A 144,179-nucleotide genomic window follows, 5' to 3' on the forward strand; every position below is an offset into this window, starting at 1 on the left:
AGCCATGATCATAGCAATGCTGCTATACACAGGAAAGAAGACCAGAGGCCGGTTTTTAATAAGCAGATTAAAATGTAATCTTAAATTCTGGCAAGAAACTGTTAAACGTAAACTGTAACTGACTGTTTTTACACTCTGAAAGCCCGCAACAGATGTCCCTGATCATTATTGACTGGTTGAGGCGCCTCACACTCGTTGCAGGTTTTCTAATAGTAGAATACCAAAGGTTGCTATCTCCATATTTAAAGTATCTTTGCTGTAGTCTTAATTTTGTCACCTATTTTTCATTTAGTCTTAGTCTTGTGCCAAATGTCCTTGTTAGTTTTAGTCACATTCAGTCATTCACATATCTTTTTTGTTAGTCAAATTTTAGTCAACTAAAAGTCTAATCATTTTAGTCTAGTTTTAGTCAAAAGACAACTCAAGGTATCTTAGTCAAGTTTTAGTTAAAATATTTTTGTCTTTTTTCAAATAAACGATTTCTGATAACCATTTCAGTCAAATGGTGTTTCACACATCTCAAATATTGGTTAAATGTCATAATCACCTGACAAAATACACTTGTTGAATGATTTTTGTTGAATGCAACTTTGTTAAATGTGTCTGGTTTTCTGATTTAAGAGAAACTTCCACAAATTATGGCAGCGTGCTCATGTTTGCTATCTATGGGTATTGTTTTCTTGCTCTATGTAGTTTCATGTTGCAGCCACAGGAGTATGAGACCTGTAATAACTTGAGCAACAGCGCAAACTCATTCAGTGTATTTTGAAGGCGTAACGTAACGGCTGAATATTCTATCTCTAGTTGAGATGATTGTAGACGTAAATGAAGAGAGATTTTATCTTAGTTTTTTGATAGGGCCCATTAATTTCACGTTGATTCAATCGTTGACATGACCTACTCGGACAATATTAAAGATATCGAGATTATATATTTTCAAATGTTTACATTATGTAGGATGATTTTATGTACAAAACTGTTAATCACAAAAAAATGACTAGCTGGGATTCACAGGAAGGATCAAACATGTGAATATAATTATCTGTTTGACATGGGAAAATCTTGCAGTTCAGAAAGGGAGAAGATATTCCTGATGGGGTCATTTTTCTTAAAAGGTGCAGTGTGTAGATTTTAGCGGCATCTAGTGGTGAGGTTGCGAAATGCACCCCTCCCTTTCGAAGCACATAGAGAAGCTACGGTAGGTGTCACAGGACAAAGATGTCATCATCTGAGACAACGTGGTGGCAAACGCGGTCCGTATAACGGTTTGTCTATTTAGGGCTACTGTAGAAACATGGTGCAAAATGGCGGCTTCCATGTAAGGGGACCCGCGGTGTATGTAGATAAAAACGGCTTATTCTAAGGTAATAAAAACAATAGAGTTCATTATATAAGGTCTTTATACTCCACTGAAAACATAGTTATCTATATTATATTGTATTGCTGTCAAAAGATCCTTCTAAAATTACACACGGCACCTTTAAAGCTCATGCAGTCTGTGTGTGTGGGTCCTTTGAAGGGTGATGGGTTCATTTAGATGATTATTCCTTAAGCTTACAGTCTGAGAAAAAAAATATCTTGGATAAGATAAATCATGTTTCAGATTCAGAAGGCAGTGTCCCTCATGGGGTTCATTATTGCCCCAGTCACCACTAATGAGGATGCTGTGGGCTTTTGAAGCTCATCATAACCAATGTGTGGAACTCTATTACTCGGCAACAGTACATATTGCTTGGCAACCAGTTGGTATCTCTCTACTGGGTCTTGACAAAAGAATTTGTTTTTCTTTAAAACCATTGGAACTGTGAGATCTTAAATTAGCATCACTTTACGTTGTGTTATCTCAGACACTTGTGTTTAGAAACATTCACACTGATTTTACACATACTGTACTCGTGTCACTTTAGTTATTACAATAACTATTTTGCTTATTTTCCAAGGAACTGAAATGTAAACCCAGCTGCCTCATGGTTTACTTGCGGTTGCATAATTGTTAACAAAACAAGTTTAATGAAAAATAAATAAATACAACTGTGCTACAGTGTTAGTGGTGCCAGGATGTGATGGGTTACATTCACAGGGAATTAAGTGACAGGGAATCAACTGTTAAATGTAGTGTGAATTGCTTTAGTCTGCATTTTATGTACATAAAGATTCATGAGCGATAGAGTGATGGCATTTTGCATGCTTGTGTATGTTGTGTTATAGTGAGTTGTGATAAAATATTTTCATTAAATGTGTAACTTATTTTTTACCAACCATTGGGTGCAGCATTTATTGTCCTTGAGTAGTTGTATACATTGGAGACCTTAAGTTGCTAAACAAATGTTACGACTATTTTCATAGTTAAAGCAACACTATGTAGTTTTTTACCTTTAAATAATGTCTCTAAAATTATTTCAGTGATAGAACAACTTTTAACTGGACAAATTGTACTGTTGCTGCAACCTGAGCAGCCTCCTAGCTGCTACAAGCACACTCTGAAAGTGGCGGTGGAGGGTAGAGCACACAGCCCCGCCCCTCCCCCTGCCTGCAGAAGAGTGTTTGATACCAGGCACTGTTGGGCTTTTCAACCACATGGGGGAGCTGTAAGTCATTTTTACATGGAAACTACATAGTGTTGCTTTAACTAGATTATTGTAATATAAAATAACGAACAAAAAGGGTTAATATTTAACATTTGAAATGCAGAGAAAAAAATCATTTATTAAACAGAGATATTCTCTCACACCTTTATCTAATTATGACAATTGTTTGTAGTTTGGATTCTGTTTTATTTCTGTATTTCAGCAGTGTTGATTGATTTTATTATAGTAAGGCTCAAGAGAAAGAAAGTACCGTTCTCATAGCAACAGAAGGCAAGTTTTTTCTAAAACGTCACAGTATGCTAACAGTATATCCATCTGAAACTACTCTTACTGCACCTTTACCCTGAGCTGTACCAGTTTTAGACATTGTTAGGTAGATAAAGATGTGTCTCCCTCAAATACTGATAGGATCACGTGGACAATGACCTGGCGCCGAATTTTCTCATTAAAAACTGGTTTAAATGCATGAAAAGGATACCATGTACAGTTGTGTAGAAAAAATATGATCCCCTTGGTAAATATGAGCAAAGAAAGCTGTGGAAAAAATCCACATTTCTCATTTTGAAAGTGACAAGCTTGTAAATGTGACCTCGGCATTTAACCCATCCCAGTGAGTAGTGAACACACAAACACCCGGAGCATTGGGCAGTTATCCACAGTTGAAACCCACCGGCCGGGAGACGTAAACTGCCAACTCTCGGGTTACAAGCTCGACTCTCTAACCACTAGACTACAACTGCCCGACAACTGCCATGACTACTTTTAGCTTTGATTAAAACAAACGGAAAATATAATGTTTCATTATGTACAACACTATAAAGTAAATGTTTTTCTCTAATACACAATTGGCTCATTCTAAGGTAATAAAAACAAAGGTCATTAAGGTGATAGGTTACACCTGTTAAAGGTGCAATGTGTACATTTTAGCACCATCTAGCAGTGAGATTGTGAATTCGTGTCATTGGACCAACGGCTCAGTTCACCATTTACTGAAACACATAAAGAAGCTACGGTAGCTGCCACAAGACAAACACATTGTTGTCTAATAATACAGTAGTGACAAAACACCCTCTGTACACCAGTTTAGGGCTACTGTGGAAACAAAATGGTGACTTCCATGTAAGGGGTCCTAGATAAAAACATCTCATTCTAACATAATAAACACATAGCAGATCATTATGTAAGGTCTTTATGCACCACTGATAATATAGTTATGCATATAATATTGCATTTCTGTTATTAGATCCTTTTTAAAATTACACACTGCACCTTTAACATAGTTATTATATTGCATTTCTGTCAGTAGATACTCCTAAAATTCAACCATTGTACTTTTAAATAAACTTGTGATGAACAAATGTTAAATGTTTGTGTTTTTGAAAATTCAGTAAAATTAAAACAAACAAAAAATGGCTTGTTGATATCTTTACAGAGATTTTAATGATAAAATGTCTTGACCAATGGCGAGGCCAGAAATTTTAAACTAAGAGGACCTGTGAAATATGGTGGACATCAATGTTACATAATTTTACAATATAGTGGTTAAACGGATTACATTAGGCTACGTTTTTTTGACTCATGATGAATTTTTTTCGAATCAGCAAAAAGGGAAACAAGGAAAGTAAGGAAAATTTCCTTTTGTCTTCTCTTGTTTAATTAACACAATGACACAAACATTAACAGATTTCGGTCTTATCAAGTGATGCTTGTTGTCATTTTGAAATCAAAACTGACCGGCCATGAGAAATGAATACAAAAGATCCTAACAAATTCAACATTTTACATTTTGAATACAATTACAACATCAGTCACAATGTTGAACAAAACAGAATTGTAGGGAAGAGACTGTTGAACATTCAAAATGCAACACCTGCACACCCACATAGAGAGAGCGAATGAAACAAATGAATGGGCGAGGCTATAGCTTTTTTCACACATACTAGTCTTTGGTAAATTATTTAAACATCTTTAACAGTGGGTAGCAATCTGCTCCATATATGATATGGAGTTTTTTTTACTATTTAAAGGCGCTCTAAGCGAATTTACGCATTTTAGACCATAAAACATTTTTTGTTACATACAGCAAACATCTCCTCACTATCTGCTTGCTGCCTGTCCGCTGATCAAACTGTAAAAAACGCGATCTCTGTAGACAGCCCAGGCTCCACAAACTTCAATATAAACACACAGTGGCCAAACCTACAAACAGAAACCAGAACAAAGTGTTCCAGCCAATAAACGACAAGAAGGATTTGGGGGTGGGGGTTGGGCGCGTTCATGAAAGCACGGAAGGGAGGGGGAGGAGTTAGCTACGCTCCGTTTGTTTGAAAACAGTTCAAACATCAACAAAAAGTGACGTCACAAAGATTCGCTTAGAGCGCCTTTAAGTATATATCCATAGAAATGTATTTGAAAGAATTACAATTTACAGGATGTAGCTCAAGCCCAAAATTAGAAAAACTATTTTATAATGTTTTAATGTCAAACAACTGATGTATTGTAAAGTATATTCAGTTCTGCAGGTCATACGTGTGGTTTGTTCTAGGAACTTTACATTAGCAACACATCACCAGGATGGTCCCACGAAAAAAGGCCATTTTCCTGATTGCATTTGCACTGCAAATTCACGGGTAGTTCCTGTTGTGCTGGATCCCCCTGAAAAGGTGTTCCTAGAACTACAGGTGTATGCAGTTCCACATGCCAAAATGTGGGTACTCCTGCCAATAGTTGTAGAAAATATGACAATGTTCATGCGGTGCGAAAGCCCCTATACATGAACTGTACATGCACAAGTGTTATGGTTGAAAATGACATAAAATCACAAGGGCGAGCTTTTTAGTCACACAGTCAATGAGTACTCATCATTTCTTGGTCAGCAATATGCAGGTGCAAAAGCACACCATTACAAAATTTGTTATAGTTCATTGGCACCACGCTCTGATTCACTCAGTCATTTATTTCACATTTAAAATGACAGCTCTCATGTGACATTATTATCTGTGGTTATACATGTTTGTTTTAATAAACTGTATTACTCTGTGATGGATGGTTTTCTCTGAGTAAGGACGAGGTCTTTAACAGCCTTGGTGAGACTGATGAGCTCCTTCTGAAGGCTCTCGAGGACATCCTCACTTTCAACAGATGTGGATTTCTCTTGCAGATCACTCTTCTCTTGGCCATGACCGTGTCCGATCAGCTGCTTAACCACAAGACTCTGATACTGAGACAACAATGTGTACTGCTCCTAAAAACACACAAAAACAAACAGAGTTAATAGTCAGCTGCAAATATGGCTTGACCCCAACAAAAGATTTCTCAGTGGTTTACAGTAGTATCAGACATACTAAATTCAAGATGGTGGCCTTTATGCAAAAAACAAGTACAATTTCCCTTACGTAATTGCATAATTCTCCTTTCTCATATGGTTTTGCCTAGTGATGGGGGATTCTGTAGTCGTAACCATTTTTTCCATATCAATAAAGAATCAATTCATTAGAACTCTACTGTAAAATAAGTCAAAACAAGGCTGGCATGTGAACGCTCAGTACCGCTAAACCCTTTAATTTTTTTGTGTTTTAATAGGGAGTTTGGGAATTTACAACAAAGCACAGACGACAATAGGTTTGCTTGAGACAGCGCACGCACAAAGGTAAAGCTAAACTTGCTGCATTTAGTGATGACGCTGGTAGTGACGATTCTCTCAGATCAATCACTGACATAAAAAGGAAAAAAAAAGTATTGTGTACTACAAACTGTACCCAGTGAGAAAGCCCCCAAAAGTGAGCTGACCGACTCAACCCGTGGGGTACTATGCAATGTCAAAGTGTCATATACTGGTCATAAAAGGTTTTCCACCCGTTTCCATCCCCAATTCTGGGTGGGGTGTGTGGTTTAAGTAGTCAAGGATGAATTTTGTTTGAGCAAAATTGTAAACTCTAGGGCTGTGCAATTAATCAAACCAATGTAAAACGTTTGCCCTAGAAAGCCTCCTGCAGATGATCCACTAATAATTGCACAACTCCACACAACGGTGCAGTTGGAGGGCATATAGACTACCATGCATGCCTGCTTGTGGACCATGTCAAGCTGGGAATTGTGAGAGTATTCAGACAGTTTATTATATAGTGCCAGCTATTATTTAAATTTCACAGTGCAAATGCACGAAATATCTAAAAACATCATCAAAACGCTGTAGTCCTAAGGTAAAGGTCTTCAAGAGTCCACTTGGAACGGAAAAATCAAGTTATTATGACAAAAGCGCAGCTGTGACCAGATCAGGTCTGATTTTAAATGTGCTTTCACTGTAGGGACCCGATTATGAGGAGAAAACACGGAGAATAAACCTTAATCATTTTATGGTTCAGTGATTGGCATTTCAGCACTTTATAAAGTGACAGCGGCTTTTGCAGTTCAGCGCATACTCGACCGCACGGTCACATAAAGGACATTTTTAAAAAACACACATAAAAATTAACAAAAGATCCCTTGCAAACAATAAACATCTTAACATCAGATAATGCATCTCGCTGTATTACAATGCGTCTTAATTACACAATTTGTATAGGTTTTGGCTTTATTGATGTTTAATTATATATTTTGAAATAGTCTTTGTATATTTGTACTGCTTTGCATTGCTAATTTTCAAATTGCTAATTGCTAAATGTGATTTTGTCATTTAATTTTTTTTATTGCCATATAGCAGGAGTGGGGTCCTGGAGGGCCATTGTCCTGCAGAGTTTAGTTCCAACCCTAATCAAACACACCTGATTTTAATTTCCAAGTGATCGTGAAGACTTGAATTAGATTTTTCAGGTGTGTTTAATTAGGGTTGGAACAAAACTCTGCAGGACAATGGCCCTCCAGGACCAGGGTTCCCCACCCCTGCCATATAGTTTAGTTTTTTTTATTTTAGTTTTTGTGTTAGTTAAGATTTTGACCGTTTTAATAGATTACAATGTTTATATGATAATAATACAATTCACAATAATACCATTATGTGTTGTACATACTTAATAATTTTCTTAATGCAAGGCTAGTTTACAACAATGCAACATTGTAAAAAAGCACTATATAAATCAATCTGAATTTAATTTTGAATTGAATATGTTAACCTGGCATCAAATCAGTATGTGTAGCAAATGGTAAAATATTTTAGTCTTTTATCTTTTAGTAAACAGTAATTTATGGTACCAGTTTTTGTGCTTAAACTGTGTTAAAAGTGCTGCAATTATTCTCATAAACATAGTCAGTTATTTATTGTGTTAATGTGAACAGTTTAGAAATAAAACAATATCTGTTTACTTTAGACAGACTACATGATGTAATCACACATTTCTGTAGAAACATGGTGGCACAAAATGGCGACTTCCATGTAAGTGGACCCTCGAGTATGTAGATAAAAACGTCTCATTTTAAAGTAATAAACACATAACGGTTCATTATGAAAGGTCTTTATACACCCCTGATAATATAGTTTTGTATATTTTGCATTTCTGTCAAGAGATCCTTCTAAAAATTACACACTGCACCTTTAAAAGGTCTGAATTATTGTGTTTTACTGTTTGAGAGTCATATATACCTCAGGAATCTTGCTTTCCAGAAAGCTTATGATGTGGGGCACACAGCGTCCAGGTGCATGCAACATGCAGTGTGTGGTGTTCTGAAAGAGCAAGATGCTGGTCAGATGTAGCACAAGTGCTGGGTCTTCTGCCTCTCTCAGCTGCTCCAATAAAGCCTGACGGTGGACAAAGAGAGCCTGCCTGCACACACACACACACACACAGATAAAACAAGTATGTGAAAAAAGTCATGTTTTGAAATTCCTGCCCGTGAAAACCGAATTTCAGAAATGAAATATCTGCATCGAAATAAATAAGAGTCACAATATTCCTGCGCTGACCCCATTGCCACTTGTGAGAATTTGTATTATGGTCTGTTTTCACTTTCTAATGATGGAAAAGAGTTTCCTGAAACGAATGACACATGAATCCTTATGTGTTTCTGTGCCTCAAGTAAACACAGAGACGATCAAAGTCAATATTTTAGCAAGACAAGGTTAGATATTTTTGCGCAGAATAATAAAGTCAATAAAATCATTAAATTCAGTATTTTTCATGTTATGAATTTGTGAAGCATTTAAAGGATTAGTCAATTTTCTTAATAAAATAAAAAATCCAGATAATTTACTCACCACCATGTCATCCAAAATGTTGATGTCTTTGTTCAGTCGAGAAGAAATTATGTTTTTTGAGGAAAACATTCCAGGATTTTTCTAATTTTAATTGACTTTAATGGACCCCAACACCTAACAGTTTTAATACAGTTTAAAATTGCAGTTTCAAAGGACTCTAAACAATCCCAAACGAGGCATAAGGGTCTCATCTAGCGGAACGATTGTCATTTTTGACAAGAAAAAAATAAAAAATATGCACTTTTAAACCACAACTTTTCATCTTCCTCCGGTCCTGTGACACGCCAGCGCGACCTCAAGCAATATGTCATCACGTCAAGAGGTCACAGAGGACGTATGCGAAACTGCGCCTTAGTGTTTACAAGTGTGTTGAAAGAGGATCGTTCCGACGTTGTTGATACGTCGAATGATACTAATTAATGTCTTTGTGTCAGTTTATTGTTTAAAATGGTCTGCAAATGTGCGTTTCATATATGTAACACGTGACCTTTCCACAGCATTACGCAATTACATGAGGTCGCGCTGGCGTGTCACAGGACCGGAGACAGACATTGTGGTTTAAAAACAAAGTTGTGATTAAAAAGTGCATATTTTTTATTTTTCTGGCAAAAAACGACAATCGTTTCGCTAGATAAGACCCTTATGCCTCGTTTGAGATAGTTTAAAGTCCTTTGAAACGCCGTTGAGACTGCAATTTTAAACTGCATTAAAACTATTAGGTGTTGGGGTCCATTAATCTCCATTAAAATTAGACAAATCCTGGAATGTTTTCCTCAAAAAACTCGACTGAACAAAGAAAGACATCAACATTTTGGATGACATGGTGGTGAGTAAATTATCAGGATTTTTTTTTAAGAAAATTGACTAATCCTAAAATCGCAAAATATATTCTGTTACCATTATGGGCAAAGTGCTGATCAGGACAATGGAAGTAGATATACCTCTCTCTTTTCTTATCGCCTTTCTTTAGAAAGAGTCCACACTCTTCTGCACCGGTCTCCAAACATGACAAGAAGTCTTCAAAGCTCTGCAAAAGTCAGGAAGACAGAGGATGCTTATGAGAGATTTATGCACTTTCTAAGATGTGTAAATTTACAGCTGAGCCAATGAGAATATCATATAAAAATATGGCAAGAGCAATAAAAATCTATGTATTGCTAAAAAAAGACAAGATATTTTAAACATCACATAGAGAATGACAGGTGTCTAAATTGAGCAGGAATCTGCAGAGCTCTGCATGCACAGATTAGGCTTGAATAAGAAATGTAATATAATTGAACGCACTTTTCCATTGAGACTGTTGTGTAGCTTCATCAGAGGACCTTTAACCTCGTCTGAGAGCTTTGCCAGCACCTTAAGTCTCACCTGCAAAACAGTAATAACCACAGATAAAACACACACACATAAAAGACACATACGCAAAAAGGCAGGTACACCAACTGCAGAGAGGAATTTGTAACGGTAAATAAAAAAATTTAAATTATGTAACAGTTGTCGTTATACTTCCCTTTCGAAGCACATAGAGAAGCTACAGTGACCGACACAAGACAAAAATGTTGTTGTCTGAGACAACACAGAGTATCCAGTCAAGCATAGAGGTTAAAGGGGTTATATGACATTGCTAAAAAGAACAGTATTTCGTGTTTTTGGTGTAATGCAATTTGTTTAAACGGTTTAAGGTTAAAAAAACACATTATTTCCACAATATTATTGTTGCCCCTCTATGCCCTGCCTTTTTGATTTTTACAAAGCTCATCATTCTAAAAAGCGTAGTTCCAACTATTCAGTGCATTTTGACTGGATGAATACATTTACAATGCCAAGACAAAGTATGTGAACCCCTGGGAATAAAAAGGTTTTCTACAGTGATTTACCATAAAATGTCATCCGATCCTCATCTAGGTCACAACAACAGACAAACACAAAGTGCATAAGCCGACAACACACCAAAAAAATCCAGTTTCTTGTGTCTCTTTTTGAAAAAAAAAAAAAATCACTGATTAAACATCCACAGTGCTGGAGGAAAAAGTGAACCCTTGGATTTAACAGCTTGTTGAACCTCCATTGGCAGCAAATACTTCAAGCGCGCGCTTTCATTAGCTCTGAATCAGACCTGCGCATCATTCAGAAGGAATTTTTGCCCATTCCTCTTAACAAAACCGCTCCAACTCAGACACATTTGTAGGATTTCTGGTGTGAACCGCTCTCTTCAGGTCATTCCACAGGTTTAGGTCTGACCTTTGACTTCTGCTGCATTCAACTGGCGGATAGCCATCCTGACATTATCCTATAGGAGATTTTGTTAAACTTGGAAATTAATTTTCCCTTTGATGATGGCAAGTGCTCTGGGCCATTTAAGCATGCCCAAATCACGATGTTCCCTTCACCATACTTCACTGTTGGGATGATGTTTTGACATTGGTAAGCTGTGCCCTTTTTGCACCATAGTATTTTTCCCCAAAAAATTTACTTTTGTTTTATTAGTCCACAAAATATTGTCCCAGTAGCACTGTGGTTTTCCAATGTGCTCTTTTGCAAACTTTAGACTAAACAATGATGTTTTTCGGGAGAGCAGTGGCCTCTTCTTGTGTTCTGCCATAGACACCATGCCTGTTCAAAGACTTATATATGATAGACTCATGATCAGACCTGTGTCCCACTGCCAGCTCCAATGATGTCTTCAAGCCTTTAGCTAAAACTCATGGGTTCTTTACTTCACTGAGTATTCTGCATGGTGCCTTAGGAGTGCGTGTGCGCCCACTTCTAGAAAGGGTAGCTACAGTATTAATCTGTCTCCATTTAATCCAGACAATTAGTCTAACTGTGGACTGATGGCTGTCTAACATTTTGAGATCAACTCTTGATCAGATATCTTTTTAAAGCTCCTTCTTGCGAGGCATGGTTCATAAGAGCTAAAGCTTCTTAAGGACAGCAAACTTAAAATGTTTTATCAATCAAAGTTGCACTAAACTACACCTTTCAACTCATTTTATTAATTGGACTCCAGTTTGCCAGCATCTGACACAAATTAGCTTTCATTAAGGTTATTAGTCTGTGTGTTTACTTACATTTTCCTCCAGCACTGTGAATGTTTAATGGGTGTTTTCAAAAAAGACACAAGAAACTAGAATTATTTGTGTGTTGTCAGCTTATGCACTTTGTGTTTGTCTATTGTTGTGACCTAGATGAGGATTAGATCACATTTTATGGCAAATCACCATAAAGAGAAAAGGATAGTAGTATAAAAATATAGGAGTATCAGATCGAGTGAAAGTCAGAATTCTGGTATCGGAACCGGTAATGGAGTGGTATCAGCGTATCCCTATTACTAACGTACCTTTACTTTTGTAAAATAGCAAATTGATTTGAGCAAAACAATTTAACAGCGGTATGTTTTGTAATAAACCACCGTCTTGGCGTTGTGTATTGTACTCATTTGTAAGGCTGCTGCTGCTCCACAGAGTGGTCTTGCAGTGTTGCCAGGTCCTCGTCTTTTTTGTACTTCCATACCGTTTTATAGCTTTTGTCTCATGAAGCGATTCAGTTTTTGGGTTTTATTAAAGTGTGAAGATTCCGGCCCCAATATTTTGATGTAAAGCATATAGATTTATTTCGGTTTATTATTGGATTTTTCTTGTTCGCTGTTTTTTTCATGCAAGATCTGGCAACAGTCAGCAAACGCCTCTGGCATTTCTACAGAAGACTTTTTCCTCTGCTAGGCATTTATTTTTTTAGATGAAAGACCTGTCATGTCCATAATGCACGTTTAAATACTTTTTTAACTAGTTGCTAACTAGTTTGGTTATGTACACACTATGCAGACTTTCTGTAAATACCCTTGTCTGAGTACCTGCATTTTGCGGGAGTTAATTCGGTTGTATAATGCGGTTGTCAGTCCTGTAAATTACTGAACTGTGTGTGTACAGAACTGGATTAAGTATAAAAAAAAAATGACGTGACAACCAAATTTATATGCAGCGTGTACGGGCCCATTATATTCAGTTTAATTATTGCTGTAATACTGCTATTCTTAAATTAAATCTTAATATTTGTGCCCCGCCCACTCCTCGCCGTTCTCCTTACAGCGTCCACGCCCATTTAAGTTGTATTTTTCAAAATTATAGTGAGGTAGACTGGAGCTAATATGGTGGGGTTTCATGATGCTTTCAGTACCGCAAGTACCTTTTAAGAGTTTTAAAAAATATTGATTGTAACGATTTATTTTTATTTTAAAATTACTTGGGACCCACCAGACTTAAAAAAAGATAAATATAAGTCAGTCAGACCTCACTGGTGATGACAGTTGTGCTATCTGAGGATATGTGCTCAGCAGCCACAAAGTTCAGCAGTACATTGGTCACATCTGTACACACAGTCTTCAAAGCATGCCTGACAATGTTGGCCTGAATCTCATCTAAGGTGTAAAGAAAAAAAAAAACAGCGTTAAACAGAAAGCTGTTATTACATTAAGAAATTCAACACTTTCTTTCAGTCACATGAAACAAACCTGAGAACTGTTTAGTTCCTTTCTCAAACAGGCGGATGTTGTTGTACAAGTTAGAGACCTCCTCCTGAAGGTCCTTTACATTTTTCTTTCGACTCCCACCTGCTCCACTTGAACTAGAGGACATGAAAGCTGCACGGACAACTTCCTGGTATGTCTTTGTCAATGGCCTAGGATGGAAAACTTTCACCATAAGATCCCACAACATTGCTGACATTGTTACAGAGTATTAAAGACATTACTGCGCTGTTCTGAAACCTAGTGATCTGTTTATAAACATAAGACTTTCTTATTGAGTTAAATAGTAAACAGCACATTAATTAAATTATTATAATTTACTGATGAGTATTTAATGTAACGCCATTTACCCGAGAACGTCATTTGGACCTCTACGATAAAGCAGTTCATAACAAAGCTTTACTGTCAGTTTGCCTGAATGTGAGTTCGTTTTTTTCACCTGATTAACTGCTCTGCAAGTTCTTGAAGGATCTCCTCAGAGCTCTCACACACATTCTTATTCAGCACATCTATGATCTCCTCCAATGACAGGAAAGGTATCTCTGGCTTATTTCGCCCTGTAATACGATAATGAGAAAATCGCATTTAGACTTGACAGATTTAAACTAAATGTGGACCAGCACCAGTGTTTTCCTCACTTTTATCTTTGATCATACCTTGAGAAGGATGCACTGTCTCTTCATCACTGTCTTCCTCCTTCCTGCCCTTCTTTTTTGTTTTGCGGATTCTGATTTCTCTGGCATTCCCGCCGCCACCTCCTTTCACACTCCCACTGCCCTCTTGAGTGATAAAAAGCACATGAATCAAAGTCAAACAAGCTTATGAACACAATTATAACAGGCAGTATTATACCACAGTATTTTGGCCTAGTGTAATAAAATAAAACATAATAATAAGTAGCGTAACAAGAAATTAGCTTCAGAATGAAGTAAAAATTAAAGAATGATACAAAATTAAAGAAAAAAAATCATAGATTCTCTAAGAAAATGTCATTTTTTTGAACAAGCTTAAAAATGTATTCGGAGCCGATGGTGTAGTTGGCAGTGCTCTGACATATGGTGCAGACGCACTTTCTGCCACTTGAGTTTGATTTCAGGTTCAAGGTGATTTGCCGATCACGTCCAGCCTGTACTTTCCTGTCCTCTCCTATACATTGTCTATCAAATAAAATAGACCAAAAAACACTTCAAGTTTGCTTGTGCGTTTTATTTATTTTTAAGCATATAACCTGTTCAAATGATTTCTTATTTATTGAAGTTTAATGGGATTTATTATAGGGCCCTGAGCTGGGGCCCCATTGCTTACATTTGCTATCGACCAAAGCAATTTACAAATGCATTTATTCCAAAAGCATACACCAAGGGCTCAGTCACACCAAAAGCGTTTATGGCAGTTGCAGGCGCCTTTTTTGAATGATATTCTATGGGCAGGGCGCGTTTGCGCGCTGTTTATGCGCGCCGAGCGCCTTGCGGTTTTCTGCCGCCTGCCGCGCACGCGTTTTTGAAGGAGCGCTGAGAGCGGAGAAGCGCCTGACGTCATTCGCGTCTTCCATTGTCCAATCCAATGAGGGGAGAGGCGGGCCTTACGTTGTGGTGAGGGAAGTTTACAGTTGCTTTGAAGAACCGGACTCCACTCGCTCACTCTCTCCTGCGTGTTTGTGCACCTCTCACCCTCAAACAAGGTCAGAGCAAGCGTCCTCTTTTTAAAGTTTCTGCTAATATGACAGTTAACAGCAAAAGAGCGCTCACGCTTCAATATTTGATTGACAAGACAGCTGACTCGGTGGTTTCTTAGCAATATGAAAAGCCGCGCTGCACTGCTCTTTTTTAAAAAAGGCAGTGCGTCGCGCCTTGCGTTTGCAAGCGTTTAAAGCGCTTTTGGTGTGACTGAGCCCTAAGTAGTGCTACTGTACCAAATGCCTCATACCTATATCCATGTATCATCAGTGAGAATATTTAAAATATGATGCAAAAGCCGCTAAACACCACTTCTTTCAAGTAGGGCTGGGCGGTATGATGGTATATTTAAAAAAACTGAGAATTTGGTGTGGCTGAATGTATTCAGATTGTTACAGTTGATGTTTTCAATATAGCCAAAACCCAGTTTAGCCTGTTAAATACCAAATAAACATGACAGAAAGTTTATGTATACTTTCATTATTTCTTGTTTGTTGCTTGACTTAACAAAAAATCTGAATCGGCCATGAAAAATCAAGACTGTGCATCCCTACCATATAAACACTTAAAAAGCAAATTATATGCTGCAAAGATGTAAGATACTGGTGTTTACATGCCACGCAGTAATGTCATGTAAATGCATTTATTTATTTATTACATACACCAATTAAGCAGCTGTTGCAATACATTTACCTGAAGCCTTTTTTCTTCGCTCATCTCTTTTCTCTTTCTTTGAAGACGTTGAGGTGTCCAGCAGTACACTTGCCTGTTTGACATCATCTTCCATGATCAGAAATACAGGATTATTCATTACTTCCTACAAACACAGGAGAGAAGATAAACAGCTAAAAACATAAAATTAACATTTTACTATGAAAACTACAGCACCAAGGCAAAACAGTTTAATATTTCAGTGAAAATAATGTAAAGAGGTAGTAGGGCGTTCATGATATTGTTCCTTGTCCCAGTTGCATTTCGTTTGCTTGCAAAGCAATCAATACCTATACATGTATATTGGTGATGTTTTCGCATAATGACGAAGAAAATGCACATTGAGTAAAGTACTACAGAATAAAAACTAAACAGAGAAGGTAAAAACACACTGAGTGCCTCTGAGAAGTTGCAACAGGCTATCAAGGCATACAGCAAGATGTACAGCTCTCCAGGTGTATGACACGTACAGTATGTTGAATGAAAAGCTCACATACCCTTTGTGCTTTCTGATGCATGACGTCATCAAATAAACCGAGGCATTTAGTTATGAAGCTCTCACTGACTACGAAAGTGGAGAGGAGTCTCGCCTTGGACTGCATGTTCATGGCCCTCATCACCTCATTTAAGAGGATTCCTACATCTTCCTCTGACAGACTGCTTGGCAACGATGGCTGCAGAATGAAATTATTTAGGACATAGTTTTGCATAGTATCATTTTACATTACAATAAGGGACAACTGTACCTGTAGATCTAGCCAGGTGGCCGAGTTAACGGCTTCTTCAATTGAAGCCTCCAATTGATCTACAATTGCTTTGCCAACACATGCAGATTTGAGAAATAGCAACTTGTTGGACTTAAAACGCTTCTTTATGTAACCGACTGGATCAGGAATCTTTAAACGCGTCAGTGCCTCAAACTCTGCAGGAGAAATAAGAAATGACACAAATGTGTTTCAAATTCTGAGTGTACAAGGTTTTTGTCTCAATACAACATACAAGAAGCAATAATATAAACTAAATAATTATTCATTTAGTTTTATGTATTCAAAAGCAGAACACATGGTATAAAACATTTCTAATAATCTTGTAAACGTACAGTTACATAACAAGCATTATACTGTATGTTGGCAGAAGATTAGTGTGATAAAGCTTTCTAAAATATTGCCAAACCTTTCATACTCTTTTAAATAATTTTGTAATGGTGATAAAGGCAGCAACTTCACTGCCTTATTCAATGTTTTCCAAATGTCCAAAATAGATCTGGTATGACTATCAATCTCATGCGATCCAAGACAAATAAATATGCAAGGTCTACATTTTGCCACTTTGATTAAGTTATATGAAAATCTGTGTTTCAATGTTATCTGAGGTACACCAGAACGCTTTTGTATTTACATTACATTGGAAAAACAAGCTGAATATTTTAATCATTTCAAAATCCCGGTTGCCTGGCAACTGATTTGCCCCGCTGCTCTGTTAAATTGCATTTATTTACCTATTTATTGTTGCTTTATAATATTGCCTCCCCGATGCCAACGTGCACAACTCATTACGCAGCGGCATGCTTTTCTGATTGACAATAACTATAAGATTGTTTCCTGTGTGTGAGGTTATTAACGCTAAAGTGCTTGAGTTATCTGTTCAAGAAGTGCTGAAAAGTCAATCACCCGACTGTAACATTATTACATCTCATATAACTGGCATAATTATTATTTCATATATTTTTAATAACCTGAGACCACAAATATCAGACCCAACCTGTATCTGAGGCACTGGTTTTATAATCGAACCTGCTCGGGTCAGACCTCCAGTTTTCAGATCAAAGAGGAACCGTGAAGACCTCTACTGTTGATGTGTGCATGGGCTTATTTTACATGTTAGACTCTGAATCAGATTTTGAGCCGCTTTACTTAAGATGGTAATTTCAAGTTTTCAAATTATGTCACACCTGACCTATTGTAGGAACACTCGCCTGGTGAGCAAAGCAAGGTTTCTTCTCATAGCCTGTCAGGTTGCTTAAGGCCAAAAGCCTGATAAATGATTTTCAAGTTCTCAGCTGGTAAAAATACATTAAGCCCAGCACACAGGACCCTTTTTGCTATTCTTTAAGATCTCTCAGAAAATATACATTATAAAAGCTGACCAGTCAGGTCTTGACCTTATTATTATGCCCTTTATTAGGTTAGGTATTTTTATGTTCGGTGTTAAAATGACAGAGTCACTTTCTTTTTTACTCTGGACCAAAAGAAAAAAGAAACTCAAACACCCTATAATGCATTAGACCCCATTTACAACTTTATAATGTGTCTACTTCTGACTGGATCACCAAAGATTAATGCTAATAACATCCTGTATCTTTAAGTCATTTTTGTGTTCCTGCTTTGAACCAAAACCCAAAACGAAAGTATGTACCAAACTGTGAATTTTGTGTGCTGTTGCAGCCCTAAAGTATATCTGTTAATCCTCGAAATATGACAAACAAATAAAAGTTAATGTAATACATCCAGATTTAGAGGGTACATTAAAAATGAACATACCCAAATAGCCGTTCTGTTTAAGAAATGACTCGACCCATGTGCTCTGGGTTTTGGAGTAGATATCAGGAACATAAATTGCTTTATCCTGTCTTCCTCCAACCACTGAACCCTTCAAACGCCCTTTGCTGACTAGTTCTTCAAGCACAGCTTTTAAATGAAACAAAACATATTGCACTCCTCACAGAATTTTTGAATGATTGAACAAATCATATTTTTTATATATAACAATAACCAATACTTACAGTACAACAGGTTCTCCTGAAACCCAAACAGACTGATCAAACTGCTAATCTGCGTAGGCCTAGAAACAGTTACCATAGCATAGAAAACAGACTGAATTCAGGAAAATAAAAATGACATCTAGTTCTGGAAGTGTATGTTTCATTATAATGGAATTTGAAGGTTTATTAAGTAGTTACATGTGAATGTAACAATTCCAAGGCAACTTTTAAAGTAATGTTGAGTATTGTTAAAGTGCTTTTTTGACATGTAAATGACTCCGCACATCATATGTCCTATTACTGTAAACTATCTCATGTGTTTTAAAACAATTAAAAAAATCAATTTAGCACGCAGCTGGACTGATGTAACTTTGTGGATTTTCTGGGTACTTTAAACAAGACAGTGTTTTGCAACCAAAGAAATATATTTTGCTCTTGGGTTGCTGACCTTGTGATGGCGCTGAAAAGTCCACATATGCGAGCTTTGTGTCTGGAGAGGAAACCTTCGGTAAAGATCACTCCTCTGTTGTACTGATCAATTTGTCCTTGGATCATTCTACCCAGCCTCGTATTCAGCTCCTGATATTGAGAGAAAATGGCAGCAAATCACACTCTTAGTCAACAATCTCATAGCTTGAAAGACTAGAAATTGGAAAGCTTTTTCATCATTCTAGTCAGTAATAAAAACAAAAAGTATCCGATTCAGTTCGTTGAAGGTGTACAATAGTGTTGAATTAGACACACTCCAGTGGGACTGCAGAGTTAAATAGTTATCTAAACTTTAAACATTAATGAGGGGGGGGTCTTCAACAATCCTTGCTTTTTAATTGCTTTTCTACTGGTCAAGTCTATATGTGATACATATTTACAGTCCACACTTGGTCTGCAGCAAAATTCGAAATATCTTCACACAAAGTTGCACTTCCGCTCTCCGGTATTTGTATGTGTATGAATGAAAGTCAAAGGAACAAATGTGACCACTCCTTTAGGCACAAATCTCAATAGAGATCAGACTCACCTCAATAAGAAATTCTCCAGGTAGATCATACAATTTGCAAAGCTCTGCGATGTTCAACTGTCCAGCTTCCTGTAATTTATCATTCACCTCTTCAGCAAGGCGATCCAAGTAGGTCCTATATTGGGGAAACCAAAAGTAGAACAGTTAAGCGATTCTCTTTCAACAGAATTTAAGGACGGGGTTAAACACATCATTTTTGGAGCCTCCCAGAAAAAAACAAAAAGGATCACAATCAAAGATTTAGGAGCACAGTCCTTTATATAGTAAACAGAATTGTGCTAAAATATCCCTTTTTTACAAGCCACGAAATTACCCATTATGCTTTGCGCATAATGCAGGATGTTTAAGGGGCTTTCACACTGGGAGTTTAGTTTTAATGTGAAAGCTATCATGCAGAGCGGGGAGCGCATTGGGGTACTGAACCTGAGAGTACCTGAAGGAGTACTTCCTTAAATGAACCATAATTCTATTTAAGTGAAAATGTTAACATGTTTTTTGACAGACTGGTTACCATTTGTATTACTATAGTTTTACTACAAATGCCATGTGGTGATACCAGAGTAAATTTGTGGTTACTGGTGTTTACTTCAAATAAAACCAAATATTTAAATCTTAGTCATTAAAACATGATTAATTTGATAAGGCTGTTTTTTGCTTTATCCCTGGATTTTAGTCATAAAAGAACTGTGAATTATAGTCTACTTTAAATTGATGCATTTATGGTCAAATTACTGCAATTTAATGTCAAGCCACACTTTAATTTGAATTTGGGGGGCTTCTTTTTTGATATAGTCTACTCAAAACTTTTTTTTTTACTTGTTGATTTTATTTTATTTGTTGATATGTTTATCATTGTTTAAAATGTTAATATACATAAAACAAGTAATAAATAAATATTAAAATTGAGGCTATTAATAGTATGTGCTTTGGGGGGCAGACTATGCGGGCAGCATGCTGGAGACCACTGGTGTAACCATTGGCCACTTGCATCACATATGCACAGAAAACAGAATCTGTGTAAAACAAGCATAACTAAAAAGACGCAGACAAGATGCATTTTGGGAGTTTTTTCGGAAGGTTACATTTTAGTCTGATTGTATCATATAGCAACAATTCATGAGCTGCGATTGGTCAGTCACACCTAAACAAAATTGTAAATCTGTGTCCTGTCAAGCCCTGCTAAAGAACAAACATTTTAGGACCAACTCTTGACATTTAAAAAAGCATGGCAATACGCTACAAACCAAATCTAAAAATATATGTATATATTATTCACTCACTCATCGATCAGTTGTCCCAGTATAAGTTGTGTGCTTCTGTCGGATTTGGCTATTTCACTTGCTCTGCTCTCCACATGGACCAAATCAACACTGATAATCTGTGAAACAACAGACCTTTCAAAAGACTTTTCTAAATATATTCTCTCTTCTCAATTGTGTCAAAAGACACATATTAAAATGACTAAATCAATAATGCGTTATCTGATGTCAAACCAACCTTTTGAAGATCCACAACATTAATCCTCCCTTTAAAAGATAAAGCAAATAGTTATGTTTTTTACACTGTTTAGATGAAGCAGCACTGATATGGCAGTTTTAAGACAAAAAAATTACCAGAAGTTAGTATAACGTGTACAAATCTTGTATAAGGTTTAAATGGTACAAGTCTATAATACACACTTATAAAAAATGTGAAGGCGAGTCAACTTGTTTTGAGTTTGAAGAGTTCAGTACATGCAATGACTGCTGTGATCACTGACCTCCATTCATGTACAGTTCATCGCGTATTTCTCGGCTGATCTGCATAGGAGTCACATACTCTTTTCCGTCCAAAGTGTGAACCACATCTAGCCTCTTGTCCTCCACCAGCTTGGCTACTATCTCGATGCAATTTCTTTCAGACAACCTATGATAAACACAAATTCAGTATGAGATCATTTAAAGTTATGGTAAACTCAAGACTTATACCATAGTAAATGTATAGTATCTCAATCATGACAGCATTTTAATATTTCTTTTTTGCTTATTTACTGTATATAACAACTCTATCACTACCAATACTACTTAAATAATAATAATTACAATAATAATAATACTAGTGTCTTTACCTTTGAACAGTATCTGCAAACTGAGCTCTTTGAAAGTCTGCAGCTAGTCGCCTGATTTCCTCCCAATCGGCTGCCATAACTTAAGTAGTTCGAGTGCACGTTTTGTTAAATAAGTAAATAATAACCTTTACCGTTAAGTGAATGAACACTGAAAACAGCTGCACTGTGTCAGGCCACACTAAAAGCAAAACACACGTCAGCTCCAAACGTCAGCCGGAAAGCAGGAGAGACAACTCGTTTTGTATGGCAACACAAAGGGGTCAAAGGTACTCTCTTGATTAATCGCGTTTACATCCAAACGGCTTATTTTACGCTGTCTTAAGCAGTATTTGCATCGCAAAATATACTTTAATAATTTTAAACGCCATTAAACATCGCAAAAATCGTCAATAACGCCGTATTAGACCGTGTTTTGGTGTGTTCTTCTTGTTAAATGTTAAACGGCAGCATCCAAAAGCGTTGCATTACCGCCATCTTCCGGATTATGTCATGTAGGCTACATCAAATGTTCCTCATCAGTCTCATCCATAATTTCAGACACTTTCTCTGCCTGGTTTAGAGACACTAGACTGGCAAGTTTTAATACGGATTTCCTTATAGTATCAACAAACATACTATACATGAACTAAATGGCTAGTTTACCCCAAAATAAAAAATCTGTCATTACTCACTCTCATGTTGTTACAAACCAAGAAAAGATATTTTAAAGGGAAATTGGTAAACCGTTCATAAACCCATTCACTTCCATCGTAGGATAAAAGAATACTATGGAAGTGAACGGGGCTTACGGTTTGGTTGCAAGCATTACTCAAAATATCTTTCATCGTGTTCATCAGAACAAAGACTTACAGGTTTATGCGTAAATGATGACAGCATTTAAATTTTTTGGGTGAATATCCTTTAAGAACCGTAGCTAATGGTGAAATAAAATGACTGTACAAGATTTGTTGCTTCTTTTGCCACTCAATTGGATACAAAATACCAGAAGGAAACTGGGAACTGCTTCTCCTTTTATGCATAGAGTTCATTTTCTTTTATTCCATGACACGGAAGGCCATCATGTACTGTACCAGGAACTGATTGAAACCATACTGTAAGTCTGTAGCTTTATTCACATCTAAAACCTAAACACCACTTTCTCCTCCATTAATTTCGAGTTCTTCCTTAAACTGGTTAGAATTTTTTAATGGATGATGTGAAAAGGAATTATATAGAACGATTGGGACAATAATTCAGGCATACAGTAGGTGGCGATATGCACATTTGATGCCAAGCAACAGGAAACAAAGAAGAAGAAGAAGAAGAAGAAGAAGAGTACTGCAAACTGGTCGGATAGGCTGTTGTAGGATCGTTTTATCAGGAACGTATTTCTTCCGCTATTAAACGCGAACTTCGGACTTTTGGGTCGTTTCCTTGGCGTGGAGGGGTAAACACATAATAGAGTAAGTGAAATATATTTTAAACAAATTAAAACTATATTACCAATTTGAGAACTGTGACTTGTAATTCGTAAACGCAGAGTATATGAAGATCTGATTTGATTATGGACATAACAAAACAAAACAAAAAAGTGCTGCGATGATCAGAAAGTCATTAAGTCTTTCAGACGGTTTTTCTGTTTTCTGCAGAGACCATTAGACCAACAAAATCTTTATGCAATGATATAATAGATTTACATTTGTCTGCTGATTAACCATGTTATTTAAAGATGATAACCTATCCTTCACAAAATTTATTTGAATGGAGAAAAGATGTTGCAGCTGACCCCAGGACAGAACTGAATGGGCACTGAAAAAGTGCAATGTTCATACAAAAATGTTGTTAATGATTTTTTTCAATACCTACCAGAAATGATTGAAAGTGATCTCTGATACAGGGTGATGGGCTAACTAAACGTCAAAGATGTACCTATGACACTGCATACTTATACAAAAATTCACGAAACATGTTAAAGCATCCAGAATTATATCCACGTTCATAACGTTTGTAAGACACCAAACCGTTTGAGCAAGTTATGGTCATTTAAAAGTACCTGCACCATTAAAACTCAATGCTACGAGTGAGCGAGCTGCCTGTGGTAAGATGGCCGCCAGGTGATGACGTTAGAGAGACTGCCGTAACACATCTAGCCTTTATATCTATGGATGTAATAATGTAAGCGGGTAGCATCTATATGCACGGAGCTTCCACTCCAAGCCTTAATTGCCATTTGACTGACACATAAAACAGATCAATTAGACAAAGCAAATAAATCCGGTTTTGAACAGAAAAGAAAGGAGCTTTGTCACTCTGCTGCTGGCTTTACTATTGTGAATGCATGTAAAATAGCTTTTAATCAAAGTATATATTTATATAACTAACACGCATAGATATTAAACATACTGAATGAATAAAAGACAAAGCATATCACTTCCAAATACGTTAAACGATCACTTGACCAGATGACCCACCAGCAGGGGCGATTCAAGAATGTTAATTTTAGGGGGGTTTCCAATTTCCAACCCCAGTGAGGGTATAATAAAAAAGTAAATAAAATAAAAAATAGTTTGATTACAATGTGAGGTTATGAACAGTGGTAGAGTTAGAATTAAATGGGTTGGCCAGGTAGAGGCAAAGGTTACTTTACACAGTCCATAGTCATAAAACAACCTGTATCAAAAAAGCATGAATTAATCTCATGATTGCTGATTACTTCATATTACCCAACCTTAGATAAATATTCCTATAGATGTAGTGTGTGTGTGTGTGTGTGTGTACTATATAATGTATGCAATCTTAACTACAGATCGGCTGCCAAACCTCCCTTCACATAGCTGTGATCCACGATCGCCATCTTCCCTCGTCTTTAGGAAACAAAAACACTTGTTATTTTTGCAAGGTATTTGCTCAAGAGTTCTTTAGCCACTAGCCATACCATTATTAAACAAACAGAAACCGGAAGTTAAGTTCTGCCCAGGAGCGTAACCGTGACAACGAACGTGGGTCCACTACTGCACTGACTGCATGCATTACTACTATTACAAAACCCCTCTAAACCCAGCCAACCAGCTTAGGCTCTTAGCTTAGGTCTTTTTCAGTAAGTATATAGATTTCAATACATATACATTTATAAAAAATATTTTATTATTTATCTGCAAAATTGGAACATTGAAAAATCTAAATATTGAAAATGTAAACTGATGAAACATGCATGGGAAATATAAATATCAGAAAGTGTTACATCTGATTTTGCTTTTGTCAGAGATGGCAAGCAGTCCTGCATTGCTGATGCGGTTGGTGGCTTCAGCCTATGCTGTTGCAGAAAAGTCTGCCGATATCGTCAGAAAAGTGCTTTACAGTGGAGAGCTTAAGATCATTGAGAAGGTAATTGTAAGGACAATTAAATAGCCTAACCTTAAAACCAAAAATCTGATTTATTGAAGAATGTTGATCCAGGAGCATAATTTGGTAAAACTTTAACTTTTATTTGTATTTTGTACCTTTGATATAGACAGGAGCCAATGATCTACAGACACTGGCTGACAGGCTTGTTCAGCAAAGTATATGTGCATCCCTATCAAAAAGCTTTCCGAAGCTTACTATCATCGGTGAGGAGGTGTGTACATGTCAAGCAATATGAAATCGCATGTATTGCCTCCATAAATATTAAATTGAATATTTTGTGCAGGATTTACCAGCTGAGCCTGTTGATGACGACCTTATAGAGAGTGGGCAGAACAGTGAAATCCTACAAAAGTTGTGTCCTGATCAGTATACCAGCCTGAAGGAGGAAGAGGTAAAGAGAAATGAGCAACAGAATTAGGAATAAAATATAATTTTTACGGACATTAACTAAAGGTGTTGTCCACTGCTGTCAGTTAATGACTTGAGGCTAAATTACAAGGGCGAGCTATATAGTTTTAGCAGTAAAAATGCAAAGATGTGCCTCCTGATATCACAGGGCAACTTTGCGAGCTGATAAATTGTTATGAAAATTGTCATTTGAAAAAGTGTTAGTCTGGCAGTCGTCATTTAAAACAAAAATATTGGTTTATAAATACAGACATGTGAAAAAAATAAGTACACCCCATGGAAATTGCTGTCTTTTTGTACATATTTGGACAAGCAAACATTTAATCGTTAAAACATATTGTATTCTTCAATGACACACAAAATTGTAGTTGTTTTCACAATTTAAAGGCACAATATGTAATTTCTGCCACTAAAGGTTGATAAATATCAACAAAGGCGTAGTGTAAGGGTAAGTGGTGTAAGGATTTACTCATTTTCTCGATGCATCAGTAATAATCTAAAAACTGAGAATCAAATACAAGTAGAATAAAATATTTCCAAGTATATATATATATATTGATCACAACATATGTTTTGTAAGATATTTCTATCTTTTTTTGTTACGTAAAAGGTGTTTTGATAAAGACTTTATAAGGAACATACAACGAACTTATGGCATTTAATTGTTTCATATCACAGCTAGTTGTATGGGTGGACCCTCTTGATGGTACTAAAGAATATACTGAAGGTAAACAACCCAATTCGCCACTGCAATATCACAGTGTTGAATCTTTTGTTTGTTGGCAAGTTTAAGATGTGCATCCCATTAAAAGTAGAAGAGCTGCAAAGTTCCCTCATGCCAATCCTTTTTGTTGCCGATGCATTTAAAAATACAAAGGCTTTTATATGATGGAGAAGTAGTCCAGTGTATTTTTCATGTTTTTTAGTTTTCTTCATTTTTAATAAATTTTTCAAATAAATTTTTTTAATAACAAATGAATTACATGATGAACACGACCAATTTAATAAATCAAATTAATTGCAATAAATTTTAGATAAAGATGATTTCCTTACATCACCCGAAATACATTTATTTTTTATTACAGGTCTAAAAGTGTGTTTCATTGAAGGACTTCTGGATCATGTGACAGTGCTGATAGGCATAGCTTATAAAGGGACAGCCATCGCTGGAGTCATCAATCAACCCTTCTTTAACTACCAGGTCCAACCGGTTGTTTAGTCTCATATGCTACACTGTATGCAGTGGAGGGTGTGGTCAACTCTTCTATGCTCTGTGATATTCAGATGGGGGCTGGTGCTGTTTTGGGCCGAACGTTATGGGGAGTGTTGGGATTGGGTGCATTTGGATTCCAACTCCAGGAAGTCCCAGATGGGAAAAGAATCATCACTACGACACGGTCACATAGCAATAAATTAGTGACCAGTGCAGTCCAAGCCATGGATCCTCATGATGTCATTAAAGTGGGTGGAGCTGGAAATAAGGTAGGAAATGTATCAATCGTAACTCAAACCTGGTTTAACTAAGCATTGCATCCGCAAGTCATTAGCATATTGTAACAATTTACGTATGCAGCCTAGAAATTTGAATTGAGAATTGGCTTTTAGTGTTATTGACTTTTGCTGAACCTCTGACAGTCATTGCAGATCACACAATGTTAACATACAAAAATCTCATAGTAATAATGTAATCTTACTAATGCATGAACAAACATTTTCTGTTACAAACACTGATTTGTGAGCACTGGCTGAACTGAAAGTGGTCAGATTAAACATACACTGATATACACTGCTTTAACTCAAATCTTGAGCACTATATGAAGTCAATCAAACATTATGTCAGTATAGAGACAGTGTTATGAGTTTTAATCACAACTTCTTTTCTGGCAGATCATCCAGTTAGTAGAAGGAAAGGCCTCTGCGTATGTTTTTGCCAGTCTGGGCTGTAAGAAGTGGGACACATGTGCACCTGAGGCAATTCTGCATGCAGTTGGAGGTGACTGTAATTGTGTACATTCTTCCCTTGAACATTAACTGTTGGTGGCCCGAATTATTAGAACAGATCATTGACCCTTTATTGCCTCCAAAACATGATTTCATTATATAATGATGGTTACTCCAAAAGATCGGATGAGGTGAGTCGTACTGTTTTTGTCCACTTTTAACTTTAATATTTGCCATGTTCACCATCTCTCTGGCATGGTGTCAGTATATTTCCTCGGACTTCATCAATAATGTTATCTTCGGCTATGGAGGCATATTGGTAGCAATATTAAATTCAGAATGTAATATGCAATATGACGATGGCAATGCATTTTTGTATTTAAATTTAAAATTTTCATGCTATATGTGCAATGTTTGGGAGGAAATTAAAATGAAAATTAAATAATTTAATTTATATTTGCCATTACCTACAGTCTTTTTTTAACTACAGTTTTTAATGCTTTATAAGTTGCGAATTTAAATTGGAAATGTATTAACCAAATTGATTAGATGTGTTTTTCATGGTCAAGCAAAAACTGTAGCAAAACGATCGTTTAAATGAAATTTTCCTAAATACATTTACAGGCAGGACACGTGAGATTGCATTTTCATTTACTAGTGCGCAATGGATGTAGCAAAATTTATTGAAAATGCTTTCCAAGTTGACCACACCCCCACCCGGTGAATTACTGCGTCAGGGCGGGTCCAGCATCTGCCGTTGCGTGTGCTCATGTCGGAAACATTGCGGCAGCATATCTGATTATATTCACTGATGGATTGAGTGAATGTGCGTGTAAATTAAATTACATTTAAACAATAATTTTGCTACAGTTTTTGCTTGACCATGTAATCTATTTGGCTTTAATTTTTAATTTTGCAACTTATAAAGCCTTAGAGACTGTTGTTGGGGGGGACTGAGGGAAGTGGCAAATGTAAATTAAATTATTTTGCACTGCCATTTTGCATATTGCATTGCCATATTGCATTCTGAGTTGAATATTGCTACCAATATGCTTCCATATTCTGCAACTTAAACCCATAATGGCTTTCCTTTCAATGTACAAGTGCAGTTTATTTTGCAACTTGCCTCAAATGTGCTTGATGTATCTAAATCATTCGTAAGGAATAATTGACGATGGGCTGTTGAATTATTCAAAAATAATGCACACCCAAGGTGGTAATGTGACACGTACAGTATGCTGTATTGAGTATGCAGTATTTTTAAATAATCCAATGGACCGGAGTCAATTATTTTTCTTATACCACAGTTACCACAGACATTACTCCGGTGGTTATTTTAAGACTTTTGACAGGTTAGGTGTGCGTTTATTGAAAAATAATGCATACCCATGGAACATTTCTCAAGAAATCAAAATAAATCATTCAATAGCCCAGTGGTATACTGCTCTATAAATCATATAATACAGACATAATAAGGAGATTTAGGTCATTTTCCTTACTGGCCCCCCAAACAAAATATTTGGGTTAAAGGTGGATGGGAGCAGTGTGACTCACTTCATCTGATATTTGTTGTGCTCAGAGCATCCAACATGAAATTATGGAGGCAAAAAATGGCAATATTTTCATATCTTTCAGGTGCTCTAATAATTTTGGCAATCTCTGCACACACAATTACACTCACAGTACACATATTTTTCCGTGTTAATCTGTTTTGTGTTCTTTTTCAAACAACAGGCAAACTAACAGACATGCATGGTAATGCATATAGATATGATGCAGATGTGAAGCACATGAACTCTGCTGGTGTGCTGGCAACACTACGAGATCATCAGTATTATTTAAGCAGAGTACCCCAGCATGTCCTTCAAGCTCTTCCTTCAGACTAGAGTAATGAAGCTTTGTGCCTGGTCCTTGTCATAAATCTTAATTCAACGGGGGTAACATAAAGAATTACAAATACTTTTATTACAGTAAAAAAAACTTTTAGCACATTTGAAATTCTGTAATGGTAATTACTTGGCTAAAGTCAATCCCATTAAATTACACACAGCGGACTTGCAATCTCTCCTTACCTAGTGCCAGCAAAAAATACTTCAATAGCTGGGGTTGGCACTTGTCCTGTAGTAATACAAGTCAGAAGACATATCATAAAGGCACAAAACCGCTGGACAGAAAATGATGCACAGGTTCTGTGTGATTGTGCTTTAATGTTTCTCTATCATCGGAGATGATGTGCATTGAGCAACAGTCTCTTGACATATGGTTGTAAATGATCAGTGGCTCTGTCAGTAATCTGTACAGATTTCAGTTGCTCACGTGGCAGGAAACGGTCTTGGCCCTGCTGAGATAACTAAAGTCAATTTGTTGCTTAATTAGAAAAATCAATTTATATAATGTTCAATGTGTTGTCGGACTATTATGTGGTAAAACAGATAATTATGATTTAAATATTGTTAGATGGGTAAATAATAACGTTTTTAATAAATTTATACATTTGGGGGGCTTTTTCTAAAATTGCATGCATCTACTGTAAATTTAACATCAGCATTTGAAAATAAAACTTTAAGATTCCTGTTTATAAAAAATTTCATTCTTTCTGAGAAATATTCATACATGCTACCCACTATTCTTCAGCACCTTCATTTTCAACTTCAAAGTAGATTTAAGTATAGTACTTAAATAGTAGAAAAATGTTTAAGTTTATTTTTTTTCAGTACTCTTTCTGTCCTGAAAGCTTAAAGACCAGTATTGCTTTTGCTCATTTTCTTCTTTTAATTGGGGTCAAGCCTAAAGATGGGGTCAACAAACCCACAGATGGTTGGCATCCCACGCAGCCCAATTCTGACTCTCTCCAGTTTTTCGACCGCCATTTGTCGTGTACAGTGGAAAGGTAAAAGTAACCATGCTGATTTTAAACAAAGATTTTGAAAGGGCCAGATAAAGATGGTTGGAGGGCCGCATTTGGCCTGCAGGCCGCCAGAGGTGTAAAGTACTTGAGTAATTTTACTTGATTACTGTACTTAAGTATTATTTTTGGGTATTTTTACTTTACTTGAGTACAATTTAAAATCAGTACTTTTACTTAATTACATTTTTTAAGAAAAATAAGTACTTTTTACTCCTTACAATTTTATTTACATTCAAAAAGTACTTATTTTTTAGAGATCACTTTATTCTATTTTCCCTTACTCGCCCTAGGGAACCACGAAAGGGTAGAGTACATCCCTAGGCTAAAATAGAGGCAAGTCGGAAGGGGAAACTGTCAGCTGCGCGCCACGCCCCCAACATTTTTCACGGCCAAACCAATTGAATTGTGCTGACGGCCAGTTTAATTTAAATGTTATTTATTTTCCTTGGCCGAGATGCAGCGTGCCACTCCCTGAAATTCATACAGCCGTAAGGTGCCCAAGTTACAGCCGTGGGAAAACCGAGGAAAGGACAGCCGTATCTCGACCAGGGAAAGGGCTAGAGATTCGTAGGTGGGCTCATTGGAAAGGCCCCCTCGGGTAGAGTAAGTGAAGGGCGAACGCCCCGGACTTAAGGCGCCCAAGCTAAGGCCAAGGGAAAATCCGGGATGGTTGGCCGTATCTCGGCCCGGGAAAGGGCTAGAGACTCGCAAGTGGGCTCGTCTGATGATTTTTTTAGCTTCTTTGAAAACGACAACACATTAAGCCAGCAAAGAGTTGGATGGGTATCTGGCCTGAGTTTCAGACACCAGGAAGTCTCTGCTCACGTTCCCTGCTATTTGCAGCCTCTCTATCAAGACTAAGACCTTGTTCACACTGTCAATCCAAATCTGATTTTGGTGCATGTCTGATTGGACAGACTCACTGTCCACATTGTGTATGACAACTGTTTAGATCCGATCTGTGCGTCCTTTAGCGTTTTGCGGATTATCTGCACTGTTTCTATGGCAATGACATAACACTGGAACAAATATCATGTTTACATTTTACGTGAGGCGACAGCATGGCGTAACCGCAAAGCTACAAAAATGCAATCAGAGCGGTCAGAATGTATTTCTGGAAATGTGATTTGAAAAGTATTTCAAACCATCTCTGTATATAGCCTGAAACGGAAAAGAAAAAAAACAGATTTCATGTGCTTTTTAGCCGTTCACCCGTTCTAAATGTGATTGGATTCCAGTTGGATATGCACCAATGTCGGATTTGGACTGACAGTGTGAACAAGGTCTAATACAACTCTTTCTCCACCAGCTGCCTGTAAGAGGCTTGATACTCAATTTTGAAAATCAGCTTCTGCTTAAGTTAAATTCGAGGTTTTACAACTTTGAGTAGCATGTTGCATACTGAAATTAGGTAGTCTTATAGTTTGATAATTAAATACAATTAAATACAAACTGTTGTAAAGCAAGATAAAACCTTGTATGTGGTGTTCAATTTTAATGTGGTACTTTTTTACTTTTACTCAAGTATGATTCTCGCCAGATACTTTTACTTTTAATTGAGTACAATTTACACTCAGTACTTGTACTTTCACTTGAGTAACATTTTTGAGTACTTTTTACACCTCTGCCTTAGGAGAAACAAGCTGTATTTTTTTATAAATTTCCTTCTAAAAGCCATTTTAGGAGCTATATCAGTGATGTGTGTTGTTAATGTTCAATTGAATCTTCTTACCTTTGCTACAAAGTATGTTCAGTTTCTTTAAAACATTTCTTAAATGATAATTTCATCAATAAATAGACATTCTGTTAGTAGTTTTCAGCTTGGCAGTTGTGCCTCATCGAAACAGCACTTGTGACAGACAGAATCCTTTTGATTGTATTTAGTATTCAAATACTTTAGATGAACATTGACATTTCATATTAACATTGATGCTGGCTTTGAGATCTTCCATCGTATGACCTGCAAGACTTTCACAGAGCTCTTTGTTCTTTCGCAAGCTTTCTTTTTGCTACTCAAATATGCAGCATGAAGGTAAAAGAATTTCGTTTAGCAAGTCAATTCAACCTTTAGGTGGTGAACTTGAAATTGTTTAACTTCATTTTTAAGATACATAAATATATATTAATTTGACAAAAAGCTGCCATATTTTTACAGTGTTGTTTTAAGCTTTGTCACCTTCTTCCTTGTTTTGTTAAACCTTTGAAGCAAAAGAGACAGATGTTGGGTTTTACCTTCTCTTTAAAACTGTTTGACAACATTCTTTGGCAGGTCTTGGTCTTCCTCCTTCCTGTTTTCCATCCTTCTGTTTTCTCTTGTGGTTGTCCATTTTGAAGTTTGGAAAATCACCAAACATTTTGTCTTTGGGTTCTGCTCTGATGTGCCCATCATTCTTATAAAGCAGCTGTGTAGTGAAAGTGATGACAAATGTATGGTAACCCATGTGTGACCTCTGCATTTAACCCGTCCAGTAAGTAGTAAACACATACACACACACACAGAACATGAGCCAGATCAACAAAAACTCTCTCAAAGAATAATGTAATCCGTAATACTCATGTGAAGTAGTGAAATCTCTAACAAATTAATTGGACCATAATAATTAAATCAGTATTATGTAATGTGCAGGAAATTGCCCAATGTTAAGCCAATGTCAGCAGTCCCCCAGTAAGCAAGCCAATAAGGCGTGTGTGGTCAAAGTGTTAAACTCCTTTATAGGGAGAAAAAAACGTTTGCTTTGACTTGTAAGCTTACAAGTAGCCAAGATGTTCTCATAAATGTCTTGTTTACTATAGGGTTTGTAAGGACTTGCACTTCTGTTTTAAACAGTATGGGCTTGCAAAAACCATACATTGTATTGCAGTAGCCCCCCTAAAGAAATATTTATGTCTGTTTATGTCCTCCCAACGTTTATATTTTTAAAAATCCTCCCTTATTTCAGAAACAAATCTTAGGCCATTAAAAGTACTTTCTATTCAAATAAATTTAAATTCAGCACCACAAAGTCATAAATATAAGTGGGTTTCCTTTAAGCCCTGAGTTTATGAGTTGTGGGTGTTTAATTAAGAAGCATTAAGAAATCAAAACATGCAACGTCTGTAGTTGTAGGTTATCAAGAATTTTTATTTAAAAAAAAATACAAACAAGATTACAGTGGTTTTATAAATTCACTGAAAAGCTTAAAAAACAAAACACACCTGATGCACATTCTTTTTTGTCCATAAAGTTAACAAACCTTACTGTATTTTCTTGTCATTTAATAAAAGAAGGTATAGCTGACAAAAGTGATACTCGTCATAAAAACAACTTACCAGCTGTTAAAAGCAAACAACCCAATCCCAAGATAAATCTCTGTTGACGAGGGAGTATGTGACCAGTCATAAGTGGGTATATTTGTAGCAATAGCCAACAAAAATATTGATTGAATATTATTAGGATATTTTGTAAAGATCATGTTCCATGAAGATATTTAAATGTCCTACAGTATATATATCAAATATCTATTTATCATTAGTAATGCCCTGCTGAAAAAAAACAGCATCAAACCAGCATAGGAATTATGCTGGTTTGATGCTGGGTTAGCTGGTGGTCACCAGCATACCAGCACCAAAACACAACATATGCTGATCTTGCTGGTATGCTGTTTTTTCAGCAGGGTGTGTTGCTAAGGACTTCATTTGGCCAACTTTTAAGGTGATTTTCTCAATATTTAGATTTTTTGCACCCTCAGATTCCAGATTTTCAAATAGTTGCACCTTGGCCAAATATTGACCTTTCCCAACAAACCATACATCAACGGAAAGCTTACTTATTATACAGCTTTCAGATATATCAATCTCAAATAAGAAACAACCCTGGTTTTGTGGTCCAGGGTTACATGTATGTTGAGTAAAATATTATCCTATTTAACACAATATGTGTCATTTCCTGTTGACTTTGTGTTCAAATAAATAAAAGGGACAATAAAGAGATGTGTTATTTTAACACATTTGTTTTAAAAGTGTAATAAAACTAATTCTCTGTTTTTTAATGTTCTTTTGATAGTTAAATGCAAGTCATATCTGCTTTGTTATGGTATGTACACAGTCAAAAAACAAAACTGTAGCTGTATACCCTAACTGTAACTTAAACATGCAAACAAATCTTCTGCAATATTAACTTACCTGCAGAAACATGCAGTAGTTTTTTTCTTCAGATGATGGGCCACCAGACTTAAATGGCTATTTAAAAAGTATTAAAATGAACAATAATTAAATGCAAGGTATTTAAAGCAACACTATGTAGTTTTTTTACCTTTAAATAATGTCTCTAAAATTATTTCAGTGATAGAACAACTTTTAACTGGACAAATTGTGTTGCTGCAACCTGAGCAGCCTCCTAGCTGCTACAAGCACACTCTGAAAGTGGCGGTGGAGGGTAGAGCTCACAGCCCCGCCCCTCCCCCTGCCTGCAGAAGAGTGTTTGATACCAGGCACTGTTGCGCTTTTCAACCACATGGGGGAGCTGTAAGTCATTTTTACATGGAAACTACATAGTGTTGCTTTAATAGAGAAAGTAAAACAAAGAATATTACATTAACATTATGGTTCAAATGTGATTGCTTGTGTGTCTGTGATGCAAGTAGACATATCTAGAGTTAGAAAGGCAAGGGGAAGAGGGAGAGAGCGAAAGAGAGAGAGAAAGAAAGAACGAAAGAAAAAGAGAAATATGTATAGAAAAATATTGATACAAAAACCTACTTGTTAACCTGCAGTGTATGAGGGTGGTTTCATTATGGGCCCATCAGATGCTGCTTCAGTTGCTCTAAAAAGAAAATACCAATATTACTACATAAACATGACACTGGTTGTTTTTTGTTTGTCAGGTTCAGACAAAGGCAGTAGATCAATCAATCTTTATATTGGGAGACTTTAATAATCTTCCTTTTTTTCCTAGAGCTTTTTCCTAACCTCTATGATTGTCCAAGTCATTTGTCCCGCACATTGGATTTGTGCAATGGTATAATTTAGGATGCACATGGAGCAGTACACACAATGAGTAACCAGTGGGAATAAAGTCTAAGGTTAGAGCAAGGACAAAGAGGACACACACTCTAAAAAAATGGTGCTATGTAAAAAGCACAAAGTTTTACATTGGCCTGTAATCATAGGGGAACCACTTTAAACTGTTAACCGTCATCGTCCCGAATACAGGACACCTACGTTTACTTCAATATTGCACCACCAAAACGGCACCACTTAGGGGCTCTATATTACACCCGGCGCAATGCAGCGCAATGCGCGACGCAAGTGTCTTTCGCTAGTTTCCACCCTAATTTTCATGTTTAGCGCCATGTTGTTTAAATAGTAAATGCATTTGCGCCCCCTTTTGTGCCCATGGGCGTTCTGGTCTGAAAACAAGGTGTGTTCAGGCGCATTGTTGGCCCTTTGCTATTTTGAGGCAACTAAAATAGACTACGCCATTGACCAACAAAAAACCTGGTCTAAAGTCAATGGCGCAATGTGTTTTATGTTATTTAAAGAGCGCATTAAGGTCGATTTACACCGGCTGCGTGGCGTATCTGTTGCGTGTCAGCTGCGTCGCGTTTTCTGTGTCTGTACATACCAAAAGCGTGCCTGACGCAGCACTGACGTGCTGCTGTTGCTATAGGTGACATATATTTTGCCTGGAAACGCTTCCAAGACGCTTGCGTGTGGCGTGAAAAATAGGCGTTGGTCCTATTCCTAGCATGCACGTGTTTTCGGCGCGGCTCGAGCCGCGCCTGAGACGTGCGTGTCATGCACGCGGTGTGAACTGTCAAACCTGCTAACATTGGAGCCTAACGGCGCATTCACACGGGGCGTCAGCGTTAACGCTTCCCATTCACTTTTAATGGGTGACGTCATGCGTTGCCGAACTGAATTGTGGATCCGTCGGCGCCGCGTCAGTGCCGTTGCTCGCGGCAGAAGTTGAACATTTCTTAACTTTTCAAGCAGCAACGCGTGCGTCAGCCAATCAAATCGGCTTATGCAAATTACCTAGACAGAGCCAGCCAATTACGTTTATGGAAGAACGGAGCATGTGTAGCGGCCACTGTGATTGGCTGTTGGCCACGCTTCAGACAAGCCTTCCGTTAAGCGTTAACGCTGACGCCCCGTGTGAATTCGCCTAAAATAAAAACGGACCTGCCACGCAGCCGGTGTGAATCGAAGTTTACAAAGTTCGTCATCTAAATAGGGATTAGACATAGCGCCAGCGCAACTTGCTTTTAAAGGGGATGAGAGCTGTGACTCTCATTTTTTTATTGCACGTTACATCCAAAATACTCCCATTAGGACCAACCCTTTTCGACCATGCGCTCGGCGCACAAACCATTTTTTCTGTCGTTAAATTAGCAAAAGTGGATTCGGACACGCCCATTTAGACGTTGCGCTGTGCGCTTTAGACAATGCGCTTAGATCATTAAAATAGGGCCCTTGGTGTTCTTCATGGCACCATTTGCCTAAGAAACAGTTTGTGCTATATAGGTGCAATATAGCACTTAAAGTGGTTCCCCCATATGATTAGGAGCCAATGCACCATTTTTTCCAAAGTGTAAAATGATTGCTTTTGGATTGTATTACTTTTTATATTCAATTCTGTAAGGAGACTTGTTGTTACCAAAGTATAAGTCGTCATGGTTTTCTAAAGATTTTGATTGAATTGAATTTGATTGTAATTGATTTTCAAAAATTGATTTTAAATATACAAAGACTGGTATTAGTGACGTAAGTATATTTATTTCTAAAATGACTGCAAAAAATAATAATTTCGCTCACAATAAATGTAAGTGGATATGACAAAAAACCACTCGGGGTCTCAAAGTCCTCTCGCGACATAAATCTAACTTTCTACAATGCAACATCATCATCTACAGGATTCTCTATAAAAGTACATGACATTTTTAGTCAATAAGACGATCTATGCACCTAAGTATATCATATTAGCTTTACAATTTTGCTTTTTCAATTTACTGTTTAATTTTTTAGTTGAGAGTTTAGTGTAATATATAAAAATATAAAGTAGTAAGTTAAAATGGTTTGCACTGGCAATTTAATTATAACTTAAAGACAGCTAAAAACATATTTTACAGTGTACATAATAAAAATGTGCGCAATGAATGAATGAATGTACTAAAGCAACTAACCAGATTAAACACAGCTACTTCTTTAAAAAAGGGGAGGAGACCACAAGAAACTCAGAGTTTACAGGATAAAACCTGCTCCCGACCAGTAAGTTGCTCCGGAAACAGACTCCGAGTATAAGTTACCTCTCCTTCTGAAACAGGCTTGACTTACCCCACTGTCTCAGGTTTAACCTACCTCCCTTTTTGAAACAGAAAACTTAGAGTTTCCCTCATTTCAGGGTTAACAAACTCAGAGTTTTCACTTAACCACCTTTCTGAAATGGGCCCCAGTAGTCTGTGTCGTTTCGGCGAAAGCATATAATGTTATTGTTTTTTATGTTTACTACCAAGCTGTGGGCCCGGATTGCTAACGTTAGTGTTAAGCAACTTTTTCTTTTTAAAGGTTTATTTATATATCAGTGTGGAAAAGTATCATTAAAAAGAATGAGAAAGATGCAAGCACCATACACTGTAGTCCCTTTCCACTGTAAACACAGAGAAACGTACATCTGCGACCAATCAGAGCGGAGTAGCATCAGGCAACAGAGGGGTTTGGCAAGATGAATCTTTGAACAATTCATTTAAGAGTCATTAAAAATTAAATGCATATAAAACAACAATAGTTTGTTGTACCAAGTACCTTGCATGCATGTAAACCTGTTGTTGGGGACTCCCAAAAGCACATATGAACCTTTCAAATAGCAAAATATGTGCTCTTTAAAGGTCTGCTTAAATTAATAACGGTATCAAAGCCTCTAACAAACCCATTTAAATTAATATTATATTGTATGCAGTGTTTACAAAACAGAAGAATTTGGAGGGATTTTGTCCTGTGGCTTTAACATCAATGCTTGCTAAAGGAGTGGCAAGGTTACCATACATATCTCAGTTCCCTGTTGAATTCTACACAGAATTTGGCCCAAGACATATTGTGGCACATCTTCAAAGTAAAGGCATGCTGCTTCAAATAGCATGTAATATGATTACAGATAAAATATCTCATTTAGAACATGGAAGACTTGATTAATAAGTCAAATGTAGAATGTGTGAGAAACCACTTATGCCCCTTTCAGACCAACTATGGCAAGCCGTTTTAACTTTTATTCATTGTGTTCTTGATATCAACAATTACATTTCCACTAGTAACAATGTTAATTCTTGATATCAGCAATTTAATTCTTGATATCAACAATAGGGCTTATTCGATGTACGTCATCAATGTTCGCGGCGGCCATATTGTTGACATAAAACTGTCAGTCTGTCAATTGACAAGCGAGGCAGCGTGGGTATTATGCATGGTATTATCGGTGTAATTTTTTTTAAAACCGCGCGTTGGTGTGTGGTGTAATACACGGATGTTCTAACAACAGCAAAAAGAACCCCGGAATTAGTTTTTATGTGATACCGACTGTCAGAAAACATGAAAGGAAGGAGACAGAGGAGTTAAACCAGCGAAGGAGAGACTCCCAACAGCAAAGTCTGTCCCCATCATTTTACCACAGGTAACGTTAGGGATATATGCTCACAGCAAAGTCTGTCCCCATAATTTGATCACATATGGTTAGCTGTAAGCAGTGGCTGAAACTGCTCTTTCAAATAAGCTGCCATAAACAGTTATTAAATTAGTATTAATAACTATATGAACATAATAATAGGTCTGGCATTGATACTAGGTAGGGAATTAAGGGCCGTTCACATAGTTTTGAAAATCGTTTTAAATTAAAGGGATACTTCACCGATTTAGCATTCAGCTTTGTATCTGTAGAAACCCGGCAGTATTACTGAATGACCATGTTTCCCTCCATCATTTTCCCCTGAGAGGAGAGATATCTGCATTTTGGTTCTGCAAAAAAGTCCTCCGATGATGCAAAAATCGTCATATTACATCATCGGAGGACTTTTTTGCAGAACCAAAATGCAGATATCTCTCCTCTCAGGGGGAAATGAGGGAGGGAAACATGGTCATTCAGTAATACTGCCGGGTTTCTACAGATACAAAGCTGAATGCTAAATCGGTAAAGTATCCCTTTAAACAGAATAGCGGAGCTCACACCAAAACTATAACGATACAGATACAATGAACGACATCATTGGGATCACTTTCTGAGCGATTTTCCCACCTGATGAAGGATAAACCATTGAAATCTATTTGAACTTCAAGTGCACGAGCACTTAAAATGACAGTGAAGCTCATTGCTGAGCTCTATAACATTAGATTACCTCCAGTTGCTGTGAAAATTGACTACTTAATGCTTTTTAATCTATTACATTAACTAACTGTTATGCCAAAAGGTAAGAGATTACACAAACTATTAGATTCACTGTTTAGAGTTACTCGAAACGCATCGTGTTGAGGACATCTGCAAAAGTTTTTATTACAAGCAATATTAAAGGCAAGTGATTTGCGCGAGTGCCGTGAGCGAATTAGCATAAACGTATTGTTTGGTGATGTGGACGATGATAGTTATCGTTATAGTTATCGTTAAAATGTGAACGGCGCTTCAGTGCTTGTATGATGAATGCGGATACTGTATGAACGATATAGTTATAAATATCCGGATAAGTTACGGCTGGCAATAAGGACGGATCTTTACTTAAGGCTATTGGGTCTATTTGATATTGTTCCACAATAATCAAGCTCATCTTCTCTTAATACAGACGAGATTAAGCCATTAGGCTACTGCTCCCCTCGACTCAAATCTACGTGCGGCTAGGGGCAGGACAGATGTTATGTCAACAAGATGGCCGCGGCTAGCGACTTCCGGTGTTTGCGAATAAGCCCTATTACATTTCCACTAGTAACAATGTTAATTATTGATATCAAGAATTCAATTGTTACTAGTTAAAATGTTAAGTCTTGATATCAATAATTCGATTGTCACTAGTGACAATTTTAATTTCTGATATCATGAATGGGATTGGTACTATAGTAAGAAAGCCATTTTAGATTTCTGAAATGATATTGATATCAGAAATACAATTTCAGATAACAGAAATTAACATTGTTACTAGTGACAATCGAATTATTGATATCAAGAATTAACATTTTAACTAGTAACAACTGAATTGTTGATATCAAAAACTCGATTGTTGATATGAATAATTTAAATCTTGATATCAAGAATTGAATTGTTGATATCAAGAATTAACATTGTTACTAGTGGAAATGTAATTCTTAATATCAAGAATTGAATTTGAATGGCAGCCTATGGTGATATTTCACTTGTGATAATACAATTACAGATATCAAGAATTGAATTGTTGATATCAATAATTAAGGCTCTGTTTACACGTACATGGTTATTTTTAAAAACTGAGAGATTTACCTTCGTTTGTGCCCCTCGTTTACACGCAAACGGAGAACTCGCCTCTGAAACCGATTGTTTCTAAAAGTGGAGATCTTCAAAATCTTCGGTTGCACGGTTGCATATAAACTGAGACAAACGGATGTTTAAGCAGGCAACGTCACAGAGTATGCGCCAGAGCTCGCACCTACGTCAAAAGTGCGACCCATGTTTACATGTGACTGCTACTCTGAACGCTTCCAAGATCCCATTTATGTTCGTGCAAACTCGTTTCGTGTGTTTGTATTTGCAAATACAGCTGCTCCATTATGTCGAGGAGCAGAGACGAGTGCTCGGAGGTCAGCAATCTTGCGCGTGACTTCATGCGGCGCTGCAAGAACCGACAGATGGATGATGTCAAAGTACCGCGAGAGCGATTCGAAATTAGACCTCTACGTATGATTCCTCAACTCGCTCTCGCGGTACTTTGACGTCATCGATCACCTACTGCAACAACTCCTCCCCTCCAACATGAAGAACCAGTTCACGTCACCACCAGCGCTGCCGGTGATTGGCTTACGTGGGCTTGAGCTTCTCTTGACGGCATATATGCACGGGTACGTGTAAATAAGCACTTTTCTGAAAACTGACATGTGTGCACGATATTATTTTTGAAACCGGAGAGCTTGAATGATCCGTTTATGAAAACAACCGCCCACGTGTAAACATAGCCTAAATTGCTGATATGAAGAATTAACATTGTAACTAGTGGAAATGTAATTTCTGATGTCAAGAATAACATTTTTAACTAGTGAAAATTGAATTGTTGATATCAAGAACTCAACGAATAAAAGTTAAAATGGCTTGCCATAGACCAACAGCGATCTCATTCATTTCAATGGAAGCTTGGTGACTTCCAACGACACAAAATCTTGCTCTTTGTATTAATGAACCTAAGTGCAGCTTTTTACACAAGATCATTCAATTCTACTTAACAGACTAGAAAATTATGACAACATTAGAGGTTAAGCCTGGTCTTATTTAACCATCGCTATCACTTTGTCTATGTAAATGAGGAAAAGTCATGTTACTATCAGGTTAAATATGGTGTAACAGGGATCAGTAGGCCCTTTCCTCTTCTCGTTGTACATGCTTTCTCTGGGAGACATTATCAGGAAACATAACATCAATTTTCATGGTTATGCTGACGATACCCAGCTCTACATTTCTTCTGAACCTGTCAAAACCAACTAGTTTTCAAGGATAAAAGACTGTATTAACAATATCAAAAAGTAGATTACAAACAATTTCCTTCAGGTTAACACCAATAAAACAGAGATACTGATTATTGAACCAAAAAGCTTCAAACAAAATATGTCAGAATACAACCTCTCCTTAAATCCTTCTGCTTTTGTTCCATTTTCTGCATTTAAGAACTTGGGTGTGATGTTAGACAGACACATTTCCATCGCATATCGCATATTATTTTTCCAAAAATGTGAATCAAGCTGCTGGCTCTCCACGCATTTATGACTATTGTAACTTATTACTGGGCAGGTGTCATGCAAGTCAAGTAAATAAGCTTCAGCTGGTTCAAAATGCATCTGCAAGAGTGCTTACTAGATGCATATGATCAAAATAGCTAACTTTTATCATCACTGAAATGTTAAGTATCGCATACATTTTAAAATATTGCTAATCACCTAGAAAGTCTTAAATTGTCTAGCGCCTCCATATCTTCATGAGTTACAATCAGAGTACAACTCATCGCATAAATTGCGTTTACAAAATTATGGTTTCCTAAAAATTCCTAGAATATTAAAATCATCTAAAGCTGATGTAGACCCTTATCCTACCTAGCCCCTAAGCTCTGGAATGCCCTTCCCAGCAATGTTCAGGATTCAGACTCATCTTTTCAACCAATAAGTATTCACCTAAATCAACTCCTTTGGCGCAAAAGTTAGCTTACCCGGAACAAAGCACACACACATCCATTATACAGTATGGCTTTAACATTACACGTGAACGGCCTCTACGCTAATTTCGTGAGGCCAAAGAACAAATTTCAGCTATGGTCAAACAATAAAGTTTAACTAAACTAAACGCCACATCGCTTTTATTGCACAAAATCCCTGCTGAAAAACAGCATAAATAAGCAAGCTGGCTGGCTTTAACTGGTCTCCCAGCCTGTTTTAGCATGCTGTTTTTTTTTTTGTGGGGGGTTGGTTGGTACTGTTTTACTTGTTCAAGCTGGTCTTATCTAGTTAGCTAAGGCTATTTTTATTAAGATTAGTAGTTTAACATCATTGCTAAAATGTTCATAACAGCAGGAGGACATCACATTTTCTAGCTACATTATTGATACTGCTCGCAACTGTAATTCATGTCTGATCCTGCGTGCCAGCATACATGCGTGATTCAAGAAGAGAGATTATGATAGGCTAATACCATTTGACACTTAAATGGCAATATTAGTTTTATTCTTTAATCTATGTTTGAAGCAGAAACTGAGCAAAGCTTGATCTATCAGATTAGTAATGCATTGTATATATCTGATATGATTAGCCTTTGGCTTGTGTTATAAATATAAGCTAATGTGTTGCTAGTGTTACCCAAACCATGTTCCCATCTGCTGCCTCTGAGTAAGATATCATAATATCAATCAAACTAGGGATGCAACGATTATAGATGGTATGCTTATAGTCTGAGGAATAATCACAGTTTCACAATTATCATGATTCATTCATTAATTTCACAACACTACTTGTGTAAAATCACATGGACACACTTTAGATTTTGAAGTGTTATTTATTGATGTCTTTTGAGAAAGAAACAATACAGTAACCAAATAATACAACACAAAATAAAAAAGGAAAACTGGGCTGTAAACATCCATGTCAGTATGCTGTGTTATTAATAGTTCATTAGTATAGTCCTTAAAGTCTACAAGCTTCTGATGTTATGTTAGGGTTTTACACTTTGCAAATTCACCTACAAAGCCTAACATTTATTTAACACAGATGGGAGGAAGAAAGGTTAAGTTTTTACTGACTGAAGGTCTTGAGGAGTCTTTCAATGACTAATGTAACATGTCGCGTTTGTGGGTGGTGATCCTGCAGATGATGAATCAAATTAGATGTATTTGCTCCCTTAGTAGCAACTTTCACAGCAAGTTTTGCAAACAGGTGATCCGTCCTGGTCATTCTTGATGTACCCAGAATGCTCCCACACTGCCGATTTTCTTTAGGGGAAATCAAGCGTCACTGTTTGGTCCCTTGCCCATTCTCCACTTAAACACAATTATTCTTACAAAAAAAAACAGGCTCTTACTTACTTTGCAATAGCATTGAATCCATTGGGTTGTCAATGTTTTGAAGCTTCAAAAACCACATCCATCCATCATTAATGTAATCCAAAAGTTGATAATATATATGTGTTCTGAAGCGAAATTATACATTTGTAAAAAAAATCTATTTTTATCTATTTTGCGATCAACACATTGTGTATATCCGAGAAGTAAATAAATATCATGGCATTGCAGGACTTAATGGAACAAATTTGGTGTGTTATTTTGTTTAAGGTACATTACTCCCACATACAGTACTGAACTAGAGTGGAGCACACAAAGATTCAAAAAGATTTTAAGTTAATAATATGATATTAATACCATATTGTTTTCCTATAATCCTATAGGAATAGTTCACCCCAAAAAATAAAATTTTGTCACTCTTATGTTGTTACAAACCTGTATAAATGTCTTTGTTCTGATGAACATGAAGGAAGATATTTTAAGAAATGTTTGTAACCAAACTGATCTGAGGACCCATTGACCTCCATAGTAGGAAAAAGAATACTATGGAAGTGAATGGGGCCTCTGATCGGTTGAAATTGGTAAAAGACAACAACACACAAGCAAGCAGGCAAAATCTTGGTTCTATACAAAAAGGATTCAGGTAATGAAGTGACCAGCTCAATCCCCCAAACTCAAGCCCATTAAAAACTTGTGGGGTGATATTAAAAATGCATTTTTTTATGCAAAACCTGAAAGTTCACAGGATACTGTGGATACTGGGCTGAAATACCCGTTTCTTGGTGCCAGAAGTTGGTGGACTCGATTTTACACAGATGTGCAGCACTTATCAAAAACAGTGGTTATCAAAATAAATATTATTAATTGAATGGTTTAAAGTGAACTTAATTCTTAAGATTTTTTTCAGTTTATAAGTGTCTACATAGAAAAATGTTGACACTGCTATTTTTTAACAGATCCACATTCATTCATTATTTAAAACAACCGTAAATTCGATCTAACTGGTTTGCAAAGCCTTACATATGTTTAAACTAATTTCAAATGGGTGAAATGAAATTGCACATTTAAACCGTTTTCTACTTAAAGGAACAGTATGCAAGAAATGTATATCAATTAATCTTCTTCTTCCTTTATTTCTTAACGCCATTCCAGCATCTACGGCTATATTCATGGCGAGAACCAAGTAATCCATGTTGTTGTCATGTTGTGTATTGGCCACCAGTTGTGTGATTGCAGTACCAGTTTTGGCCACAATCCTACATACTGTTCCTTTAAAGTGCAAAATATTGCTATTTCTTTTGTTGTAGATTATTACTTATTTTGCATTGTGCGATGTTAATTTAAATAATGCAATGTAAATTCTGTTTTTAAATTGTTTCTTTTTTTATAAGACTATTAAAAAACATTGATAGAATACAGTTGAAGTACTGGCTTTATAAGCACTATCATTAAAGCGTCCATAACACACTGTTTCTGCTTATCTGATGTTAATCTGGAGTACCTACAGAGTCATATTACATCCTTCATATCTCCGAAGAATCTTTAGTTTTATCAGATTTATAAAAGACAGATTAGCTTTACAGATTCTTTCTGATAACGTACGAAAAAATTCGGAAGGAGCAGTTACAAACTGCGGGAGGAGCGAGTCACAAGTCAACACTTTATACAACACTGACTGGATAATGTATTATTCACTACGTTTGTTTTTATAATATGCACTTACGCACCTATTTCCAACATAACACAGAAGTCTTACTTACCGCATGCAACTCATGACCCGGTTAGGACTTTTCAATGACAAACAAACTATATCCATTGTTTCCATAAGGCTGGCTTTCTTTTCCTTACATCCAAAAACACATTTCTTCTTTAGTGTCATTGTTAAGTCCTGATATAAAACAAAGCTGTCGCTTTCCCTATATTCTCGACTCACTGATTCAAAAATCTTGTCTTTGTTTTAGGTAGTCACATTTCTTTCTGGAGCTGCTGGTGTGTAAAACATTATTAACTCTGTAAATAATAATAATAAAATTAACCTAGTAAATATCCCTTCTGTTATAGAAACGCTGTTAGAAATAACCACTCATGTCTTGACTGAAGAAGAGGGGAAAATTAAGAGAAAACGCTTCTCTGCCAATGACACGTTTTTATGGCAAACCATATTTCCACTATTGTCCACTGAATGGCGCTCTTACACAGTTATAAAACACTGAAGTCTCTACTGATCCAAAAACAGTAAATACTCTATGTTTTGATCATCATTCTAAATCTGATCTCTAACAAAAGTTCAAAAGTAATTCAGCTTTTTGTTCAAAAGAAGGCTTTTTTTAATTGAAGACTACTTCCGAAATCAAGTATAAAAATGAGACTGTCCTCCAACAATAATGACCTAATGCTTTGTGTGTGCAAGTGACGTCACGGTACGTGTGAGCGATTAGTGCCCTATAGCGGCCAGCAGCTTATACAAACTATTTGAATTTTTTTTGCCTTAGACGTCAGATTAGACACATTTTCTGGCTTTGTAAATTTTTTATAAACATTTTTGGTTTTAAAGAAATCAGCATCAAAATCTGGATGAAAAGAAATATATTGTGGAAGTTCAAAAGCATTAAATTCTCTACAATAACTCCCACAGAGGTAACAGAAAGGATGCCACCTGGAGATGTATTGCTGAAACACTAAATACACAAGGTAGGCATTAATCTGTAATAGAATATGTAATCGATAATAATATACTAGAAATTAGAGCAGCATGCTATACGAGAGACAGCTCCGCCTATACAGTTGTTCATGATTTTTGATTGATTTATTTTAATTGGAGATAAAATGATTTTAGCATGCATGTCATGCAGCGTCTAGGACATGGGTCTCCAACCCTGTTCCTGGAGGGCGCCTGTCCTGCAGATTTCAGTTCCAACCCCAGTTCCCAAGCTGTTAGAGGCAGGTGTGTTGGAGTAGGGTTGGAAGTAAAATGTGCAGGATGGTGCCCTGCAGGAACAATGTTGGAGAACTGCTGGTCTAGGGCATCAAGTAATCCAGTCATTATCCATATTCAGTGTTCAGCATTTTCCTGGGCTACACTTTCACACACACAAGTTGCATAAATCTTCCAAAATTATGTTTGACGAGTACTTCTGTTCTTTTTTAGATCCTGGAATGTACACAATTTTTACATCTTACAAGCAAGGCTCAGCTCAGCGACTGAAATAAGGTCAATGTAACATATCAACTCTTCACTTGTGAACAAGATACAGCAATATGTTTATGTTCATTGCAAATGGTATATTCTAAGCTTTACAAACATATAAAATATGTATATGTTGCTTAACTATAGCCTGAGTTTTGTAGCTTAGTAGTAGATAGTTTAGTAGTTAAAGTTTAGTGTTTATATTTGACCCAACAATGCTTAACCCAGCATTTTAGGTTGAAACGACAACCTAGGTTAGGTAAGCATACACTGAAAAAATGAACTTTTTGGTGTAGTAATATTTATTAGATTAACTCTCATAATTTCTACATAATAATATTAACATTTGTTGAGAACTAGATTTTCCTAAGTAAAATGATGATAAATACACAATTAATTCATGTAAAACTGTGTGGGAATAGTAAGTCTTATTAGATATTTTCTTGTATTATTTAACTGTTTTAGAGTCACTGCACATAGTCCTAAAATAATTAAGTAAATTTGAATCAAAAACTTTAGCAGATTCAAGTAAAAAATCTTACTTCATTTTACTTAAAAATATGAAATCCATTAAACTAAAAAATCGAAGTAAAATTTACTTACATTTATTTGCATATGTTGTAAGGAATACCCACAATTCTTTGCGCCTGAATATTTTTATTTTTTAAGCTTTATCACAGAATAAGAACTGATAAGAACTTTAACTACTTAAATATTTGTCAGCAAAATGTCATAAAGGTTTAAGCTCTTATATATTGATGTTATTTTGTTGTAATAAATAATTTTGTGAAGCCACCGTTCAGGTGATCAGTGTTTCTGTACATGAACCCTGTTCAGAACATTGTATTGTAATTCTCTCCACAGTGCTGATAATGCATGTCAAAAAAACAGTTTGTGTGCGTTTCTGTTCCGAATCAAGTTTATTCAATGACTGACTTGTTGTCAGTCATGAATTTTGTGTTATAATGCCATTTATAATACTAAAAATAACTAGGTCCATAGGAATATGTTAAAGAAAATAACAAACAGAAAATACGATTTATTTAATATTATTAGGACAGCAATGCTTCAATTAAAAAAAACCTAATAGACTTTACCTAAACGATTAAAATAAATCTAACTTCTAAATAAAATAATTAAGTAACATTTAATTCATTATTTAACATGTGTTTTATCATGCAATTTTAAGTAAATTTTATTTGATTTTAGTAGGTAAGTTTTACTTCTAAAAAAAAAGTTCGTGCAAATTGTTACAAGGATTTTTTTAAGTAAATTTAAGTAAGTTGTTTTTTTTAGTGTAGATTTAATTACAACCCAGTGGGTTGGTTTTGTCCCAAATGCTGGGTGCATTTTTAACACCTTGGCCTTATAGTTTTTCCTTCCTTTCATTAATAATTAATGTTCATTCATTCCATTTAGATTTTTTTGAACAGACAAAGACAAGAAACTAATAAAGATAACATTAAAACATGATATTAAAGTCACATTGTACAGGAGTAAAGGTGAAATTTGTCAGTTGTCCAGCAGGTGACCTCATAACTCTGTAATGATGCAGTTAGGGATTTACATTTACTTCAGAGAGCTCATAGATCGATGATGTTTCAAGTACTACTAAAGTTACAATGCTTATGGGAAATTGCTTGTAAGTTTATGATGATTTGTACTCTACACCATAGGCTGTGCATCGGTTTTCATTTATATTTCCGAAATCATTGTTTATGTCAAAATGCAATTACACATGCAGACTGCTAGTAGGCATTGTCCACAGGCATATTACTGATGTAACCGGCAGTATAAGGACAAAAGCAGAAGCAGCTTCTTGTGTACATTGTTGGAGAAGCATCGACAATGATGGCGGTAAATATATAATGACTTTTGTTGCAGCTTGAGTCGTTAAATATCACTCCTCAACTTGGTCCATTTTTGTTTTACCGTTGTAAGCGGATAAGGACACGTGCAGAATTGATGCGTTGTTACATTTTTGGAGAGGTGTGCATCAGGCTAAACACAGCCTATGACATAGCTACGGTGTAGGTCTGATGCAAAATTATACATTTGGCTTTAAGATGCACCTGGGAAATGCAGCCCTGAACATTATAAAGGTGCATCAGACGGATGCCGCGAGATGGCAAGACAAAATCGGGATACCCGAGAAACATGAAAAAGTGGAGAGAGCAAGACGGATTCAAATTCTGCCCTAGTTTATTTTACATATCATAAGATATAGGGCCTACATCACGACTGGTAAAATAAGACAATCACTACTTCAGTTTTATTTTGACTTTAATTGTCCCTAGTAAGAAATGTCTAATTATGTCCAATTTATGAGTGAATCTTTTGAGTCAGTTAATTTGAATGACTTGGGCCCTGTCCCAAATGGCACACTCCGGACTTGTGGTGCTCCTCAGAGTCAACACTTTGATGACATCATGTAGTGCAGACTTGATGTGAGTTTACATGGGTGCACCAAAGTCGTATTTTGGGACAGACTCGAGCGTCACCCCAGAAATAGGAAGAGAAGTTGCCCGTCAGTGTGAACTTCTGTCGTCTGATTGCTCTTTCGCAAGGACTTCTGGGTTGGTAAAGTGCGTGAAGCCTGCTGCAGTGAGGGCTTCGCTGAAGACCGCATATCAAGGGGGCAAAGGAGGCACTGATAACAGTATGCTTCAAAGCGTAAAAATGACTTATGGAACACCCTATGGACTCGTAGACTAAGCGAGCACGCGCAATTTAAGGCCACGAGACCGAAAGTCCACGTGAAGTGCGCCATTTGGGACAGGGCCATTGAGAATCCCAGTCTGAATGATTCATTCATGAATAGAACTGATTTGGTAATTCAGATGCGGTTTTAGCTCATAGAGACAGAGCGCAGTTATGCAAATTTGAAAAACACGCCCACCGGGGGGGAATTCAATCCAACCGTCTCCATTGGCTTTGTATTGCGAGAGGCCACCTCCTTGTCATTTCTGGCTTCTAACAAAAAAACTGAATAATGCCTAAAGCTGCTGTGTGACAATATGTACAGCTAACAAGCCAAGGAACCTAGAGATACATTTTTATAAACTGTCGAGCTGTAAAACCCTGCCTTTGAGGAGAAAAAAGGATCGCCGACTACGTTCCCCCCTAGTGGACGCAGTTCTACTAATATGAGTACTATGAAACGTTGCCTGTTTCCACCTTTCTGTCTGTAAACGCTTGTTTTTTGAGCTCGACAGCTTACAAAAACCCACTTCCGGGTCACCCGGCCTGCCAGCTGTACACATTGTCACACATCTAACACATTTAAGGCATTATTCAGTTTCCTGTTACAAGCCAGAAACGACAAGGAGGCAGCCTCTCTCAATACAAAATCAATGGAGACGATTGGATTGTTTTCCCCCCCGGTGGGCGTGGTTTTCAGGTTATGACGCGCTGCGCTCTGTCTCTATTTCCTTGTTTCTTTCTGGAGCTGCTGCTGTGAAACTTGTTCACTCAGTAAATCGAGTTAGTTGTTGTAAAAAACAAGCTTTGCTTGTTGTTAGTCTCATTGTGATGCTAATGTTATGAATGCCATTTTGAGTCATTCTCTTAAAGAGATATTTCACCCCAAAATAAACATCTGAACAAAGAAATGTAAACAGATTTGTAATGAAGGCCGATTTGTTTATTTTGCAATGGTAGAATGACATATATAATTATTTCTGAGTATCTTTATTATAATACAACCAGATAATTCTAGACATTAAGGGGCGGGATTAGACTAGACTAAAATAAATGTACGAGTTGTCCAAACTGAAAACAACTTGCTTGTTTTGCCTTAAAATGCACACAGGTAATGTTTTTGGAAAGGCATGTTCAAAGTTATATTTCCTAATTAAACTAAGGCCTAGTCCTGGCTTAAGCTAATCCCTGTCCGGAAAACCACCCCCATATTGCATTTAGAATGAGCTTCTCTTACACTTGAGCCATTGCAATGAAATCCTAAAATACCTAAAGAAGCCATTTTGTACTGATCATTGTTTTTATTTAATTTTGTGTATACATTTTCTGTACTTGTTTAACAACACAGCATGAGTTTACTTTTAATATCTGAAAACGTGAGGCGAGGCGCACAGCTTTTTTTGTTGACGTTAAGAAAAAGCAGTGTGCTGCATTTTTTAATATTGCTACAACCACATTATCAGCTGTCCTGTCAGTCAGTGATTATAGGTTAAAAATGTTGGTTTTAAAAGCAACTATAAACATCTGTCACTAAAACAGAAGGCCCGCCTCTCCCTTCATTAGATTGGACTATGGAAAAGACGTGAATGACGTCGGGTACTTTTCTTCATGACTTTTTTCAACTTCAGGTTCAGGCAAAAACAAGAGGTGCAGCAGGTAGCCAAAACTCAAGGCGCTCAGAGCACATGAACCGCACTAAAAACACTTACTGCCAATAGAAGACTATCACTGCCATAAATGCATTCTGCTTGATTGGTCCCTAAGCTTTTGCATAGTACTGCATTTGATCAGACTACTCAAACATACTATACAGTATTGCCATGGGGCCCAGAGTACAAATTATCCTGGAGGGCCCCTGGAGAAACCCTAGCAGTGCCCCTACTAACAATGTACTTTTAGGCTTGTTTGAGATGCACATTGCCTGAAATTTAGATGAGAGCAGGCAGCTGCAGTTAGGAGAAGTAAAAAAATCTTGTAAGTGGGCCATAAAAGTCAACCAAGGCAAAGATCACATTCACATATTTATCGGATGCAACTGAAATACCAGTAAATGCATTTACATGATGTTTATAAGCAGAATCAATGAAGGTGAACCGTTCGTTACAGGAAAAGTATGTGTGAACACATTAGTAACTATTATTAACATGAACTAATAAGCAGTTTATGTCGTATATATTCTGTATTGTAATTGCATTTTTGTAATAATATATAATAACCAAATAAATAAATCCGCTAAATCAGCATATTTTTATCAGCATAATACTAGTTGTTTTTTAAACAATTATTGTATTTATTGTTTACTGATAGTTTTTGAAAGGTTTTATTGGATGAATGTGTTGATAAATGATCACGGGTGCACATGCGCCACATACACATTCAGTTCTTGTGCGTGTATTATGGTTAAAACAAATGTTTTGTAGAAATTTACTGTGTTTTACCAGCTATTATGGCAAGACCTAACTGCACAAATTATGCCGGTCTTTCTGAATTTCATAATAAACATTGAAAAGCCAGACGGCACAATCGTGTCCCTCGCAATACATCTACCATTAGCTTTAGTGGCTCACCGAACGTCTTACACAAAGAAGCTCAAAACTGGCGGCGCCCACATTTATGTCAAAAATTTGGTGGATACTTAATGGGCAGGATAACATGTCATGTTCCCAATATCAAATTGGTTGCTTGAACAGAACAGTGACTTATTCAAATCACCCTTAGTTTGAATAGGTGATTAATACAGCGTAGTACCATCATGCCATGGAGCAAAAACTTGATTGTTTCTAGTGCCTTGTTGAGTCTAAGCCCAGATGAATTAATGCAGTTCAGAATCCAAAAAGAGAGTGAAACCTGGTAATAACATGGTAGATCTCATCTGATTTACTTATTTCTACATAAAACCAATTTACACAATCAAAAGAACATTCTGTGAAAACATATACTTGATGTCTTTCATACTGAGTAAGGTCATGTCAAAGAGCAAAATCAATGTAAAATCCTTAACTTTGATGTTAATCTGATAATTAGGATAGGATTTCACAGACTGGGTACATTGAGTATGTATAGATATTTGTGCAAACAGAGATACACAGACACATGTATGTCATAGTTTTGTATGAGTCTCTCAGTTGTCCTTTATGTGAACTGATCTCAACATCATACAAATCACTGTTGGGCAGGGGATCAAATATGCAGAAGATGCTGGAAAACTTAGGATTGTTTAGGACCTGACCACCAGTGGATAGTTTAATGGCTCAGGACAAAAAAATCCATCACTGACTGTCCAGGTAACGCTGTACAGTATTACGAATCAACTGGATTATTTTTGTTATTATTCTGTTGTGGACTATATGTATTTTGAAAACACTTTTTTATTACTTTATTTCTTCAACATTTGACAGATTCTGTAGGGTGCATGTAAACATATACACAAAGTTTTGGTCTTTATACATGCAAAATGGCTGATATATGTATATATGTATTGAGACCACACAGGTCACCATGATAATTCTCCATCAACTGTTTAACTTTGCAAAACACTGTATTGTCTTTGAACATCTTTAAATATAACACAACAATGATATTTTTTGTTAGGAGATTGGACAGCTTGAATTCTATAAAGGGGGCATAGCCAGGAATATGGACATGGGTGACACAATATTTATACCTGTGAATACAGGCAATTACATATCAACTACACGCATACTAAGTGTGTATATATCTTGCAAAGTTAAGCTCCAACACACCTGCCTGGACGTTTCTTTAAGTTCACGTTCTTTCTGATGCCATTTTTAAACCCTAGTTAGTGTGTAATGTTGCTATAATAGCATAAATAATACCTGTAAAATGATAAAGCTGAAAGGCGATATATTTTCTTTAAAGGGGGGGTTCAATGGTATTTCAAGCATTCTGACTTATTAACACAGTTATAGAGTGTTTCCTCATGCTAAACGTAGGCAAAGTGTCAAAAAAGCAGCTGGACGTGTTACAGAGTATTTCTGTGCCAAATGCACTTCGCCAGGGTTCGTACAAGTTTCGGAAAGTTTTTTTCGATTACAGTTCCAACTGACGTTTGAGAGGTTTTCTATACGTATCACTTCTTTATATGGGCACTTTCCCCGGAAAACCCCGCCCACCCGTCAATCAGCGGGAGACGCTAGAACTTACAAACATTCACATCACGCGACAGCTTTGTTTAATTTCAAAACGCGACAATGGCACGAAAGAAGAAGTGTGTTTTTGGATGTAAGGAGAAGAAATCCAGCCTGGGAAACCCCAACCAGGTCACGAGTTGCATGCGGTAAGACTTCGGTCTTATGTTGTAAATATGGGCGTGCATATTATATAAATGACACGAACATGTAGTGAATCATAAGTTAAACAGTGTTGTATAGTGTTGCATGACTCGTACTCGCTCCTGCCGCGGTATAACTCCTCCTCCTTCATTTTTTCGTATGTTATTGGAAAGATTCGGTAAAGCTAATCTTTCTTTTATAAATCTGATCAAACAAAAGACTCCTCGGAGACATAAAGGATGTCATGCTACTCTATAGGTACTCCAGATTAACATCAGAAACAGCGTGTGTTACGTGAGCTTTAACAGAATTTGCCTTTCAAAGCAGCGAACGGCCGGTTTACAGCCCTCCATCTCCTGCTTTAATGACATCACTAGAACAGTTTTTTGACTAAACTCCACCCACAGGAATACGTCAGTCGCCAGCTAAGCTAACGGCAAGCTAAGCTGCTATCGAATCACAACACACTAAACAAACTACACAATCAAAACTCGATACGTACTTCTGAAGGAGGGACTTCATAAAACAAGGAAGACATCAGCCCGTTTTTAAAACAGCGCTATACAGATAAGTTAATTGTTTGAAAAATACTGAATTTTTTACACGTGAAACATGAACACGTTATATTGCACACTGTAAACACAATCAAAGCTACAAAAACACAGAAAGAACGGGACCTTTAAAGACCTTGATAAGCTGGTTGAGGTGTGCTTAGACAGGGTTGGAGCTAAACTTTGCATGACCGTGAACCTCGTTAAAGACCTCTAACATAAGGAGTAATTTGCTTTTAAAATAATGTGCGAATCAGGTCAGCACACGCTGTCGAACACACCTTACATCGGAGCGAGTCATAGGTGATCCATGAGTGGTAGGTCAAGGAGGACTGCGTATCATCCTGGTAAGGTCTTTGTTATACTCACCTTGAATCTCAGTTTACTGGAGGCACACCTCTCAAAATGGATGATGTGTTCATATTCGACGTGCTTGCCGTTGTGCCATTTTTTTAAATGACATAAAACCACAAGTAACAACAAATTTTTCATCTTACTATAACCATAATTTAACCATTATTTTTCAGAGAAGATTCTTATACTTTGACCATAGTAAAACAAAACTTATGCCATTATAACAAAATATAAAAATAGTTGTTAGATGTTGCTGTAGATTTAGCAGTATTCCAAAAACCTACAGTACAAAATCATATTTCTACATTACAGTAAAATACCTTAGTTTGTATAGCATTCGGGGTTATATTTAGGGTTGTTGCGATTCCCACACCAGTATCAGAACTGCGGCCGATGCCCATGTACTGATGCGATACCATTTTCTTAAACAAGGCCTAGTTATGCCCGCTAGCTTTGCTTAACGCTGCAAATCTGAACTCAAGAAATTAAATCGCACTAGAATTAAAATACTGTTTGGCAGTATTTCAGACTACTAAAACTGCGACATGTCTCATATACCATGCTGCATTTTTAAGGGGTGGCACAGGTATTAGCAGCTTTAAAACGAGTAACTTAATAAAGCATTTGAAGATGCATCACCCCGAAGAACATGATGGTTACACACTACATTGTGGCTGCACTTAGTGTTTTTAAAGGATCTTTTTGTGCTTTTTTATTAAAAAAAAACGGAAATTCCTTTTATTTAAAAAAAAATGTTTCTGGAGTTTTAAAAAAGATTATTTCCTGATATTTATCATATTCCTAGATTTATTGCACTGTTTGTATACAGTTATATTCTAAAACTCAAATAAAGTTATTCACTTTGAAAAAATAAATAATATTAATGTCAAATGTATTTCAGATTACAAAATTACGCTAGTTCACTGAATTTGTACATGTTTTATTAATAAATAAGTCTGCAAGCAAACCATAAAAATGTTGATCAATTCATACAGTGCTAGTAGTATATACAGCCGTAAACACAGCCAGGTATCAGATCAGTACTTGGTATCGGCAGATCCCCTTTGTCCAGTTATCAGAATCGGGAAGAGAAATAGGGTATCGGAACAACTCTAGTTATATTTGTTTGAATATTTTACAGTATATTTTATTCTTGCTGTAATATAACGAGCATAAGGACACTTATACACAAAGACAAACTCTCTCTCTTTCTCACACACACACACACACACGACTGTCAACACAGTTACTCTATCTTGGTAACAGAGTTTAGCAAAAACAGAGTTGACACCAATTCAGATAACAGGAAATCATTATTTTCAGCTATACAAGACACATTTTACAGAAAATATTATACAATTAGTAGCAAATTATTAAAATATTTTAAACAAATCATCACCTGAAAAAAGCAGGAAAAATGACTTTAGCCAATTTTGGCAATAACTTTTTATCTCTGTGTGCGTGCTTGCATGCATGTGTACTGGTATATGTGGTTTACGAGGAATTGTTGTGTGTGTAATGACGTCACGTGAATAACAACATAAACTACTTTGTGTCCTTGTAATCCAAATGGCTTTAAAACATACTAAATATTTTTTGTTTCATAAAATTAAAAATGCCAAAGTTTTCTATGAGGGTTAGATGTAGGGGTTGGGGGATAGAGGCTATGTGGACTCCCCGTAAACCGTATACATTTGTGTGTGGAAATCGTGCAAAAAAACAAGAGTATTGTGTGTATATAAAATCATATAGGTATCCACTGAATGCAGTTTACACAGAAAATTTTGTTACAAACTTGCATTCAATGAACATCACTGATACATGTGTAGTAATACCAAGTGTGTGTCCATTAGAAGGAACCAACATATCTCATGAAAGAGAAATGAGTCTTGGGTTGATTTAAAAATTGAAAATGTTGGAAACGTACAACAAAGCTTATTTTTTGATCATGTAAAAGAGCCAAAAACTTTTTATGAATGTTAAAGTAAAAATGGTGTTCTTAGTTGAAATATGGCATTGCAATATTTCAGTATTTTCAATCAAGACAGTCGTGATTTTCTGATTTTACACTCTGCTTAAAACTTTAATAAGTAGCTTTATAGTGCAGACCTTGTTTTTTGACATTTTAATATAATAAAAACTATGTGACCAGTCAAACAAACAGCATGATCAGGTCTTAGGTAAAGATTGTGGCCACAATGCAAAAAAACCCAGTCTAAATGTGTATTATGTGTCTTGCATTAATTTTCAATTCAACATGGTATATACAGAGAGATATTTTTATGATAGCAGGATGAATCAAGAAGAGTGAAAAATGGTTGTATAAAGGTTTTTGGAGACTGTTTTGTAATCTTTATTAGATGCGTGTATGAATTACAACAATAGCTCATGGAAGAATACATTAGAACTGTAATAAAAATGTAAAAAAAAAATCACCTAAAGAATCCCACCTACAATTAAATGTACTACATGCACAAAACTGCACAAAATACGCAACCTACTAAAAGTAAGATAAAACAAAAATGATTCTGAGATAATACACCAAAGCTTCATATCTACTATGAAATAAAGCAGTAACTACTGTTCATGTCTGTATCTGAGCAGGATGAGGACCTTTTCTTCAGAAGGCAGCATAATATGGAAACGAGGAATTTCATGGACTGCTGACCTGCAACAAAAATAAAGTTAAAAAAAACTATGCAAAGACAGATTTTTTATTGTCAAAGTCGTCCAATAAGAATAAAGCGTTTTCACAGTCTAAAAATACTTCAACATGATTTCTGCACCTTAAATAAAATGTTTGTCATGACTTGAGGAAGAAGTATGGCCCATTTTTACGTGTACGCGAGGGTCTGTACGCGCATTGCCAGATTTTTGAAACCCTGCATACAATGAATGCTTAGGTCACGCAAGCGCCTACAGGAGAATGTAGTATGTAGCACAAAATTCAAGTAAACTGTACTTTGTAAGGCTGTGCGTTTGACCGTGCATGTACACGTAAGAAAATCAGACTATACTCTGGTCTATATTCACCGTCATGTCTTTTCACACCCGCAAGACCTTCGTTCATCTTCAAAACACAAATCAAGTTATTTCTGATATATTTCTGACCCTTCCACGAAATTTCAAGGTTGAACTACTGTATGGACTATTTTCACAACGTCCTTTCTACTTTTCTAGACCTTGAAAGTGATAGTTGCATTGCGGTCAACAGAGGGGTCAAAAAGCTCTCAGATTTTATCAAAATTGTTTTCCAAAGATGAACAACGTTCTTTATGGGTGTACATGAGGTGAGTAATAAATGACAACATTTTCATTATTGGGTGAACAATGCTTTTAAATTGATCAAACTATGCTACATTTTGGGGTACATATGGGCATGATGCAAATAATGTTAATTCTGCAAAAAAAAATGACAAGCAATAGTCTTGTCTCTAGCTATCTATCAAGGTGGCAAATAATCAATTTTATTCATTGAGAGTTTAGAAATGAGAAACTCACCTTAAATGCTATACAAACAACAAAATTTCCTTAAAAATACTTTGTGCGGTTAAGAGCTCTCTGAGCAAGCTGGCCGCTCTCATCTGTGATTTTCTCCCAGTCTGTCTGACCGACTACAAAACCAATTGCACGCTTTCTATCTGCATCCTTCTTCTCCTCAAGGTCAGCCCAGCGCACCTAAAAAAAAAAAAATTGTAAGTGTTATGATCAGTGCAAAATCTTACACACAATAATCATGATCAACCCTTGCACAAAACAACTGCTATGATGATTTAACAAGATCGTCCCAAAAATACAGACCAACAATCCATTTTCAATAGAGAAGCTTCAATCTGTAACTCTTACTGTAAATAATAACTGAATCACCGGGATTGGAAATTTAAATTTAAGCAATTTATTAACCAATATGCAGAAAAATGCAGCACATTACCCTCTTTTTGCCGGGTTCAGACATGCGACTGGCATAATCATCCGGCAGCTGAAGGAAGTCCTCCATGCCCACATCACTGTCACGCTTTCTTTTCCCTCCACCAGCCAGACCATCAAGCTTGTCTGGAAAAACAAAACCGCAACAAAAGTCATCACCTATTCTTCACAAGAGATAAACACTACATAGCAATCTGATTTTTAAATTTTGACAAAAGCTTATATTTTATTATAAAAGATAGATATTTATATCATATGCATAAAGTTAACTGACAGTGAGTGTTTGTGTGTTTAAGCATTAATCCAACTCTGCTTTAGCTAACAGTGTGTAAGGTCCTTTAAACGTATTAAAGGCAAAATATGTATGTTTTACGAAGCTTCATGACAATGTAAAGGAAAGCGGAACGATGGGAGATGTCGTTCTCACCATCCAGAGATTTATGAAATTCACAAGCAGAAACCAGGGATAGTGGTGATATTACGCCACTGACAAGGGACGAGCCATTCGTTAAAATTGACAGTCATAAACAGTAAAAAAGCAATATCTGATTTCAAATTGCATGTAAACGCCACATGTGAGTGTTTAATAGGTTAACGTCACAAACTAAAGTAAACGTACTTACTTAGCACAGTTGTCGCATTTCATTAAAATAAAATAAGATATGTGGGACATTTATTGCTGTACCAAACCTTAACAGATAAAACAAAATAGAAATACCTACCGAGTTTTGCTTCTGAAGTGTCCATCTCCCATTTGCTTTTCGGAAGGTATCCCTATATTACAGAGAGACACTCCGACTGTTAATCATCAGGTGATGAGTGAAACAGCAACAGGGAAGACAATAACAGAATAAAGGCTGAGGAGCAATGATGGTGCATTGGGATGATAAAAGGACAGCTTAAAAAGAGATCGTTAATCAAAAAACAACTTTTAGTTCTCAGCAACCTGGCTAATAAACAGTTCTCGTCCAGAATAAGGACGTTTATTCAGTACAAAAATCACACTGCATGCAAACATTGACACCTTACCGAAGGCAAGGTTTTCATGCAACCACATCATTGACAAACTTATGCATTTCTTATACTTCTGTAAATCAAAGCAAATACATTTTTATAGCAGTTACTAGAGGATGACAACACAGACGTAGTAAAAACAAAATGATTATATATTTTTTGCTCTTGTTTCTAATTCTGTAACTGGCTCTATCTATAACCCCTTTCACACAGACTCCTGATCCCCAAAAATTGCCAAAGACCTGCCAGAATACCTTTTGGGTAACATGGCAAACATGTCCCAGAACGATCCCAGGATAGGGACGACATAACATTGTTGGGATCAGTCTCTGAGCACGGAGCGTGTGAACGAAAGGCCGCAACAATGCTGTAAGGGGTGAGTCGTGACAATGATGTAGTTAGTTATCGAGTGACCCTTTGACCGGGTTTTAAGGCAGATCAAGTTCACAATGAAAAAATGTCTGCAAACTGGAATGATGCAGAGACCACAGATTAAAAAAAATCACTGGCAGTGTAAATGAACCAAAATCAAACTGTCCCAGGAAAAATTCCAGGATAAATTTTTAGTGTTATTTCAGGAATCTCTGGGTGAAAGGAGCTTAATTAAGGATTACGAACTCAATTTGGTAATGTTTTTAAATCGTTTCCCTAAACACGCCCCCCCCATCTTTAACTGGCTGGAAAAACAAAGAATCCATCCCAAATACAAACCACTGCCTGAGCCAATGTTGCAGTGCCGGGTTGGTCAGAATGCTCAAACAAACACAGTAATCATTTGACTGCATCAGAGTGCTGGGGTTTACACTTTTTGGGGGGGTATAAACTTCTGATATAAACTGATACGATTTTAATATTTACTTTGCCATTGAGTAAAAATACAGTGAATGGTTGTCTGTGACCTGGTAAAAACAATACAAACATTTGAATTTAATTTGATCGTGCACAACAGATCAACAACAGAACTAGGATTCATACATTATAAAATTTTCACGCAACATTACATTATCAAAGAGCACGTGATCAGTCTAGAGGATCAATATCCAAAGAGGACGGATCTAACAACTATTAACTGGATGAATTCTACTGCCACTGTAACGCGATTAGCCTCCTAGCGGCTACAACCACACTCCAATGCTGCGTTCCATGCAGGTTTTTGACCCCGTAAATCACGACTTCAAAACCACGACTCACAACTCAAAACAGGGAGTACATCAATCTAGTACGAGTTCACGGATGGGAAGTCGGGGGTTCGGCAAACCTGGCTGTGCGCTTGCGCCGACGTTTGGTTCGGATTCTATAGAATGTACATGTAAACAAACACTAAAATCAGATTGCAATGTTTAGGGCGCATGTAAACTGTATCGTCGTAATCTTCAATCGGATTGACAAAATTTTGTGCATGTAAACATAGCCAGTGTTGCTTTAAAGATAGAAAAGTGGCTAAATGTCTGTAGGCACGTGTCAACATGCACCGTGCATTAACAAATATTTTTTCTTGTAACTGACTGTATTAATCAGTCGTAAATTCTTACCTATGGTTAAACGTTAACTGGTCAATAGGAACATCCCAAATTTTTACCTTTATTTACATTTCATAGTAAAGGTTTTGTCTCAAATGTACTGTTTAGTTAGGGCTGAGCAATTTATTAAAAATCTGAATTGCTGTGTGCAACCTTGTGATTAGCAAATTGCAAAAGGCTGTGATATGAGAAATATGCATCGAGTCTAAAACAAAAGCATGACTGCCCTCTTTGTGACGGTCTAACCAATTGAGGGGAAAGCCATACTCGCGCTGCCTCCATGCGGCACGTCAACAAAACGGCGCTTCTCCTAAACGGATGTGGGGTGAAACTTGTGTCTTAATCGCTTGTTTTCATATACGCCTTGCTTCAGATTTAAAACTGAATTTCCATTTAACTGGTTTGCTCATTTCACTTGGATGAAATGACCTGACACATTTAATACATTTTCTACTTAAACCACAATTAGATATATGTACATGCATATATTAACTAAACGTGTTATATTGTAGACATACGAAAACCAAGCTTATCACTACTATGATAAATGTAGTGTAAATCATGACAAAATACGATGACCATTTTTAAAGGATGCAACAAAGGCAGCTTATGCTAGCCTAGTATCAACCTCAGACATCACGCCCATAGACCACTGGCTGAACGTCAGATGGATGTGGCACAAAAATTAGAAAGCTTCAGCAGTTTTAAAGTTGTCATCAGGAATTCTACAGGATATCCAGGAGAAATTGAGACATCGACTTTTTCACGCCCCTGAACATGACACTGAACAACAAAATGAATTGTGATTGATTACTTTACATGTCAGTCAGACAGCCTCTTGGACGATGTTGGCCAATAAAGGCTTCAATGGACCTCTGCTATTAGTCTGAAAGTTGGAGAAAGTCTAATTGTGTTCAGCCTTGCTAAAGCCAATTTAATGTCACCATCACACAATTTGAGGTCTGTTTTACAATACATCACAAGCTGAACGTAACAGTGAGCAAACATTGTGCTTTCACACTGCCATTTGTTGAACGAATCTAAACCCAACTTAAACCCCAAATTAAATGGGTAATGGGTTCACCTTACGTTTTGTTTTTTATTACATTTAGAAGCAAAACGTATTGGCAGTGACATACGTTTTGTATTTTGCCAAGGTTTGCTGCTTAAGCTTTCATGATGTTCATTCACATTGTTTTTAATTATTGTGCAGAGTGAGATTTTTATTTTTGATCATTACAAAGCTTCATTAGGCAAAGAAAAATATTACTTTTCACAAAACTCAAATTTCAACTCGCCATTAGTCAGGATTAGGGCTGTGCAAAAAAAAAAAAAAAAAGGATAATCGCCTGCGATTCTCACGCGTGTTTCGTCAGCAAAGCCGCTTCCATGACCAGCACTACATCGCCATCAGCCGCTTTCAGATGAAGTAGCATCCACTACACAGAGCCATAGTTCACAGAGAACCTAAGCGAAATCGCATAGATTTTTTTAAGTCGATTTTCCTCAATTATGAAAGCAATTTTGACTAGCTTCTCTAGACGGTTTTAGCAGTAACAACATAAACAAGCGGCTTTCGTGGTCATCGCGTAACTTCCGGTAAACTCTGCGAAGAATAAATAACAACAAAGTCTTTTTAAAGTAGTTTATTTATATAGCATTACATGGGAACCCAAAACATTTGTTATCTTCGAAGAGGTATTTGTTTAAAGAGTAACTAAACCCTAAACCCACTTTTTTTAGTTAATGATCTGTAAGAATGACGGTTTATTAGTGCTGTTCATTTATTTTAGTACGTTTTTTGACATTTGGATATAAGTGTTTCAATACAATAATATATGGTATAAAAACGTGAGTGCTGCCCTCTTCAGGTTGAACGGTGGCTATTGCAGTTAAATTTTCCTATTGGATGTTGGGTCCAAAAAATAACTTGTGACGTAAGCAGTTTCAAGCTCACCACGCCCTTGTTACGATCTCACCACACACTTGGTACAAGCTTAGTTCGTCCCCTCACTCAGTTGGGATCTGCCCACTTTTCTTGCATTTTTCAAATATTCCCAGTGGGTGGAGTCAGGCTCTGACCAGGGGTTTAGTTACGCTTTAAGAGTTCAGTTTCAGCAACTAGTCAGACCATTAAACAAACAGAATCCGGAAGTAAAGTTCAGACCAAGTGCTTATCACGTCACCGCACGTGCGCCCGATAAAACAGTCTATAAGCTCTAAATGTAGCAAACGCCGCCCCATCCGAAAGCAGCAGATGCCGATCCAATACCAATCAAGGAACCGGCTCCACTGACGAAACACGCATGAGAATCACAGGGGATTTTTTTTGTCCCGCCCCCACTCCACTGTGACTGGACGGCTGTGTGAAAAGTGACAGAGTGTTTTAAACCAAAGTTGCTGGCTTTTTTTTAAGGGTGGTGTTTCCATTAGAAACAACTGAAAACATACGCTGGCCGAAGGTAAAAAACACCATGGTGTACATGTCCCCTTACACACACTATGCAAACAGGCTTCACAAACCTGCAACACAAAGCTTTTGAATAGGTAAAATAGGTAACTATTCACTTTTTATTTTATTTTAAAGAGTATATGGCCTCATACACCCTGCATATAAATTAGTTGTCACTTCACCTTTTATTTCGATCAAAGCAGTGAATGATAAACACTATGCTATGGTTACTTCTGCGTCAATCATCACATTTTCTGGAGTGAGCCTTGTTCCTTACATACATGGAACGATCATTTAGGGGATTCACTCTCGCATTTAAATGCATTTGTCACTCCAGAAAGTTTGCAGTTTGCACAAGGCCTATGTTACTTAAGACGGCAAGACAAGTGGTACTGAATCATGGCTAAAATAAACAAAACTAGTTTAATAATGAATGCAGATTAATCATGATTACTTATATAATAATGATGCAACTATTTTCAGTCCCCTTTCTCATGTTCAATAACTATATAGTCCTGATATTGCCGTCTATTACTTTAGCAAAACGACAAAAAACTCATGCATACTGCCAGTACAGCAAATAACAGAGAAATCTTTTTTTATCTTTTCAATCTGCTTTTCACCTCTGGTTCAATCATTTTTTAAGTTCTCTATGGTGAAAGTTGAAAGGCGGATCAGCTAGAACATGCGTTGTGCCATCTCAAGAGTGAAATTTATCATCTATTAGCATTAACCTGTTGAATGCTGAAAATCAGGCAATTGCAGGATGAAGTGTAGCTGTAGCAAAGTGCAATAAGCTTTTTTCTGATTGTATTACAGCCACAATACAATGTAAATAGCAAACAACACAAAATAATTAATAACACAACAAAATGTAACAATCAATGGGGCAGATGGTCTCTTGAACGGGATAACTCCCACTACTTATTATCCAAAGAAATCTTTTATGCCATATTGAAGGTTTACATTTTTTGGAACATTAAAGAAAGTAGAAACTACAGATTTTAGGTATTAAATATATATATATATTTAGATATTTACATTACGCCGCTCAGACCAATCGGTGTGTGACATCACAGTACATTAGCGATTCAAGAATAGAGGACTTCATATGCTTTTAAATTGTTCTTGCAGTACTGTGATGTCAAACTACACACTACTACTTCTGATCTTGCTACATGGCACAACAAAGTCGAGTAAAACTTTTATGGGAGAGGTCTGACGAGTTGAATCAGGCATTTTTATATAAGGAGACAAAGTGAAACATACTGGGAGAAGGGTGTGATAGTTTCAATACAGTCAATACAGACTGAACGAAAAGCAAAATGGAGGAGCTTTCATTTGGGAATTAATGTTATGATTATGGTTAGCAGAGAGAACATTTGTCCACTATGAAGCAGATTTTGCTTTTGACGTCTCAACAACCATAACATATTATCACGAATAGCTTCAACTTAAAAGCATACATAATTATAATATATAAATGTTTTGCTTCACTAAAATTGCTTTCTTTGTGCAACACAAAAATATGAATGACAAGGTGAACGGCATGCATCAAGAGAATAATGGAAAAATGTGACTTGTGTCAACAACCATTAAAATGAAGTCAAGTTAACATAAACAATATAACATGTGACTGCAAATCAAAATATTTAAATTAACGGAACTTCACTTTCTAAACTGTGAGAAGGAAAGGATGGTGAAAACTTTTTCAAGTAAGCTGTTATTTTCAATAAAACATGAGTTTATCTTTTTAACATTCAATTACTGTGTTAGTGGTCACTTGGGTAATCTTCAAATCAATTTTTAGTTGTCCTCCTCGTTACCACGCTGTCTCCATAAACTTTGTGAAAGTATGCAAGAGTTTACAAGTATTGTATCAAATTTACACAAATGCATGCACATATTTTATAATAAATGTGCATCCATCCCATCCAAAACATTAATGTCTGCATATTGTAAAAAATTGTATTACCTTGCTTTCCCGATAGCCTTTTCAGTTTATTCACTCCTCTAAGAAACTGTGGCTTTGACTTGTGTTTATAGGTTGTTGTTTGCAAATAGTTCAAATGTAATTTTTTTTATAAATCTGTTTTCGTCTTTTTCTTTATTCCATTCATTTTCACATTCACATAGACAGTTTTCAAGGGAAATCAAATTTTAGGACATGCCCCCCTTGCCCCTTTTGGGCCTCAGTTTCTAAACCTAAATATAGCCCTGCTTGTACTGTTAAAACCGTAATGTAAAGATCAACTGTAAACTAATAATAGTATTAACTACATTGAGGGCCATTTCATTGATCTGATTGCCCTTTGTGAAGCATGCATGCATGAAAAGTCCTACCAGATCTGCCTCATCATCATCCTCTTTCACTTCATATTTGGTTTCTTCTTCAGAAGGGTTGAAGTCTTCCATCTCCACCTGTCACAAAGAGTTAATTTGTTTTACTATCAAATGGGAAAAAACATGTACATTTTGATTAAAGTAAAATGGGTCCTATTGTGGCCTTTTACAAAGTCACATTTTTGTGGTGTACTAGAATGTTTTGATTGTTATTGTTTTACATATTTTAACCAGGCCAGGCCTTTTGAAATTGTCACAGTATGTAGACATGCATTCTAGTTCCAGTAAGCTGGTTGTTATATGAATCTTAAATAGTGTTTCTTCTCTCCCATTAGAGGAGTTTGTCACTTTACATCTTTTTTTATGCTCAAACAGCAGCATTATGAACTAGAATCAAGTTAAAAAGCATTAGCTTTTATGTCAAAGATGGAGGCACACTTCATACAACATGTCATAATTTACTTTTATTTAACATTAATGCCATTGTGTTGTGACAACTTACAAGTTGGAGTTACAATTAACTTTTATCATGTTTTTAAAAGTTTCCTTTTTGAACGATTTATCTCTTAGAAAAACCTACATGGTATATATAATAAAACCAAAACCATTTAATAAAAAATTATTTTTGATGATTATAAAAACTGAACCTATATTTGGACATTTAACACTTAAAAAACCTCCCAGATAGTGGCAAGTAAATTGATTTTAGTAAAACAAAAAGTGACATACAATTATAACACAACAAGAAACTTACTTCTTCAATAGCAGCATCCTGCAATAGCGACCTGATGTCAAGCCGTACCATATGAGGTGGGGCTGATTCCCAGCCACTGGCCAACTGTGAACAACCAGTATAATTATATTAATACAATGAAGAAAGTTTAACAGTCATATAATACAGTTCTGGCTGATGATACACTGAATTAAGATAATACCGTATTTTCCCAAATATAAATCACTTATACAAATATAAATCTTTTTTCATAGTTTGGCGGGTCCTTGAAAATGTATTTAATCAAAATGATTTCATATGAACTAAGACGAACCATTTCCGTCTACAGCCACGAGAGTCCGCTCTATGCTGCTCCTGTATTAATGTAATTCAATGGATTCAGTGATGTGGAATGACTTCAGGACCTTTTTGAACTTGATTTGGCTTGTCGTGTTAATTTAGCCTATTCAGCCTCTCAAGTATGTTCTGTATGCTACTGTGTATTGTGTAAATAACCGTTTATTTTACCTTCACATGTACGGACACCTATTCAGCCTGCTGTTCTGTGCTATTGTTTAGTTGAATAACTTGCCCTTCCGGATTAAATGTCTTGTTTTTTGGCTTGGATTTTGTGAAATCATTTTCTAAATAAACGTAACGTATAGTCTAGTGCGACTTGGGTATGTTATTTCCTCTTCAAAACGCATTTTTGACTGATGGGACTTATACTACAGAGCGGAAAATACGGTATATACAAATATATAACATTTTAAGAAATACTTCTTAATCACCTTAATGCCATCCTAGGTGTATCTGACTATCTTTCTTCAGCAGAGTAATTTTTGGTAATGCTACAAAGCGCACATCCATCCATCATTGAAGTATCTAATCCGACTTGGGGTTAATAAATATCGTCTTAAGTGAAATGATACATTTGTGAAAAAACTATGCGTTGCGTTAAAAAGTCAGGTACACCTAGGATGTCATTAAGTTGAGTAAATGATGGGTTAATTTTCATTTTTGGGTAAACTTGTCCTCTAACCAAACTAGAGATATTACCTTCGTAATATCCTTCAGTTTTCGTCCATGTATGTTTCTCTTTGCACATGTTTGATGATCAGAAGTGATTTCAGCCAAGTATACCTGAGAAAACAGGCATTAGTTCCAGTGTGAGATAGCTGAAAGTATGTAGGGGTGTTCCACAGTGACACAAACCAAGTCTGTCTTAAATGAAATGCCATACCAGCTCACCTCAAACCCCTTTGTCTTTGCAGCACTCCAGAACTGGTCAAAGTACTTTACTTTATCATTGATGGCATCCAGGATTATGAAGGGAAAGAATCCATCATCCAGTGTTTTCTTGAATGTTTTCAACATACTGCTTCGATACGTATCTTCCATCTCTGGTTCATATTCATACTCGAGCACCTGATTAAAGATGTGCACAAGAACATTTGGATAATCAGTTTAGAAAATGTAATGAACTTTCTGACTTATGAGAAAGAATAAGATCAAACCTTGGTCTTGACACGCTTCCCAGTATCAGGGTCCTTCTCAACTTTCTCAACTTCAGTCATGAAGTAATCATCCAGACCCAGAACTCTGGGTGGCGCACCACCACATTCAACCTCTTTGTCCTATACATGCAAAGGCAAGTTTACTTAATTTATGAAATGAAAATACAAATCATTTAATTTCATTTGTAAATGTTTAATTTCATTCAAAAGCCATTGTTCTGAAAGGGCCAACACATTTTGTCTACTTGTATAAAGTATGTTTCTGACACTAAAGACTCAGCACTCATAAATGTAAACGGAAATCAAACAGAATGAAAATATTTATACCCTAATAAGTTTTGCGACGTGACTTTTGCCACTTCCTGGTAATCCACGCATGATGACCACAATCTGAAAAGGAAAACAGGCAGGTAAGCTTTACAGTCACAGTATCATAACAGAAAAATAAGCAGAGAAATGAAATGTTCGAATACCCTGTCAGGTCGTGCTGCTCGCCCTGGGGGTTTGAGGATATCCTCTGCATTCTTTGTTTCTGGTTTCTTCTCCACACGAGGGGGGGGAATTGAACTAGAAGGGGGCAGTGATGCGGGCGGAGGAGGGCGCTCGTCTGGATAGCTCCTCCGGTCATCTTTAAAAGGGTAATAGACATTTCTTACATAGCTCTCAAGGTTTAAAACCCCTAAGGTCTATACCGTAGTGTTTGTGTAGAACGTGTATGAGGCCTGATGTTAAGGGGTTGAAATATTTTTGTCAGCAGGGTCCCCCCATTTGCCACTGGTTAACTAAACAGATCGTTCTGTCCCAAACTTATGCCACTGGCTGAACCAATGTTGCTGTGTCTGGCTTGTTGGATTGCTCAAATAAATAACGCACTTTTTTGAGAACTCAAGCAATAAATGGCCTATAGGTATCTCGGCATATTAAGCTAAGATAGAAGCAAGTACCTTAACACAACAATTACCTTACATGCAAACTGCATTTAATACTTACTTCCATAACCTGAAGATCCATGCTCGTAATGCTCAAGACTCCTTTCATAGGAAGACCTTTCATATCCTGGCCGGTTATAAACCTCTCGTTCCCTGCTCAAACGGCTTGGGTAATCTCTTTCTCTGTCCCTATGACTTGGTCGAGGCCCAAGTGGTGAGCTAAATCCAGACATACAAAAAGAAAGATTTTAATTTTTTGCAGTGCTACTGTACTAATAACATTTTATTTGTGTTTCAATGGTGTTTTCACACTGGCAGTTTAGGACACATAAAAAAAACGTATAACGCGAAAGCTGTCATGCAGAGCCAGGGGCTCACCGGAGCTAAACATAGACTACCTGAAGGAATTGACACGAGTTTGGTTGCAATGTAGTGGTGGCACGGTTTGCATGACTGTGAAAACACCTCAGACTCGGGTGCGCATTCATCCAGGCAGCAAAGTAACCTGCAAACGCGTTTTAGCCAATGACGTCGATCAATACTTTCAAACTTGTTTTCAGGGAATGCATCTTGAATAATGCTTTTCAGGGAACTACACTGCGACCAAAATGGTCGCATATGCGAACTTTTGAACTGCCGTTGCGACCCTAATTTTTAATGGGTCGCAAATGTGCTACCTAATGTTTTAGACAATATGCTATGATTTACTATGAGCATTTATTAAAACATAAATGTGGATTTTAAGAATACGTTTTATAACGTGCTCTGAGCCCTCAACACGTTGGCTTCATTTTGCGTGAAAGCACGTCGTGTCTCTCCCTATGAGTGCGTTCGCGTGCTCTCTGTTTCTCAATGAATTGGGTGGGACGCGAAGCAAGCGCAGTGTCTTCCATGTTTCTGAACTTGAGCAGAGGTCTTTCTTCACTGAGGACGCGGGACCCGTATGGTTCCGGGTTTATATTTTAAATGGTCTGTCGGGTCCGGTTAAATCCTAGTTTAATTACTTTGGGTCCCAAGTCTGACTAATATTTTGTTTATAACCCGAGTCGATCGGAAAACGGCCATGAGCGCTACTGCGTTAAAGCTCTAGTGCAGTTTCAGCGTGCCTCCGGTTTCTATGGCGATGGTTCTTGTTACGAACATGCGCTGCATTTTCTTTCTCACATTTTTTTAATAATCTTATTATTAATAAACCATATCTTTTCTAAAACCATATCCATATTAAGTTTGCACAGAGATTGTAGCAAAAAAAGCAGTGCTAATGTCAAGCCCATTGCACTGAACGAGCAAAGCAATGTATAGTCTGTCATACATATGCTCTAGCATCATAAATGTAGTATTTTGTTACAGAAGTCCAGATGACAAGATGCAAAATATAAACGGGACTTCTTACATTAGTGTTAATATAGCAATTGCGAGTCAAATCCAGTCTGTTTCAGATGTGTGAATAACCCATAATAACCTTCTAATAGAGTTCATCAAATGACCATTTTTGTCCATAAATGCATATAATCCATGAAACATAGATATATAGTCTGTTGTTACCATCAGATTTCATGTGAACGTGTGCAAACTTTCGGGGGTGACAACCGCATTTAAATGCGGGAGTGAATCCCCTCAATGTTCGTTTCATGTCTGTACGGAACAAGACTCACTCCCGAAAATGTGATGATTGACACAGAAATAACCGTAGCAACGTCCTACTGTCTCACGTGCTTATCACTCACAGCTTTGACCAAAATAATCTAACAGCATTATGTTTTGCAATAAACCTGTGTCTTGGCGTTGTGTATTACGCTTCTTTTGTGAGGCTGCTTCACAGCGCGCGGTCTTGCAGTGTTGCCAGGTCCTCAGTTTTTTTGTACGCAAGTATCGTTTTGGCGCTTAATCGTTTATGGCTTTTGGCTCATGAAGCGATCAAGTTTTTGATGTTAATAAAGTGTGAAGGTGCCGGTCCCAATATTTTGATCTTTGAAGTAAAGCATTTCGATTTATTTTGGTTTATTATTGGATTTTTCTTGTTCGCTGTTTTTTTAGTGCAAGATCAGGCAACACTAGTCAGCAAACCTCGTGCCTGTCATTTTCTGAACCGCACATACAGAAGACTTTTTCCCCTTCTAGGAATTAATTTTTTTCAGAAGATAGATCTGTTTATGATGTACATTTAAACGCTTGATTAACTACTAGATAGTCCTGTTATTTTACTGCAACACACTGGCAGGCAGCAGCCAGTCGCATCATACGTGCAGACAAACACACAAATCACACACAATGCGTGGCTACCACGATGTCCTTAAAGTCAGCAATAATTTGTTTTACTTACGAAAATCATCGAGAATTTATTTGCAAGACATCTGGTAAAAAGTAGACACCTCTATATCCCTTTCTTTTCTTTGAAATTATTTTTGATACTAGTTGACATAAAATAAAAATGTTCAATGGCAATGATAAGATGCAATTGAGGTATTTTTATATTGCCATTGGTTTAATGGGTTGAAAGGTTAAAGTATTAATAGAAAGTAACAATTTACAATACAAATGTTGTATCTTTTTTTAATGTAATTACTTTCTGGACTCGGGCGGACTTGACTTGGACTCGGCCTTTAAGAACTCGGACTTAAGTCCAACTCGGACCCTTTTGGACTCGGACTTGGACTCGGACTTGATGTTTAATTACTTGGTCTTGACTCATACTCGACAAAGGTGGACTCGGACCCAACTCTACACCACAGACAGATGCTGCTGAATTTTTTAAATGTGGCACAATATGACGGAGCGCTTCTCACCCAATATGCAATCCCTTGTCCAAGAGGCGTGTCCAAGATATATCGTTTGCAATAATATATTACCTCTTTCCCCGACATTGTTTTTAAAAAGTTGCCAGCCAGCACCAGCATTTTTTTTACAATTTTCACAAAATTTGAATGCCTTCCAGAAAATTGTCTTTAAATATATAAACATGCAATGTCAAATGAAAGAACAGACTCCCTGCTTTAAAAAAAACAAAAACGGTTAAATCACTTGCCCACCACGACACCAGCTTTCACCGTCGTTTTGATATTTTCTTGTAATTAAATCATTTAGTTTCGTTAGAGAGAGCAAACACTAACAACTGAATGAGTCTGTTGCCTGAATTCAGCGGAGCTGAACGCGCGTCATGACAGAGCAGCGGCTGCGGGTGTCAGATCTCATTTATTCCTGTCAGACTGCGGCGAGCTGACTGACCAGACGATGGCAGAAGCCTCGTTTTGTTATAATATACATATATGATGTTTAATATAAGCGAGATCGTTTTGTTGTTGTGTTTTTCATTAAGAATAATAATAAACCCATCATTCAAGCAGCGGTTTAAAAGTGAAAGTAAAATGCGAACGTCTGTATGTGCATTTTTTAAGCCCCTCCCACCCAGTGAAACCGGTATCACCGGATTTGTCACGCGCTGATTAACCAGTGGGAAAAATCTGTCACCGCAACAACCCTAATACACAGTATTTACTGTTTGGCCTAAGTGGTTGCTTCCAGGTTTGATAAGCTGTGTAAGAGCGTCACCTGGTGGATGATAGCGAAAATACAGATTGCCATAAAAACTCGTCAGTGGCAGGAAAACGTTTTCTATTAACTCTTTCCCCGCAATCATTTTTCATGATTTGTACAAAAGTTGAATGCCTCCCAGAAAATTATCTTTGAAAATATAAACATACAAAATAATAAATGAAAGAACAGACGCTCTGCTTTCAAACAACAACAACAACAAAGTTTCATCCTATTCATCAGTTCTCTTTTTATCACCTCTCTAATATGGGTAGGTTTTTTCAAAATCACCAAATTGAGCAAAAAGCTGAGATAATTAATTTTTTGTAAAGGACTTTTGATGGAGATCAGATGCAGAGCGATCCTCAAAACTTAGACGGACATACAGCTGTTTGCCCTAGGCCGATCCTTCCAGGTTTTATAAGTTGCAGAAGTGCACCACTTGGTGGATAATATCGGTATTGAGAATTGACAAGATAACTCGTCAAGGGTGCGGAAAGAGTTAATTGTTGTTTAACTATGTGCAAAAACATATCAAATATAAATTGCATGCATTTAAAAAAACAGCATTCAGTGCTCACAAATTCACTGTGTGCATGTGCATTCAAGAGTATTTTAGCAGCACATTTGATTGCAGTGTGTGTACGACTAGTAAAAACAATATGAAATGACAAAAATCAATTTTTACCCAAACCTGAGATGCATAAATATTTTTTTTAAAGAAAGACCTGACCCTGGACCAAGCCGGAAAAAAAATAGACCCGAGTCCAAGGTAACTGCAAAAAAAAAGTGCGCCAGCCACACAATGTTGCAAGCACTCTTGGCAAAGGGGATGCAGGAGAGGATGGAAAACAATTTGATGCACACACGCAAGATAGTTCAGGTCTTTTTGGGTCGGTTCGGCAAAAACATATTAATTTTAAATTACCCAATGCAGCTAATATTATACACAACCAGTGTTCGAGACACACATGAAACTTTTAGACCCGAACCCGCTCGGGTCGGACCTTGGGTTTTCAGATTTAAGTGGAACCATTAAGACCACTATGCGAAGTTGTGCTTTACTTGTTGTGTTGTGTTTAACAGAAGTTTGAATTTGCTGAATTGTATTAGAATGTCAATATTTTTGCTTCTTGTATAAATTAAAAAAAATTCTCTACACAAATTATTTACCTTCATAACTCACAGAATTAAAATTGTGTTGCATAACGGTCCTGTGATATGTGTATTATCACAACAGATTTTCTTCATAACTGTACAGCTCTTTGACAATTAACCATCTCTTTTACAGCATGTTGCTCAAAACATTCACTTCATAGTTAAAGTTAACAGATTTGGTAACAGATTTGTTAAGATATGTTACTGAGCAATCATGGCAGACTGATTTAAATCCATAGTGACCAATTCTACAATCATGACATTCCATGTCATTTAAAATCAGTTTCTTGCAACTAGACTTGAAAATTCTAGAGAGAAATATATTGTAGATCTTTCAATAAAGGATGTGGGCATGACAGAATCAGCAAGCTCCAGTTAAAAAACTAATGAGATCAAACTTCAAATCAAATCAAAACTTTCTCTGAGTCATTGGCATTGTCAACACTGCTTTATGATCAAGAATTACATACCGTTCATCTCTTAAGTAACGGTCTCTTTCATATCTGTCTCTCTCGTAATCCAGAGACTGCTTTTCCCTGTACGGATCACTCTCCCACTCCCTGTCGTAACTCCTGAGATCACCATATGGGTCACTTCTTCTGTCGTAGTACGGGTCTCTGTGGCCAAGCAGCTCTAACAAGGATAAACATTGATAGCAACTGAAACCATGCTTCTATAAAAAACAGCCACAAACTTTTTTTTCCATATTTACATAACATAACTCACCTTTCTCATAATGCCGTTCAGGTTGAGGTGGGCCAGGCCTTAACACTATTCTCTCTCCATATGAAATTCTTTCAACCATTGCACCTCCATCTAATAAACAAAACACAATGTAGTCTAGATACTAGATACATCAAAAATATATCAATTGAAAGGCAGAACACATACTTACCACGACCATGTCCATAGTCAACAGTTTTAGCAATAAATGTGGCGGTAGGAGTAGGTGCTGAGGAAGTAGAATAAAAGTCTGCAGTCTGATTTGAGGGGACCAAACCAACATCCACAGGCTTATCAGGAGTCTGTCCTATTTCTGACAATAAATTGGTAGCCTTTAAAGAAACGAGAGAGTTGTCAGTTTAATAACATGCTATTACATAACTCAAAAAATTTAAATCAAATTAGTTAAAAATCACAAATCCATAAGGAACATACCTGAAGAGCACTTTTAACCTCAGGTGGAATTTCCAAACCAAGAATACCAGGGGGAAGTTCTGAGGGCAACCCAGACGACTCTGTGTTAGCAGCTTCTCCTAAAGTCTTCTTAGTTTCCTGAAGTTCTCTAAAAAGCAAATATATTAAGTTTACAAATCGCCTTATAAAGTATCAGCCAGTTGTTGTTAGAATAGCTTTCGAACAGATATGCAGTGTCGTGTAAAGCCATTTACCTTATCATTTTCAGCTCCTGGGCAGCTTTGAGGATGATCTCATGCTGCCTTTGAGAAAGCGCAAGTACAGTTTTAGTTGCACCAGGTGAAGATTGCTCAATTGGGGTGTCTGGTGCTTGGGTTGGGGGCAGGCCAGCTGAGGGATCCAAGTTTCTCTCAAAATGTGCCTCAGATTCAGAGACTGGATGAGAGTAGCCTCTCTCTGGTGGGGGTGGAGGAGGGGGTCTTTCCCAATCAGGACGAGAGTGGAATGGAGGCTCTCTTTCTCGATAAGGTGTCTCACCAGGATAACCAGGACCTCTTTTTTCCTCTCTATATGGATCTTCTTCCTCATATGGGAACATTCTTTCTCTTTCTTCTAACCAACGATCTTCTCTAATGTGCTCTGGGGGGCCATGTGGTGGATAGTCTCTTTCAGGATGCTCCCTGCCCCATTCCTCACGAGAACTGTAATAGTCATCGACTTGCTCATAATCTGGATGATATTCATGAGCTGGTCGTCTATTCCTAACATCATCTTGGGTTTCCTGAAATTCCTCCTCATACATTTCTTCTCCATGAACGGGTGGACGACGCCACATTTCCCTTGACATTGGGGGTCTCATGAATGGTCTCATCCCTCTTCCCATCATTTCATGTGGAGGTATTGGAGGCCTTCTAGGTTCTCTTCCATGGGGATGAGGCCATCCAGGATCTCTGTCCATTTCATCATCATATTCAGGTTGATCAGATTCTATCAAGACTTCATGAGGAACAGGTGGCCGTCTCATGTCTCTTTCTAGCATGCCAGAACGTGGTACTGGTGGTCTCCATGGGCCTACACCCCGTCTAAATCGTGGCCCCATGCCCCCACGACTCATATGAGGAGGTCCACGTGGGTCATGTTCCATACTCCCAGGGGGAGGGGGGCGTCTTGGGCCATGAGGCATAAAACGAGGTTGGAAAGGTGGCCTGCCAGGGCCGCGTGGAGGTCTAGTGTGGATGGGTGGTCGTCTTTCTGTCCAGTATGGATCCTCTTCCTCCCAATAATCCTGTGATTCTTCTTCCCAGTGCTCTTCAGAATGGGTGCTCTCAGGATGCTCCCTGTGACCCAATGGAGGTCTTCTGTCTCTAGGGTTTTCATAGTACTCTTCTGGAAAGTGGTGCTCCTCTGGATGCCACATCTCATGGGATACTGCCTGTTCATCCACTTCTCCAGGTCCATCAAAAGAGGGGTCTCTCCAGGTCAAATCCTCATTCTCTCTGTGCATGTCCTCTTCTGGTGCCTGGTGGTCATAAGGAGCCTCCTCTAGAGTTTCTCTCTGAGAGTTGGGATCCATTGTTGGCCCTCCATACTGTCCTCGGCCACGTCCACGACCCCTGCCTCGAATAGGCATTGGTACTTGGCCCCTTCCTCTACCCCGTATGCCATGAGGTGGACCTGTCTGATGTATCGGCTGTGGGCCCCTAGCAGCTTCTTTAAATGCATCAGGTTTAAGCTGATCATGTTGAGAAGGCTTTGTTTGCTGTGGAGGCCCATTATTCATATGACCAGTTTTAGAAGGCTGTGAACTAGAATTTTTAGAGTTTTTGTTTGTGGTGACTGGACTTTCTGTAGATAAGGATGTTTTAGGAGTATTTGCCATTGCCTTATCTGGCTCAGGAGGCTCAGACGTATCCTGACTTTGAGGAATGGGTCCGCTCTGAACAAAAAAATCCTCCTCTGTGTCCATTATGTCATCTGTTAGTGACTGAGAAGAGGAAGCACCGTCTATTTTCTTGGTGTCATCTAGAGGCGTTTTATTTTTTTCTGGTTCTTTATCAGATGGAGAGGCTGGTGGTACATCAGGTTTAGATGATTGTTGTTTTATATGACTGCCAGGATCAAGACTGGATTGTGAACTGAAACTTGGCTGCTGAGGTGGTCCAGGTGGTCTTTCAAATCGTGAGGGTGGATTCTGCCTTTGAGGATTCTCAGGTCTCACTGGAGCCCCTGGACGAGGAGAATTAGCTCTAAGAGGTTGGTTGAACCGCTGACCACCATCAAACCTAGGTGGTCCACTAAACTGTTGCTGTGGTGCCTGTTGAAACCGTGGGCCTCTGGGACCTTCAAACCTTGGATTGTCAAAATTTCCACAGGGTCCAGGAGGTCTAATGCCTGGTCCAGGAGGTCTAATGCCAGGTCCAGGAGGTCTAAGGCCTGGTCCAGGTGGTCTAAGGCCTGGTCCAGGTGGTCTAATGCCTGGTCCAGGTGGTCTAATGCCTGGTCCAGAAGGTCTAATGCCTGGTCCAGGTGGTCTAATGCCTGGTCCAGGTGGTCTAATGCCTGGTCCAGAAGGCCTAATGCCTGGTCCAGAAGGCCTAATGCCTGGTCCAGGTACTTCAGCAGGTTCAGTAGTTTCACATGTTTCAGAGGCAGAATCTGTACCGGAAGATTGGTAAAGATCTTCAGGTTTTGAAGGTGATGGTCCTTGTGGAAAAGCTGATCCAGAAGCTGAAGGACCATGTGATGGAGGTCCTGACATGGCATCCGTGTTAACAGGTGGAGGCATAGATGGAACACCTTGGTTGGTTATATGCATGTTTCCATCTTGACCAGGGAGCCGAGGCTGCCCGTGCTGCCCATATAATCCCATCATGCCTCCATAGGCAGGACCAGTACCAAACTGATGCTGCATGGATCTTAAAGTTGCAAGTCTTTCCTGCAGATGAGCGGAAGTTGAATTCATTTGTTCTTGCCATTGCCTCCACTGGGCTTCATAATCCTGTAGCTGGTCTTTGTGTGGGTATGACTGAAACTGTTCTAACCACAGACTAAAGTGTCTGTTCCAGTCCTGGAACAATGGAGAAAACCGCTGCTGCTGCATTTCATAATGTTGCAACTGCATGTCCACAGGCATTGTCTAGGGAGATACAAAGTAATAATCATATTTAAATTCAAATAATATCAAATTATTATTTAATTAAAGAGATCAATTGGTCTACTCCATTCCTGGAAGCCCACTGCTCTGCACATTTTGTATTTTCCTCTCATCTGACACAATCAGTTCAGTTCATAGAGATCTCTACTAATGAGCTGATTATTTGAATCAGGTGTGTTAAATAAGGGAGACATCCCAAATGTGCAGAGCAGTGGGCCTCCAGGAATAACGTTGAGAACCACTGTATTAGATCAACCTGTGATCTAATAAACCAAATCGCATCTTTATACCAGGTATAAATGGCCAAAAACTACATACTTACTACAAAGTACCTCAAAAATAATTAAAAATATATCTGCCATAGGGTTATGCTGATGGACAATACTATCGTGGATCGCCGATAGCAGCCTTTCATGATGATAGTTGGCGATAGTTATTATATCATCATCATAGTATCACATTGACTTGGGCATTGCATGCTTTTCCTCGCATGAGAAGGTTTGTGGGTTTCACTTTGCGTGAGATAGCTTTTAACATGTAAGGATTCCTTCTTGCACGCACCTGCACTTAATACGCGTGTCTTAGAGTTTGCTCGGAAATGAACGTGCGTGGCATGGACTCCTCCTAGCACCTGAAGTTATGACGGCATGACTCGGACTCTTCCTTGACTCCTAATACGCTTGAAATAAAGTGGCATTACCTTGTACTATAGAGGTTGTTAGGCGTGCAGGAGTTTAAAACCAGCGAGTGTGTTGTTCCGCTCCCTGCCACGCAGGTAATTTCAGAGCACCTGGTCTTAAAAATGCACTTGGATTAATGGCATCAGTTTTAAGAAAGTTGCCATCATGACAGTGTTGCCCTTAAGAGTAAATGAGCTTCTTTTTTGTCCACCAAATCCAATGACTTGGCATAAGTAAAAACTGAACAAATAAATAAATAATAAGCAAGTAAACTACTGCCCCGCCCCCCGATACAATCATATATCGACGATCTTACAGGCTGACGATAGGACGATCTCAAAATGGGGCATATCGCAAAACACTAAGGTGCAAGCAACAAATATAGTCCCAAGCACAATTGCGTTTGCGTCACCAAAACAAGGTGGTTTTCAGTGGGCAAATGCATTTATGGGGAAAAGATAAAATGCTATTTCATTGTAATGGGTAAAAACCATATCTCTGTACAGTACAGGTTTCATGTCAATATACATAAGTTTAGTAAAGATCCATTCTGAAACTATGTGCTTGAACCCATTCATACTTTTACTACTTTGTTTGCAGGCCTTGACATTAACTTTTTTGCTCACCAGCCAAAGGCTAGTTGTTTTCCAACATTACTAGCCTTTTTCTAGCCACATTTTTGTTTTTGGTAAAATACATTGTATATGATTAAACATGACTTTGGCATCCTACAATGACTTTAATTTGAGTAATTTTACTTGATTTAGCTAGATTAGATGCAGATTAACTTTCAAATGCAGACTCAAATTAAGACTACATTTATTAGTTGGAATATACCAGGTATATCAGTATAGATCATATCATATATTTAGGTGCATGAAAAACATGCTAGTAAGGCATAAATAGATTAACTTTTAATGAATATATTAAAAGTGGTGCAAGGGTTTTAGAAGATTTACTGAAAAGATAAACACAAAAACCCAACTTTAAACACTTATTAACAACAGCAGTAAATACTGTCAAGACATGTAGGGGAGGACCGGGGCTGGTTGTCTCACGGGTTGGTTGTCACACTGCTTATTCCAGACATACTACATGGCGCTGTGGTACAATTTTGATATCAATTTGTTAGCCTTTAATAGCTTACTCATTTGCACTTGAAATTTTGCTGAGCAGACACAAAACATTGAGGTTAGGAGACAATTTTTTATTTTTATGGGTCAGAGTAAATTTTCATGTTGGTGTTGTTTTTGTGTTGAGATCTTGTAGGATATTAATCATTCAAAAACAAAACACTCATAAAAAAGCTAAAAGTAGTAGCTTTATTTTGAATCATCTTTTAGTGATCAAGTTAAAGTCGTGTGGCAGCTAGCTCAGCATGTTTGTCAAGAAGTCAGTTGGGGATGGTTGTCACAAAGCTTGCGGGGTTGGTTGTCACATAAGAATATTGGACATGTAGACCTTTTATGATTGTTTGTTTGTTTTTGTTTGCTGTTAAAATAAAATAAAGCATTAAATAAAGAGTTTTTAACACTAAAAAAATTATTTCATTTTATTTCTCAACACAGTAGACAATAGGCTTTATGCCCAGCTGCACTACTTCCTAAACTTCAACCAGCTTCTTGTTTCCTGTCTTCCATTATTGGACAAACTGATTAATCCAGGTGTGCCTGACCTCAGTAGTCACAACAACAATAATAAGACACACCTGGATTAATCAGTTTGTCCAATGATGGCAGACAGGAAACAAGGAGCTGGCTGAAGTTCATAGTGCAGCTGGACATAAAGCCTATTCAAGTAACTGATCACCCACTTTAATCCCATTGTTTAAACATAAGGGGCATTAATAACAACTATCATAGGGGTGGATTCATATTAAAACTTATTTGCAGTTTCTATCTTAAAAAACTAAAAAGTTACACATTATCTTTTCAGATCCCAATTTATCACTGAAATCCTATTGAATCACTATAGGGACAACCAACCCCATACCCCGTGATGGGGTTGGTTGTCACATTGTGTCAGAGTGTCTTTGATGGTTAATTACTTCCTGTTACAATACATTAAGGAAGTAAAAAGTATACACATTTAAAGCCAAGACTCCAAAGTTTCATTTCATGTAGGAATTACTGCTGAAAGATTTTTTGAAGATGAGCAATTCATGCATGAGTAAAAAATGTGATAACCAACCACGGTCTCCCCTACATGAATTTTACTGTCAACTTGTTTATGCAAATTGTATTTTATAAGCTTGATCATGGTTTCTATCAAAAGTGATGTTGCGCTGGGTGCAAGGAGTGCTCGTAGGAGTTTCCCAGAGTCACATTACGCATTGTTTATCATTTCACATAACTTAAAGAAAACTACAAAAAAATCTACCCGCATTTGGCGGGTGTTAATGTCAAGCCCTGTTTGTTTGTAAAAACATACAAATAATTTAAAAAACAAGGATATAATAAAAAATAGAAACCTGGAGATGAGCTGGCTGTTGAATAATCTGTTGATACTGCTGCAGGACTTGCTGTAGTTGAGCATGCTCTTGCATCAGGGCCTGATACTGAAAGCTGGCCCTCTGATGCTGCACCTGCTGCCAATGGGCCGCTGCTGCTTGTAGCTGCTGCAGACGAGCTGCTTCCGCCGGGTCTCCTGTATCATTGATGCCAGTGGGCTATAGAAAATAAATCAATGAAATGCTTATAGCTTGACATTAAAATATTTGTTTATCCCAAAATATATATGTAGTCATTATTCACCCTCTTGATGTTCAAATTCTCTATGGCTTTTGTTTGTTATTCAGAATCAAAACAGATTTTTTTAAACATTTTTAAATTTTGGGGTTTTTCATTACACTGGCAGTGCATTTTGCCTGTATCTTTTCAGGCTTCAAAAGTACCGGTAAACAAAATAAAATACTTCCATGGGACCATATATTCCAAGTGTTCTGGCATGGTTAAAAACAGACAGAAATATAACCCATTACTCTATGAAAATTTGTTACCTAAACAATGAGAAGATAAAAAGTCACTGCATACCTGAATTTATAAAATTTCTATAGATAATTATATGATGATGTGAACCCTAACCCTATCCACAGTTTTGGCCAAAAATAAAAGCATAACTCACCTGCACTGCTGCACATATACAACGTTTTGTCCATGTGACTGCTTAGACTCCATTCGTACACATATACTACTGAGACAATTTCAGAGCTAAAGGCTACAATTTTTATCTCTATCCCTGCCCAAAAAAATGTGAGTCATATGCAAATATGAGTTTTTTTAATCCTACACTAGGGAAAACGTATATTTCATGGCCGCATGAAGCTATGTTTAATGTTATTATTTTAATGTTTATCGAAACTGCATAGTGCTACTAGATTTATTTGTTTTAAAAATTGGTGATTTTCGTGTTTATCAGTACTTTTCAACACTTAACCACATTTTAATAATGCAAAATAACACAGACAACTTAATTTCAGATTCTCAACTGAACAAGTGTAGATTCAACAAAGAAAAAACACAAATTGTTCTTGACTGATTCACTTTTTAATCCAAGTTTAATTTAGACTATGCAGTATTATTTTACATTTGATTGCTTAATTCAATTTCTATACCTGAAAAGTACAATACAGTAAGATAAATCTGAAAATTATTACATTTGTATTTTTGTTTGTGCTATTGCTCATAATGTGATTGTTTTACGACCATATTTTTTGCAAATCCAAAAATTTTTTTGCTGCCACTTGCAAAACTGTTTAGTATATTTTTTTAATACTCAGAAATGTTCTGCAAGAAAAAGACATTAAACTTTTTATTTAACATATTACTTAATTACTTACATTATTTAATGTAACGGGTGGAATAATATTAACGTGTCATTTGTGGTGCAGATACGAGTTGGGAATCAATAGGCACGAGCGGACTGCAGGTCTTACATCCAAGACCATTGTGACTCGATTCCGTACACGCAGATAGACATCAGTTTTGCCTCTGCTTATTTGTGTTCACAAATGCTGGTTAAGGTTTACTGCGCGGCTTGTGGTCGGGTTGCAGTCTTTATGTCAACCGGGACAGATATGGAATTAAATTGATGCTGATGTCTGATAACGTGTTGGGTGTTGTGTTATTCACTGCGGATGCGTGTGCATGACTCTGCAACAGGGAAATGTAACCTAATGCTAAACATGAGCATGAACTTTCACTAGGGCTGGGTATTGTTAGGAATTTCGCAATTCGATTCGATTTCGATTCTTGAGGCTTCGTTTCGATTCGATATTGATTTGCTTGCTTCGGTATTGATTCAATAAAATACACAAGCAATTAAGTACCTGGGTATATTTTTAAATAATGTGTGTAGTATTACTAATGTTTGATCACATTGATGGTGCAGGCTTGAAAGAAGTGCTGCTGTTTGCCATCTTTGATTTTTCTGTTTTGATAAAGCACGTCTTGTACAACGTTGAACACTCTCACTAGAGTGTTGCCCACAGCGCCGCCACTGGCCGGGGGGGGGCTGAATCGATTCATAGGATTTGATGGATCGATATTGAATTGAGAAACAAATAATTGCAATGCATTGATGAATCGATATGTTTACCCAGCCCTAACTTTCACACAACATTAAAACTACAATGAAAGATCGAACAAAGCTATGTAATAAAACATTTTAGAAAATACATTTTAGATCAAACAAAGAAAAGCAATAGGCTATAAATAAAAGGAAAAGGGAATGACAGCATGAAATGTATTTATAATACATGTTTATATTAATTACATTAAAATATTTCTGAATATTTAACCACCATGGGCACACCCTGATATGTTGTAGGCTACATTTTGTTATAAATTGAGTCTTTTGGGTTATCTTATGCCTAGAAATAGACAAGGAGGTTGTATGATTCTTTGGTTCATAACTTCCTATTCTAAAAGTTTGATTAATTCTACATAAATCACATTAAATGCAATAAATGCATAGAGAATTAAGTCTATTTATCATCAAAGTATTTTTTCAGTAATGCCGATATTTTAGGGGAAAATGTGAATAATTGCATTGTAGGCTAATGGTGTGCCCCTAAATTTTCTGCATGCGCTCCTAAAAATTTCAGCCAGGGGCTATTGTTACTTGTCCTAGTAACAATTCAGAGCCCTGAATGACAAGACTTTTTAAATATTTTGGGGGGGCACTTTAAATGTGGTCACCCTAGGGCACTACATTGTGTTAATCCAAGCCAGCTCATTAGGCATAGATGCGACCACCAAATAGGGATGCACCGAATATTCGGCCACCGAAAAAATACGGCCGAAATAATGTGATGACGCAAACAGAAACCGCGACCTGCACGTGCTTGTCTGAAGTAACATATCTGCGGTGTGGACTAGATTTCTCTCAAACCCGCGTCCGCCAAATTTCTGACCAGGATGCCCGCAACCTGTGAGTTCCACTCCCGCCCACAACCGTAATGTGTGTATCCAAACCCGCGGATTTTCTCTGGGCATTTGTGTACTGTTTTCACAAGCTCCGACTAAACATTCGTTCAGATTAACATCCAGAATAACAGACTTTAACATGATTGCTTTTAAAATTAGGGATGTGCACGAATGGTCAAATATTCCATCTGCAATAATAATTAGAATGGGGAAAAAATGATATTCAAATGTTTTTAATCCGCCACCGCAGCATTACGGCTACTGCTCATTTAATCCTTTTTCACTTCACCTGTACGGTCTTTTACAGGCTTTAATATAAAATATACATGAAAATTAATATGTATGTATTTCTGATTGTTTTGGTAATTCAGATTGCAGAGTCATTTAAGTGTTTAGAGTTTTAATGCTGGTTGTTAGACGTGCTTCTCCGCCGCCGCATCACGTGCATCATGAGAGATTTGTTAGCTTCCTTGTATAGCCTAGTTTATTTTGTTGTTAAAACGACATGAGACACACATGGAAAGCGAAACGGAGAATGTTTATTTTATCTGTGGATAGCCTATGGTTATAACGAACCCGATAACTGCAAATGGCGTCACTTCAAACAATAGCCCCATTTTGTGAAGTGTTGTTAAATTAAGCTCGTAACTTTGCACCCTCAGCAATAATTAGAGGCCGACCGATTTATCGTTTTGCCGATTTTATCGGCCGATATGAGCATGTCGCAGATATATCTGTATCGGCGTATAAGCCGCAGATATGCGCCGATATAAACGTTTGTTACAGAACACATTAAATGCATTTGAAAGATGTAAGTACTTGTTTGTCCAGCAGAGTGCGCCATACTGGTTGCTAATGGTGACCCAGATCACTCACTGTAGTGACACCAGCCAATCCCCCACCCCCTTCACTTCAGTCAGTCAGTCTCTCAGTTCAGGTGGCTGCAGTCATGCAGTGTCTTCGTCACAACATTTTTACACCTGGTATTAAGACGCGCTTTGGTCGATTGGATTATAAATGGACAAGAGAGACGCAATCCCGCTTACATTTGGTGTTTTTAATCCGTCTCTTTGTCGACTTGCGAGTTAAAACGCAAGCGGGAGAAATGACGCGAGACGGAGAAATGACACGTTTAAACTACGCGCAGCCGTGCACTTATATAACACTATATGAGATTACTGCTGCTTGTGTTGTTAGTTAACACGCTCATTTCAGAGCAATTGATTCAATAAGCTCGCGCAACTCTACACCCTTGCTAAATAAAAGAGGCGGAGCGAAGACGCATAAGTTTTATTAAAGTCTAAAGTTTGCACGGAACCCTGGGTTTGTGTTATAAAAACGTTGTGCACAACATTAAACATAGCGTACATTAGTATGTGCTCCGTCAAGCATTGTCTTCGTAACTGTGAGTGGCTAACTTATTTGTGAAGTACACAACTTACTGTAAAGCTAATATTAATCAATGACTTCATAAGTTTCTCTTTATAACGTTATTCTCGTCAAAACTGCAAATGATGCAAGTTTTATGTATTTTGTTCTCTTTGTGTTTTAAAGTTATTTATAATAAGTCAAGTTTACTGTTTAGTGCACTGATATCCAACTAATTTTGGATAATAAAGTTTATTGTTAACTTCTTGCCTATAGTACATATCTTTGTCACATCAATATAAGTGTTGGATCACCACATTTGTGAGTGATCACCACATTTGTGAGTGATTATTGCATTGCATTGTATTTATTCATAGTATATTATGTTAAAGTATATAGTGTATTCTATGTACAGTACTTTAGTATAATATACTGTAGTATATACTGAACTATAATGTACACATAAAGAATATCGGCCGATATATCGTTATCTGTCTTTTTTTACTCCCTAATATCTGTATCGGCATCGGCCCGAAAAAACGCATATCGGTCGGGCTCTAGCAATAATGTATCAAGCCAGCTTGCGTTATTTGTAACATAATATTAAATTCAGATATATTTGTTAGATCCATTTGCTGATCTCACTGAATAACCACAGAGCAGAGTTTTTTCTGCAGCTGGCATTAATGAGAAGGTAGGCTAAATAGGATTTTCTTTCTAAACAAAAACATGTCAGACTAAATAAAGAAGATATTCATATTTGACTGAGCCTTCGATCCATTCGGGGTTTTAACGTGCATTAAAATGCCATCATTTTTTTATCAGCATTTTGTAACATTAACGTTAAAACAAAACCACATCACCGTTTTTAAATGTATACTGCATGGCAAACAAGCACCAAAGGATTAATTAAACAAACAGTTTAACTTTTATGCATTTATGCATTTTATTGTCTACTGTTGATGTTTTTACTGGAAAGCGCCTTGTGCTCTTTTTGGTTGGTGTAAGGCGCTCTATAAATAAAATTTGATTGATTGATTGATTTTAACAACCTGATGTGTCACTAGAAGCCTACTCACCAGTTTTTCCAGATGTGAGGCAGATAGCCTATATAACTGAAGTTGGGTTTGTTTATGCCACATGCTGTTTGGCTTAATTTTCTTCTCAAATTGTGTGTGTTGACTCCATTTCTATTACATCCAAAAATACCATAAGTGCAATGGTAGTACTAATAATTGGCATAATTTCTTTCTGTGTTTCGGCTTTCGGCCTTGGTTTCCTTTTTTCGGTTTCGGCCAAGAATGTTCATTTCGGTGCATCCCTACCACCAAACAGCCATTAATGAGGCATGGATGTATATGGCTAATGTTTAAAACACTTCAAATGTGCTACTTTCATGAATATCCGGCTCTATGAGCACAAAGAGTATTCTTGTGGCTTCATTAAATGAAGATTGAACCACTGAAGTCACATTATTTTAACAATGTATTTACTGCCTTTCTGGGCCTTGAAATTTGTGAGTTGCGTTGCTGTCTATGGGGGCATAATATAACGTGTTTCGAATTCCTCCGAAGATGAAGGAAGGTCTTTTGAAATGACACGAGAGTGAGAAAAAAATGATAATTCACCCCAGAATAAAATGTTAACACTTTAAGTCGGACTTAAACGGAGCAAAGCATGAATAGATAAAATAATACCTTTGTTTCCTCAGGTGGTGGAGGAGGAGGGGGCTCCTCTTTGGGAGGTGGAGGTGGTGGGGCACTTTTGGGGGGTTCAGTTGGAGGTGGTGGAGCAGAAGATTGGCTGTTCCCAAGTGACGAGTTATTGACTGAACTCTGATTCTGCATCGCCTTTTCATTTTTCAATTTCTGCAAATTCTGACGGTGCTGCTGGTACCAATAATCCTGCTGCTCCTGTACAAAATACAGCATGATTAAAGACTATGAAGAGTCACTGAAAAGAAAATGCACACATTTTCATCAAAAATCTGAAAGACTTCTGAAATTCTTACAATAAATAACAGCATATTGGTTTGCAATGGCATGATACTGTCTGTTATTCATTTTCCTGTTATTCCAATAGATCATAACCTCACAATTTCTATCCATTAACATATTATAGTTCTGGGCATAACTAACGTTACGTTACGATTATTCTGTGGCAATCATCTGGTGCAATATTTGTTCTACTTCCTAATTCAGTTTTGTAAACAAAATATCGTTGATAATCGTTGACCCTCGTCACGAGCTACACCTATAAGCTATGCTATGATCGTTTTTATGTTCTTTTCTGTTTTGACTTTTATTATAGTTACTGCTGGATCATTACAGGTATAAATATAAAACATGACACAGAAGCTTGCCTCTTGAGACATCGAAGAAAAGTCGGGCTTGTTATCCGATTCCAAGGCTCTGGCATCGCTAACCTTTGGTGCTGGAGCTGGGGTCTGCGCTGCAGGTGAGGCTGAAGACTCGGGGGGTGCAGGATTCAGCTCTGGTGGCGAGAGCTGAGAAGGGCCACCGGGACCACGCACGGACGATGAGTCTTGAAAATTGTTTGGCGGCACGTAATTTTCAGCGCCGCTTGTTTGCCAGTATGGAGGGGGGCCGCTGGCAAACCCAGCAGCGTTGCCACCGGGATGGTGTAGCACAGATTGGAGTTGCTTCTGATGGAGCTGCTGCAACTGTTGCATCTGTTGTAAGTGTTGTTCATGCAAACTTGAGAAATTTGACGATGGTGTAACTGATGGAGGAGCTCCATATCCGCCATATCCTCCTCCTCCAGGAGGCTGAGGTGCCCTGAACTGATTCGGTCGCGGGCCAAAGTTTGGAGAAGGTTGATGTCCCCCTCCGTAACCGCCCCAAGAGGGATGCATGCTACGCTTGCTTTGAGACAATGCGGACCAGGCGAGGCCTAGTCACACAATCGCATAAGGCCGGCAACGTTCTATGTATTACCGCAACTTTTCGAATATAGGTTATAGCATTCACTGTAGGTTTCAAACGAAATCAAACAAATATACGTTAACTTTACAGATATGCAACAAACGGATCGCTTAAAGTTACCATTGTTAAAAATGCGATTTTCTCATTGAGTGCGTGAGCTCGATAATGCTTACGCTCAAGCATGAGCGTGACGTCAGCACTTGTGTAGTACGTCAGTAGGTTTTGCGTAGTACGTCAATTCAGTGTTCTTGTTCGTGGAAACTTGAAAGGTTTGTCACGCACGAGCGCCACTTGTCGTACTGGATGAATTAATACTTAACATAGCATTGCCAGAGAAAATCATTTTGCAGAAATTGTTAATAACATAAAATATAACAACAGTCAGGGGGTACAATATACAAAATAAAATAAACAACAACAAAAAGGTTAAGTAAAAACATTATTTTTGGAAACATATTTGACAGTTTTCTTTTTTCAAATATTGTATTGTTTTGAGATATTGTTTGACTTCCCTTAATTTACATTATTGTATGCTAAATTTAGCTAAACAATGTAACAGGTTAAATAATATTCATTATGAAAAGATGTTTTAATAGAGAAAATCCTAAATAAAACATTTTCGAAACACAACTGGACATGCTGGACATGACATTTTTATTTAAAATTGTGCAGAATACTGACAAAAAAACAACTGAATTAACACGACTCAGATCAAAAGTAGTCTCCGTATGCAGTCCACAAAAAATAACATATCAAATCAATGTAACAATTAAACCTGTTTACAAGAAAATATTTGCAAGGTTTATATTTATAAATCAATTTAAAAGATATTTCTTTAATTTTGTTGCTGATCAGAGGAAGTTTCCAAATATTTTTCCATCATAAACCATCAACCCAACCATTCCAAAAAGATACAACAGCAGGATTTGAGACGATATCTCTTTAATAAATAAGGCCAGAATGGAACGATTATTATTCTTATTGAGGGAGATAGAAAAGCATATACTAGAACCAACTACAGAATCAGCAGGATCCAATGATGGGGATCAACATTTTTGAGAAGCATATTTAAACCAAAGGGGATCGTGTCCATAACTACTGCATTTTAAATTTAGAGAAAAATTCAGAATAAGCAAGCATAAATTCGACATGGTTAAAAAGTTGATGTAGCATCTGTTCCAGTCTCACAGGAAGTTTAGATTGTAGTCACAAAGCAAGAAAAATTGAAGACAACAAACCTAAAAAAACAAAATGAGGTATAATATTCCAAATCGATGTTGGGTTTTTAAGAATTGTTTAAGCCAATTGAATTTAAAGGTGTAATTAACAGTAGAAAAATCTAAAACGTTTAGTTGTGTTCATAACCACAGATTTCTTTAATGGGATTTGTTCTTCCATAGAAAATTGAAAAGCAGGTTTCGTTATTAACTGCTAAATAAAGTGCTGCATAGGTAAGTCTTGAAATGTCTGACTTTGTGATTAATACTCTTCCCCTCAAAGATAGGTCTCTTATACCACTGAACAAAAATTTGTTTTGTTTTCTCACTAACTGGTAAGAAGTTATCTTTCCTCTTATTTTTTAACATCTTTATACCTAAATATGGAATTTTAAATTTTAAATTGGGATATTACTGTTTCAACCATAAATCCTTTAACATTTTTGTGCAGTGGTGTCTACAGTACTTTATTGTTTAAAGAGAATATTTTTATTTTGGAATTCTGCTAAACTAATCTCTCACTATCTCCTTCAGTGTTTTTACCTAAAGAGTATTTAGATGTTTATCTGTTAGTATAGATCAACTTACGGTGTTAAGTAGTGATTTTGTCAACATCGTCAGGTGTATTTTTGTTGATTTAAAAAAATATTGCTCACTACTAAATTAATTTATATGGTTTTTCAATTAAAGGTAGATCTAAAGAGCATCACAGTTTGATTTCAAGAATTAATTTCACTCTGATTTCAATCTCTGACATGGTCTTACTATGTCAATATTAAAGATATTAAGTTTCTATTTTCACAGAATATTTTTCTTTACATTATGTAGGATGATTACACAAATAACCAGGCAGGGTCACAATTATCTAGCAGGGGTGCAAACTCCTCAGGGGTGAAAAAGGTGACAAAGATACAATTGCTAATTTTATATATATATATATATATATATATATATATATATATATATATATATATATATATATATATATATATATATATATATAATTTGTATTTTCATTTTAATTTTAATAGTTTTATTAATTATTTATTCATTGTAAATCTTATTAATTTGAGCATTTACTAATACATTTTTTAAAATCAAATTTGAAACTGTTAACCACAAACTAACATCAATTACTGTAATGACATAAACAAGAATTAATAAATGCTTACAATATATTGTTCATCGTTTGATCATAATGCATTTACTAATGTGAACAAATACAAAGCGTTTAGTGTTACAGAAACTTATTTAAAAAAGAAACTTAGTATTTCCTATTATTCAGTAGGCCTATACATAAACAAACAATTCAGGGTTTGTTCTGTTCACAGTAGGGCTGTCGCGGTAACCGCATGACCGCGCTACTGAAAAGCCCAACCGCATGGAAAAAAGCAACCGCAACAACCGCGCCTTTCACGTTAAATTCATGAAACTATATGCCGCCTTGTTTTTCACGACATACAGTACATGTATAAAAAAGGCCAAATAGATTGTCAAGAGTTAAGAGAGTAGGCCAATTTGTTTTTCGTAAATTTCAATTAAAAATGTAATACTTCATATTTCGTTAAATCATACAGTGAATGTGTGAAAAAGTAAAACTGAGATGACAGAATATCTGTGGTGTCGTCTGCCTCTAGATGCAGTTTTAAAGATTAAAATTACTGATAAATATAACTGATAAACACAAATGACGCCAAAATATAACTGGTTGCTTACCAGCATTAAAACCTCATAAGCGTCCGCTCCGTGGATGCAGCCAATATAACGCCGCGGTTGCTTTTGTGAACTGAATGCACACTTGACTTTCACCTAGACATTTAGATATGCAAGTTTTTCATCAACAGTATCTGCGTGAAAGATTTTAAACATTGATGATTATCTGCCGACTCGACTGTTTCATCCCAGCATCCTCTATACACGGAGAGTCTGCTTTATTAACGGCTTTTCCTTCGGTCCGCGTGAGCTAAACGTTTCCGCTTTTTACTTTTTTACTCGCATATATTTCTACATATTTTCGACAAAGGAAGACACAAGATATAATGTAAGTTATTATAGATAGCATTTAAGCTTGTTCTGAAATGATGACAAATCTGTGTGACTAAAAATGACCTCTCCAGCTTAATTTAGCCAAAATAATGATACATTCGTTTTCATACTTTATATATACACGTTCATTTATCTACTAATGTATTATTAAAAATACCCTTAATTATTATGCACTGCCTTCTGTACTGCATTCGTTTTGTACATTTACAGGTGCACAAATACTGGCTAATTTTAACTTCTTTAAGACACTGCTGTGTTCTGTATTGACCGATGCTCTGTTAATTTGCGCTTAACAAGCCTAAATGATGTTCTTCAATTTATTTTTGTTTTCTCAAAAATATATTTAGCTGTAGTATAGCTTGTGTTAATCTTTTTTTCATAAGGGGAAATACATGTAGCCTACCCTTCTACATTAGTTGACCTCATTGTTCTGGATTTTAAAAAATAATTTTATTTTAGTAAATGAAGGTGGTAACCGCGACAGTTCACAGTCATAGCTATATTAATACAGTATGAACATGAACCCTGAACGAGCAACTCGAATTCAATTCCTATACAATTCGATATACAAATATTACAGGTATTAAAGGTAGAAAGGGGATTTAGTTAAGAGCAGTGATAGATTTTCTTTCAATGCCGTTTTATTAATACAAGTGACAGGAGCAAAATTAGGTAACTTCCCCTTTAAGATCTAATACTCTTACACATGCGTTTTCTCTTTCAGCTGTTTACTTTCTTTTACCTAAATAGTCGTGTTTATAAGGACACTTGCAAAGACGGGAATTTTGACGCATGTGTGTAACTCATTTGAGGCTAATACAGCGGCAAAATACTCACAAGCTCAATGAGAGGCGGATGCGCGACTTGCACGCTCCTTTCAAACTGAAACAGCTAACGCGCGCATATAGCACTGTTGTTTTTGTTTCAACGGCTTAAAATCACTTGTTTTAAAACTGCGGTGCTTAAATACCTGTACAAATGTTAAGTTTTGGTGACCACGTGAACAGCAATGTGATGTGGGCGCGTAACCTTGATTAGAAAATACTACGAGTTAAGTGTGTGCGCTCATTCTGCACAGACTGTTTAAACTTCGGGAGCAAATAAGGTGACTATAAATTGTAAAACATAACCCGCCAAACTGGCTAGTGATTTGACATCATTACCACAACATCTGGAAATTATTTTCATATTTTCATTCATTGCGACCCTGTCGTAGACCCCCCTCACCCCTCATTTTCAAAAACTCATCGGATCTAGACGAATCACAAGGATGACCTATTTTGGATTAAAAACGGCGAATTTCGCCGAAAGGTGACAAGTTTGCACCCCTGTCTAGAGTGTAAAAAGCTAAAGGTTTTTGGGTTAAGGTTCATACACACATATAATGCTTAATATTTGTTTAAGAATGTTGGATTTTCTCTAAATATTTGATTACTGTAATGTATTTTTTATTACATTTTGCACAATAAATCATCTTCTAGCCATGGTAGGTCTGACTAAATACTGATACCTAGTGGTTAAGAGCAATAGTAAGAGGTCAGTATTATTACATTGCAAACAAAGATTTTGAACATCTAGGTTGGCTTGAATGTTTGGTGTGAAATGTGTGTCGTAGGGGGCCCAACCCTTATATTCTTTCATAAGGCCCAAAATTGCTAGTGGCGCCCCCTGGCTAAATATCATTACAGTCATGACCTGAGGGTACACATAGAGTTTGGTCACAGTGCCACCCACTGGTGAATACTATGAAAACTATTTTTGCTAATAACTTTGGTCTAAAATCATGAGAGTGTTGGGGAGATTGCTTATGGCACACTGAGTGGATTGATACCAAGGGTTCTTCGGTCAGCCGTTTTGTGAGTTGGCTGTTTTGAATTTTATCATAAAATGCAGTATTTTACGAATGCAATTGCATTTTGCTTGTTCTGAGAGAACCTGCAAATGTTTAGGCTAAAACAGCTCCTGTTTTCTATGTCACAAACATGTAACCAATCACGTCAATATGCAGGGCAGAACTTTTCCTGGCATAAGCATATCATTAACTACTGGCAAAACAGGAACATTCAATTATACAGAGTTGTCTACAGGTATCAGATTGTTAATGTAACATTACTGGGAAAACCCGGAAGCGTGATAATCCCCTATTAGCTGATTGAACAGTCAAGCCGAAGGTATATCATATAAATTATTTCAATGAGAACATGCAATGTGATGCATTGCCCAGTTTGCATAAATGGCATTTACAGTTGTGTATATACACAGCAAATTGAGCAGAGTTAAAATTACGGTGTAAATGGAAATATAAAGAGTTAATTTAACACTGGATTGAGTTAAAGCTATTTTATTTCACTCTATGAAAATAAAGAGTTGGTGTCAAAACAGAGTGTTACACTTTTTAATAAAAAAAACTCCTACAGTGTTTTGTTAGTGGAGTTTGTTAATTCCTAGAGCCCTATCTTGCACCCAGCGCAATTGACTTTGTCAGTGACGCATGTATCATTCGTATTTTACACCGGCGCACAGCAGGTTTTTCCCTCCACAGACGCACGTCGGCAAACTAGGGAATGAACTTGCGCTCCCTGGGCGGTTCAGCGCAAAAAAGGAGGCGTGTTCCGGCGCAAACTATCCCTGATGCTATTTTGCAGTTTCAAAAAACAATGGCGCCACTGACCAAAAAAACTAGTCTAAAGTCAGTGGCGCGTTGCGTGTGGTTCATTATGCTATTTTAAGGGCGCATGCTTGACCATAATTTATAGCGTGCACAACGCGCACACACTTTGCTTATCTAATCTACACAGATGCAACAGTTATTTTTGCAAATCATAAGTTGTTACAATTAAAAATATTAACACATGAGATAAGGGAAATCATAATGGTGAGCATTGTGGTGATAGTTTTTATTTATTGTGAGGCTGCGTTAAAAAATTCTCATGCAAATAACGATTAAAATATTTTCATAAGTTTGTTGTGTGGCTGTATTACGTTTATTTTATGTAAATAATTATTAAAATGTTTTCATAAGAAACTTTAATGTATATTAACTTGATTTGTAAGTGTACTTTTGGGTTGGACCCGTCCGATTTCAAAGCCCCCAAACCCTTTCAGCGGTGAGAGTGGACGCAGCGATGTCCTCTGCCGGCGTCAGGTCATGTGTAGAGACAGATCCACCTCCCGTTACACGGCGTGCCCGATTTATGCTGACAAGCTTGGGTTTTCCTCGTCTCCTGACATTATTGTAGCGCTTGGCGCGACGATGGGGATGCCAGCTGATGAGACAATTGCGTCTATTTCCTCTCACGCCTGTTTAACCGACGCTGATTTGGGCGGGTTTCTTCCATCCACATACATAAAAACTTCTCTGTCTTTGACTGCTCTTACAAGAACGTCGGTGTCCTCGGCTGTGAACCGCTCCTGGCGTGCGCCTGGTAAATGATGTTTTATTAACAAGGTTCGGGAGGAGCATGTTCAGATAATCAAACACAGGTGAAAGCACTCTCTGATAATCAAACACAGGTGAAAGCATTCTCAGATAATCAAACACAGTTGGAAGCACTCAGCAGACTGTATGCCCAGAAGCCTCCCCACAGCCGCACAGTTTTATTCTCTAGCTGTTCATAACCCTTTTCTTTTTCAGTGGCCTTCAGCTCCGGTGGCAAACACTAGCGCGAAGCTATCGCCGCTAGCACCACAGATACAACAGGGTCATCAGTTCTACCCAACAGGTTACAACCCCACCCACTTCCAATGGCCCGCAGGTGCAACAACTCAAACGAGCGCAGCCCTGCCTCCGCTTGCAGCCCAAGCACACAGCGATTTCTATCATCCCTCACATCCTCATACTAACTTTCCTTTTCAATTTCCAACAGGTCTTCCAATCACAAGGGCACCAATGTCATTCGCAGCCCCGGATCATACCCTTCCCGGTTCTACTATACAAAATAAATCACCATATCCTTTTTGTTTTTCAGCCACTCCAACGCCTGTTCCATCCAACGCAGTCACCATGGAACCTCCACCAGTTTCCCAATCCATCCGAGCTCAGATCCTCTCAGAAATTCAGGATGCTGGCTCCAGAGGCGGAACAATTCCCAACTCCAGCTCTTCGCTATTCAGAACTAATATTCCCATAACCCACCCGTTAAAGGAACACGCCCACATTTTGGGAATTTAGCTTATTCACCGTATCCCCCAGAGTTAGATAAGTCCATACATACCTCTCTCATCTCCGTGCGTGCTGTAACTCTGTCTGACGCAGCCCCCGCTAGCTTAGCTTAGCAGAAAGACTGGAAGTGGGTGGCTTTAGCTAGCATACTGCTCCCAATAAGTGACAAAATAACGCGATAAGTTTCCTATTTATGTGTTGTGATTTGTATAGTCAAACCGTGTACAAATAACAAGGTGATATGAGACACAGCGATCTTTTAACAGTATACATACTGAGAACTATATTCTCTGAAGACGAAGCACTGCCGCATGGGCGGAGTGATCTGCTCGCAGCACACGAGAAGCCCCTGGTGAGGAGCAGAGAGTTCGGTCAGAATTGTGCAAATCACTCCGCCCATGCGGCAGTGCTTCGTCTTCAGAGAATATAGTTCTCAGTATGTATACTGTTAAAAGATCGCTGTGTCTCATATCACCTTGTTATTTGTACACGGTTTGACTATACAAATCACAACACATAAATAGGAAAATGATCGCGTTATTTTGTCACTTATTGGGAGCAGTATGCTAGCTAAAGCCACCCACTTCCAGTCTTTGTGCTAAGCTAAGCTAGCGGGGGCTGCGTCAGACAGAGTTACAGCACGCACGGAGATGAGAGAGGTATGTATGGACTTATCTAACTCTGGGGGATACGGTGAATAAGCTAAATTCCCAAAATGTGGGCGTGTTCCTTTAAAACCACTGTTTGACGCATCACTCGACACTATCCTTCAAGCGGTATCTCCCAGGACCCTTCAATCCTACGTTACCGCTTGGAGATGCTTTAAAACATTCCATGCCTCTTATAACCTGCCTTTCCCTGATTTTTCTCTCCTTTCAATCACCTTTTTTATCTCCTACCTTAACATCATTAAGGGCCTACAAGTCGGGTCCATTAAAGGTTATTTGAGCGGCATCCAGTTTTTCCATAAATTGATGTACGGTGCTCCTTCCACGGAGATAATCAATTCCCAAACCTCTCTCCTAATTAAAGGGATTCAAAAATCCCAGCCCACCCGCCCCGACGCCAGACAACCTATAACGCTAGACATTCTCACCAAATGTATTCAGACCCTCCGCACAGGCTACCAGCCCATTGGTTCCGCTCGCACACTCGATGCTATGTTTATCCTAGCCTTTTTTGGTTTTCTTAGATGCTCGGAACTCGCCATTACTTCTAAATTTGACCCAAAAATCCACCCAACCATCTCAGACTTATCAGTACTAGACGGCGAAACTATTTCATATCTGATTAAACAAAGTAAAACGGATCAAACCAAAAAAGGTCATTTCATCTACGTTTTTAATCTCGCTTCGCAAATCCAACCATACCAGTCAATTCTGGCCTATCTACAATGGAGAAGTTCCCAGGCTAAATCTCCCCTGGAACCCCTATTTTTAGATGAATCCAAAAAACCCGTGACCCGTTTTTGGTTCCAGAAACACCTCAAATCTGTTCTCCAACAGTCAGGCATTCCAGCAAAGAATTTTTCAAGTCACTCATTCCGCATCGGGGCAGCAACTTCAGCAGCCCAAAAAGGCCTCTCCCAACAGCAGATCCGAGCCCTTGGGAGATGGTCCTCTGATGCTTTCCAAAGCTATATCAGGACAAACCGGTTCCACATTAAAAAAAGCCCACCAAACCCTAATCGAGTAACCCTCAAACTCAAATCCCCTCTTTTCTCCTCTTTCCTGGTTCCTCTTTCCATCCAGCGAGCATTGGTCTCACAGCGGATGGAGTGAGAACTTCCCCGGTAGAGCACTTACGTTTTCTCTTTCATCCAGCGATGCAGTGTGAGAAAATCTCCCGGGCAAGCACTCATTTTTTCCATTTTCTTTCCATCCAGCGAGCATTGGTCTCACAGCAGACGGAGCGAGAACTTTTCCGGTAGAGCACTTACATTTTCTCTTTCATCCAGCGATGCAGTGTGAGAAAATCTCCCGGACAAGCACTCGTTTTCCTTTTCTGTTTCCTTTCCGTCCAGCGAGCATTGGTCTCACAGCGGACGGAGTGAGCTCTTCCCCAGTAGAGCACTTAAGTTTTCTCTTTCATCCAGCGATGCAGTGTGAGAAAATCTCCTGGGCAAGCACTCATTTTTCCTCTGTTTCCTTTACGTCCAGGGAGCACTGGTCTCACAGCGGACGGAGCGAGAACTTTTCCGGTAGAGCACTTACATTTTCTCTTTCATCCAGCGATGCAGTGTGAGAAAATCTCCCGGACAAGCACTCGTTTTCCTTTTCTGTTTCCTTTCCGTCCAGCGAGCATTGGTCTCACAGCGGACGGAGTCAGCTCTTCCCCGTAGAGCACTTCAGTTTTCTCCTCCATCCAGCGATGCAGTGTGAGAAAATCTCCCGGGCAAGCACTTACTTTCCAGTTTCCTCTTTCTGTCCAGCAAGCACTGGTCCCATAGCAGAAAGAGTGAGAACTTTTCCAATAGAGCACTTAAGGTTTCTCTTTCATCCAGATTTTCTCTTTCATCCAGCGATGCAGTGTGAGAAAATCTCCCGGGCAAGCACTTACTTTGCAGTGTGCTCTTTCTGTCCAGCAAGCACTGGTCCCATAGCAGAAAGAGTGAGAATTTTTCCTCCCTACAATCGCTCCCCGTTCACAGACCAACAGGGGCCGTCAGCTCAGACAGAGAGCCACTATTACGGGCCTCCCCGGTCAAGCACCCAGGCACCTTCTCGAGATGCCAGCCCGCCAAGCTCGTGTGAAAAGTGTGAACTCGTGAAATGATGTTTTATTAACAAGGTTCGGGAGGAGCATGTTCAGATAATTAAACACAGGTGAAAACACTCTCTGATAATCAAACACAGGTGGAAGCATTCTCAGATAATCAAACACAGGTGAAAGCATTCTCAGATAATCAAACACAGGTGGAAGCACTCAGCAATCAACCTAAGAGGGTACAAATAGACTCAGCAGTCTTACCTCATTATGTTGTCAGTTCGCAGCATCCCCCCACCACCCCTTCTCCACACATTTTAGTCCTAAAACACACTTACATGGGGGGGAGTACTCTGGGTTCGGGCCGAACTCCGAGCTCGGAGCCCTCCCTCCGGACAGCACGCCAAATACGCATTAAACTTTACCCTCCAAATTATATGTAAGTGTGAACTCGTGAAATATGTCATAATAATAGCAACCCGCCATGGAACTTGTGCCCTTGCGTTTAAAGGGAATGTTGGATAGCGTTCTGATTGGTTTATTTGATGTTACGCCCAAACCACACCTATAAATAATGAACCTACTATAGACCAATCCCTTATTGATTTGCGCATGGCGCAAGAGTTATTTCTCCCGCCGGGAAAATAGCAACAGCGCCCAAGATCCGCCCCCAAAGTCACTTGCGCATTGCGCTTCACACTTGCATTTCAGATCGTTAAAATAGGGCTCCTAGAGTGTTAAAAAGAGAAGACCTCCCCCTTTTCACAGCACACACTGAACCATGTTTTTGGATGATGCAGCAGAAGATCATCTCTTTCACTGTACATGGTAAGTAAATGTTCAATAAATACAATTTTGATTAATAACATTTATGAGTTTTGTGGTGTTATGTTTTATATTGCTGTTAGTATCAAGTTTAACCTTAAGTGACGTGTTATTGTCATCATATGAATGCGGCAGTTGAGTTTAGGTCTTAAAGCTCCCGTTCTGTCTGTGATTTTGAAGCTTTGATTGTGTTTATAGTGGACAATATAACATGTGTTCATGTTTCACGTGTAAAAAAACACGGTATTTTTTACACAATTTACTTATCTGTATAGCGCTGTTTTCACTGTCTTCAAAACGGGCTGATGTCTTCCGTGTTATGTGAAGTCCCTCCTTCAGAAATACGTATGGAGTTCTGATTGTGTAGTTTGTTTTGTGTGTTGTGATTCGATAGCAGCTTAGCTTAGCAGAGCCGTTTGAGCCAAAGCTGGTGACTGACGTATTCCTGTGGGCGGAGTTTAGTCAACGAACTGTTTTACTGACGTCATTAAAGCAGGAAATAGAGGGCTGTAGTCCAAACCGGCCGTTCGTTGTAGGCTTTTAAAGAGGAATTCTATTGAAGAAAATATATCGCCTGCCAGTGAACTTTGAGCTTAATCATTTTACAGGTATTATTTATGCTATTATAGCAACATTACACACTAACTAGGGTTTAAAAAATGGTATCAGGAAGAACGTGAACTTTAAACTCATATGGAGCAATTCATACTCATGATGTTTTGGGGAGTTTTTTGTTTTGTTTTTTGCTTTATATGCTGTTTTAGTTTAAAAATATATTTCTAAATTCTTTAATGTGTGCAGGAGATTTGCTTTGGGGACTTTGGAGGAGCACAGAAATAGGCCTCCATGAAAATGTCTTCAGACGAAGAGCAATTTAATAACAAAGTGAGTATTTTGTGCAACACATAAATGTATAACTAATTACTAAAGTATTCTGTAATGTATTCTGAAAAATTAAAGTTTCTGCAGTGTTATACTTAGTTATTAGTTGTTTTTTAATAATGCATTTTCCCCTTTTATTTTGGTTTTTATTAACAGAAAAGTTCAATATCTGAAGGTCTGACCGAGGATCAAATCACCTCCCTACTGGTTCATCATATTCTGCTGTTATTATGTGAAAATCAACATGGCTTTTGGATTAAAATGAAGTCAAACTTGTTTGTATGAACTGAAGCAACCCATAAACTGCGTTTATAAATATCTGTATTTCTGTTATACATTGGGAATTTTTTAGTTGTCTCGGATGTTAATTTAATGAACACTTAAAGGAACAGTATGTAGGATTGTGGCCAAAACTGGTATTGCAATCACAAAACTTGTGGCTAAAACTGGTACTGCAATCACACAACTGGTGGCCAATACACAACATGACAACATAAACATCAGTTGAGGGCTGCAACTCCACTTTTTAAATGACAATATCCTGGCCATAACACTGTTGTCAGTGGTATAAGTATTTGAAATGAAAATGATTTCTTAATGTCTAGTAACATATCATGGCCATTTTATGATTAATTGATATAAATTTCTTACATACTGTTCCTTTAAATGCATGATATATTGAGGACAATTTTTCTGTCATAAATGTAGATCAGATGACATTTTAATTTAAACCGTTAACAGTTTTATAATGAGAATGATAGATTATACTGCTGTATTGCTACATTTTAAAAACAGTTGGAAAATATATTTTCTTTTGTCCCAAAAGTACTGTAATATGTTGCAGTCTTTACATTTACCATATTAACACCATAATATTAAAAATATAACACTACATTGGAGTTAACAAATTACACTGAGGGAGTTAATTTTTTGCAAATAAAAATATTTAACACTGATTAGTGTAAATTCATAGTTCGATTTTTAATCTACAATTAATTTTACACTTAAAGCCCTGTTTTCAGATTGTTTATGATGAAATAAAACGGTTTTGACTGAAATTTGGACATATGCTGCTGGCCCGAGAATTTTCGGCTGTTTGTTCTATCACCTCCCACCTCTATAATGGCTGTATAGGTGCACAGAAAAAAATCCTTCCTAAAATGCATTAAACTTTCTTTTACAAAGACGTGAAACTCACCGAGTAGTCAGGGGTGTTCACTGGAGGGCTCCATGCAGACTAACTTTTTTCACTAGAAGCACAGTGGCCCCCAACTGAAAATTTTAGGGGCACAACCAGAAAATTTAGGTGCGCACACCGTAAATCAACATGCTAACCAAATCTACTAATTTCCACTGTATTACTAATAATTGCTTTAATAATGGATGCAGAAATTACAATAAGCTGTTTCAAATTCAGTGTCACATTTTATTCTGCACTTTTGAAGATAAAACAATGTAAACTGACAGCACCATCGCTGTCATGACAGTACAAAAAGTAGACGGTGGAAACAGTGGAAGAACAAGTCTTTACTGGTGACTATAGAGTGTCTGTCAGTTCAAAATGTATATTTAGCTCATCCCACCCAACAGTTATATTCACAGACACTGAAAAGACTGGATAAGTGCATTAAATGTTAGGCTTTAGTTCTTCAGTTTCACTAGTGTGCTATTAGCCAGTTATTTTCTCAAGTAGGTACAAATTCCTAATAATTCAAAGCCAGGGCTCCAGACTAACAAAACTGGCAAAAAAGTAATTGTGAATTACTTTTTAATTCTCATGAGTATGTGTGCGAGTGTGTGTGTGTATTTGCGTGCGTGTGCGCTCGCGTCTCATTGATTATTTCATTGCTCATTTAATTGATCATTGACGTGCCCCTTCCACGTTTAATGTAAAAAAAATACGGAGGGTGGGGGAGGCAAATTTACTGGTCGCACTGATTTTTGTGTGAGCATATCAGTGAACACCCCTGACCACTCGGTGAGTTTCATGTCTTTGTAAATGAAAGTTTAATGCATTTAAGGAAGGATTGTTCCTGTGCACCTATAAACGCATGTCGACATTTCAGTCAAAACCGTTCTATTTCATCATAAACAATCTAAAAACAGGGCTTGGTGTAAAATACCGAACTTGTCCTTTAAAAGAGTCAATGTGCTAACACTTTTAAAAGTGTTAAAATAACTCTATTGGGAGTGGACCCCATGAGACACTTTTAAAGTGTTGAAATTAACTCTCGAGTTATTCGGAGGTTCCAGATTTTGTTGTGTAGTGTGGACGGAGATATTTTCTGAAAAAACAGTATGAGGATCATTTTCATTTTAAAATGACGTTTTGGACAGGAGACAGTGGATGAGGGGAATTATTTCGATATTTAAGGATCAATGTATACTAAAAGAAACAAAAAGGTGTAAAGTTACATTCAAATTTTTCATATATATATTGTACATATGAAAATATATATAACATATATATAAAAATTAAATATGTAATTTTTTATTATCAAAGATGAGTTTTAAGGGATAAAATTATCAACCACAGAGATACTTTCCACCATATTCAATTTTGTCCAAAACCTTTGATCGTAACCAAACCAGTGCAGAAAAGAGGGAAAAATTATTTTCAAAAAAGTTTTACTTTACCAACCCCACCCCTCAACATTCTATTCAGTGGGCCACTTTTACTTATGCCGAGATCAGACTGCACGATTTTAGCCCTGATTTTGACTCGCCGACAGGTTTTGAGAAATCGCCGACAAATGCCCGAAATCACAGGCAAATTGATGCTCATACACGCGAGTGAAAATCACACAGTGTGAATTATAAAAAACGCGTTCGGAGAGAATCACAGACGAGTCGCCGACACCCGTGAGATATTTGGCATGCTAAATATCTGGAACAGTCGACGATTCAAAATCATGCCGTGTGAAATGTGTTTTGACTGACAATAACATCAGCGATGACCTACAGCCAATGAGAGAGCAACATACAGGACAGCTGGAAGTTCATTTCCTCCTTCATAATCTTTATTTCTTCTTCTTTCTGCTGCAAATGAGCGCACATGCAATATATATGGTATGCTAGTTGTCTTGGTTGTGAGACGTAGTTTGTGGACCGGGACAAAGTTATCAGCGATTCTTCTTACGGTAAAGTCATGCAGTATGAAAACCCCTGTCGCCAATCCATCATGCAGTCTGAAACAGCAGCGACTGAACGCCACCCCAGACAATCACGCAGTGTGAAACCACAGGTGACCCGACTAGTTTGAAAATCATGCAGTCTAAACTCGGCATTAATTGGCTATACATCTTCTTGGGGTGGTTACCTGAACATGGATTAGTTTAAACCAGGACTAGGCCTTAGTTTAATTAGGCAATATAACTAGTTTTAACAAACATACCTTACTAAAAACTTTACTGGCGTGCATTTTGAGGCAAAACAAAGTTTGTATGTATTTTAAGATATGTCAGTGCAAGTTGTTTTCAGTTTGGACAGCTCTTACATTTATTTTAGTCTAGGACTAGTCTAATCCCTGTAAGGGAAACAGGGGCAGTTTCCCGGACAGGGTTTAGGTTAATTCAGGACTCCTTATTTATGTTAGGTATAAAGTTTCACAAACATAACTTACAAAAAACACTACAGGTGTGCATCTTCAGACAAAACAAAGTTACCGAAATATGTTAAAATTAAACAGAACAAGGTGTTTTTAAATTAAAGCAGCTCAAACATGCATTTAAGTCTAGGATTAGGATTCCATTGCACATGACATACAGAATGTTGGACTTCTCCCCCTAGTGGCAATCGTAACATGGCGAGAACACAGAATGCACTTTGAGAATTGAGATGTGTGCGATCTTCTTGTTGGTCACCTGACATCCACCATTGTTTTGCTGCAATGACTTCCCTGCTAAAAAAAAACAATAGACACCAACACAGAAATTCTATTGGAATTTTATTGGTTCTAATGGAATATGGCCCAAAACACACTGTATTGGTCTTTGTTTTCCTCTAATGGTATGTATTGGTTCTATGTATTGGTTGTAATGGTAATAGCTAATGGTTCCTATTGGTATGTTAATGGATACCATTAGAATTTTCTGTAATGGTTTTATTGTTTTTACAGCAGGGTTCTGGGGCGCAATCCATAGATATATACACTAGATGTTGCCTTGGGGTTCTAAGCATGCGCCAAAACCGCCATGCATTATAGTTAGATTTTTTTTATAATATCAAAACTTTAATTTTTTTCTGGACTCAATGCTAAATATATGTCTGAATGTTGAAAACAACCAAAAGAAAACCAAAAAATCGCATTCATGGCGATTTATGGTGATTTTATTTCCGTTACACCATTGCCTACAATGACGCTGATGCGGGGTACCCCTGTTTCAAGATCTATTTGACGCGGCTCTATTTGACGCATTCGATCCAATAAACTGCCGTAGCCAAGGCGACATCTAGTGTACATATCTATGCTCGATTTCAAGAACACATCCGGGTATTTTCATGCGTCCTCTGTACTTGCATTCTTGAAAATTGGAATTGAACTTTGACGGTTAATGATGATGTAGAGCGAAAACACAAGGAGGCAAGATCGCTGAAGAACGCATTTTGAGAAACAGCCATAGACAGTAAAAGAAAGGTTCAGCACCTCACACAGCCCCTTTACGACTCTACATAGGAAATGAATTAATTCCGGTTTATCGGCCGGCTGGCGTTTGTGCAGTGGAAAGGTGGCTTAAGCCCTGAAACCCCTGTTGTCACATATCTGTCTGTTTATTCATCATGTTTTGAGTTTTGTCCTCTGTGCCCTATTTTTCCTCTGTTAATTAGTTTCCACCTGTGTCCTATTAATTATCTCGTTTGCTCCTTAGTAGACCCTTTTACAGCCCACGTGATCAAATAGCCTGCGCATGCATTTAGGCAACAGAAGTGGTGTTATTCCCCATTGGTTCTAATGTGTTAGCAACTCAGTAAGTTTATTAAAACGGTTTCCCAGCAACAAAATGTCTGGTTGTTGGGTTTGGTTGCACTAATATAATATACTATATACGTATATATGTATCTGGCAACTTGGCCATCTGCTAACATCTTCTATCCACCACACTATAGTACACGGATCTGTAGCTGTGTTTTTAAAATATCTTTCTCTGTCTGTGTTGCTTCACTGTTGATTCTTGCCATCCTTCCGTTGCCAAAATGCGTGCGCATACGCTGCCACGTCATCATTGTGTACAAACAGTAAAAGGGTCTGTTAAGTTGTGTATATATACCCTACTCTGTCTTGTGGTTTATTTCTGGTGGGTCCTCGTTGATGTCTGTGTGTAACATTGTGAGTTTTTCCTTGTATTCTGTAATTAGTTCAAGTGTATTTTGAGAAAAGTCGTAAATACATTACCTAACACCTGTAAATACAAGTCACATATGAAAAGTTATATGATATAACTTACAAAATTATTATTACATGAGTTAAACGTGTATATGTTTGAAAACGTATTCAGGAAATTCTAGTTTCAAATGAATTTAATATTATAATGTAGAAATTATGACTGTTAATTTAATATATTAATTTGACTACACCATAGTTTGTTTTTCAGTGCATGTGTTTTAGCTGAATGATTACCCTTTGTATTACCATGGTTTACCTCAAATACCATGGTTAATCTATGGTCATTGTAGTGAGACCATAGTACATTTGTGGTTATTATACTTTTATTACAAATAAAACAAAAAAATCTATGCTTAGTATAGTTAAACCATGTTTAGGGACAAATCATCTCAAGTGCATTGCAGATTGTCCCCTTCTGATCTAAAACATTCACAAGTATATTTAACATAATTAGATTTAGGGCAAAAACTTTAATCTGTGAAAAGTTTAATTTTGTCAGTATACAAATTCATCGAGCCAGGAGGCATTTCTGTTTGGAATTTGCATGTTCTCCCCGTTTAAATATACTTTTTCTTCTGGGTACCTTGTTTTCCCAGGATATATGGGAGAATCTTATAGAGGGACACCTTAATAACTATTTTACTTTTACAGTAAGAAATACGTGATTAGGACAAAATATCAATAATTGTGATGATAATGACTCTAGATATTGTTTAAATCCCTCTCTTGTATTACCAACTCACATCAGATAAAACAAAGAAGAGAGGACTGAGAAAAGAACATAACAGGATGTCTACTACTGCCACGTGTTGCCACTGCAAAAGTACACCGCCTAACCTTCTAAACAAGATGTAAACAACAGGGCTGTCCTGCCAACAAAGTGTATGGTACCTGTTTTTGATGATACATTGTTTATCCAGTTTTAAGCTGAAACTTAAATCAAGTGATAAAACGATGGACATATGCAACTCGGACAGCTTAGGGGTGAGTAAATCATGGGTTTAATATCATTTTTGGCCGAACTATCCCTTTAACACGTGTGATTAAAAGTCTAGAATTTTTATGATATTATCTGAATCTACACATGAAATAAAATTGATTTTTTTTGCAGAAAACTTCTTGCATAAATTAATTTAAGCACTTTCAATGACCTGTATCTATGTATGTATATTTTCAAAAACTTCCCAGGGCCTTGAATTTTTTCCCCCAGATTCACAAACTTTCAAGGATTTCAAGGACCTGTGGGAACCCTGCCAAGGCAAAACCTGGCATGTTTGGTATCGTTGGCAACGATTCAGGACTCCAAGGAAACAAGTCCCATGAAAATACATTGAAGTTGGCGAACATTTTTTCCGACCACTAGGTGGCGCTGTGACGAAACTATGCATGCACCCTCAGCTCCTTACTGCGCACCTTCAGTTCCTAACTGTGATCACAGGACATAGTGCCGTGTCAACAGGTGTAAGTTTGGCGAAGAGACAGCCTTAAATCCATTTTTTCGCACTCTGCATAGAGTTGCTGGATGCTACATACCAAATTTCGTGGCAATCGGACAAAAGTTAGGTTGTCAGGGATTTTCAAGGCACGAACCCAAGTGCAGACACAGGTAGAAAACAAGGTACACTTTATTGTAAAAAACAAAAAACAAAACCCTCAATGGGGCAAAACCAACATGAAATAAGGCTACAGCACTGGACGCTAACTGGACTAGACTGAACACTAAACAATAAACTTGACATTTAACATATACTGGACTCGACCCGACTAAGCAACAATTAAACATAGACTCTTCTAAGCAACAATTGAACATATTACTCACAGTAAGATGACAAACGCACAAGCAAAGAACATCAAACACAAGGACATTAAATAGGAGAATTAAACGGACAAGGAGATCTGTGATTACATAACGCCTACCGTAGTGCAACACACGTTTGGAAAGGCGAGGCGCTAGAGAGCACCGTTCGTTTGAATGCGAAATACAATTTTACCACTAGATGGGGGTAAATCCTACTTATTGTCCCTTTAATGAGGGGAACAGGTGAAAATAATAACAAGTCAGGGAGCGGGTAAAAAGTGACAAGACACAGCAATTACGTAATAAGAACAGTACTAAAACCATGTATCTCCCACACAAAACATTGTACTGTCAGAATCCTGCTGAAACAGACAAGAATAAAAACAAGACAAGATACAGGCTGGATCCTGAAATAAATAATTCAAAATGGCGGGAACATTTTCATGCGGAAAATGGGGTGCAATCGAATCATCATGAGCCAAGGATTCAGAAATTTATAAGCAAAAATGTATGTGAAATTCTGGACTGTTGGTGACGCTAGAGGGTTCGAGATAGAGACTTCAAGTTTGCTGTGATGGCTGTTTGGGCTGTCCTCTGTCGGTGTGCCAAATATCATAACTTTCCTGCATACGCTTGCTTCTATATTTTGATAAATGATGGTAACCATACATTTGATGGTACCCATTGACTTAGTAATTGTATTATATATACAAACCACACACAGACACAAATACTGGGCAACTATCACTGCAACACCGAAACAATTCAGTCACTTCCTGACAGATGTGGGAATTGAACCAACAACCGTTTTGACATTTTATATGGTGTATATAAGGGACATTTATTGTGCACTTATGCCTTAAAATCTGTAAAATCATTGTTTTTGGACCTTATTAGAATTAAGAAATTATACTTTAATTTTACATTTTTGTTTGACATCCATTTGATTTTTTTACAGTACAGAACACACAAGACACACTGAACATATTATATAGATAAACACATAGCGATTTATTACATTACAAAGAGATATATTACAGGCAAAGGCCTCATCATGGTGCTATTCCTCTATTCTATGATGGAATAGAGGTGCTAGTGTAGGATAAGTAGATGCTTTAAGTATTAAGATCACACATTTCAAGATACAACATGTCACATACCATGCAATACAAACTGTTTTGACATCTGCAAAGGAGTGGCATTGCTCAGGCATGCACAGTGACCATGGACCTCCTTCCCTCTCTTTAAAAGAAGGAGGATATCTATTCTCCTGCAGGCATGTGTTCCTGTTTGGGATTTAGGAAAATGAGTAGGAATTCACAGAAGCCTTCAGTTGTTCTATTTGAAGGTCACAGGATATAATGACAAATTCCCTGAACTTTTAATAACTTTCATCAGATGAAGGAAAAATCATATTTTTGCGCACTGTGTAGAACATGTAACTCATGCTTCCCTTGAAAGAGATATCTGTAATGTTTATTCAATTAGTTTGAAGAATGTTTACCATTATATATAGTTTTAATATGAAGTGTGTCTGTGTAAACTATTTAACACTATTTTAGGCCCTACTTTAATTCCATATTGTTTTATCATTATCACGACAGGACCCCCCCATCTGAGGGTTGTCCCCCCCTAAAATATCCTTAAAATATGTGTATTGAAAATAATTTAATGATTTATAATACTTAAATAGTTGTGTAAGAAGTAAAACAATACAAATGTAAATGGAGCAACAACAAAAATTGTACTTTTACTTTTTCTTAAGTATGTTTTGTTTAAAGTATTATAGGCTAATTCGCTACATTTTAAATCATATCTGTTACTGAGTAAAAAATAAAACAAAAAAGCAAGGTGATAAAGAAGCGCCACGGATGATTGATTGATGGGCGGGGGAACGCGCAAAAAGAGTAATAAAACAACTAGTTTGAGATTTATTTTCCTTGTCCTTTTTGAACTATACTAGAAACATCTTCCCGCTGTAAAAAAGTAACTTTTTACTCTGAGTAAAATTAAAATGACTTACCTTTACATGAGTATTTTTAGACCAGTAACTTTACTTTTACTTAAGTAAAATATTATTAAAGTAACTTTTACTTTTACTTAAGTGGAATATTTTATTACTCTTTCCACCTCTGCATTGATGTGTATTAAAATTACATTTGCGTCCATTCATAGAGAAAGAGAAACGTTCTATCTGTACACATTTCTTTGCAAGTACAATTTTGCCTGTATTATTGGTGTCCCCTTCAAAAAAAATTCTTGAAATATTTTATGTTTATTGTCCCCCCAACATTTAGATGAAATTTTCGCCCCTGGCATATAGTAAAACATTCTGATACATGCAGCACAAATACATGCAGCTGCCTGCGTGTCACCGCATCCCAAACAACCCAAGATAACAGAGGTGTGTTTGACATCATGCCCGCTGTGAAGACCAGTTGGTTAAAATATTCTTGAGAGAGATTTAAAAGCATAGCCTATTAGGGCAGTCTGCTTTGCGATCGCTCACGTGTTGCATGCTCCAATCAAATTGCACTTTGTGCAAACTCACCTACTAAGCCATAAACTTGATGTACTCCATCATTCATATCTTCCAGTTTTCTTCTGAACACTTGCATCTTTTAATGACGTAAGTGTGCTCGAGTATGAAACCGTGCAGTGTGAGTGCAGACCAGCAGGGGAGTGGAGACATACCGCACTCGGCTACGGTTCTGTCTGGTTATAAAGGGTGCCTTTAATTGTAACACTGTGCTACAACCAAATCCGCTAAAAATGTTTTAATCTTAGTTATTAATTACTAGGAGTTGTTGACATGTTTCAAAATGGTGTAATATCCAGGTAACAAGACAGTGATTAAGAAAATATAAGGTTGGATTTGGTGAAATAATTAACATTACTTTCATGCCTCCAGAACACTGGATATCCAGTATCTTAACTGTAAGGTACAACATGTTGGCCCAATGGCAGAGTCCAGGGTTGTGGTGAAGGTTCAGCGGGTTCTGTCTTTCTGTCTGTAGCATTTCTAAAAGTGGTGACCACTAGCTAAACCAGCATGGAAATAATTATGCTGGTCTATGCTGTTTTTTCAGCAGGGGTAGATGTGGAGACAGGTAATGTGGCAAGTGTTTTTAGGAGAAAGAGAGGGGAAAACTTAAGCTTTCAAGTTGGACATTGCTTGTGGGGAAATAGTATTTATGAAACACTTTATTTCCACATTCTATGAAAGACATTGATACAGACAGAATTACACCAAAGTAAGCGGATAAAATGTGTATATTAACTTTTAACCAAACTATTACTCAAAAACATAATCATTATTTTTATAATGAATAATAATATGAAGAGTTTCGTTGCAAAACGAGATAAATCCATTTTTTAACATTTTTGTCAAAACATGTTTATTATTATGTTATCATGTTATTATTTTGTTTTATGATGCTACTTGGCTGTATTTTTTAAGTTATGAAGGTTTAAATCAAAACAAACAAACTGCAGTTGCATTGATGTTAATTGGAATGCACAACCAAAAAATGAGATTTCTGAACAATTAAAAAAAAACGGTGGATATCTCGTTTTGCAACGAAACTCTTCATATATTGACTATGGGTGCACCATAGTATTTCCAGGGCTCTCAGCAGCGGCCACTCAACCCCAACTAATTAGGGGTCAAGCCCAGAATGGGCGAAGACCCCTATTGTATCTGTTAGTTTTCTTCTTTTTCTTTTTCTTCCTCCGCCATTGCGGTCTATGGCAGCCTATAGAACCGTACGTAGGAAAGTTATGAAATTTGGCACACTGATAGAGGACTGTCCAAAAAGTCTCCACAGCAAATTTTGAAGTCTGTATCTCTAACCCACTAGCGCCACCAACAGTCCAAATTTGCACTTATGTATTTGCTTATGACATGGGGGTGGTCTCTTTTGACTCATTTACACCACTGTAACATTTTTTGAGCTGAGAATTGCCACTGCAAGCAGCACTCACATTTTCTTCAGTGTTCTAGTTGTCAATGCTCCTCGAGAAGAGAGGGAGAGATTACACTGAATGAAAACACAGCTTTTTTGCGCATAACTGTTATATTATTTAGTCTGAAATCAAGAGATTTTCCTAGGTTCTTTAAAGTCGCCATGAAACGGAAGTAGCGATTGCCTTATTTTCCCCGTGGTGACGTATATCCGAATGAAACGGCTTTTGACATGAAATAAGGCTCCATGGATTTGAATTTGTCCATCGAGATCTGATTGGATCGTTTGAAGTTTGGCCGTGTTGCTAATTGGTAATCGCTGCAATCTTCTCCCGGACCCCGCCCACCTGCCATACTTTTGACCGGAAGTGAAGAGATATCGTTTTGAGGAGGGAAGGAGATTTGCATTTTTGATTAAAGATTATGAGCACACACGAATTTTTAAAATAAATAATGAAGCTCACAGATAAGTCATTTGTTAATAATACCACAATATTAAAAATATATATATATAGTTTGTCATTTTAATTTCATTGCGACTTTAAACTGCTCATCCGAATTCAACTTTACTTTCTTCTGTGCCCTTTTTGGCTTGACCCCGGCATTGCTGCTTGCAGCTATATTTCTCTCAAGTTTTGCTAGAAGTTTAATTTGACCTCTATGAATTTGACCTAATGTTTATAATTAACCAGCACAAATAGAAAATGTATTTAGTTACCACTTGTAATAAACTTTTCAAATTTACCAAAAATGGTACCTAAATATTTTTGTTTAAATACATTTTAGCACATTTTAGTCATGGTGTCTCACAATAGCAAAAATAAGTACAAATGTTCTTAAGATTATCTTTAGAAGTCTTTTTAGAAACATTTTTAGTATATTAAGTACAAAACTAGTATGTGAAAATAAAGCACTTAAGTACTTTATGGAAGTGTATACTTCTTTTTCATCTGCACATACAGATTTTGCCCTGATAGTGTGTATGTCAAGCACTCTGTGTGTGAAAGAGATATAATAGGCTAGACATTTCAGATTATGAATGGTGTTTTGTGTTGTGTTTGTTGCACATTTGATGCCTTGATGAAAGGCCAAAAATAAATTCATTAATTTTAGGCAGCCTTTAAGTAAGTACTTTCCCTAGTTTTAGGTAAGCTAAAGCTTTTGGTTGCAAAGCAGTTGCTACTATTATTAAGCCTATTTGAAGAAAGAGATGTTTACTGTGACAAAATGTCAGTCCTCGTGTGATAACGAAAATATAACTAGGCCCAGACTACTTGTTCTGAGCAGGTGTCATCAGTGAACAGGCTGTAAAACTGTTGGCTAAGTTACAGACACTCATGAAAAACTGATGCTTAATTATCTGGGAAACATTATCTAACAGTAGTTAAGTTGTCATTGTTTGTGTCAAAGAAGTTGTGAATTTGTAAAACATGAGATCGTGGTTTTCTCTGTGAGTGAACGAGAATGACAGTGAACAACAATTCCAGCATATGGTTTTTTCATTGGTTGCTGCGTTAAATCTTACCCAGATACAATAGTGCTATTTTCTGATTGGCTATTATGGAGCCTCTTTCTCTTTTTGATTGGCTGATAAGTCGCAGGCTCAAACTCTAGACGCGCTTGATTTCTGCCCGGTTCCGAATCCATAGAGAGAGCGGCGTTGCGGCATATTAAATATATGATAAATAGTTTTTCTGTCTGAGAAATACAATGTGTGGCTGGAGTGCGTGAGAAAAGACAGAAATGAGTGTGAGGGCCCTGTGTTTAACAGAGGTGCACATTTATATTTTGAGACAACAGAAGCTCCCTTGGCACCTCTGAGAAAGGCATATAGCAATGTTTACATTTTAGAGGAATAAGCGTTTCAGTACTTTCTATGACGACTTCATATGACTACAGTACACTATGCAAAGACAAAAAATACAAATCTTAAAAATGTGCAGTTTGCAAAAACACTCAATGTTACTAGTAGGGTTCACCTACAGGCGTGTCCGCGTGGCAAGATACCACTTCCTCGTCACTCTCGTCACCATTACGTGTATGGCACGCCAACCAACAACTTGGGAAGTTCAACATTGTTTAGGCTGAACTTAACTAAGCACATTGGTGGATTTACTTTGATATTATGGCAGATAAAGGACCTATCTTGACTTCAATCATCATTTTTTACTTGTCTATCGGAGCTGCGATATTTCAGATACTCGAGGAACCAAACTGGAAATCAGCTTTAGAAGATTATAAAACCCAAATGGCCGATATATTAAAGAAGTATCCTTGCTTAAAAAAGGATGATTTGGACGAGATCACCAAGGTAATCTATATTTAAGGTACTATTAAAACGCAAAACTGCGATGGGTGGATTTTTGGGGGTTAAAATAGCCAGAAACTCGTGCTACTGGAAAGTTGTGAAGTGTGTTTACTAAACATTGAATCGAGCTGATGTAGCTAATACGTGTTGCTATAATGCGGGTAACTTCTTTGAGTAAATGACTATGTGAAATAAGCAAAGTAAATACGGGCTGTTTAACGGTACACTTACACGCAACTTATGCGAGCTTTCTATGTTTAAGTTAACCCTTAAAAGCATATCTTGTGTATCAAAATGTGTCTGGCTTTATGATCCTAATATTCGCAAAAGCCATTGTTCTATTTTTGCGGGCTTTTCCCTCGGGGGCAATAAAAGTGTGCAAGCCAGCATAAGAAATGTGCCATTTAACGTTATATCTGATAAAACACACACACAACACAGACGCGGTTATTAAAATCCACGTGGATTATTTAATGAGAGTTTAGATCATCGTTCTCCAATAGTTCTGTTTGTTGTGGGTCATGTAAAAATGTAATAAAGAAACCCTATTTCTCACGCTTTCGCCATGTGTGATATCAGCATTTTAGCTAGATGTCATAATCACGTGGTTTGTTATGAAATACATTTAAGTTATAATACAGACACAACATTATTAACGTATCGAAATGACGTCCTAGGTTTGGCTAATTAGTCTGGGTTTTGGGTGTGTTTGTTTGCTTAGCTGGTTAATAAGTGGCAACGCCGGTCTTAGGAATGTGGTTTTTACATTTTGTACCTGATCAAATTCACACACACTCAATACAGACTTGTTTTTTTAACGAAACTTCTTGGTACGAAAAGGCGCGTCCACGTGGATTATGTATTGAGCACAAAGCACACACGTTCTACTAGTTTTGATGGTTGGGGTCATGTTAAAAAGACCCAGTTCCTCCGGTTTTCACAGCATGTTTGATGATGCCTGGAAGATCATAAACACCATAAACATGTGTTAAGATACTGTAAAATACCTTTATATATGTTATGGACAGAACAGTAACTTGAGTGTCGAAGTAAACTGGAAGTCCTACAGTCACGTATTTATTTAGCCAAGTTAGTTTAGGTTTGGGGTGTGTTTGTGTGTGTTTGTTTGCTTGGTGGGCAATTTGGGTGTTTAATATGTTTACTGTCTGCAGACATTCAAGCTGATTGCAATCACGCAAACTTGTAGTTTATGAAGGTTTGCTTACAGTATATCTAAAACAAAACTGTATACTTTCCTGCTGTTATGACTGTCTGATCTGTTTATTTACACAACCAATATGAGTTTTAGTTTTAAGAGGAGTAAGACTATTTTGTTTATACAAACAGCAGACATATGTGTTTCTCATAGCAATCTTTGTTTTTTCATACTTAGTTGATGATACGTTTTTAGTCTTTTGTATTTATAGTCAAAATATCATTTTGTTTCACCATCAGGTTGTGGCTAAGGCGGCTGGATTAGGTGTGACCATAACAGGAGAAAAACAATTCAACATCTGGAAATGGGAGAATGCTGTTATTTTTGCTGCCACTGTCATTACTACCATAGGTAGATCATTTACATTTTTGCATTTGGCAGATGCTTTTATTCAAAGTGAATTACAGTGCATCACAACAGGGGTTTTCAAACTGATGGCAGGGACCCCCCACATATGATGAACCTTTAGCGAGGGACCCCTTTCCTAAAATGTATATCCAGATTTTTTTTATAAAGAAACATCTAGGGGCGGTTTCCCGGACAGGGATTAAACTAGTTCTAGACTGAAATAAATGTAAGAGCTGTCCAAACTGAAAACAACTTGCATGCAAACAAGGCATGCTTTTTAAAACTAGTTATTATTTTTAATTAAACTAAGGTCTAGTCCTGGCTTAAGCTAATCATTGTCTGGGAAACCACCCCTTAAGCTTTGTTGGGCTACGTCTTTTCACAATTTTATCTTTGTCATTTTGCTCTTTTCTGTTCCAAGAAAGTGACAAGATGAAAAACACTATTTTCTGTTACAAACTTTCACATAACATCTTTAGGTTATAAAAACATAAAAAATGCAAATCCATTTGATTTTCAAAGATTTATTATAAAAACTGATACATTTTTCCAGAAAATGCAATAAATCCATGACTTTTTTTTCAAAATGCTTTAAATCTATTGAGTCAATATATAAATGTGCATTAATATTTGCCATGTTATATTCATTTAGTTGACTAATGGTGTACACTGATTAAAAAAATAAATATAAATGGCATTAACCAAAACACATTTTAAGAACACATTCCTGCAGTTATACTTGGGACATCGTCGTCGCTGAACTTTTTTCACACCGATCAGCTGTAAAATATTTTGGTCTTGCTCGATTTATGTTGACTTTGCGTAAAATAATGGAAAGTTTTTCATAAGATAAGATCAATGTGTTAGCATGACAGAAGCTTGATGCTGTGGAGAGAACAAGCAACCAGCATTTTTCCGTCTCCCAAGTGCCTCTCGCTTAAATTATTAGATGTTGATGGCTTACGTTTCTTTCCCATCACAGAAAACCACCACAGGTTTATCAATGCCATCAAAGTATTATTTTGTTTTTGCTTGTTTGCTTATTGATCATGAAGTACAAGATGAGGAATACTAGGATTTCGTGTATTCAGTGTGCTGCCATTATTGTTTACAATGCAATGAATTAATGAATGAATAACACAGCGGATATTGTATTTTGTGTCAAATTAAGAATTTACTTTTAAATACTGACCTGATACAATACTGATTTTGGCGATAACTTGTTTAAAAAAAAAAAAAAAAAAAGTTTATCGAGTTTTGGAACCAAACTCTTCATATATTGTTTGTGTAGAAAATGTATTTTATGTATTTAATTTAAAAAATTTCTTTACATTATACATGTATATGTGTATTTATATATACATGATTATTATACACACATAATGTAAACAAAAACTTTTATTCTGCAATAGATTAGTTGCTATTAATAGTTATGCAGCCCTAGTGTAAATGTTTTTTCTGTGGCACATATTAAGTTTCTGCACAAGAGTGCCCTTTAGCTTTTGGGATTTTTGAGATTGTTGGTAACACTTTACAATAAGGTTCATTAGTTAATGTATTACCTAACATGAACAAACCATGAGCAAAACATTTGTTTCAGTAATTATTAATCTTTGTTATTGTTTGTTCATGTTAGTTCACAGTGCATTAACTAACATTAACACGATTTTAATAAAGTATTAGTAATTGTTGAATTTAACATTAACAAAAATTATTAAATGCTTTATCAGTTCATGATTAGTTCATGTTAACTAATGAACCTTATTGTAAAGTGTTACCAGATTGTTTTCTGTCATAAATTTTCTTTGGGAGGTGGGGGGTCGGAATAAATGCACCCTTTGGGGAGGGGAGGTTATTCACACTGAAAAGTTTGAGAACCACTTCCATAGAAATGTACTGTATGTAGACTTGAAGGCTTTTAGTATTGTAACGCTTTATAGGAATATTGTTAAGAAATGCTGTGAGAGAACCATCATACATTTTCCAGCTATTAAGCACAAATAGAAGATAAAACCCCAATTGTCTTCTTAAAATAAACATTTACAGTGAAAGAGCTGACAAAACCTAAAACCTTTTGTTGACATCATAAACTGTAGCATGGTATTACTGTATATCTCAATAAAGATCTGGCTGTGGACGGAATGAAAATGTTTTAAACTAAACTGTTTGCTTAATGATTGCAGGTTATGGTAATGTTGCTCCGAAGACTGCCGGAGGTCGTGTGTTTTGTATTCTTTATGGCCTTTGCGGCATTCCTTTGTGTCTCACGTGGATAAGTGAGATGGGTACCGTCTTTAGCGACAGAGCAAAGCGTCTAAGTCAGGTTCTTCTCCACAAAGGCCTCACTGCGGTAAAAATGTGACACTCATGTTATTTTAACCCAATATTTTCAACATATCCAAGCAAATTACTTCACATTAGGATCTCTTATTTTTTCATTTACCAAATAAACCAATATTTTTTTCCATTTATTATAGAGAAAGGTTCAGTTCATTTGCACAGCTGTATTCCTTTTATGGGGTTTCCTGGTTCACCTGATCATCCCATCATTTGTGTTTATGGCCTGTGAGCAATGGACATACTTGGAAGGCCTCTATTTTTCTTATACCACCATGACCACTGTAGGTTTTGGAGACTATGTAGCAGGTATCTAGATCACATTCAATTTAAATCTAGTTTGTTTTAGAGTGTTTTTATTTTATTTATTTTATTTTTATTTTATTTTTTTGCTTAAGAACAAATCCCTGAGATTATAATAATAATAAAAATATTGATGATAATATAACATTCTTAATAGGATACCTGCTCTCTTTAGTGGAAAAAGATTGACAAACATTGTTGTGTTATCATACAGGTGTGAACCCAGATATGGACTACCCGGCTCTTTACAGATTCTTTGTGCAGCTGTGGATTTGCATGGGTCTTGCCTGGTTGTCTCTGTTTTTCAGCTGGAATGTGCATATGGTGGTGGAGGCTCATAAAGTCCTCAAAAAAAGGAGATTGAGACGTCACAGACTTTCCATTGATGACTGTCCTGAAACCAAACCATTATTAAAAAAATCTCCAAAGCCACCACCTCTCTCTGGCGTCATTGACATCTTTAAGTTTATGTCTGAAAAGGCTGAGGACTACAGCGATGTCATCCAATCTATTAGAGCAAATGAGAAGAGGAGGAGAAATACATCTGGCACAGAGGAACCAGAACTGGCACGATCCAAAAGCTGCAGTGACATTCTGAACGGTCTTGTGATCCCACTCGAACACTCTCCCCGTCTGAAACGAAGGTTTAGCGTCAGTGCGAACATGTGCATGATCACATCTGATAAGTCAACAGAAGATCTCAACAAAAATCAAGAGGAACAGAAACTGCCAAAGGAAACCCATAAAGATTTTTGCTGTACGATAGACCCACCAGTCTTTCAAAGTCCTACACAAAACCCCAATATTACCAATAATGTTGACTCAAGGTTTTCCGTCTATAAAGTACCAGAAGACCAAATATCAGAAAGGAGAAAAAGTGCTGGTTGAAGTAGAGACTATCTGATTTAAAACATCTTTCTACAGTTACGTTCTGCATATCACGAATGCTGGAAACCATGAATTGTGCAGATCATTATGGCTGAACTAAAGATCTGAAGGGGCTAAAGCCGGTGCTATAAGACTAGGAATATGACTCCAAGACCAAAGAAGTTTTTGCCAAGTCTTCATACAGATGTTTCCTTTTCCTACTGTAAGTAAAGCTGCAAAGTTTGACTGCAGTTTATGAGACACTAAAGGGATTCGGTTCACAGAATAGAAAACGTTTAGGTAACACACAGGGTATTACAATCAGTGTGTGTCGAAGATAAGTATGTGAGCGTTGGCAAAGGAAATGAAATGCATTTCCTCCCATGCCTGGACCTTCACAGATGTTGCAGTCACTGGGTTCATACTTTTTCATTCGGTCAGATCATTTCTCTAAATAAATGTCTGCTAGAAGAAATCTCTGGCTGTTTACAATGGCATGTTGTACTGCATACTGCACAGTATATAATGTACGCAAACTGTTCTTGAATAAATAGCTTTAAACAGCATGCAGTTTTGTTATGCAATGTCTTAAAGAAAGGAAATATGTTAAAGATCACAGTTGATAATATTCCCATTTATTCATCAAACTAAGCACATCCTATTGTTGGTAGTTTAATAACAATTGTTTAGTCAGCTCAACTTTTGAAAGGTAGGGCATTCTCAGGCTTTCATAAAATTACCAACTTTTGTTATAAGGCAGGCAAACATCTGTCTAATTGTGTGATTTTGTTCATGAAATTTGTCTTTGGATTGTTTTGTTTTTTGTTGTATGTTCTATCCTAGTTTTGATGATAAAAAGTATTTTTCCACATATTGCTCTTATCTGCTGTTTTCAGACTGAAGTTGATAAACCACATCTTGTCCATTGGTTCTGCACAATGTTTAGATAATGATGACTAAACACCTGGGGCCTATACCATGAAGCTGGTTTAGTTGGTTAGCCAGCTTTGTTTAGGATTAGTTTGTGCAAATCCTGGGTTTTGGGTACCATGAAAATAGCTTTTACCAACAAGGCCTGCACATTGGCTTGGTTTTGTCAACCTGAAACTAATCCTGTAACCCTGAGTTTGTTTAACCATTTTCATGGTACGGGCCCCTGGGGCCTATACCATGAAGCCAGTTTAGTTGGTTAGCCAGTTAAGTTTAGGATTAGTTTGTGCAAATCCTGGGTTTTAGGTACCATGAAAATAGCTTGTACCAACGGCTAGTGTTGTAGTTCTCGAGACCACTTTTTTAAGGTCTTGGTCTCGTCTTGGAATCGACCGCATTTTTACTCGTTCTCGTCTCGGACAAAGAGGACTCGGAATTTTTAAAACCGGTCAAGACCACAACTGATGGCACATCACAAATTTATTTTTTATCATTAATGTTATGCAGTTTATTCAGGTTTGGCATATGATGTTGGCATTGTTTAAGCATTGTTTAAGTTTCTCCCAATGACAGTTTTTCTAATTTTATTACTAAAAACACCTGCATTGTGTTAAGTGGATGGCAAGCCATGGAAAGACAGTTCACAATAAATGGTTAAGTTGATTTCAGCTCTTTAGTGTTTGTTCACCTCTATTTGCTTATATACAAAGATAAATTCCCACATATCTGCAATGCCTTTGATTATTTTATCAACTTCTCTGATGGCGCACACACACACACACACACACACAGACAAGAAGTGTCTAATTATATGCAGTGACTTGCACTGGTCTTGGTCTTGACTTGGTCTCGGCCTGTCTTGATCATGACTTTGTCTCGGTTTAGGTGGTCTTGACTACAACACTACCAACGGCCTGTTGACATTGGCTTGGTTTTGTCAACTTGAAACTAATCCTGTAACCCTGAGTTTGTTTAACCATTTTCATTGTACAGGCCCCTGTAGTTCCTAGTTTAGGATTGGAATATTTTTAAAGGCACAATATGTAAGAGTAAGCTATTATAATATATATAATGGATTATAATGTCCAAAAACATAACATAAAACTTATATAAAAACAAGGCGTCTGACCATTACTTGGAATATAAAAGAATCAAGTACAAACAGAAAATAAGTACAAAAAAATTAAATTTCCAGGACAATGGGGCGGTTTCCCGGACCAGGATTAGCTTAATCCAGGACTAGGCCTTAGTTTAATTAGGAAATATAACTAGTTTTAAACAACATGCCTTACTAAAAACATTACCTGTGTGCATCTTGAAGTAAAACAAAGGGCCCTGATGTATTTTAAGATCTGTAAGTGAAAGTTGTTTTCAGTTTGGAGAGCTCTTAAAAGTGTTTAAATCTAGGACTAATCTAATCCCTGTCCGGGAAACCGCCCCTAAATGTCTTCTTAAGGCATCGTCAGTGTTTAGTGTGACCTCACATGTGTGACACATTTTGAGCAGAATGCAGTAAAAAGACTAACTTCTTTAAAATTAGAAATGAGGATTTAATTTTATTTATAGATTTAAGAGATCATGCAGTTTCCTGCTACTGCTCAAGTGGAAGGGGAGTTTACCCTAAAAACTTGACACATCCGTTTACATTTTTATACAGTTTTTAATGCTACATACACATTTTCTGGATATATTCTATTAAAGAGACAGAGAAACGATAATATATCATCACTATAACATTGCAAAAACAACACATCTAATTCTGGCATGGTGGCTTAAGACTTTTGCAAAATTTCTTTATTTCTATAACGGACTGCAACAGAGCTCTGGTCAGTCAAATTTACTGAACAAAAGATGCTGCTTGCTTTTAAGTGGTTTAAGTAGACTTGCATATGACCCAACAGAAATAAAACAATGGAGCCAATATTCTATGTTGCTTCATAAAAACCTATATAATGCTACATTTAAAGAGCATTTTTCTGCTTCTGAGCACATCACAGTCCTTGCAGTTGCATGCAACATCTCTCTACTTAGGTGGGCAGTGTGAATGCTGCTTTCCAGTAATGCAATTCAATGTAAAACCGGTCTAAAGCATCTGCAAACACAACAGCAATTACATTTTATTGTGAACAAAAAATGGTAAAAAGCCACTTGGTTATGAGGCAGCTGGTCAGTAACATCTTTCATATGATTGTGACAGTCAGCAACATTCTTCCAACTACTTTCATCCTAGTAAATCCCACATGTGCAAATGTGCTTCACAGTGTTATCACTGTCCTGCCAATGAGTCCAAGATGGTGTGTTAGATGTGCTGTCCCTCCTGCTTCTCTGTGGTGATGTTGAGGGCCAGCATATCCCAACCCAATTGAACCCATTGGCTTTCTTCTCTTCATGCTGCTCTGTCGACTGTACACAGATACCTACATTATAACATCAAACAGCTGAAACAGCGCCACTTGAAAAACAAATGCTTCATTTTTGGGTTGAGGATATGTCCTTCTCTTTGGAGTCTAGCAGTATGAGCTTCACATCGATGTTTGATGAAATGGAAGAAAAGAGAGTGAGTCAGCACCACCTGGTGGTGATGATAAGCTTATCCACAAAGTCGTCAAATGCATAAAGATAAGGGTTGAATCCCTTTATTTCACAGCTGCATGCTGCATATGTCATGTGATTAAAGGCAGGGGATCTGAATTTGAAAAATACAAAAACTAAAAATACATTAAAGCCAATGTTACAAATCTTTGACATGCCCAAGACTGTGAAAAAGGTTTTAAAAAATCCATCCACAATCACTTTTATATTGAAAATGGGTCATTTTGTGTTTTTCCCCCAAATCAGTGATGAACTTGGCAATTAAATAGTTAAAGTCATGAAATGTTTGTAAAGATTTGGTGGTTTTGATCAGGACTGAGGTTGATCAACAGATTTATGCAAAAATTGGGAAAAAATATTAATCTGATACATTTTTACAGCCGTTTAATTTAGTGGATGTTTTCATAACATTTTTACATTTGCCCACAGTGTATTGTTGAGTGTTTGAAAAATTTCCACTTGCTGTAACAGAGAAAGATGTGGCCAAATTAAGACTAAAAAAGACCCTAATGAATGAAAATACCCCCAACGACACATAAGGGATATATTTCTTTTATTTCAAATAAAACAGTATCACATCTTTTAGTATGTGTAGCATCCTGCCAATTTTTTTACAGTGACAAATCTAGTCTTATGAGTTTTTTGCCTTTCTAAACCTTGAACATGGAGATGTGTCAATCGGGGGCTCAGAAAGCTCTCGGATTTAATCAAAAATATCTTTATTTGATGAACAAAGGTCTTACGGGTGTGGAACCACATAAGAGTGAGTAATTAATGACAAGTTTTTCATTCTTGAGTTAACTCTTATAAAGAATAATTTTTGACATACTACATTACATTTTAATTGAACTGAATATATTTTATCAGGGGAACGTTATCATCTTTATTTAAGGTTTTAATTTAATTTAATTCTGTTTGATGCATTTAAATTTTTACAAAAAAAATAAAAATAATAAATTTGCATTCAAACACTTTCCCCTCAGTAATACAACTACAGACCCCCAAGGATCCCCGGACCCCGTGAAAGACCCGTGGAAGACCCATGCTCCATGCTAATATCAATTTGCTTTATTCTCTGCTCCGGTTTGGCCTAATGTTCATACTCTGGTTCTGCCTTTGCATGCCTATCTACCTGATTGCCTCTGCTTCTCCATTTAGATTTCACAAAATATTTAATCTCTGTAACGGCATTGTGAAGTTATAGCTGCAGTCACTAACATTATGCTTATATCACCACTATAGGGGTTATTCGATCTACGTCATCAATGTTCGCTGCGGCCATATTGTTGACGTAGAACTGTCAGTCTGTCAATTGACAAGCGAGGCAGCGTGGGTATTATGCATGGTATTATCGGTGTCATTTTTTTAAAACCGCGCAATGGTGTGTGGTGTAAAACACGGATGTTCTAACAACAGCAAAAAGAACACCGGAATTAGTTTTTATGCGATACCGACTGTCAGGAAACATGAAAGGAAGGAGACAGATGAGTTGAACCAGCGAAGGAGAGACTCCCAACTGCAAAGTCTGTCCCCATCATTTTACCACAGGTAACGTTAGGGATATATGCCTCACAGCAAAGTCTGTCCCCATCATTTGATCACATATGGTTAGCTGTAAGCAGTGGCTGAAACTGCTCTTTCAAATAAGCTGCCATAAATTGAGACTGTTATTAAATTAGTATTAATAACGAACATAATAATAGGTCTGGCATTGATACTAGGTAGGGAATTAAGGGCCGTTCACATTATAACGATAACTATAAAAAATATAGTTTTGAAAATCGTTTTATATTAAACAGAATAGCGGAGCTCACACCAAAACTATAACGATACAGATACAATGAACGACATCATTGGGATCACTTTCTGAGCGATTTTCCCACCTGATGAAGGATAAACCATTGATAGCATTAAAATCTATTTGAACTTCAAGTGCACGAACACTTAAAATGACAGTGAAGCTCATTGCTGAGGTCTATAACATTAGATTACCTCCAGTTGCTGTGAAAATTGACTACGTAATGCTTTTTAATCTATTACATTAACTAACTGTTATGCCAAAAGGTAAGAGATTACACAAACTAGATTCACTGTTTAGATGTACGCGAAACGCAGCGTGTTGAGGACATCTGCAAAAGTTTTTATTACAAGCAATATTAAAGGCAAGTGATTTGCGCGAGTGCCGTGAGCGAATTAGCATAAACGTATGTCACGCCCAGGGGCTGGCTGTGCTTTGACTAAAGCCACGCCCCTTCTCAACTTCCACCTCGAGGAGGTCCCCAAAAGCCAACCCAATGACCAGACAACAACGAGAGCAGGTAAAATTTAAAACAATCTTTATTTATTAAATATTTAAAAAGAATGGGGAATTGGGGAAAGGGCAATTTAAAACTAAATGTTCCTCTGACTCTTCCCTCCAGGGGGTCTGTAGTGCTTGGCCAGACAGGGGCAAGGGGCAGCGGAGATGTAAACCCCCGTAAGCCGGGGAAAGGGAACGTCAGGCTCCGACCTGGTCCCTGCTAGCCGTGGCGCCCTCCTTCTTCCTGGAGGCAGAATAAATATTTGTAAGACTGGTGAATGGACTCTTCACTGCTTGCGTACCTTTTTCCGTTCGTGTCCCCTGGTGTTCACTTCCTCTCTTTCTCTCTCCACAGACAGCAGCTGGGACACAAGACACAGTTAATTCAACTTGACTCTCTCACCTCTTCGCTGCATACAGCCTACGGTAAGTATGAGGTTTGTTCGGTTCGTTTCCTCTGGCGTTCACTTTCTCTCTTTCTCTCTCCACAGACAGCAGCTGGGACACAAGACACAGTTAATTTCACTTGGCTCTCTCACCTCTTCGCTGCATAAAGCCTACGGTAAGTATGAGGTTTGTTCGGTTCGTTTTCTCTGGCGTTCACTTTCTCTCTCTCCACAGACAGCAGCTGGGACACAAGACACAGTTAATTCCACTTGGCTCTCTCACCTCTTTGCTGCATACAGCCTACGGTAAGTATGAAGTTTGGTCGGTTCGTTTCTCTGGCGTTCACTTTCTCTCCTTCTCTCTCCACAGACAACAGCTGGATGCGGTGCCCTCCTGTTCGAATTTAAGCCACAGTCCTGGGGGGTTATTTAGTTGCACAAGGTAAGCACGGCGGACTTACGATACTTGCAATTTGATCAGGTGGGACATGCAGTTTTCCATATAACGTCGGGGGCGGACCCTCTCGACGAGCGTGTTGGTCACAGAGGGGTGTACTCGTCGCACCGTCACACCAAGGCCGAGCGCTGCCCTCTCACGTCACCGTTAGGCGATCTTCCACCGGACAGGGGCGCCCTTTTGTAGGGACCTCGGGACAGGCGGGATTTCCTACACCACGTTCTCTGCAGCAGTAAGTATTTCGTAGAATCAGAATATCCACAATAGCATTCTCTAGTTGTACTCACGTATCCACTAGTTTCCCAGCTTTTCACCGCCGCTCTTCACGACCCCCAAATGCCTCGACGGGACTCGTTTCAGGGCACCACTCCGTCGCTCGTAGCTAGAAGCACACTCACACGTACAGTATAATAGGGTTTCACCAGGGCCGACAGTCTCTTCGTTCTCCCAGACAAAGTGTATGAAGGTGAGGTTTGTCTGACAAGACACACACAGCAATACACAGCAGAATACACAGCACCACGCTATAGTGAAAGTTTCCGCAGCACAAAGACTCACCCACCACAATCGTGTACACACAAAGGACGCCCGTCTTTGCCCACTTTGCCCGAGTCCGATTAGCGATGGATCTCGCGGCCTTAGTGGTGGTCTCGTCACTGTGGCTGGCTTCGACCAAAGAATCTCCTCGGCTCACCCACCACGCTTCCCTAGGGGTAGGGCCGCTCTCCTTTTCCCGGAGGGGTTTACTAGAAGACAGGTTAGTAAATACACAGTGGCTGTTCAGCAATACGGTTACTCACTCGTCAATTCAAAGTGTTTTTCTCTCTCCTTTTTCTCCGTTCCCTTCGACCAGCAACATCAATACTGCAACAGTACGTCTCTTCCAAACACTTCTATAACTTCTCCACAGTTAGTACTCACACAACTCCGTTTCTTCTCCTCTTAATGTGTCTTCAATTGCATTGTTTACGTTCGTCTTTCAACCTTTAAGGTTTGCACTTACTTCTAAAGTCTGTTACAATTTGAGAGAGAGAATCCGACCGCCGCCAGTAGCGCGTCGAGTGAACCTACACAATGCCAACAGTCACAACGCCCAACAGTCACAAAGAGCACACCAACTGTGATTAAAGTTGATCTTAAATACCGTTTGGTTTGGCGCATCCTCCAATCGCCGACCGCTGTTCTTAACTAGACACAGCTGTGCTCAATTTGCAGATTTTCCTTCTCTCCGGTGTTCTCTCTTTCCGGTCCGGGTGGAACACTTCCGGGCGGAACCAAAATTCCCAACTTTTGGTTCCGCCCCTAAAGATCGTCACCTTGTGACATGTATTGTTTGGTGATGTGGACGCTAATATAGTTATCGTTATAATGTGAACGGCCCTTCAGTGCTTGTATGATGAATGCGGATACTGTATGAACGATATAGTTATAAATATCCGGATAAGTTACGGCTGGCAATAAGGACGGATCTTTACTTAAGGCTACTGGGTCTATTTGATATGGTTCCACAATAATCAAGCTCATCTTCTCTTAATACGGACGAGATGAAGCCATTAGGCTACTCCTCCCCTCGACTCAAATCTACGTACGGCTAGGGGCAGGACAGATGTCATGTCAACAAGATGGCCGCGGTTAGTGACTTCCGGTGTTTGCGAATAAGCCCTATATCGCTTGACATTTGCTGCAAAAGCCTGCTGTCGCACTGGCAAATCAGAATCAAGTTATTACAGTGTGTGGACTTCATGCACAGATTATTCGGCATATGTTCGAAAACAATTGCAGAGCGAGCGCTCTTCCACGACAGCTATTTATTTAAACCTGCTGACAAAATCTTAAAAGTCTCTGAACATTATAACTAAGAAATGAAAAAAAGCCAAGCACTTGTGGCAAAAAAACGTAAAATGTTTGAAAAGCAAGATTATTTTCCCCCGGACCACTGGCAAAGAGTAGTTTAAAGTAGCCTGTGCTAAAGCCCCTATAATTCAAAATAAAGGAAATGGATTTTTTTATTCATTTAAGCGTGCTGATGTTTAATATTTCATGCAAAACAAACAAATACGCTGTGAAAATAATATACCCCAATTCGCTTTATAAGGTCTTAATAAATCTTATTCGTTCTTAGATCACCTACAGCATACCAGCAAGACCTGTTTTGGTGCTTGTTGGCTGGTTACCACCAGCATAATTCCCATGCTGGTTTGGTGCTGGTTTAGCTGGTGGTCATCATTTAAAACCTGTCTATCAGCTAGAATTCTGACCCTCAAAGACCTGTTAATCTGACTTTAAAATGTCCACCTCCACTCCATTTATTACCCTAAAATAGATGGACCTGTTTGAGGTTGTTAGCTGCATAAAGACACCTGTCCACCCCATACAATCAGTAAGAATCCAACTACTAACATGGCCAAGACCAAAGAGCTCTCCAAAGACACTAGAAACAAAATTGTACACCTACACAAGGCTGGAAAGGGCTACGGGGAAATTGCCAAGCAGCTTGGTGAAAAAAGGTCCACTGTTGGAGCAATCATTAGAAAATGGAAGAAGCTAAACATGACTGTCAATCTCCCTCAGACTGGGGCTCCATGCAAGATCTCACCTCGTGGGGTCTCACTGATCCTAAGAAAGGTGAGAAATCAGCCCAGAACTACACAGGAGGAGCTGGTCAATGACCTGAAAAGAGCTGGGACCACTGTTTCCCAGACGTCATGGTTTGAAATCATGCATGGCCAGAGGTGGAAAAAGTACTAAAACATTGTACTCAAGTAAAAGTAAAGTTACTTTAATAATATTTTACTTAAGTAAAAGTAAAGTTACTTGTCTAAAAATCTACCCAAGTAAAAGTAAAAAGTAAGTCATTTTAACTTTACTCAGAGTAAAAGTTACTTTTTTTACAGCGGGAAGAGGTGGAGGATACTAGTATAGTTCAAAAACGACGAGGGAATATACATCTCAAACTAGTTGTTTTTAATTGTAGGAACATCTTTACAATTAAAGTGCAATAACAAAAAGTTAATAAAATAAAAAGCTTTTTTAAAGTAAGAAACATTTATGAAATTGTTTAATGATTTTTACATGTGAGTTATGCACTTTTGAAGGTGGTCAGCAGCTTGTAAATACAATCACTGTAAGGTTGTAATTGATGTATTGCTGGTAACATACATTATTTTATTAAACTATATATCTAGTTTAAATGAGCATATAATGAGATGAGTGCCATGTCTATATACATTTGACACCTGATGACCTTTATTCTTCTCTCTCTCTCTCTCTCTCTCTCTCTCTCTCTCTCTCTCGTGCTCTCTCTCTCTCTTTGCAATGTCTAATGACCTGCGCATTCGAGGACGTTTTGAAGTTATGTTTGACTTGACGCGAAGCTGCTAGACCTCGGAAGATAATGCGCATGGTATTAAAAACGCGTCGTGCAATTTCGTACTTAAGAGCATGAATCCTACCTTTCATAGAAATGAAACACCCGCTTCGCGTCAGTGGAAAGTGGTCGCTTAAATATGACCAGGGGTTTCTTTCATAAGATTTGAACTGAGGCGGGTCTGCATTAGCGCGAGCCTGTCTCGTCCGTCTCCATGGTTCTTTTTGCGCGTTCCCCCGGGCCCCGCCCATTTACATCCGTTGCGCGTCTTTATCACCTTGCTTTTTAAAATATTTTTTTACTCAGTAACGGATATGATTTAAAATGTAGCGAAGTACAATACTTTAAATAAAACATACTTAAGTAAAAGTAAAAGTACAGATTTTAAAAACTACTCAAAAAAGTAAAAATACACAAAAAAACTACTCAATTACAGTAACGTGAGTAAATGTAATTCGTTACTTTCCACCTCTGCCCCTGCTTAAACCAGCACATGTCCAGGCCGTCTTAAGTTTGCCAATGACCATTTGGATGATCCAGAGGAGTCATGGGAGAAAGTCATGTGGTCAGATGAGACCAAAATAGAACGTTTTGGTCATAATTCCACTAAATGTGTTTGGCGTGTTAGTTTGGATGAAGAAGAATGATGAGTACCATCTGTAAAACTACAGGAAACGTCTGACCTCTGTAATTGCAAACAAAGGCTACTGTACCAAATATTAACATTGATTTTCTCAGGTGTTCAAAGTCTTATTTGCAGCTGTATCATACAAATAAGTAGTTTAAAAAATCATACATTGTGATTTCTGGATTTTTTTTTAGATTATGTCTCTCACAGTGGACATGCACCTACGATGACAATTTCAGACCCCTCCATGATTTATAAGTGGGAGAACTTGCAAAATAGCAGGGTGTTCAAATACTTATTTTCCTCACTGTAGTCCTATAAAATAGTGTTTTCTTTTTTCATGTAAAGCTGGTTTGAAACAATGAAACATTGTAAAAAAGCACTATATACACAAATTTGATTAAATGATCACCCAAAGCCTTCTGTTCTACACACATGAACCAGAATGTTTCTGTGAAGACAGACCATTTATAATACCTTCAAAGCCACAACTTTTGGGGGGTTGAATTAGCCCTGTGTCATCTAAATATGAGCGATTCATTTGCCTTCATTTGACACCAATCACAGACAAACTCACAGGTCAACTTAAATGTGTCCAGAAATAACCAGCATGAGAATCCTTGAACTGTCCTCCTCATAATTGACATGATATCAGTGATATGAGATATTCATGTTAAAATGAAATCATATTTTAATAAACCAACTAAAAATATTAGTACACAAAAGGCCAAAGAGAGGTAAATAGATGACCAAAAAGAAAATATATCTTAGTGTGTAATTACCATACATACACAGTTTATGCTTACCATACATAAACACAATATGGATAAAAAAGTCTAACAACATTACTACATTTTTGTCACAATATCAACTTGTGAACCTAAAGCAAACAAATCTCATTGAGACGTGAAAACACTTTTCATGTAGTGGGGCTGCGATTCTCACAGAAGAACACATCGGGGAAAGTGGCGGGGCGCCTTCTTCACCTCCGGCCCCAAAACAGTGGTACTGTCACTGGGTGCATCCTCCTCAATATCCTTATTAAGGCAACTTTCTGTGTCTTCAGGGTCCTCACTGCATTCACTAACCTCACTTCCATTGGTGTCCACTGAGCTACTGCGGTCCTTTTTACTACACTTTTTTACGTCCACTTTGTCTTGGTATGGTGAAGGCTGAGGTTCATTCAGAGAACTTGAACCCTTTTTCCTTTTCACTGGATATTGAGACAGAAACAAAACATGTTTACATTATGATTATAACGTTATACGGGTTTTTTCCCGGACAGGGATTAGTCTTAGCCAGAACTACACTGAAAAAAATGATTCATTGAATTTAATCCATTTTTTTTAAAGGTAAGTGGTTGCAATCAATCCATTCAAGCTACATTTAAACAAAAAAGATTAGTAAAGTAAAATAAAATATAAAACTTTTGTTTAAATGTAGCTTAAATAAATTGATTGCAACCACTTACCTTAAAAAATTGATTAAATTCAATGAATCATTTTTTTTTCAGTGTAGGCATTAGTTTAATTATGAAATATAACTAGTTTTAACGAACATGCCTTACTAAAAACATTACTTGTGTGCATTTTGAGGTAAAAACAAAGGGTTGTGATGTATTTTAAGATATGTCAGTTCAAGTTGTTTTCAGTTTGGACCGCTCTTACATTTATTGGGGAAACCACCCCATAGTGTTCATCATTTAAGACAAGAGTAATCCATCAATATGCAGCATATGATTTTTTTTCTTTTAACCCTTTGCCTAAAATATTTACATTGCTCAGGTGAGGCCTCACCACCATTTCCCTCGTCGTCACTCCCCGATAAACTTCTTTCTGGACAACCCCCATCTAAGGAAGGATTTACATTTACATTACAAAAGCTCTTAAGGTTAAAAAATGCAGATACCCTAAGGCAAGAGGAAAAACCAAAGAGAATTCAAGAGAAAATACAGATAATCACAAAGTGAAATACAGAACACCACTGCCAGCCTATCACACAGTCTTACCTTTACCTTTCTTGGTCTTCTTTGCATTTGAATTTGTGATCTTTCCTTTGATGTCCTCCTCCTGGTCTTCATCACTGGAAGCTTTACCGTCTTTCTTTAGTTTTTCTCTTGATGAATACCCATTATCTGTCTTGTTTCTAGGTGAAGATCTTGATGTTTCATGTTCCTGACATGATGTCTCGTCTTTATCTTCTTCATTTCCATTTATTCTCCTGCCTGTGGCTGGAGTCAATCTCCCAGGACTTTCTGACCTATTATCCTCCTCGACATTCTCATGTTCTTCATTCTCTTTAGAGTTTGATGATTTTTTTCATTGTTTTTGGGCCACCAGGGATTTCTTGAGAGTTTTGATCCTCCTGATTATTACTTAAGTGGACTCTGTTAGTTTTCTCATTACAAACGACACCTTCCTGAGCAGCAAGCTCCTCTTTGGAAGTTTGATGACTGTTCCCTTTCTGGTTGTCAGTGGACTGAGCTGCACTTTGTGACTGGTTTGGGTCCTTTCTTTTACGGTACCAACCTTTAGATGGGGCATAGCACCACTCCCACTCTTCTTCCTCAGCTCTTCTGGCTTCCTCTTGCCTTTCTTTCTCTCTCATTATTTCCTCTTCATCAACTTCTAGAGTCCACAAAGAGTTCTTTTTTGATTTTTTGCTCTTTCGTCCTTCTCCATCTGTGCCTAGGTCTGAAATATAAGCGTCTGTCTCCTGCTGCTTCATCCTACGGCTCCTTCTTTCCTTTTGCATGTCATCAGAACAACCTTCAGCTTCATCTTTTTTGAATTTGTCATCATCTTCTGTCTGCACTTTGTTGATAATTGTATTGACCTGCTCTGTAAGTTGATCACTGACTGTGTAGGTGACATCACTCACGGCTGAGGACAAATCGTCCACGGCACTAGAGACGGTGGTTGAGACGGAGTCCAGGAGGGAACTGACTGAAGGAAGGCTCTGTTGGAAGTTCTTGAAAAATGCCATTGCTTTGTCCTTTGTGATGTGTGTCTGCTAACTAAGTGCAAATTCTGTTGAAGAGTCAGCTTTAATGTTACATTTGATCATTTCTCTGTAACATTAATTTCATAAAAACATCCTTTGTAACAAACACACATAAACATATAAATGTGTTTTAAAACCTAGCAAGCTGACTAGTTGCTGGGTAAATACTGAACAGAACACACCGCTGTGTTTAACATTAGCCATTGCTTTGTTGTTGTTGTTAAGCAACCATGGGTTGTAATAACCGAGCAGTTGGGTCGAAACAACCTAGCATTGGATACATTTTTAAACCAGCTGTGCACTATGAAAAAGGATGTATTCATTTTGTACACATTTTTGTGTCATGCTATTTAACACAAACTCACTACCCTGTCATGTTGTTAGTAACCAAAAAAGTCACTCATCTTTGACATACCCAAGACTGTGAAAAGGGTAAAAAATCCAGTCCCACAATTACTTTTTATAGTGAAAGTCTGTCATTTTGTGTGTTTTTCCCTAAATCGCTTAGACCACTTATTAACTTGGCAATTTAAGAGTTAAAATCATGGAATTTATTGTTAACATTTGGTAGTTTTGATCAGTACTGAGGTTGATTAACACAAAAAATTGGAAAAATATTTATCTGGTAATTTTTTTAAGCAGTTTAATTTAGTGTCATTTTTTGTCCACAGGGTAGGCTACACGGAAGGGTAGTAAATTTACCCACAGTATATTGTTGAGTTTTTGAAAAATTTAAAAGCATTTTCTTAAATAAAAAAATACTCGTCACTACATTTGCTCAAAATCATTCCATTTGCTGAAACAGAAAAAGTTATGACCAAATTAAGCCAAATTAAAAAATCACATAAGGATTAAAAAAAAAATCACAAAAATACAATGTTTCATTGAAGTAAAACAATTGAAAGTGAGGGGGGGACATTACATAACAAAATATATGTTTTTCTCGAATATACATGGATTATGGCAAGATGTTGTCCATTTATAACTTCCAGTTTTTACAGAAGAATAAATATGAAGAAACAAAAAGCCCAAATCCACTTAATCATTCATCACAGTGGATAAAACCAAAAACTGTAGTTGTGATGTTCAGCAGAAGATTGTTAAGCTACACAAAGTAGAAAGCAGCATTAAGGGAATAGTTAAACCATAAACATCTCTTTCCACAATCAAAAAACTGGGCCTTAAGCACAAAATCAAGGTTCTTCCACGGCTATTCAAGTTTCCTGACCTGAACCACACAAAAATGACTGAAGAGGAGAGAGCAGCACCATATGAAGAGTCTGGAGAAAATCTGTATAGAGGAATAATCTAAAATCACCTGCCATGAATTCTTCAACCTCATCAGACATAATAAAAGAAGACTCAGAGCTGGTGTCCTTGTAAGTGGAGGTAGCAAAAGGATTAAATGTAGGGGTGCCAATAATTGTGTCTAACGTCTATTTGAGAAAAAAAATGTATGATGTAACCCCCCCCCCACCATTTTCAAATATTTTCATGAATGAAACATTGGATTTTTGTGATTTAAAAAAAAAGAGAAAAAAGAGAAACAATGCTTTTTTTACAGCATTCTTTGCTTATATTTACCAAGGGTGCCAGTATTGCCACAACTTTGTCATTTTGTGTTGATTTTGTGTTAAAATAAATAAAAGTGATTACAACACAATTTGTGTTTAAAGTAACAAGAAATGTGTTTCTCCAATAATAACTCAGAGATGTGTTTAGTTTGGGACAACACATTATGGGCTTTACACCCGGGGCAATGCAGCAAAATGAGTGACGCAAGTGTCTTTTGCTAGTTTCAACCCTGCGCAATTATCATTTTCACGTTTAGCGCCACGTTGTTTATATAGCAAATGCATTTGCGCCCACTTTTGCGCCCATGGGCGTTCTGGTCTGAAAACGAGGTGTGTTCAGGTGCATTGTTGGCGCGTTGCTATTTTGAGGCAACTAAAATAGACTACACCATTGACCAACAAAAACCTGGTCTAAAGTCTAAAGTCAATGGCACCATATTGTTTTTGTTATTTAATGAGCGCGTTAGTTATATGTGCCTATAAACGGGAAGACAACACAAGTTTGATTATCACATACATGAATGCGCAGCAGCACAAAAATGCTTTTAAATATGAAAAAATAAAGGATTGAAATGTAAAAGATTATTATTGAGTCTCTTGGACATAAATGAGGACCGATTATGAGACGTTAGAAGGCGCAAAGAGCTGCGTCACCTGTAGCCTGGTAAGTAAATAAATGCTTTGCTTTAAACAAATCTATTTGAATTTGTTTTTAAATGCTACCCTACAGAATTATTGTATATGATGACTCTGTACCTGTGGATATGGTGAGATGAGAAACATTTTAAGTATTGCTTTGTAAAATCCCATGGCGCTGTTCTAGTGCTGAAACCCTTCGGTTCTCTGCACGTTTGTAAATTCTTTATCTCTTGTTTTAGAGTACAAACCTTTTCTTGCATATTTGCAAATTAATTAATGAGATTACAATGATTATGTAGGATATCAATACATTTACAGCAATTAAAAGTCTTCTATTTGTACTTCTATGACTGAAAGAAAACAGCTTTTAAAGGTTTTAATAATAAAAAAAAATTCAATAAAAATAAAAAAACACATTTTTTATCATTATTCTTAAACTGGGGGTTGGCTTCCTCTGCGTAGTAGTTCAGTTTACAAAGTCCGTCATCTAACTAGGGATTAGACATAGCGCCAGCGCAACTGGCTTTTAAAGGGGATGAGAGATAAGACTCACATTGGTTTATTGCACGTTACGCCCAAAACACACCATTACTCATTATGAAATATGAACAACCCTTTTCGACCGTACGCTCGGTGCACAAACCATTTTTCACGTTGTTAAATTACCAAAAGTGGGTTCGAAGACGCCCATTTATACCGTGCACCGTGTGCTTTAGACAATGCGCTTAGATCGTTAAAATAGCGCCCAATGTGTGTTGTCCCCCCCAAAAAAACACTGATTGTGTTGTTTTTAACACATTCATTTTTAGAGTGTTTGTTCTTTCCAATATTTACCCAGCCTAGGTAAACAGCCCAGCATTTTTAAGAGTGCACTATCCAAATGGCTGAGAATATAACACGTTGGAGACAGGCAAAAGATCATTTAAAATACTTACGCTCTTTAAAGCACAACTTTGTCTATTCAGATCTACTCACAGTCACATATGAGGTAAATAGTGTTTTTCATGTTAACCTCATAAGAGATGGTGATCTAGCAATCTTAACAATTCTTCAGCGCACATAAATTTTTTTATAAAATAACACATTTTAGGAAAACCTAAGAATGACCAATAGTGCATTGTCAGGATTAAGGTTTAAAACTGTACCTTTTCTGTCACTAAGGTGGTGCCCTACGGTTCAGTTTTGTACCTTTACAGGTATACAACACATAAGACAATGTTGTACCTTTACTGTACACAATAGGTACACAATATGTCCTTAGGGTATAATATTGTACTCCAAAAGGTTTTTAATGTGATGTATACCCATGAAGGTACAAAAATGAATCTTTAAGGGTACCCCCCCAGTGACAGAAATAGTACAGTTTTAAACCTTTTTCCTGACAGTGTAGTGTCCATCAATCATTAGGGTAGCAGTGAGCAGTGGTCTAATGGCTAGAGAGTCGGGCTTGTAACCCGAGAGTAGCCGTGTTCATGACTTGCCGTGCATGTGTTCACTATTCACTGAACGGGCAGAGGCCACATTACAAGTATGGGTTACCATAGATTTGTCATTACTTGACTTTCTCTAATCAGAGAGAACTATATGCTTTAAACAAGCTTGCATATAAGACATTATTAATATCCAATGCAAGCTTTTATATTTTTTAAGTATTTAGAAAACGTATGTAAAAAGTATGTAAAATCTTTACCTTGCAAACCAGGTAGCAGATCACTACTTGGGCTCTCAAATGGCAGCTTACTGTGAGGTAACTAAAAGATTTCAGTCATGCCCATGAAGACAGCAATACAGAACAGAATGCCTTGTAGCTCGGGGGATACTGTGAAACACAAAGAAAAAAAACGATTCTATTAAATCTGATCTATTGATGCTCTGTGAACTTTGAACAATGAAAGCAACCAACCAATCAACAAAAGATTCATATGCACATATAGCAGTATATGCAAACAACATATATGCAATGTTGTTTGGTCATGAGCAACTGCACGACTGTCAGCTTTGCCACAGAAGTAAAAACAACAAAATACGGACTGTGGATATGAAGTCATTACCGCCATTGTTTACAAATACGACACTGAGCTTGTTGCGCGGCAGTTTAGAGGTAACTTCCGCTTATCTTCTCTGGTAAAAAGACTGAACTTCACTGCGCGTGCGAACAGCACATTTTGTATTTACTGGTAAATTCATTCTGGTAAATTCATGGTAACCGAAATTACCATGCGAAAGAGGCTACTGTGAACGTGGTGGCACAAATCAAAGATGTGTTTACTATAATGTCTCAACAACAGAGTGAGATTGGTGGCTCAGTAACATGTCTTATTGGCTTTAAAGCGTCAAGTCCAGGATACCCTCCTTATACATTAAAGACGTCATTTTTAAATGCACGCTTAGCTACCGGTGCTCGTACACTGCGCTTCTCCTCTGTCATGCGCTCCAGTCGGGAACTTAAGGGTATAAACAGACACGGCGGTGCTTCATTACAAATGCGTGGACACATCTTGTTCATTGTATTACAATATCTGCGCTTTGCAATATCCTGCCACACTGGCCCGTTAATCAATAGAATAGATTGTTTCAATAGATCGTCAAGTGTTCTTATTTGAATCAACCCCGGTAGATTACCAATGTATGTAGTGATTTATAATACAAAAATTACATTACCTTTACCTTCATAAACTGTTTAGTTACTTTATGAATGACAACGTCAACATTGTTGCTGTTTATTTACACCGGCAAATTCATCATGACGGACAAAAAAAATCGCAGAAGAAGGTTTCCCTACTGAAAAATCCAGCTAAGACCAGCATAAGCTGGTGAGCTGGCTTTAGCTGTTTCCCAGCTTGGTTTTAGCTGGTTTTGCCGGTGTAGGAAGCTGGTTTTGCTGGTGTAGCAAGCTGGTCTAGGTGTGTTTTTCTCACATTTTAAGCTGGTTTAGCTGGACTTAGCTGGTCATGCTGGAAAACCAGCTGGCCCACCAGCATGACCAGCTTTGTCAGGCTGGGAGGACCAGCATAAACCACCTTAAACCAGCTAAAACCAGCTAAAACCAGCTACCAGCTTATGCTGGTTTTAGCTGGATTTTTCAGTAAGGTTTAATACAGGCTAGGGAGGCTCTTGACCGTTTAACCGTTAACCGAAGGTAAGAATTTATGACCGATTAACATTATCAGTTAAATAAAAAAAATAATTGTTAATACATGGTACGTGTCGTCATGAGCCGACAGACATTTCGCCACTTTTTCTATCTTTAATTTGTGAATGTCCTGTAAATGACACAAATTATTGCTGCCCTGACAGTCTGATAAAGTAATCATTTGTATGAGAAATCATTTGTATGCGTGTTTGGAAGCTGCGTGCGTCTCCGCGCAAGATGACGCGGTCTGTCTCGCGCACACCCGGACAGACGTTCGCTGATGGCCTCTGACCCTGTCCATAAACATCTCTCTTTTTGCACAAACGGAGAAAGACGAAGCAAAACCAAAACTTTCTGAAAAGCATCCTGCTTTAGAAATGACCACTGTGGTAGATGAAACGGAGACAATCTGCCCTTTTTGGATATTAATCCTCTGGACTGATCGCGTGCTTTTTAATAAGGTAATGTTGCGTGAATATCAGTTCACAGACAACCCTCAACTGTATTTTTACTCAATGACAATTTCATATTAAAATCTTATAAGTTAACGGTTAATGTTCGGTTTAGAAGCTACGGTGGTCGGTCGGGAAAATTAACTGATATGAGCATCCCTAATACAGGCTAAAGTTTTAATCTAAGATTTGTTAATCTGGATCAACAAAGCCTAGATTAACTCTAAACTCTGCTTAATGTAATCCTTCTTGGTGCAACCCACGCTTATTTACAACCACATTCTACCGAATTAACTCCTGCAAAATGCAGAAAGTGTCAACCGTATTTGCAGAAATTCTGCACAGTGTGTACCATACTGAATGAAACAACTAGCTGTTGATGAAGTATTTAAATGTGCATCATGGAAATGACTCTCTTCTGAAAAAAAAAATAAATACCTAGAAAGAAAAAATGTATCCTAAATCCGGTGCAGGAAATGACGTTTGAGCATTGGTTTTGCCAGATCTTGTGCAAAAAACAGTGAACAAGGAAAAGCTTATAGAAATCAAAATAAATCCATGCTTTACCTTAAAGGTCACGTTCTTCCTGATACCATTTTTTAAACCCTAGTTAGTGTGTAATGTTGCTATAATAGCATAAATAATAGCTGTAAAATGATAAAGCTCAAAGTTCACTGCCAGGCGATATATTTTCTTCAATAGAATTCCTCTTTAAAAGCCTAGAACGAATGGCCGGTTTGGACTACAGCCCTCTACTTCCTGCTTTAATGATGTCAGTAAAACAGCTCGTTGACTAAACTCCACCCACAGGAATACGTCAGTCACCAGCTTTGGCTCAAACGGCTCTGCTAAGCTAAGCTGCTATCGAATCACAGCACACTAAAAACAAACTACAGAACTTGTTACGTATTTCTGAAGGAGGGACTTCACATAACAAGTAAGACATCAGCCTGTTTTGAGGACAGTGAAAACAGCGCTATACAGATAAGTAAATTGTGTGTAAAATACCGCTTTTTTTACACGTGAAACATGAACACATGTTATATTGCCCACTATAAACACAATCAAAGCTTCAAAATCGAAGACAGAACGGGAGCTTTAAATTATGTAAGGAATAATTGACGACGGGCCATTGAATTATAAGAAAATAATGCACACCAAGGTGGTAATGCGGCACCTAATTCAAATAATTCAAAGGACCGGAGTCAATTATTCCGCTTATACCACGGTTACCACAAACATTGCTCTGGTGCCTATTTTTAAGACATTTGAAAAATTAGGTGTGCGGTTTACAGAAAAATAATCAACACCCATAGAACATTTCTCAGCCAATCAGAATGCAGCATTCAACAGACCCGTGGTATAACAAAGTATAATTGACCAGCACCCTCCCACTTTAAAATAACGCCCAAAACTTGATCGGTTCATGAGCCAAGGCCAAAACCGGTTAAGTGCCACAACGGTATAGACCAAAAGGACATGGACAGTTTTTTAGGAATACCGGACCATTACCATTTGAATAACCACAGTTTTACAAATACCATGGTTAAACTCTGGTTATTGTGGTGAGACCATAGTAAATCTATAGTTATGGTTTTAATACAAATAAAAAACATATACTGTATTACTTCACTTCAAGTCTTAGCGGCACATCCGCTCGGTGGATAAGTGAAAATAGATAACTAATAGGGGTTATGCTTGGTCGTTTTCGGATGCAGATGTACTAGGATGTACTTCTGTCATGTGGATGAATATTGACAGATCTGCTCTGATGCGGTGATCACAGACATCAGATTCATCTGTGCAGAGTAACAGGCGAAGCACAACGCACACCCAGAATATTACTCTGCAAATAACTGCAATTTTATATTTCAATCAGAGATAGCTATAGAGAGGCCATGCAGCTAAACATAAATCCTAATTAAGTTAATCAGTCAAAAATAGTGAGTGATTTGAATAACCATAGTTTTACAAATACCATGGTTAAACTGAAAATGAACTAAACAAAAGTTTTATTTTGTGCCACCCAAGGCTTTGAACCGGTTTACGTAACAAAACCGAAAACCAGAAACTTTTGATGTTTTGCAAGGAACTGAAACGAAATTAGAAACTTTCAAAAAATATATGTTACGGAACAGAATTGTTTTTTTGAAACAATGGTAACCGGTTAATAGTATTATTTTTTCGTTCTTTGATAAGATTTCTGTGTAATATGACTCGGTGAAGTTCAATTCCGGTCGTTGTTGACTCATCCGAGAAATGAGAAGCTTGCCACCAGCAAGTCAAGCCCAAGTCTTTAATGCTCAATCATAAGAGGTAAATATTGTCGGCTATCAAGTATCTCAAGATGTTTGTTTTATACTAATTAGTGGTGTAACAGATCGCAGTTGATCCGTGATCCGTACAGATCATGACCCACAGTTTGGCTCGCATGCAATTTGCGGATTAATACTGTACGCAAATTTCAATAGGGTGAAAGTTGATCATTTGCACGTGTTTCAAAGGCTTGCAAATGTTAACACTTAAATAATTTTAAACAATTTAACCACAAAGAGGCGCTAAAGTGAGCAATTTTCTGTACGCACAGTCGCACATGCAGTTGAATGTGTCCGGTCCGACTCCAATCAAACATGATTATCTCTATGTCCTTTAACTCTTTCACCGCCAGCATTTTTTAAAAAAGTTGCCAGCCAGCGCCAGCGTTTTCATGATTTTCACAAAAGTTTAATGCCTTCCAGAAAATGTTCTTCTTTAAATATATAAACATACAATATACCAAATGAAAGAACAGACCCTCTGCTTTCAAACAAAAAAAAAAACGTTTCATCCTACCTTCAGTAGTTCTTTTGTAATCAGCTTTTGAATATGGGTAGGTTTCTGCAAAAACACCACATTTTGAGCAAAAAGCAGAGATAATTCCATTTTTGTGACGGACTTTTCATAGAGATCCCATTCAGAGCGATCTTTAAAACAGACACAGACATGCAGCAGCTTGCCATAGGGCAATACTTCCGAAATACTCGTCATTGGCGGGGAAGCGTTTTCTCTTGATTGACGATGGCGGGGAAAGAATTACAAATCAGAACTCTTGATGTATAAACTTCACTTTATCATCTTCTTCCCGAAGCGCCGCTTGGCATTCGTCCTCCGTCTGTGTGTGTGTGTGCGCGTGTTTAAGTGCATTCAATAAATTTAGGCATGCCAGAATTACAGTTATGCCGCTTACATAATGTAGCCTTTTTAATGTTTGATGACAAGATAGAGACTAATAATTTAAGATTAATGTCCTAATGATCAGCCTACCTATTTGTATGTCCCACAGGGGCGTCGGACTGGGGGTAAAACCAGTACTGATTACCAGGGCCCCAAATATATATATAATACAATAATTCTTGTGAAATAAGAATTTCTGGATAAAATTATGTGTTTATTTCAGATAAAAGCAGACAAAAGGTCTGCAATATGCATTCAACGTATAAATTTGAGACATGCAAGTGACTTGTAATAAGGAAAACAAAATAAGATCGAAGCTAGCCTACAGGTCATAAAACTGAAAGTACTGCATCACATGGCACTCTAGAATCACAACATTCCTAATAATAATAATCCTGTGGAAAACAATAATCCCAAAACCTATGGCTATATCCATTAGGGCACTTAAATGTTTTAAATTTGTTATGAATTTGTTTTCATAAAAGGGGTGTTTGCTAAACTTTCAGACAGTTGTCATAAAAGAGAAAGAAAACACTGAAAACAGTTTACACCACACGACTATTAACACAACTATCATAACTGTAAAACCTAGAATCCACATACAAAAGTTATAGTCTCTGATAGTCCCCTGCAGTTACCTTTAGGTTAATGTGTTAGGTTTTTCACTTTTTTTAATGGCAACATGCTCTTAAGCAGTGTTGTAGTGCAGGGTATACGCAGGAATTCGGAGTATACCCACCTCTTTACAGTATTTGATGGCAGGGGGTATACCCACTTCTACTGGGGGCATACATTAAGAGTATACCCACTTCTCCAGACACCACTACACCACTGCTCTTAAGCTAGTACCAAAGCCGCATTATCCTTATTATTTTAGCATTATTTAAAAGGTTCTAAAGACCACGTGTGTGCTTCAACAGAAGCAAGGAAACCTTTTTTGAGAAAGACTTTCACATTTAATATATTTGCTCATTTAATTGTAATAATGCAATAATAATGCACAAAAATAACATCTGTTGTTGTTTAATTTTTCAATGTGATCTCAAAATGTGGGACGCCACAGTATGGTACTTCTATCACATTTATATAATGTACATTATGCCTTTTTATCCTTTAGTCACCAAAAAATGTTCACTAGTCGAAGGAAATGTCAATTAAAAAGTGACATTAGAAAAACTATAAAAGCACACTAACTATTACCACAATCTGTAGGTAACAAGAGTCCATCGATGTCTCTCAAAGCCAGTTGTCTCTTTGGTCAGTCGTGTTTGTAGTAAAAATATCCCTTCATATTTCTTCTGTCAACGTTTGATTCTATTGCTGATAGATGATTATGACATTATAATTAAGGCAATAAATGTTTTGCCTTGCAGCTCTTAGGATGAATGTGCAGCACTCATCTTCAATGTATCTCTCTCAGCACTAAATAATTCAGTAGTCTAAGGTAATCGGATGCCACTACAGACTTTGTGTGCACAGTACCACTGGACCATTCACTATAACCTACTGTGCTTTAACTTAACAAACCTGGCTAACAGGTAAAAGGCCAACTTACACCATGAAAAGACATTTTTTGCTAAGAAAAAAAAAATTTATTACAGCGCTGAACATTTTGCATTTAAGGCATTTGACTGACACTTTAAACAAAAAGGTATTACCAGTTTACCAGTTTGTTTCTTAAGAAAATGATTACATGATCTTTCTATTGCGCTGCACCAGACTCCACCAACACAGCTACAGGAAAATATATATATATTTTTTGCATAAATGCTACACAAAACAAAGTAAATGCAGAACTCTCCATAACCTTATGGGTTTGTGCTGAAACTCCTATCAGACCCTAAAAAATTATACTTTATGAATAAATGTTTACAAATAAAAACAAAAATAAATGTATTAATATGAATTATTTATTGTTTTGTTCATCAAAAGATTTCACAAACACATTATTGTAGGTCATAACAAAAATATCTGTTATGTGTACATCACCTCAAATGTTTTGTATATACCTTTTTGTTGATTTACCTAATCATTATTATGTTCGCATCAAATGCAAATTTGCTGATCTGGATGAACTCAAATGCCATTTGGCAAAATCATAACACAAAGCACATTGCATTTGTTGCCTACATATTTAATAAATCTGCCTCTTTGCTCTGTGACTTTGAAAGATGAAGTCTAACACATGATTATTTAAATTTCAACTAAGTGGTCTCTTGTTTACACAAGGTCTTCCTGCTAAAAGTAACATAATCTTTGGACTTGAATTAGTAATGACTGTTGTTTTCGTTCACCAA

At 37.4% G+C, this 144,179-nt stretch overlaps 5 protein-coding genes and 1 long non-coding RNA gene across 11 annotated transcripts; 2 read left to right on the forward strand and 4 right to left on the reverse strand.

The window, feature by feature from the left end:
• Positions 1–5,529: 5,529 nt before the first annotated feature.
• ufl1 (UFM1-specific ligase 1) lies at positions 5,530–22,012 on the reverse strand. Its single transcript, XM_073855502.1, has 19 exons — positions 21,574–22,012; positions 21,226–21,371; positions 20,964–20,992; positions 20,747–20,844; positions 19,467–19,581; positions 18,897–19,027; positions 18,470–18,528; positions 18,228–18,374; positions 16,434–16,609; positions 16,185–16,361; positions 15,670–15,793; positions 13,957–14,079; positions 13,740–13,857; positions 13,286–13,452; positions 13,065–13,192; positions 10,063–10,143; positions 9,720–9,805; positions 8,167–8,347; positions 5,530–5,832 (listed from the first exon to the last, which is right to left on the reverse strand). The coding sequence occupies exons 1-19, from the start codon at positions 21,648–21,650 to the stop codon at positions 5,620–5,622; spliced, it is 2,376 nt and encodes a 791-aa protein (XP_073711603.1). The 5' UTR covers positions 21,651–22,012; the 3' UTR covers positions 5,530–5,619.
• An 859-nt stretch (positions 22,013–22,871) lies between these two features.
• bpnt1 (bisphosphate nucleotidase 1) lies at positions 22,872–29,891 on the forward strand. The gene is made up of 9 exons (XM_073855503.1): positions 22,872–23,015; positions 24,815–24,936; positions 25,064–25,168; positions 25,241–25,348; positions 26,044–26,092; positions 26,475–26,566; positions 26,650–26,847; positions 27,253–27,358; positions 29,041–29,891. The coding sequence occupies exons 2-9, from the start codon at positions 24,817–24,819 to the stop codon at positions 29,190–29,192; spliced, it is 930 nt and encodes a 309-aa protein (XP_073711604.1). The 5' UTR covers positions 22,872–23,015; positions 24,815–24,816; the 3' UTR covers positions 29,193–29,891.
• A 3,454-nt stretch (positions 29,892–33,345) lies between these two features.
• ylpm1 (YLP motif containing 1) lies at positions 33,346–89,076 on the reverse strand. 6 transcript variants are annotated; one of them, XM_073855500.1, is made up of 20 exons: positions 88,328–89,071; positions 87,600–87,815; positions 81,579–81,776; positions 75,529–78,410; positions 75,296–75,422; positions 75,033–75,192; positions 74,864–74,953; positions 74,608–74,770; positions 69,510–69,667; positions 68,993–69,147; positions 68,847–68,909; positions 68,520–68,639; positions 68,254–68,430; positions 68,062–68,145; positions 67,045–67,128; positions 66,291–66,368; positions 59,684–59,735; positions 58,966–59,087; positions 58,536–58,712; positions 57,364–57,702 (listed from the first exon to the last, which is right to left on the reverse strand). In XM_073855500.1, exons 1-19 carry the CDS (start codon positions 88,775–88,777, stop codon positions 58,566–58,568), a joined length of 5,526 nt encoding a protein of 1,841 aa, XP_073711601.1. In that variant the 5' UTR covers positions 88,778–89,071; the 3' UTR covers positions 57,364–57,702; positions 58,536–58,565. The 6 variants fall into 6 exon arrangements, 3 of the variants coding, with proteins under 3 accessions (XP_073711602.1, XP_073711601.1, XP_073711600.1); XM_073855499.1 differs by having other exon boundaries at positions 88,265–89,071; XR_012358527.1 differs by lacking the exons at positions 57,364–57,702; positions 58,536–58,712; positions 58,966–59,087; positions 59,684–59,735 and adding exons at positions 33,346–33,563; positions 34,376–34,432; positions 34,952–35,015 and having other exon boundaries at positions 88,265–89,076.
• Positions 43,429–50,059, reverse strand: LOC141350412 (uncharacterized). Its single transcript, XR_012358524.1, has 2 exons — positions 43,975–50,059; positions 43,429–43,881 (listed from the first exon to the last, which is right to left on the reverse strand). It is a non-coding gene; the product is annotated as an uncharacterized lncRNA (long non-coding RNA).
• Positions 89,077–113,474: 24,398 nt separating the features above from the next.
• kcnk5b (potassium channel, subfamily K, member 5b) lies at positions 113,475–119,860 on the forward strand. Its single transcript, XM_073855504.1, has 5 exons — positions 113,475–114,141; positions 115,594–115,705; positions 117,886–118,052; positions 118,180–118,348; positions 118,557–119,860. The coding sequence occupies exons 1-5, from the start codon at positions 113,956–113,958 to the stop codon at positions 119,228–119,230; spliced, it is 1,308 nt and encodes a 435-aa protein (XP_073711605.1). The 5' UTR covers positions 113,475–113,955; the 3' UTR covers positions 119,231–119,860.
• Positions 119,861–122,438: 2,578 nt separating this feature from the next.
• On the reverse strand, positions 122,439–137,013 carry syt14b (synaptotagmin XIVb). The gene is given in 11 exon segments (XM_073855444.1): positions 122,439–122,504; positions 122,506–122,646; positions 126,019–126,097; positions 126,214–126,350; positions 126,436–126,619; positions 130,259–130,345; positions 130,814–131,081; positions 131,644–131,718; positions 131,877–132,183; positions 132,185–132,897; positions 136,775–137,013. Coding segments are annotated over 10 exon segments (2,013 nt in total). The 5' UTR covers positions 132,854–132,897; positions 136,775–137,013.
• Between the last annotated feature and the right edge of the window lie 7,166 nt (positions 137,014–144,179).

This window comes from Misgurnus anguillicaudatus, chromosome 18, assembly GCF_027580225.2.
Source record: "Misgurnus anguillicaudatus chromosome 18, ASM2758022v2, whole genome shotgun sequence".
Taxonomy (NCBI): domain Eukaryota; kingdom Metazoa; phylum Chordata; class Actinopteri; order Cypriniformes; family Cobitidae; genus Misgurnus; species Misgurnus anguillicaudatus.

Bases quoted from the DNA above. Each gene is read 5' to 3' on its own strand.
- ufl1 (XM_073855502.1), bottom strand. From the start codon at position 21,650: ATGGCAGCCGATTGGGAGGAAATCAGGCGACTAGCTGCAGACTTTCAA. The intron at 20,845-20,963 runs GTTGGTTTGACA...GTTGTTTCACAG, and splicing joins ATGTTGTGGATCTTCAAAAG to ATTATCAGTGTTGATTTGGT. The intron at 15,794-16,184 runs GTATGTGAGCTT...CTGTGTTTGTAG, and splicing joins TGCATCAGAAAGCACAAAGG to GAAGTAATGAATAATCCTGT.
- ylpm1 (XM_073855499.1), bottom strand. From the start codon at position 88,777: ATGCATCCCTCTTGGGGCGGTTACGGAGGGGGACATCAACCTTCTCCA. The intron at 69,668-74,607 runs GTATGTAATTCT...GTCTGGATTTAG, and splicing joins CGTTACTTAAGAGATGAACG to CTCACCACTTGGGCCTCGAC. The intron at 68,146-68,253 runs GTGAGCTGGTAT...CTGTTTTCTCAG, and splicing joins CAAAGACAAAGGGGTTTGAG to GTATACTTGGCTGAAATCAC.
- bpnt1 (XM_073855503.1), top strand. From the start codon at position 24,817: ATGGCAAGCAGTCCTGCATTGCTGATGCGGTTGGTGGCTTCAGCCTAT. The intron at 25,349-26,043 runs GTAAAGAGAAAT...TTCATATCACAG, and splicing joins CCAGCCTGAAGGAGGAAGAG to CTAGTTGTATGGGTGGACCC. The intron at 26,848-27,252 runs GTAGGAAATGTA...CTTTTCTGGCAG, and splicing joins TGGGTGGAGCTGGAAATAAG to ATCATCCAGTTAGTAGAAGG.
- kcnk5b (XM_073855504.1), top strand. From the start codon at position 113,956: ATGGCAGATAAAGGACCTATCTTGACTTCAATCATCATTTTTTACTTG. The intron at 115,706-117,885 runs GTAGATCATTTA...TAATGATTGCAG, and splicing joins CACTGTCATTACTACCATAG to GTTATGGTAATGTTGCTCCG. The intron at 118,053-118,179 runs GTAAAAATGTGA...CATTTATTATAG, and splicing joins TCCACAAAGGCCTCACTGCG to AGAAAGGTTCAGTTCATTTG.